The sequence below is a fragment of the Dipodomys spectabilis genome, unplaced genomic scaffold, assembly GCF_019054845.1.
Source record: "Dipodomys spectabilis isolate Male_0828 unplaced genomic scaffold, ASM1905484v1 ptg000061l, whole genome shotgun sequence".
NCBI lineage: Eukaryota > Metazoa > Chordata > Mammalia > Rodentia > Heteromyidae > Dipodomys > Dipodomys spectabilis.
This window is the reverse complement of record NW_024870738.1, coordinates 3,110,098-3,253,972: the sequence shown is the minus strand read 5'-3', so window position 1 is coordinate 3,253,972 and position 143,875 is coordinate 3,110,098. Positions and strand designations below refer to the sequence as shown.

The 143,875-nt window shown below is 40.1% G+C and overlaps 5 protein-coding genes and 1 pseudogene across 18 annotated transcripts in view; 2 read left to right on the top strand and 4 right to left on the bottom strand.

The window, feature by feature from the left end:
* Positions 1-36,258, top strand: part of Gpm6b (glycoprotein M6B) — a 134,430-nt gene extending 98,172 nt beyond the window's left edge. For 2 of the 5 annotated variants that reach the window (XM_042680496.1, XM_042680495.1), the window contains exons 2-7: positions 23,920-24,106; positions 25,276-25,432; positions 27,132-27,303; positions 29,326-29,399; positions 31,105-31,170; positions 34,341-36,258. In XM_042680496.1, the coding sequence (XP_042536430.1) occupies positions 23,920-24,106; positions 25,276-25,432; positions 27,132-27,303; positions 29,326-29,399; positions 31,105-31,170; positions 34,341-34,490 (806 nt within the window). In that variant the 3' untranslated portion in view covers positions 34,491-36,258. Of the gene's footprint in view, positions 1-6,649; positions 6,770-23,919; positions 24,107-25,275; positions 25,433-27,131; positions 27,304-29,325; positions 29,400-31,104; positions 31,171-32,807; positions 33,993-34,340 lie in introns of those variants that run through there. The other 3 variants (XM_042680492.1, XM_042680494.1, XM_042680497.1) reach the window with 3 other exon arrangements.
* A 2,234-nt stretch (positions 36,259-38,492) lies between these two features.
* Ofd1 (OFD1 centriole and centriolar satellite protein) lies at positions 38,493-73,211 on the bottom strand. Of its 3 annotated transcripts, none has more exons than XM_042680542.1 (23): positions 73,086-73,211; positions 72,631-72,729; positions 69,887-70,087; positions 66,928-66,996; positions 66,810-66,840; positions 66,190-66,297; positions 63,815-63,951; positions 62,841-63,014; positions 60,273-60,379; positions 58,385-58,504; positions 55,825-55,898; positions 54,582-54,673; positions 52,825-53,014; positions 51,553-51,683; positions 50,897-51,008; positions 47,973-48,572; positions 47,136-47,247; positions 45,708-45,808; positions 44,386-44,505; positions 40,737-40,894; positions 39,771-39,923; positions 39,238-39,293; positions 38,493-38,672 (listed from the first exon to the last, which is right to left on the bottom strand). In XM_042680542.1, exons 2-23 carry the CDS (start codon positions 72,721-72,723, stop codon positions 38,624-38,626), a joined length of 2,988 nt encoding a protein of 995 aa, XP_042536476.1. In that variant the 5' UTR covers positions 72,724-72,729; positions 73,086-73,211; the 3' UTR covers positions 38,493-38,623. The 3 variants fall into 3 exon arrangements, with proteins under 3 accessions (XP_042536476.1, XP_042536474.1, XP_042536477.1); XM_042680540.1 differs by having other exon boundaries at positions 72,893-73,096; XM_042680543.1 differs by lacking the exons at positions 38,493-38,672; positions 39,238-39,293; positions 40,737-40,894 and having other exon boundaries at positions 39,830-39,923; positions 72,893-73,096.
* A 124-nt stretch (positions 73,212-73,335) lies between these two features.
* Trappc2 (trafficking protein particle complex subunit 2) lies at positions 73,336-89,424 on the top strand. 4 transcript variants are annotated; one of them, XM_042680461.1, is made up of 6 exons: positions 73,336-73,434; positions 77,549-77,673; positions 81,642-81,753; positions 85,871-86,015; positions 87,091-87,176; positions 89,227-89,424. In XM_042680461.1, exons 3-6 carry the CDS (start codon positions 81,661-81,663, stop codon positions 89,323-89,325), a joined length of 423 nt encoding a protein of 140 aa, XP_042536395.1. In that variant the 5' UTR covers positions 73,336-73,434; positions 77,549-77,673; positions 81,642-81,660; the 3' UTR covers positions 89,326-89,424. The 4 variants fall into 4 exon arrangements, with proteins under 4 accessions (XP_042536395.1, XP_042536396.1, XP_042536397.1 ...); XM_042680463.1 differs by lacking the exon at positions 77,549-77,673 and adding an exon at positions 77,674-77,902 and having other exon boundaries at positions 73,337-73,434; XM_042680462.1 differs by lacking the exon at positions 77,549-77,673.
* Positions 89,425-92,787: 3,363 nt separating this feature from the next.
* Rab9a (RAB9A, member RAS oncogene family) lies at positions 92,788-111,324 on the bottom strand. Of its 3 annotated transcripts, none has more exons than XM_042680532.1 (3): positions 111,203-111,324; positions 96,784-96,812; positions 92,788-93,877 (listed from the first exon to the last, which is right to left on the bottom strand). In XM_042680532.1, exon 3 carries the CDS (start codon positions 93,849-93,851, stop codon positions 93,246-93,248), a length of 606 nt encoding a protein of 201 aa, XP_042536466.1. In that variant the 5' UTR covers positions 93,852-93,877; positions 96,784-96,812; positions 111,203-111,324; the 3' UTR covers positions 92,788-93,245. The 3 variants fall into 3 exon arrangements, with proteins under 3 accessions (XP_042536466.1, XP_042536467.1, XP_042536468.1); XM_042680533.1 differs by lacking the exon at positions 111,203-111,324 and adding an exon at positions 97,879-97,898; XM_042680534.1 differs by lacking the exons at positions 96,784-96,812; positions 111,203-111,324 and adding an exon at positions 95,999-96,041.
* A 3,621-nt stretch (positions 111,325-114,945) lies between these two features.
* LOC122108529 lies at positions 114,946-122,890 on the bottom strand (annotated as a pseudogene).
* A 2,529-nt stretch (positions 122,891-125,419) lies between these two features.
* Tceanc (transcription elongation factor A N-terminal and central domain containing) lies at positions 125,420-132,608 on the bottom strand. 3 transcript variants are annotated; one of them, XM_042680501.1, is made up of 3 exons: positions 132,504-132,608; positions 130,272-130,368; positions 125,420-126,515 (listed from the first exon to the last, which is right to left on the bottom strand). In XM_042680501.1, exon 3 carries the CDS (start codon positions 126,505-126,507, stop codon positions 125,452-125,454), a length of 1,056 nt encoding a protein of 351 aa, XP_042536435.1. In that variant the 5' UTR covers positions 126,508-126,515; positions 130,272-130,368; positions 132,504-132,608; the 3' UTR covers positions 125,420-125,451. The 3 variants fall into 3 exon arrangements, with proteins under 3 accessions (XP_042536435.1, XP_042536433.1, XP_042536434.1); XM_042680499.1 differs by lacking the exon at positions 130,272-130,368 and adding an exon at positions 129,769-129,896 and having other exon boundaries at positions 132,504-132,589; XM_042680500.1 differs by lacking the exons at positions 130,272-130,368; positions 132,504-132,608 and adding an exon at positions 127,528-127,704.
* Between the last annotated feature and the right edge of the window lie 11,267 nt (positions 132,609-143,875).

The following is a 143,875-nucleotide window of genomic DNA, read 5'->3' as shown; positions in this document are numbered from 1 at the left end:
GAGGAAAATGAATAAAGGTCCTGTTGATCATGTCAAAATTTTGATGCACAGATTAGGTCTTTGGAGAGATCAGTATTTTGCAGTTAAAAGAAAAAAAAGGCAGAAAACTGAAGCTATAATTAAATTTCCTTTCGTAAATAATGACTGATGTCAAGTTTGACACTCCGTGGAATCAGCTCAGCCACTGTTAGGTTAATGACATCGCACTGCATTGTAATTGATCTCTCTCACCCAAAGATAGAAACTGTCACAAATGCACAGAAACGTGCTCTCTAACTGCAGTGGCTCAAATAGCAAAAGCCATCATGTTAAGGTCATTTCTCATAGCCTTGACGCCTAATGACAGTTACTAAATAATAGTAATTCTTCAGGATGAAGGCGTAACTGTTTTCCTTATGAATAATTTGCAGTTTGAACCATATGAAATTGCTGAGAGTTAACCATTTTAAACCTACAAAACCAGCATCCATATGTAGGCTCGACTGCATGCTAGGGTAGAGGCTGCATGTTATGTAAAGGATTTATTCTACATACATTGACATTGATTCCGAATAGACCAATTTCATTTCCAAAATTCAGTTTTTAGAAATATGAGAAAATCCACATAGCATGAAATTTTCCATTGTATTTTTAAGTATATGATTCATTGACATTAAATGCATAGCATTTTAATTTTAAAGTTGCTAGTTTAATTCAGTTTTTGTACCAAACCGACCTTTTCCTCAACCAGAAAAAAAAAATCCATTTTTTTCTTGTATGTGTCTGCCCTCCCCCCTTAACCTATGTGAATCATGAAAGAGTAATAAAAATACGAGACACTCGGGAATATTTGTCAAGCTAAAGAAGTAAAAGTTTGAAGGTTCATTATTATTAATTAGTAAGTTGATTACATGCTTTAGGATAAAAGAACTGCATGGTCCTGAAAAAGACTATCAAATTTGTAGCATTTTCCCCCTAAAGTAGAGATGATTTCGTTTTGTACATGCTTTATGTAACGTTTACCCATGACAGATAGAACCATTTGGGCCTCTGCAACACATTTTAGTCTGTACAAGATCATACTACTTGTAAGTATGTAAGTAAGAAAAGCACATATAACCTATATAGAAACTCTACATTAAATTTTCTCATCATTATTTAGTCTTATGGGTTACTATTATGTCAATTAAATGTTTAATGACAGGTCTACAGGTCCCTACTCCACCCATTACAATTGGCATACGAAAAATTTTAGCCTTAGCTTTAGAGGCAAAATTAGAAACGAAAGATTATTCTTGAAGGAACTTTAGAAAGCACCACAATTTATAAATATTAGTTATTTGTTAAATAACACAGAACTAACAAGCTACCAAAACATAGCATCATATATATAACAGAAGCTAAAATAAGAAGATGGGCCAGGAAATTTGTTTTTACTGATCTGCAGCATCATTATGGGAAACACTAACGTGTTCATCTAGCTTATCTTCAAATCTTTATTTAGAACAAGTTCAGCTCCACAAGATTACAACTCACCCAAGTTTCTTCCTAGTTCCCCAGTTTGTTGGACTCTTATCATTCAGGTGCACCTAAAACAAAAGCTACATCAGGTCATGTGTGCTTGTCATTGCAGGCTTACTTCTTCAGGTTTCATTTTGTTTAGAAAATAAATGTTTATTTCATTAACATTTAAAAAATTGAAATCATAACAAAAAATGTACCCTATAATTCTGGACCTGGTAGAGTCCCTCCCTCCCTCCCTCCCTTCCTCCCTCCCTTTCTTTTTCTTTCTCTCTTCCTCACCCCTTTCAGCAAGGGTTCTTATTTCCTGACTACAATCCTAGGCATGTTGCAACTATACACAGAGGTTTTGTTTTTTTTTTTTTAATTCCTGTCAGTTCAGTTCTTCCTTTCCTACTTGTTTTCAATTGTTGCTGATAGGGAAAAATGCCCAACTTCATTTGGGGTGTTACTGCCCTATGGCTAATACCCAATAGCTTGTGAACTAATAGGGTTGTATAATTATTGCTGTGTCTGTTAAATTAAACTTGACGTTTCTAGTTGGTGTCCTCTCCTGGAGGGAGTTTAGGCAGGACAACGCCTCTGAGCTATTATGATTCAGTCACTCCTACAGAAATCTGTTTCTTTAGAAAGTCAATCGGAATGGTTTGTTCCTAGTTCAGACAAGAGTAATCTAAATCTTTACAAAACCAAAGCATTTGCACTTTTGAAATTGTGTGTTCTTTTTAACAGAATACTCTATCAACCAGAATTCACACAAGGTGTTAGGCAGATATTCAGGGATTTTTATGGGAAGCAAGCAGGTTTTCTCAGATGGATGTGTGAAATGCCATATTACTGAAATATGATTTTTAAATTGAGAGCATTAAAATATGAGGATTGAAAAGCATATTCACTGAAATGGAATAAGTGGAGAAAATGAATAAGACAAATCAAAGGAAATAGATAATGGGATCCAGTAATAAAAAGATATGGTTAGGTTTCCATTTATTTCAGTGGAATATTACTTGATGTCAATTTATTTGTGAAAACAGATGCATCTAGAATTGCAGAGAGTACATGTGGTTAGTGGGTAGACAAACAATTGAATTATAACAACTCTAGTTGTTCTATTATGTACAAATAAATCTGAGTAGGATGAAAATTATTTTATTGCATGTAGGAAAATGGAATTTACTCAAATAATTATAGTCAGGGTAGTTCACTTCCTATGAACCATTCTGAACTCAATTCCAGAATCCAGACATTAAATTAAGCTCCTAATCACATAGGAAGGAAAACATAGTATGTTGGAAAATTATTTAATTTAAAATAAACTGTAGGATATGGTCTGAGTAAAAAATAATGGATTTCAATGCTTGATAAGAAATGTACTCATTACCTTGCCCATGTAATTGTAACCCTCTGTATGGTGTTTTCACAATAAAAAATAAATAAAGAAAAATTTAAATTTAAAAAAATAATGGATTTAAATAATAGACTTATTTACAAGATTAACTGATCTATTTTAACCCTTTTGATCAAATACAAGTGATTACATATTTTTAATTTATCAAAATGTATCACATCAGGCTCTTTTATTTATTTGCTTATTTTTTCAGGAAGAAAAGCATGCCTTTAAACTCTATCACTTGTATGCTAAAAATCCAAAGGGACACATTTAACATGTTGAATAATGATTTAATGAGCTAAGCTAATATTTTTTCCTTCCCTCACTCTCTCTCTCCCAGTTTTTCCCTCCCAATCCCACCCATAAGTTGTATAGTTCGTTTTCTTCATTGTGTCTAGTTAGTACCATTGCTGCATTTGTTCACCCTTTGTCTCTCCATTTCTGTGCCCCCCCTTACACTCCTAAAGACAGATAAATGAACAAATAGAGAAAAAGGAAAGAAAACAAAAACAGCGAAAAAGAAAAAGCCCTCTTATTTTCATTTCCTAAAGTTCATTTCGATAAATATTATTTTGTATCAGATACACACAGGCATTGTGCCTCTCTGTTCTTCTCCTAAGAGTAATGAATTTTTATTGACATTGTCTAAATTCTTTATGTGAATCTGATACAGAGAAAGTTTTAGATGTAGTTATTCTCTGTAAGGATTTGCCAAGGTGGACATCTGAAGAGATGGTATCTAGAGAATAGTCTGTAGAAAAGAGTGTGTAGCCAGATGGTGCAGCACATATGTGGTAGGTGTGATATGGCATCATTTGATGTTTTTTTTTTAAGAAAATTTAAATGTGGAGAAAGATCTTGATGAGCCATCTGATGTATCTGCTACTTTATTATCAATTCTGTGAGCATGCTTTTTAAGGCTTAGCCTTGCTATTTCATTAGAAAAGAAGAAATCTGGCCCATTTCTGGAAATGTCTATTTGGGTTTTTTTTGGGGGGGGGAACTGAGTTGTAAATCTAAATTAAGATTGCAATGCAGATCACATTTCTCTGATACTTGGAAGCACAGGTCAATTTAGAGTAAGTGATCTTAATAAAATAATTGCTCAGTCTTGCTGCATTTAAGAACATGCAGAACAGCCAGGGTCACCCTGACATAAACTTCCCTTCACTGAAGATGAAGTAATTGGATTGTTGCAGAGATTCTCCCTTGCTCTTTTATCCTTTGGACCCACTGAGTATACACTTGAGGTAGTTTGCCAGAACTAGGAGTGGCTCTGAGCTGGAGGTAGAAAGCGCCACACATTGGCTTTTAAGAGGAGGCTGTAATCCAAGCTTTGCCAGTGCGCATTGTTGCTCATCATTTGTTCTCATATTCATTGAATAATGTTCTTTTCTGAAATGTCATCCTCTGTCCTCTCAGCTCACATAGCATTGAATGGGCACTCACTCAGGCATCCTTAGGAGTAGTATATAATACTGGGTGTAACCACATTTTTGTTGGTTGGTGGCAAATTAAATAGCCAACAACTGTGCCACAGAGAAGAATTTGGATCAATAGCCAGCCCAGTGGTATTTCTTTTTCACTGAGCATAGAATAAGAGCTAATAAAATAATGCTCTATTTTATAGTTTGGCTTATTAATTAACTTTTTTATATATTCAAACCTTGCTAGGCTCTATCAATATACATTTTCTGTAGAAGACCAAGTAACAAATATTTTGGCATTGCTGGCCACAGATTTCTATTGAGCCTTCTCACATCTGCCACCAACTTGTAAAAATGTCCATAGATAATAAGTGGGTATGACCAGGTTCCAGTAAGAATTTATTTATAAAAACAAAAGCCCACTGGGCCAACCTTTCCTCTAGTCTGTTGTATTGTTATGACTTTCCTTTAATGTTGTAACTAATGGCTGAAAAGGAAAGATGACAAATATGGCTTTGAAAATACCAGGGAATGTCTTCTTTCCAGACAGCAGTGCTTGTTACCTAGTCATTTCCAATGATGATTTCCTAGATGCTGAGAAGCAGTCCAACCTAAGTTCGTTTGATTAGCCTTGTCACCAGATCACATTAAAAGGGCGATGGCGGCTCACACCTGTAATCCTAGCTACTCAAGAGGCTGAGATCTGAGAATCTTGGTTCAAAGCCAGCCCTGGAAGGCAAGTCCATGAGACTCTTATCTCCAACTAACTAGTAAAAAGCTGGAAGTAGAGCGGTGACTCAAATGATAGAGTACTAGCTTTGAGTGAAAAAGTTAAGGGACAGTGCTTATGGTCTGAGTTCAAGCCCCAGTGTCAGAAAAAAATAATGCATCCCTGGAGGCAGGTTACACAGTTCCACAACCAGACTCCTCCTCTTCCTCCCTGCTGAGTGAGCTTGCACAAAAGATCATTCCTTTCTTGCTATCTCTCCACTCTTCATTTGCCATGATAAAATAATACTTTCCTAGGATGACTGTGACAAATGAGGCTCCAGGCAACACGTGCTTGCTAACACAATGGTCAAACACATTGTAAGCACTGCACAAATGAGAGCAACTAAAACAACTTCATCGTACCCAAATAGGTTTTCCTTTTCTTTTGAAATCAGACATTATCCTACCCTGAAGCCAAAAAGGTTTTCTCTAAAACAACACCTACAAAAGGACGTCTCTGCTTCTCTACCTAGTATTTCTTGAGTGACCAGAGATCCTGGAGAGTGGAACTGGGATTATGTAAAGGCTGAGATTTTCAGTAAACAAAGCCAAGGCCTTTGCTTATTTTGTTGCTTGTGCTTATTCACTTGGTCTTTATCTACAGAGACCTGAGGTGCCACAATGAGCATTGGGATCCTGTCTTCTGCTGGGATCTTTACCTCCTTCCATGTCAGAAGCATTTCTTACTCCTTAAATAACTGTACTACCCCAGAGTACCTACCCCCTTATTAGGTTTTATGGAATTTTCAGGTATAAACTGGCCATAGTGACCTTACTGTTGTGCAGATAATAGTTATCAATAACCTTCTCTGTACTAGGCTATTTGGTAGGTATTTTTCTTTCCAACCCTCTAAGAGGGAAATGTGTGACCAGAGAGAGAACTGAGTCCCTGGAAGAACAATTGTCACCTCAGTAGTGAGCAAGAAGAGGTTTGAGCCTAAGACCCACAGCCTTTTCTCTATAATACAGCAAAAGATCATTGAAACACGGTTTAATCCAGAACATTGAAGGCCCGACTTCCTGAGTTGAAGATGAGGTGACAGAGAATGCCACAGGTGTCAGGGAGGGCAGACATTTCATGCAAGATTCATCAGGCCATGGAGTAATTTGCCAGCTTTTTAGGACTGGAACTGGGTACCATTAGAGAGAGTCTCTGCTTACCTTTGCCTGTGCAGCTGGCAATAATTATAGTGCTCTGCTGGTCTCAAAAGGAAATCAACAGAAAGAAAAATATATTGTAAGGAGCCCAATTTTATCTCTAGATAGTATCCTCCCCAAATGAGCATTTGATGTGTGTAAGGGTGTTGGGGGATGGAGAAAATAAGCAAAGGAAAGAAAATTTTGGTGATTTGTGTAAACTCCAATTCAAACACGGAGAAAGAGACTCCATTGTGAACTTACCATGCTAAGTTGAGAACCTGATATGGAAAGTTTGCATTTTGAGAGCCCAGAATTTTAACTCCCCATTTCCTTTAACTATGTAGTAAAAGAATAAATAAAAATGCTGATATAGAATCTTTGCTGGAGATAGACACTGACTCTTTGCCACTGAAATTGGCAGTGAACAGCAGAGCTGAAATGGAAATTGGCAGGTACCACTGGATGTACCCAGGCTCAAAGAACCACCAGTACCGTCCCGTGCCAACCCTGGGGGACAGGGCTGGCCCCTTGAGCAGTCCAGGTAAATACAGCCTTGGGTTGAATGCTAATAGCAACTCAATTGTTATCTTTACTATGATTTGTGATGGCTCTTTCAGTGTGGTGATATTTTATGTTTTGCCTGATGCATTCATTTGTTGACAAGGGTGTGGGTAAAAATTAAGCTCTTTGACATTTTAAAAATCATCTTTCATTTTCTCGCCCCCTTACCATTCCACTCCATATTTCTCCCCTTTTCTCTTTGCTCACCCCCGCTTCTCCTTCTCAAAGGGAGCAGTGTACAGTAAGACAAGCCTTAGGGTGACCCCCAAAATTTCCTCTGTCTAAACCAGTAACAAGGGAGTGGAACCACACAGGTCCCCACCACTGGGGCCCAAAAATGGGCTGGAACAGTCAAGAAGCTTTAGCTTCTTGGGGATCCTGAGCATCTTTCTAACAAGGTCCAGGCATCTTTCAAACCCCTTTACTTTGCACTACCCTCTTTTGATTGCCTTTGAGAATGAAAAATCACAGCCTGTGAAGTTAGAATTGGTAACTGTGTATCGGACTCCCACCAGGTAGGTTCTTTGGACTCAGTTGCCATTCTCCTTGCTTATGAAGAATGCTGGTCTCTCAGATCACTGGTATCAAGTCTGAATGAAATGTGTATGAGTTGATTTCAGGACTTAGGGTGGGGAGGATGCTGAGTGGGATGAACATTCACCCACTTGAATCCTCAAAGTCTACATGTGTTCATATTCAGCTCAGTGATTTTGCCAACATACAATTGTAGTTCAAAGTGTAAAATGCGATCTTCATGGGCTGGTGGTGAGTCGGATAAACAAAATTGTAAGCTTAAAATGTTACTATGATTTTGTGTCAACCCATGTCATTTCTTCCAAATGGGTGCGTACTTTCTCAAGCTACTCTGCGGACAGAGGATCATGGTCCAAAGTTAGTGTGAGAGTCTGTATGAAGAACAGATTAAAAACAAAAGGACATACAAAAGGCTATCAAGTAGTAGTGCATTTGCTTAGCAAGCAGGAGACCCTGAATTTAATACTCAGTACCACAAAAAAGGAGATTGGATTGAGCATCCATTCTTAGAGTTTTTTTTTTTTTTAAAGAAAGTAATAGAGGTGTAGAGTGGCTAGAATCTGGACTTACAATTTTCTATTAGATACGATATATTTGTATTAATATTCATCAGTTAAAAGAATGAAGTACTAATATATACTATGACATGAATGACCATTAATACATGGTATTAAATAAAAATAAAAAGTCAGACCAAATGAGTGACTTTGTTCATACAACAAGTAGATTGGGCTGGGTGCCATCAGTTCACATCTGCAATCCTAGCTGTCCAGGAGGCAGAGCCCTGGAGGATCCTAGTTCTAAGACAGCCTGGGTATAGAAAAGTCTAGGAGACTCCCATCTCCAATTAGCAAAATGCTTGACTGGAAGCTTGGTGGTAGAGCACCCGCTGTGTGCAAGAAAACCAAGTAAGATCACAAGGCCCTGAGTTCAAGCCTCCAAATTGGCACAAAAAACAAGAGGCTGCCAGAGACTAGGGGAAGTGCGGATGGGCACATGGATCTCTCTTGGGGTGAAGAAAGCATTCTACAATTAAATTGTGGTGACAGATGCATTACTCTATAGACATACCCCAAACAATTGAATTGTACCATTTAAAACGCATGAATCTTGCAGTACCCAAGTTATATCTGTGTGCTTTTGACCCAATCACCAAACTTTGGAATATGCACAGCAGTTCTAAGCAGCAGTTGAAGCTGAGAACATACAAGGTTCCAGTTAATCTCCTGAAATAGGTTTGTTTGAGAATCCTGAGGCGATTGTGGTTTTTGGAAGGTATCGTTGTGTGAACATGGTGTTCACATGATCCCATACATGAAGCCTGGCACCAGCCCCTTGGGCCATTCAGGTTGGGGTTTGGCACCAAGGAAATTGTGGTTACCATGTTTGTGTTTTATTTTCCCCTGCCAAATGGATTAAGCAGTAAAATAAAATGTTTTAAAATCCTTAGTCCTCTGGGTTTGAGGAATTCTCGAATAGTGTGAGATTTTGCCCAATTCCCACAATATCAAGTTGCTGGGACGTTACAAGGAAGTATCTTGTGAGCAAATAGCTTCCTACAAGGGGAAAAAAGACCTAACTGAATTTGATTTGAAGAAGTGTCTTCCTAGATCCTGAAGTAGTCTCCATCCATACAGTTTTAATTTTTGTGGGCACTGACTGCAATTTTTGTTTTAAAAAAATACTTCTAAAGCCCAAGCCGTTGAGGTCATTTGTGTCTGAAACTGGCTGCAGAGATCTTATACTTGATAGTTTAGAGACGATGGCGCAGGCCATGGACTGAGAGGACCTGATTCAGGCATGTTATCACCTTCCTGGGCCATTTAGACATTTTATTGGCTTCCAAACGAATGCAGTTGCCATTCTGCACTTGCATTCCAAACCAGATGGTGTGAGGAGAAAAAATAGATAATTCCATATGGCTCTGGTGTGCTTTCTCCCTTACCTCCCCCTGCCCTCTTTCTTTCCATCTTTCTTGATTTCTTTCTATGGGGGAAAGGGGATTTTGATACAGTTTAACCAGAAACCCTTTCCTAAAGGAACATATCTCTTAGCCATGTGGTCACTATACTAGAGATGCTATCTCCTTGCCCCCACCATCTTTATTCCCCCTGGGAAGATCAAAATGATTCCAGTGCCCTTGGCCTTGATTGATTTTTTCCATTTTTGTTTGCCTTTTCTTTCTAATGTAACTTCCCAGTAAAAGTTATATGTTTAGGACTTGACTAATTACTCTTTTACCATCTGTTTCGATTTCTTTATGTATTTTAGCTCCTTGGAGCAGGCAGTGTCCACATTTTGGCTAGGCCACATGAACAACCCCCCGTCAGGCTGCCTGGGGTCCTAGGCCTGGGATCGTGGTGCAACACAAGTGACAAAAGGAATATCTAAGAAATGATAGGAGCTTAAGAGAAATGTCAAGTGTCTCCCATCTGCCTCAACATAATTCAGCGACTTGAAAGATGCTATTCCTTAATATAGGCTATAAACTAATGGACTGAGACTGACTATCCAGCCAGGTCCTGGTAGCTCATGCCTGGAATCCCAGCTATTCAAGAGGTTGAGATCTGAAGATCACAGTTTGAAGCCAGCCCGGACAGAAAATTTGGAAATAATCTTCTCTCGAATTAGCTAGCAGAAAGTCAGAAATGGAGGCATGGGTACCAGCCTTGAGTCAGTGTGAGGCCCTGAGTTCAATCCCCAATACTGTTCTCCTCCTCCTCCCCCCCTCAAAAAAAGAAACCAAGAATGACTGTTTATATACTAGTACATCTTCAGAACTTCAGAATTCAACCTGAGAAGTATGGAGCAGAATAACCACCCACCAATTCCCTGTCTTCCAGATTCACATTGCTCTAATGCTTGGGTTGAGATGGCCGTACATAACTCCACAAGTCCAGACTCCACAGGTCTCATATGTAGATCATACAGGGAGTGGGGAGCTGGGTGAATTTGGAGATTTAGTAAGAAGCCCCAGTGTGATATGCACTGCCAAGTCCTTGCTGTGACTCAGGTCTCATGGTTGGAAGGCTGTGTTATCTGCCCAGGTGCAACCTCAGGCAGGCTCCCTGAGAACTGCAGCCTTTATCTTCCTGCTCCCTGTGCTGTGAAGCATAGGACTTCCCTCTCACAAATGCACTCTGTAACCTGACACCTGTGGGTGTGAGCCCTGGGAAATGCTATTTGATTTTTGCTATTGTTCTTTACTTATTCTTTACCTCTACTTGCAAGGCCACTAAATTTAAGGTCTTTTCTGAAAAAAAAATGATAATCTATTTTGAGAAGGCAATCTCTTATCTTTGCATGCACCCTTGGCTCTCCATCTGTGGCTATATGTCCACTGTGACCCATAGGCTGATCACATGAGTCGTACTGTTCCACAGAGGCTGGGGTAGAAGCTTTCTGAGTAGATACAGCTGAAGCCAGGGTAGTGCATGGTCTGAGGGACACTTCCAGTCACTTAAAATTTCTGGTTTGGTGGAAGAAGTGTCAAGCACAGCACAAGCACAGTGTAGTCAGCTTCATGCTGGGAAGTGCCTTAGTTTTTCAGAATTGTTTTTTGTGTTTGGCTTTTACAAAAATGTGAACTGTATTATAGTAACTATTTAACAAAGACTCATATATATATACTGCATATAAAATAAGCAATATATAGTACATTATAATATTGTATAGATATAATAAGCAATATGTTTCTAAATATATTTCTTTTTTTTTTTTTTTTGGGTCCGGTCGTGGGTCCTGAACTCTGGGCCTGGGCGCTGTCCCTCAGCTCTTCAGCTCAAGGCTAGCGCTCTACCACTTGAGCCACAGTGCCACTTCCAGCTTTTTTCTTTTTGCTTATGTAGTGCTGAGGAATCGAACCCAGGGCCTCTGGCATGCAAGGCAAGCGCTCTAACCCTGAGCTACCTTCCCAGCCCCTAAATATATTTCTTATGAATATACTATATGTATAAACATATGCATTATTATATATGTTGCTTATTTAGTGAAGATAGTTATATATATATATATGTACATATGTATAAATCACAGACGCATATGAAACACTCCTTGATTGCTTCCAGAGTTTTATATGCTGTACTGTCAGTGTGTATTTCAGTGTTGGTGTGACTGGCTTGCTGGGCATGCGTGGTATCCACTTCTGTGGCCTCTTGAACTTGTATCTGCTCCTTGTTTCACACAAAGATAGCAGAGAGGAGAAGCAAATTAATCACAGTGAGTCCTGACTTGGAGCTGTTTGTCAGGGATGATTATAGCCTGAGTAAATTCAGTCTTTTATAAGTAGTGACATCTGGCCTTTGTTTTCATTATGATATCCGTCATGCTACATTTCCAGCTAGACTTAGTCATTTTCCTTTGCGATCTTTCACATACCTGCCTTGAGGGGTAAAAGTAGCTGAGGCCGGGTGCCTGTGGCCCATGCTTGTAATGCTAGCTACTTAAGAGACTGAGATCTGAGGGCTATGGTTCAAAGCCAGCCTAGACAGGAAAGCCTGTGAGACTCTTCAATTAACCACCAAAAAGCCAGAATAGGAGCTGTGGCTCAGGTGGTAAAGTATTAGCCTTGAGTAGGGACAACACCCTGGCCCTGAGTTCAAGCTCCAGGGCTAGCAAAGAAAAAAAAAGTAGCTAGGAACTAGATGAAGTGGGCCACTTGTTTTTACTTTATATCCAGTTTGTATGCTTTCAGATGTTCTGGTTCATTCCCAATATATACAACTTGTTTCCCTGTGTACAGTTAATACCTGTGTACGGTTAATCAAAGTGGGTTTTGTCCTAAGTGGAATGGGCTGGGTATGACAAGTTATGTGCTTTCTCTGAAGAGCATCATGTGTATTTTATCTGCACTGTCCTTCCAAAAAGTCCTCCAAAGTTCTACATCAGAGAGGTGATCGCCTATCACTTTAAGTCCTCAGAAAAGGGAGCCTTTCTGGTTCTCAGCACAGCGCAGAGGATGACTTATGTTCTGTCTTAATGATTTGGGGCCTCCTGTCACCTGCCAGTCCACACTACTCAGTTCATATGGCTCCTGCCTTTCGCCACCTTCACTCTGCAAAGGGTTTCCCAGCCCTTTTAAATTGCTCGTATGTGTTGTAGAGTTCAACTTAACCAACATTAAAACCACCACCAACAACCACCAAAGGCTTGTTCTGAGGGATAATTGCACTACATCTATATCAAGTACCCATTTGGTAAGTCTTGACTTCCATGTGTACCTAGATGACTAACACCACAGGCAGACTGCTGAGGGCCCTATCAATCTCCAGTTTCCTATGGGTGCCCCCTGTCCCAGTAACTACGAATTTGCCCTCTCTCGATTTCTTTCTGAACTTATTTGCCTTTTCTAGAATGGCCCTTATGAAGATTGGTTCCCATAAATCCTCACCTTTGCTCACTTATCCATTCCTATAAACAGTTGTGTTACATTGGTTGCTTAATAAACTCCATGACTTTTTTATCCTTCCTGCTTCTTCTGACGATACCCTGCCCTCTTGGAATAAAACTCAGAAAAACCCATTCTGCTACCACCTACTGCTGAAGACTTTAGTTTGCACCCACGCCAGTCCAGCCTACACAGCAGTGCCAGATTAGGCGCTTACAAGCACTTCTCACTCAGATGATGTCACTCGCCTGCACAAAATCTTTCCCCCTCCCACGGCTGCAAATGAAACAGGAGTCTCAGGCTGGCTCAGACGCCTCCGCCTGATGGGGCAGGGCCCACCTGCTTTTCGAGCTTCTCCTCACACCACCCTGGTGTCCTTGAGAATCGCAGCCCACACCATGATCCCCATCATCCACTCTGCTCTCTGTATCTTGCCACAGGACATTCTGTTCCTCGAGGCCCGTCCATGCTCTTGCTATCCTTTCAGTAGCTCTCGGTCGAGGACTTCTCCCCCAGTGCCTCTATGTCACAGCTCTTTTTATTCTAGTTAAAAGTTATCCTTCTCTGGGCACCTGTGGCTCAGCCTATTATCCTAGTTACTCAAGATGCTGCCATTTGAGGATCACAGTTTGAAGCCAGCCCAGGCAGGAAAGGCCATGAGACTCTTACCTTTAATTAATCTCATAAAAACCAGAAGGGGAGCTGAGGCTTAAAGTGGTAAAGTGCTAACCTTGAGTGAGAAAGCTCAGAGACAGTATCCAGGTTCTGAGTTCAAGCCCCATAACTGAGCAAAGCCAATTTTTTTTGTTCTGTCGTGGGTCTTAACTCTAGGCCTGGGCGCTATCCATCAGCTCTCCAGCTCAAGGCAAGTACTCTACCACTTGAGCTACAGTGCCACTTTCAGTTTTCTGTGGTTAATTGGAGATAAGAGTCTCACAGACTTGCCTGCTCTGGCTAGCTTTGAATGGCGATGTGATCCTCAGATCTCAGCCTCCTGAGTATCTGGGATTATAGGCATGAATCACCAGCGCCCAGGTCAAAACCAATTGTTTTAAAGTTATCTTTCATGTTTGTGTGTTGCTCCCCATCAATCCCCAAACCCCAACACAGTGTCCCACCACAGCACTTCCCACGTAGCAGTGGCAAAATCAATGGACGCTCACTCTATGAATGAGATCAGGAAAATGGAATTCTGTCCTCTAGAAGGTCAAGAAAGCTGAGCACCATGAAAGTTCGACATTGCTTCCTAAAGCTCTTCCTGCTCTACAATATGTTATCTGAATTTACAACTAGCTTTTTCTACTTAACATCAGTCTTCTCCAGTACCCTGCTACTTTGCCAGGTTAAGAGAAAACATGTGATCTTTGGGAAGCAAAAGCCAAATTTCTGGTGCGGGGGGGGGGGGGGGGGGGGAGGTGGGAAGGAGGAAGGAACTAACAAGTCTTTTGTTTCTTGAATTTATTTCCAGTGATGTGTGTCTTTCTTTTTCTCTGCTTTTGCTCATACCTTATTAAAGTGTCAGAGGCCAATCTATTTTAAGACTTTCACAGTATGCCACCAAGTTCCTTATTAAATAGATTCTGGACTAGCTTCTAGAAGAGCTTTCTAGAAACCAATTCTCTTTATAGCATTAGAAATAGTAATCAAGATACATTGCATTCCCAAACTAACATGTTGAATTGAAGCTCCTTTGTACAACTACTAAAGGAAACTAACAAAAGACACTACAATCAATATAATTAAACAAAGATTTTTAAAATAAGAAAAAGAATTAGTCTCAGTGTTGTTAGCATTGTAGGGATGAATTTTTATGTCTAGGGCTGTAGGAGAATCAGAAGTCAGTGAGAAGAAGCTAATCATTTCAGTGTCTGCATTTAGCTGTTTAACAGGAATCCTCTATGAATTCACATCATACCTTCTCAGTTCTTCGTACCAGTGGTTCTCAGACTGTTGAGGAGTGTTAGCTCCATTCTAATCTTAAAAATAGAGTCCCTCCCTAGACAAAATTTTGCTCATGTAGGTTATACCTACAAATATTTTCCTATAGTAACAATTAAACTAAGAAATGATTGTAATGTAATGGTTTTTCTTTAATATTTTTGTTTTTTGTTTCCTGTCAATCAGTGCGCTTGAACTCACAGCCTGAGTGCTGTCCCTGATATTTTTTCTCTCTCTCAAGGCTAGCACTCTACAACTTGAACTACAGCTCCACTTCTGGCCTTTTGGAGATTAATTATTTTATTTGGAGATTAATTTATTTTAATTGCAAGTAAAAGCCTGCGGACTTTCCTGTCCGTGAGCTGGCTTCTAACTGTGATCCTCAGATCTTAGCCTCCTGAGTAGCTAAGATTACAGTGCCCAGCTTGAATGTAATGCTTCATAATAAACTGGTGTGTGATGTTTGGGATCTGCCTTGCACCTGGTAGGCAAGGGATCCACCACTGATAAAGTTACTTATTCAATAGGCCCATTATGTTTTATCCTAAATAGTGTTTAGAAAAGATACATTTTCCAAATCAAAATAATACTTAAGGAGTACTGTTTTAAATTTTTACAAATCTTTTCAATATCTAGCTTAATATCAGACTAGATTTTGCCTCTGCAGTCATTCAGAAGAATCCTTGCATGTCTTCCTTTCGTTGAGATCCATGAAGAATACTCATTCGCACAGGTTTGTAGGTGGAGAAAGGAGGAGTATTTTAATGGTTTCCCAAATAATTGTGGGTGTGTTGTTCCATCTTGTACTTCGATTGGCTCTTATATTCAAGAAGGAGTTTGTAAAACCACACTGGTTGGAAAGTGTGGGTTCTCTGAGCTGTCCAGCTATTCCAAATATAGACACATATTATTACCCCATGACAAAAAATAATGCCGATTGGTTCTTATCATGGCTGCTGTCATCAAGGTGTCTTCTAAACTTGGGAAGCTGTCAGTCTCACTCAGGCAGGTGCAAGTTTTTCTAGTTTCACTGGCAACAGATACTATCAGTTGTTTTTGTTGAAATGGCAAGCTACTAAGTGAGTTCAATTTGAAAAGAATTTTTGCCAAATACCAATGTTTGAGTAACTATAGTTTGTCACTAATTTTTTTCAAGAAAAGAATGGCACTATGAAAAAAAAGATACCAGTTGTTTGTAGGTCATTGTAGAACTTTCTTGAAGATCACATACCCTGGAATGTAGCTGACATGCTTTATGAATCTTTCTTCCCATTTCGCTATATAGAATATTCAAGAGGGATATGCTTGTGTTGATGTTTGCTAAAATAATTTTTGATTATTAAACCCAAGGATGTTGGGTTTTTCTTTTTCTGTTTTTGTTTTGGTCGATCATTGGGCTTAATTTAAGCTCAGGACCTTGGTGCTGTCCCTGAGTTTTTTCACTCAAGGCTAGTGCTATACCACTTGGAGCCACAGTACCACTTCCAGATTTCTGGTGGTTCACTGGAGATAAGAGACTCATGGACTTTCCTGCCTGGGCTGGCTTGGGACCACGAACTCTCAGATTTCAGCCTCCCAAATTGCTAGGATTACAGGTATGAGCCACTGATGCCTGGCAGAGGATGTTTATGAGTGAACATCACTTTATATTTTTCTTTTTCTTTCTATGAATGCATGGTGGTAAAGGATATGATACTACTACCTACCTTTTTGGACTACTGAACTGCGTCTACCTAAGACATCAAGAAATTTTACTATACAAATGTCAATGAGTGACAAAAGTAAATGACAGCCCTATCATTTTTTCCAGTGTAGAGCTCACAGATCTCCTGAAAGGGACCTAGAGTCTCCCAGAGCTTCGCGGCCTATTCTTTTTTGACACCAGGGCTGCTGTTGGACTGCCCTAATCAGAATTCTGCATTTTTCAAGTTTGTATTAAAGTTTGCAGACCACTGATCTTCCACAGAGCTCTGCAAACTATTCCTTGAAAGGGCTTTGGTACTTGTGGCAACTGCAATCTGCTTCTCTGGCTTGACGGGAGCTATAAACAACATGTAAATGAATATTTGTGGCTGTGTGCCAATAGAACTTCATTTATGGATACCAATTTGAATTTCATATACTTCCCATGTGTCACCAAATACTTTTTGAGATTCTCTCTCTCCTCCAACCATTTAGAAATGTAAAACTCATGCTTAGTTCCCAGGCCACATATAGAGAGAGCCGGATTTGGCCTGTGGGATACAGTTTCCTGGCACCTGTTCTACATAACCTGTTTTCCAACTTGGGCATTTCTTGAAATCACCTAGGAGCTTTAAACATGAACCTTTCATTTTGAATCCTACCCCTGGAAACTCAAGCTTAACTGGTCTGGGGGTAAACGCTAGCTTTTCAAAGGCTTTCTAGATGATTCTAATGTGTCGGAAAAAATCTAAGAACTTTTCTATATTTTGAAACAGAGTAGATATTTTTTGGGGGGATCCAGTCATGGGGCCTGAAGTCTGGGCCTGGGCGCTGTCCCTCAGCACTTCAGCTCAAGGCTAGCACTCTACCACTTGAGCCACAGTGCCACTTCCAGCTTTTTTCTTTTTTCTTATGTGGTGCTGAGGAATTGAACCCAGGGCCTCATGCATGCAAGGCAAGCCCTCTACCACTGAGCCACCTTCCCAGTGCGAGAGTATTTTTGTAAGCCTTTATTTGAGATTTTTATCATTTGGTAGTGTCACCCGCTGTGTAAGCTCATGGTGGAGAGTTGTAACCTCAGAGCAGAGTTTCTAACCCTTGACACTATTGACATGTGGGGGCTAATCCTTCTTCGTTTGGGGATTAGAAGTATAATCCCTGGCCTCTACTTATTAGATGCCAGTAGCATTTCTTCTTCCAGCTGTGGCAACCAAAAATAACTCCAGCCATTGCCAGATGTTGCCCAAGGAGCACAATCATCCCCTGTTGGGAATACTCAGCCCACGCTGCATTGGGAAGGTTTCTGTCTGCCGACTTTCCCTTCTGCTTCTCTAAAGTAGCATTCTGTCTGCCTCCATTTTCCCTGTTGCTAAATTTCGAAGTTGCAAGCCTTGGATCTTGCTCCTTTTCTTTTGAATTTTGTGGCTCATTAGGAAGTGGTAATGTGGTAAGGAAGGCCTCATAAAGAGGGGTGTGTGGTGTATGTGTGTATGTGACATTCATTCCCTGTGGAGGAATCGGAGTCCTGGTTTCCGCTGGCTTTCCTTCTGAGCCACCATTAAGTCTGCAGCCAAGATCATGGACAACTTGGGCAAATCACTTGGCCATTATGAACTCACAGCCATGGCAACAGCCATCCACTAGCCCAGGGACAAAAGATGTTTTATTCTGTTGTTCTGCACAAAAGGTTCTAGGGATGCTGGAGACAAAATGGCCATTGAGAGTTAAAGGCATTGATGTGTATTTTTTTCTCCCTACTGTGTGGCTTATATTTAAACTGCCTTAGGCTATTACACACTGGAGCTTTTGTGTGAATCAGAATCTAAAACTCTTTAGCTAGGGATCAGCTAAATGAAAGCTTAAGAAATTAATTTGGGAGGATTGGTGAAAGGTATCAAAAATTACTAATAAAATGTGCTTTAAAAACTTAGCATTGATTTTTTTCTTTATTCATGAGATCATAATCACTAAAAAAAAAAAAAGACAAAAACAGACCAAAAAAAACCCTTTCCTTTCCCTTTCTAGCTCACATTCATCAATATTCTCAGCGCTAGTTTAAAGCTTGGGAAAACTCAAGTCTGTGGATTCATGAAAGTATTCAGGCAAAGCACTGATCTTTCTTAGCTAGCATTAGTCTTTAGCAGAGTAATGTTCTGTTGATCCTGGGAGCCACTCCAATGTGCAGAAAACCATCAGCTTGCGGGTGTCTTCTCATACTGGGGACAGCATAGATCTGAGATCCACTTCCTTTGTCTGCATAGGGTCTCCCAGAATACATGGGGTGTTTTTAAGTCCGCTTGCTCACGTGACTGCTCTCTACCTGTTTCCTCAGTCTCTGCCTATGCCCATCAAAGCCTCTTTGATGTAAGAAATTCTGAGGTCACCACTTCTTGCTTGGCTCCACAAAAGCACTCTAGCTGCACTCTTTTGGGGGCAACTGAACAACTGGGAACATTTTGTTTTTCTTTCTTGCAGCCCCCTAGAACTTGCCATTTGATTTTCAAGTAGCTCAAGTGTCATGGCCAAATCCTAGTAGGCCATCATTTTCATAGGAAAAAAATGCCAAACACCACTGGATGTGAAAGCAGACACTGCATACACATAGACTCAGGGTGCCACAATCAGGAAAGATGCCACAGACTGGAAAGATGACACTACTGACTAGAAATGAGCTTCTCAAAAGTTGTCCTGTTCTTACAGAAAGCAGGGATTGTTATATTGCCCGCACAGAGTTGGTTGATCTAGGTTAGACCTAAGATTATTCCTGGAAATCACCAAGATATGTGGTAACATAGACTTGCGAGTCCAGTCCCAGAGGTCCTGATCCACTTGTTCTTGAGAAGAGAAGGGGGTCTATGGATTTGCTTTTATTATTCTTTGTGCAGGTCGTAGGTCTTGAATTCAGGGCCTAGGTACTGTCCTTAAGCTTTTGTGTTCAAGGCTAGTGCGCTACCACTTTAGCCATAAAGCTACTTATGGGTGTATTTTTGGTGGTTCATTGGAGATAAGAGTCTCACAGACTTTCCTGCCTGGACTGACTTTGAATCATGATCCTCAGATCTCCGCTTCCAGAGTAGCTAAGATTACAGGTGTGAGCCACCAGTGTCTGGCTAGAATTTGCTTTTTTCACGTGCTCCCTGTTACTGCCGGTGGTTCAGAGACTAGACTCTGAATACCGACAACCACTTTTAGACATGGATCTTCAAATGTTTTCTGTAAAGATTTATAGTAGGTGTATCAAGCTTCCCAACCCATGCAGTCTGACCCATCTATGCACTGCTGCCATTTTAGGGCTAAAACAGCTTTTCAATAGCAATTGATACTCATCTCAAACTTCTTCAAAAAGAAAAAGCTGCTCTGGTGCTGGCGGCTCATGCCTGTCATCCTAGCTACTTCCAGTGTGTATATGGTACAGTCAATGATGGTGAGGAGCATTCAGACCAGCTTCAAGGGTATATGACTTATGTGTTCACGTAGCGCCCCCTGCAGGAGGGCAGCCCAATGTTCTGATACTGAGCCAAGTCATGTGACCAAAGTGCCTGATGTTCAGCGATTATCTTGCACACTGAAGATAGAAGTGACTTCTAGATTGACACAGAGGCTACAGTGGGGGAGCAACCCATTTATAAACAGTTGGATATCTATCACGCATATAATGTGGGCCTTTATATAACTGCCCAACCAAACTAAGTAAGCTTTTATATTCAGCAGTATTATTTCCTAACAGTTTTTCTCAGGTTGTACACCAGAAGCTTCTAGTCATTTTGGCTGGCAGGGTCTGTAAGAATTTCATCTGTGTGCATGGAACAAAGACGACTGATATAATTAGTCATTTCAGTTCTGCAGGAACCAGAGTTCTATCAGCCACCAATTAAACCATCTGCTGAAAACTTAAGAGCATTGGCTTCTGCTGAGAGTGTGATTCATTGGAGTGATTCCCCCAGTTTCTTAGAACCTTGGTTTCTCTGCTATTCTAAAATGAGATCCACAGCGTGGTGTACATAAATTGTAGGGCAATTTCAGCCTTGATCTAGTGTGCCCATTGGGATTGGACAGTATCGTCTTCTAACCACACTTGTCTTTTGGAGCCTGGGAGCAGTTGTCATAGTTTGTTTGACAGAAGCAGAATACTCTAAACCTTGGATGGAAGATCTTTTGGAGGTGGCAACTGTGAATTTAGAAGGATGAGTTCTATTGTTAAAGGATGAATGCATTGTACCGTAATACCTAATCTTAATACCAAATGATGAAAAAGGACTTGAGTTTATTAAATGTATATAATGAAAAATATACATAAATCAGTGAACCTTTTTCTGGTTATAAATCACTGCCACCATGTCACTTGTTTATTCCACATGCTATGTCTTTCTGTACAGAACCTTTCCTGTCTCTTCTATGGTATGAATAATATTCCCTCTGTCCTTCCCTCTGGCCCTCTTCTCCACCCTCCTTTGCTGGCCCAACAGTCTCAATCTTGGCTATCATTATGCTACAGCATAATGAGCATGCTACTTGTCTGCCTGTAGCATTAGACTGATTTTAAAAGTGAAGATGTGGAGCCTGGTGCCAGTGGCTCACGCTAGTAATCCTAGCTATCAGGAGGCTGAGATCTGAGGATCATGGTTCTAAGTCAACTAGAAGAGGAAAGTCTGTGTGACTCTTATCTCTAATAACCTACTCAGAAAAAGCTGGAAGTGGTGCTGTGGCTCAAGTGGTCTCGAGCCTTGGGCACAAAGAAACTCAGGGACAGTGCCAAGGCCCAGAGTTCAAGCCCCATGACTGGAAAATAAATGAAGATGTCTTATTTCAGATACCTTTCCCAAGCTGGGTGCTGGTGGCTCATACCTGTAATCCTAGCTACTGAAGAGGCTGAGATCTGAGAATCGCGGATGAAAGCCAGCCCAGGCATGAAAGTCTGTGAGACTCTTATCTCCAATAAACCACTCAGGAAACCGGAAGTGTCACTGTGGCTCAAGTGATAGAGAAGTAGCCTTGAGCTAAAGAGCTGAGGGACAACACCCAGGCACAGAGTTCAAGCCCCACGACCAACAACAACAACAAGATATGTATCCCAGATGCTAAGCACAATGGTTGACCCCCACCCAGGAAGGATAATGGGTAAAACCTAGCTAGCACTCAGTTCACGTGATAGAAAATGAACGTGTTTCAGTTCCTATAACAGAAACCATGACCAGTGAAAATATGTCCTCCATTGCATGATGACAAAATGTTTTGTATCTGTGCTTTCCATCACGGTACATTCCACTAGTGTTGCTGAGCCTCTGAACTGTTCCTTTTAAAACAAAATTTTAATAGCCACCTGTGCTAGTGGCTACTTAATTGGACAATGCAGTCCCAGGGCCACACAGCTTTGTCCAATAAGGACCACCTGCATTAAGATACACCTGCATTATCCAGGACAGTGGGCATCTTGCTCTTAATATCATAGAATGAGAATAGGGGCCAGTTGTAGATGGTGTAACACACAGATCTGTTTTCTCTTCATATAGTATGACACCACCAAGGCTGAGGTTGTTAGGTTTCTTCTTTTTTGTTGTTGGTCGTGGGGCTTGAACTCTGGGCCCAAGCACTGTCTCTACAGCTCAAGGCCAGCGCTCTACCACTTGAGCACCACTTCTGGTTTTCTGGTGGTTAATTGGAATAAGAGTCTCACAGGCTTTCCTGCCTGGGCTGGCTTTGAACCATGATCCTCAGATCTCAGCCTTCTGAGTAGCTGGTATTACAGGTGTGAGCCACTAACACCCAGCTTAGGTTTCTCTTAACTTGGAACTTAGCTGCACTCCTGTCACTCGGAAAGTCATAGGACAAAGTAAATTTGAACTCCCAACATCCATGTTCATAAATCTCAAGTATCCATAGCTTTTTTTTTCTTGTGTCAGTGTTGGGGCTCAAACTCAGGGCCTCATGCTCTCACTTGGCTTTTTCACTAAGCTCGCACTCTGTTACTTGAGCCGCAGCTCTACTTTGGGCTTTTTGTTGGTTAATCAAAGAGTCTTGGTGGGCTTTTCTTCCTGGGCTGGCCTTGAACCATGATCCTCAGATCTTAGCTCCTTGAGTAGCTAGGATGACAGGCATGAACCACCAGTGCCCAGCATTCTACAGCCTTTGACTTGCTCACACATCGTGTGCTGGTTTCTATTTTATAAAGCTTCATAAGTCCATTTCAGGAAGTTTGGTCTTCCTGAAAATAGCTGGTTATCTTTTGAAGTAGACAGAAGCACAGGCTTCTTCTGGAAATTGGCTTTTTGTATTTTTCAACTAACAAAAGAGCATTCTAGTAAGTCATTCTCCGCGGTAGGTTTAAACAAATGCTAGTATTGCATGGACACTCCTCAATGCAGAAAAGTTCATCTCTGGTGTGTCATGCTGGGTTTTCACTCCCTAAATACTAGGATGACCATTTCAGGGAAATAAATTTAACTGCTTCTTGTGCCTGCACCAAAGTAATGAATTGCTCTTGATCGCTGTTAAACATCTTAATGCAGTAAAAGTTCAGTTTGCTCAACAAGTCATTTACTGGAGGGTCTGGCTAATATAAACATGGCTGGAAAGCCAGGAGACATTCTGATGTTATTCTGATGCCCAGCACAGTAAGACTGGATGGGAGACAGAAATGTCTCCAGACTGAAAGTGTCACCTGGCTGAGGCTGTCAGAGAGGCCTTTTTGGACATTTCATGTCCAAGCTTATTTTAAAAATGAAGAGTTTGAGAATCATTTTCTCAAGATTAAGTGTGAATATGGTTCTATCTCCTTCATTTCACTTCATGGATGCTCATTTTGTCTTTTCTTTTCTTTTTCTTTTTTTTTTCTTCTTCTGTTCCTTTTTCCCCTTCAAGTGCTTAAATATCACCTACCAGGCCTGGGTTCTGACTCTGAATGTCTGTGTGGGGGAAGGGGGAAGATGGAAGTCAGTTGAGGAGGAGGAAGACTGAATAAATTACTGGTGCTGCCTGGGGGAGTTGTTATTAAAAGTTTGAGGCAATTTCTGATATCAACTTGAATGAAACTTGAGAGGATCCATTTGAGTAGATCTTAGTGACATGGAATTTCACTAGACTGGGGTCCCCAAATACCTATGATCTTTCCAAGAGGATCCCCTTTCCCCTCCCCCTGCATCTCTTGATATTTTTCCAAACCTGGCCAAAGTGTCGTTACTATGAGATTCTTCCAGTTTCCCTGGAGGTCAAGGGCTTGGGGGAAGCCATTGGCTGCTCAGGCAGTGGTTATACTTGAAAACCTCCCAAGTTTGAGTCTAGAGAAGACTATTCATTTCTTCATGGAACTGCTGCTTCGTTGTCATTCTCTTTTGGCTATGTTAGTAGAAGGTCAGGAAGCTGTAAGAACCCTTCCAGACCCTGAGCATATTGTTACGGTCCCTCTTGGAGCCTCAGTCCCCAGTGGCAGAATCTGAGACTGTGAGGATGACCCCTCTGCCCATTTGTTGGGATGTTGATGTATTAGCTATAGAGCTTGAGAGAGGAGATGGAGAAGTAGAAACGTCTGTGCTAATTGTAGGGTTCATGAAGACCTCTCCCATCAAGGCTGGTTTTCTCTCCCTTGGGTCCAGGCTGCTTCGAATGCTGCATCAAGTGTCTGGGAGGAGTCCCCTATGCCTCCCTGGTGGCCACCATCTTGTGCTTCTCTGGAGTCGCCTTGTTCTGCGGCTGTGGGCATGTGGCTCTTGCCGGCACCGTGGCAATTCTCGAGCAACATTTCTCCACCAACACCAGTGACCATGCCCTGCTGAGTGAAGTGTATGTATTTGCTTCCCTTTGACAAAATATTATTTGGGACCATCTGTTTTCTGAAAGACTATTGTGTCTTCTGGCAGAAAACTGATGCTTTCAATGAGCACTCACTATAGATAGACAGAAAAAGTCCAGGACAAAAGCCAAATGACAAGATGCACATCATAGCGATCATCATGGAGGACAGTAACATGTTATGCTGCTGACCATCTCATCAGAGAGAGTCAGCATGGTTCCCAGGTAATAGGTCGCTGCCAGTGTTCTTCCAGGAACTAAACACCCCTGCAACGATAAGAGTTCAACTGAAGACTTAACCCCAACCCTTACATATACAGGAGTAGCATTTGAATGTGAATTCTCAGGCAGAAGAACAAATCGCAGGGGACACCTTGTACTCCCATCCCCATGCAGAAATGGGCAAGTCCTGGGGGATTTAACCCACACCTCCACCTTCTACCTCTGGAATCATTCTCAGAGGCATCTTAACAACTGCCAAGCAGAGGCTCATAATCGCTCCCGTTCAGCCACAATATTTGTTTTTCTGTCAAATACTTTCCTCCCCCTCCATTTTCCATCAGCAGTTTTTCCCTTTAATTCCCAAGTTTCACAGTGTTTATGTGTTTTGTAATCATAAGAAGTGTCTCCCCCAAAGTGGAAGACATTTTTCCAAAATGAAATTATGTTGGGAGAATTTTTAGGGCATCATTGTTTAGTGGTTTACAATTGATATCCAAAGAAATGAGCAGAGTTGAGAAAGTTGGTAGGAGAGATCAAGCAATACAAAGGACTCACTGTATACCAGCTATGCACAGGGAAAGTATTTTTACCAAGACTGAATCTGGGCAAGGTATATTGAGTTAATGACCTAGTGATCTCAGCCTATGACTTTCAGTCTTCTGAGAAGCTTTAAAACGTGTATGCTTGCTGGACACTGGTCATGCTATGATCTTAGCTACTCAGGAGGCTGAGATCTGAGGATCATGGTTCAAAGCCAGCCTGGGCAGGAAAGTCCATGAGACTCTTATCTCCAGTGAACCACCAGAAAACCGGAAGTGGCACTGTGGCTCAAGTGTTAAAGCATTGCCTTGAGCTGAAGAGCTCAGGGACAGTGACCAGGCCCAGAGTTCAGGCCCCATGACCGATAAAAAAAAAAAAAAAATGTCTTCTTTCTTTAGGATACAACTGATGCAGTATGTCATCTATGGGATTGCATCCTTTTTCTTCTTGTATGGCATTATTCTCTTGGCAGAAGGTTTTTATACCACAAGCGCAGTAAAAGAGCTGCATGGTGAATTTAAAACGACTGCTTGTGGCCGATGCATCAGTGGAATGGTGAGTATAAACCTCAATGTACAACAGAACCGTGTGTGTGTGTGTGTGTGTGTGTGTGTGTGTGTGTGTGTGTGTGTGTGTGCAGAAAGCGTCTCTTTGGTTAAAACTGTAAGGATGTGCACATTGATCTTACCAATGAAGACTTAGCGATTTGAGACCCTTTAGTATGTTATTGATAATAAATGATAAATCTCTGGTAGTACGACAACAAATGTTTCTCTTATCAACCTAACCTAATAAGTAAGAGATGTCTTTAAATGTAATGTACCCCGTATAGGAGGAGATAGCTTCTTATTGTCTCAGTGTTTCCCTTTGTGTGCATGAGTAGTGGAACAAAAAGACATCCATTTCCTAGCATCCATAGTCCCAGTCCTTTGCCAGCATCCAATGTATTATGCACCTCACTGCACTTTGCTCATCTAAAGTAGGCTCTTTGTCAAGGTGCTCACAGTCTAACACAAGGTAATGAGCAATACCTGTGGACCAATTTGGCCTGCTGCTTGTTTTTGAGAGGTGAGAATGGTTTTTATTTATTTAAACAAGATAAAGCCAAATAAATAACATAACATGACATGCGAAAATTACACAAGTTGACATATTGAATATGAAGAATTTTGCTGGTATGCAGCCATGTGGATTTTATCTGTGACTAGTTTTGGGGCAGTGGCAGACTTGAATAGTTACAGCAAAACCAGCCCAAGTTCCTGTCATCTGGCCCTTTATGGTCACAAAACATCTGCACATATTTACTCTACAGGAGAATACATCTTAACAATTGAAAGTTGAAAATACTTGGTTAAAAAGTACCCTAGCATAGCCAGGTGTCAGTGGCCTGTAATCCTAGATACCCAGGAGGCTGAGATTCAAAGGATGTTGGTTCACAGACAGACTGGGTAGAAAAATCCATGAGACTCTTATCTCCAATTATCTGTCAAAAAGCTGGAAGTGGAGCTGTGGCCCAAGTGATAGAATTCCAGTCTTTAGCTAAAAAAAAAAAAGTGCCCAAGCCCTGAGTTCAAACCCCAATACTGGAACCACAAAACAAAAAGAAGAATTCTATCATTTGCAAAAAAGGAAATAGAACTGAAGTCCATCATGTGAAGCAAAATAAGCCAGATTCAGATAAATATTACATTGTTTTTCTTATGTGTGGAATCTAGAATTGAAAAAAAGAAAAAAACCTCAACAACTTGAAAATCGAAGGGGCCTATTTGGGAAGGGGAAGGAGATGGGAGGAGACCAAACATTTCTTGTATTTTTTCCCCTTTACTTTTGTTATTTTACTAACAGAATACGTTTTTTGGTTTATCCCAATGCAAAAAAAAGAGAGAGAGAGAGAGAGAGAGAGAGAAAGAGTGTCATGTGAGAGGCTCTGTTGTAAATTAGCTCTGTGCCCCTACAGTGTATGGTCAACTTTTGGGGCCTTATGCTCTTGATGTTTAAAAGAGGGACCTGAAAAGACCCTGAGATCTCTTGGGGCACTACCATTGAAGATCCTCCATTTAAAGCATGGACAATTTGACCTTCTCTTGCTCCCCCACGCTCTACTGGCATTTCTCTCTTGGTGCCATAGATTAGTGGGGTCCCCCAGAATACATCCTATATCGCACAGGTTGGTACTAGGCTTAGAAATGTAGTCTCTGCTCTGGGGGATGTACCTACTGATTTCAGTGATTCTTTCTCTTCTTGTTCTGCCTAGTTCGTTTTCCTCACCTATGTGCTTGGAGTGGCCTGGCTGGGCGTGTTTGGTTTCTCAGCAGTGCCCGTGTTTATGTTCTATAACATATGGTCAACTTGCGAAGTCATCAAGTCACCACAGACCAATGGGACCACCGGTGTGGAGCAAATCTGTGTGGATGTTCGACAATATGGTACTTCCTTTTATTTCTTCCTGTGAATTGCTTATGCTCTTTTTTTCTGTTGTTTGTGAAGCTTGAACTCAGGGCCTGAATACTATCCCTGCACTCTTTTTGCTCAAAGTTAGTGCTCTACCACTTTGAGTCACAGCCCCACTTCCGGTTTTCTGGTGGGTCATTGGAGATAAGAATCTCACAGACTTTTCTGCCCAGACCTGCTTTGAACAGTGATTCTCAGATCTCAGCCTCTTGAATAGCTAGGATTACAGGTGTGAGCCACCAGTGCCTGGCTTTTATTGTAATTTTAAATGTGGAGTAAAGAAGTATTTTACAATATAGAACTTTCTAATATAGTTCAACCCAAAAAGACTTCTAGAGATCTTGTAAAAGAAAAAAAGTTTAAGTGTATTTTCTTCCACTTCTTTTCAGTCTTATAACACTTTCTATCTAAAATACTGCACTTATTGTGCAACTCAATTACTTTGCACATTCAACTCTTTAAGTCAATTCCTTGTAAAAAGACTTCTTGAACTTTACCTATACTGAAAAACTCAACCCCAAATACAGATGTAGTGAGATATCAGTGGCTCATGCCTATAATCTTAGCTACTTAGGAGGCCAAGATCCAGAGGACACAGAAGATGCTGATTTAAAGCCAGGCAGACAGAAAAGTCCACCGAACTTGATCTCCAAAATAGGCAGCCAAAAGCCAGGCTGGAGGTATGGCTCAAATTGGTAGAGCACCAGCCAATGAAGTGAGCCCAGTGAATTAGTCTTTAACTTCAAACTCCAGTACCAAATATACTTCACAGTCATCAAGGTCGTGCTGTGTGAAAACTGCCTTCAGATGTTGGGAGCCGACTCAATAGCTTTTAGATCATTATTTTTGCTGCTGGTTTTTCTCATTTGGCTTACTGTTATCATGAAGTGCATCAAAAACTCTCCATCATATTGATCTCTTCTCCAGACAAACAACACTATATTTTTAGAAAAAAACTTAAAAATAGAGCCTTTGTTGGTGTTTAAATGTGTTTATAAAGAAATATTTGAGTGTATATAATTTCCCTGCACTTTAAAAATAACTTTCTTCCATAAAGTTTTGATAGCCAGTAATCTTTTAAAATTCTATTGAATTTAAACCAGTGTTCTTTTTGTTTGGGGGGGGGGGATGTCTGGTCGTGGGGCCTGAACTCGGCCTGGGCGCTGTCCCTCAGCTCTTCAGCTCAAGGCTAGCGCTCTACCACTTGAGCCACAGCGCCACTTCCAGCTTTTTTTTTCTGCTTATGTGGTGCTGAGGAATCGAACCCAGGGTCTCATGCATGCAAGGCAAGCGCTCTACCACTGAGCCACCTTCCCAGCCCAAACCAGTTATTCTTGAAAATCATTGGTTTCAGAGACAATTTCCCATTCTTCTGAGGGACAAAGTTTTTACTCTTGGCCAATGTCAGGGAAGAAAGGAATAAAAACTTGTTATTTTAAATATTCTGTCCTTACCTCCTAAGAGAAGTGTAAACTGAGCGGTGCATAATATTTAAGCATCATCTATGCTTTAAAGAAGGATAGGAAGCCAGCACTTACAGCTCATTTCTGTAATCCAAGTTGAGAGGCTGAGATCTGAGGATCTGTTCGAAGCCAGCTAATTCAGAAAAAAAAACCTGTGAGACTCTTATCTCAAATTATCAGCAAAAAAGCAGAAGTACAGGAGGTATGGCTCAAGTAGTAAAGCAACAACGGTCTTGAGCAAAAAAAACAAAAAAGCCAAGTGAGATTTCAAGCCCCCCAGTAATGGTACAAAATTGTACAAGTGGTGCAGAGTTATAGTGAAAGACCCTGGCCTCTGGGGTAAGAAGATATTCCTGTTTTTACTATTTACCTTATTGTCTAAATGGCTTATTCTTTATTCCTAAATGACTGCTTTGCAGACAGCAGATACTCCAATTATTAAATGAGGAATGCAGCACTTTTAACTAACAAACAAAAAAAGAACCACCCTCCAATCAACCCTGCACTCACATTCTGTTGGGATTTCCTTTGCAGGTATCATCCCTTGGAATGCTTTCCCAGGAAAAATATGTGGCTCAGCTCTGGAGAACATCTGTAACACAAATGAGGTAAAGCTGTCATGGTTCTAGTCTCCTGACTTAGATGGAGAAAAAGAGTTCTCTTGGCTGGGATTGTCCAAAGGCTTTATGTAAACTCTTCATTGAATTCTATGTGGTCATTTTCATTTTCCACCTACAAAAATGGTCATATTGCCAGGTGTGGTGGCTCACACCTGTAATCCTAGCTATTCAAGAAGCCAAGGTCTGAGGATCACAGTTCAAAGCCAGCCATGGCAGGAAAGTCAGTGTGACTCTTATGTCCAATTAACTACCAGAAAACTGGAAGTGGTGCTGTGGCTCAAGTGCTGGAGCGTTAGCCTTGAGCTGCAGAGTTGAACACAGTGCTCAGGCCCCATGACCGACAGGAAAAAAAAAAAGTCATATAATCCAGTCAACTAGGTGAGTTTTTCCTTAGAGCAAAAATTTAGGAGTGATCCTGTACCTATCAATCTGAGAGTCAATGCTTTTTGCCTTTCACAAAGTTTCTCAAACATTTCTCACAGAAAACTGGAAAAGATTCCCCTGAATTTGTACATATTCCAAAGTTTTAATAAGAGGTCACAGTCAGGTGGTACATACCTATAATCCTAGCAGTCAGGAGGCAGAGATAAGAGGATCATAAGTTGGAGGACAGCTTGGGATACATAGCGAGACCCAACATCAAAAGGCTCATGGGCATGGTGCCTGGCTCGCATGCATAAGGCCATGGATTTGATGCTTGTGCTCCAGAACATCTTGCAGGTTTTTTTTCTCCATTTCTCAGTCATCCTTAATTGGCAATATATGCTAACACTTTGATTTAAACTCTCTTGACCTTCTGGTATTCTTCAGTAGTGGGCATACAACCGTTTATCAAACAAAACTATTTTTTAAATTTACTTCATTGTTATTGTAGAGGTGATGTTGAGAGGGGTTACAATTGCACGAGTCAGGTAATGAGTACATCCTCTTTCATACAGTGTCTTCTGTTCCCTCATTCTCTCCCAGTCCCTCCCTCCCATCTCCACCCACAAGTTGTGTAGTTCATTTCTATACCAGGAAGTTTTAATTTCCAAATGGATACATGCATCAGTGTCCAGTGAGCTTCACTGCTGCCCTTTCCCCCTTGACTTCTGTGCCTTTCCCTTCCTCCCAGAGATAGACCCACGAATGAGCCACACAGGAAGAAAAGCAAACAGAACCACCACCAACAATGGAAAAGACATCTCTTGACTCCATATCTTGGGGATCATTTCGACATATGTATATACATATATAATTTTATATAACTATAAAGAGGCACATAGGCATTGCGCCTTTGCGAACAAAATTCTTAAGTATACTGGCAGGCACTATGCCTATTTCAGGAGGTACTGATGTGTGTTTGGAAAGCACCAAGTGAAAAAAATGATTGGCCCTTACGCTATGTGGCTTGTCAATGTGTATATCCATGCAACATGGGTCAAAGCAGAATCTCTTAACCTCAGTCACACTCTGTCTTCGTCAGGGGAGGTTTCACTTAATGTTGAGATTCGTTGTTCTAGGGTGCAGCTTGGGACAGCGGGAAAAATGTAAGGGTAGCCAGGTGATTCCAATGTGCAACCAGCAGTCTACAGTGTGAGCCCAGCCTCGCAGAGAGCAGCTGATGAGGATGAAGCAGCACTTCTGAGTGCATGTAGACAATTCTGTTCCACAGCCAATGCTCACGCTTGTGCCCTGTGTCATTCTTTCCTAGTTCTACATGTCCTACCACCTGTTCATTGTGGCCTGTGCTGGAGCTGGTGCCACCGTTATTGCCCTGGTGAGTAACCATCCCTCCACTACTCTAGTCTAGCTCCTCTCCTCCCCCAAGCCTCCAAATGACAGATTTCCCTTGCAGCCTATATCAGCCTCCTGAAGCAACAGATCTGTGCGCTCAGCGGGGGGTAACCATCACCTGTGTAAACTTACCACACGTCTAGTTTGCAAGAAGCAGTAGTGGCTGTCTTGGCACTTATGAGAAGTGATATAATTTGGCCTCTGCAAAGAAGAGAGGGTATCAACACCTGGAATTGCATTTTTAGCATTTAGTTTCATGACTTCATTCATGGACAGATGTTCACAGGAGGTACTGACCATTTCTTCACCAGAAAGTCTTAATCTCCAAATAGAAACATGCATACTTCTACGTATGCATATGTACATATATAGTTTATCTCATTATGCATGGTAGTTATGTTCTATAGTCACTTTGAACTCTGAAGTGTATATATTGAATGAATTTTTCCTAGGAGTAATAGAGGGTAGGGTTTCTTAAAGTTCCTGGTCACATCACTTTCACTAATCTGTCAGTACATAACATTGTTTTATATGTGTTTCAGTAGAAAAACCTTATTTATATATAGCATCAATCCATTATTATTGAATTCATAGCCAATAGCACACTGTCACTGATGCCTGAATGAGGTTTTCCTAACACACATGTTATTTTTGCAAGGTATAGCACAGCTTTCTTGTAAGCTGCCTTAGTAAAACCAACAAAACATGCAAAAGTGGCACTAAACAAATACCTCTAGAAGGACACTTGTTTACTTGTTTATAGCCTGAGAGCTGAATAAAAAGACAGAGCACTGCCTTATGTAATCTCAGCTGGGAGCATGCACACTAATTGCTCTTTATGGGCTCACTAATGGCTGAGAAAGTGCTTCAAGTATCCATTTGGTTGTTACAGATACATTTTTAGCAAGCAGGCAAATTTGAAATCTGGACATAATGAGAATCAACTGTGTAAACACAGATTGTGTATGTTTGTGTGTGTGTGTGTGTGAGAGAGAGAGAGAGAGAAAGAGAGAGAGAAAGAGAGAGAGAAAGAGAGAGAGAGAGAGAGAGAGAGAGAGAGAGAGAGAGAGAGAGAGAGAGAGAGAGAGAGAGAGAGAGAAAGATGTGGGTGAGCTTGGTTTGTGATTTGAAGAAAACCCACCAAGATTGGTTAGAGCAAGGGGGAGTTCCCTGGAAATGAGTCATTTCCAGTTTTCCTCATTATTATTCCTTCCCATGACAGGGGTTCCCAAAAACCCTTGTTTTCTTGGCGGAGCAATAGACAGGGAAGAGAATGAATTGCTGCTGAGCAGGCAGTTTGGGAAAGAAGAGGGGAAATAAGGCACTGAGCTTCATCATTCTCCTGCTGCTTGACCCAGCTCTCCCATCGTATCCTTGAAACACATCCAAGCCTTTTTAATAAGCTGATGGCAGAGCCAGGGACTCACATCGTATACGTGTGATCAGAAAGAAGTGTGTGTGTGCCGGATGTAAAAATCATTGGTTGTGCCTGGAAGTGGGGGAAAAGAAAGGCCCCAGACTGTGTATGAGCTGGCACCCATCCCTGCCCCAGCATAGAGTGTCGTGACAGGGGCCTTCACTGCCTGTATCTTACTGTCCTGTTTTGTTCTCTTCCACCAGCTGATCTACATGATGGCTACCACATATAACTATGCGGTTTTGAAGTTTAAGAGTCGGGAAGATTGCTGCACTAAGTTTTAAATTGCATAAGGCCAATAAGGAGCTTTAGCGAGCTCTCCTCTATAGCATGAATATCACTGACCCCTCCAGACTAAAACAGTCTAGGTTTTCTGCAGTGTGGTTACAGTAATGTGTAAATAGCTTCAGTTAACTCCTTTTGCATGGTAGAATAATATTACTTACTGTACATGAATTATGAGCACGAGATCTGGCTATTTCCACATTTTGAAAAGGATTCAGTTATTTACTGACATTGGTGCGCATCCTTTGAGAAATAATTTTCTTGAACTTTGAGCAGTATCTCCAAGGGAAGTATTAATGCTTTGGCATACCTGCATTTTCCGTTAGTTCTTGCTTGCTTGACAACTGGCTTTAATGATGAAAAAGAAAACAAAGTGCTGAAGAGAAAAATGGAAGAGAACTGTTTTAATGTGGATTGCATTTTGTCAGACTCTCTTTCTAGGAAATAGTTCACAAATGAGACTTTTCAGTTTGATTTAAAACAATTATGATCACGTTTCACTACTAAATAAATATCCCCTCAAATAAACTAGATATGAAGAAAAAGAAGGGTATCATCCCTGATTTCCTTTAGAACCCACAAGTTGGTAACTTTAAGTTGTGTTTTGGTGAGTAGTAACTGTTTTTTTATCATAGTGAGTTCTCAAGTTGCATGTATGAATTAAACGGCAAGAGAAATTGGGCCCGGATCTGAAGGTGTCTGCTATGTGGAGAAGGAAGTATGAAATGGAAAGAAATTGAGATATAGATTTATTTTGCAGGGAAAAAAAAGAAAATAAATGGGAAAGAAGTGTGTGCCACATCCACTGTAAAAGAAATAAGGAGTTTTACATTGTGTGAACTGAAATGACAGTTACAAAATGAAAAATGTAGTTTCACAACTACAAATATGTTAATGGAGCCTATGCATGCTTTGCTTAGTTCTTCATTTCAGTTTTGACATTCGTTTAATTTTTTTCTATGTTAACTATGTGGTTTTATAATTATTTACACAAAATAAATATTGTTCACAGTTTCAGGCCTTTGGGGAAATTGGTTTTTATCCACAGGTGGACAAGGTCTTTGTACTACATTTATTTACAATAAAACACAGTGTGTTTCTGAGCTCCTGCATCAATCTTTACCCTCAGAATGGTAAAAACAAAAACAAAACCAAAAACAACAAAACAAAAATCCACCATCTTGTAGTTCATTTTTGCTTTTTCTTAACAATAACTTTGGCCATTTCCCCTCCCAAGTTCACTCTATTTGTGTACTAACTTTTCTTCAACCTTTTTAATATGAAGCAAATTGGTAGAGTATGCTCTGTGTCTGACCATTCTGCTAGACCAATGAGTATTAATAGCAAATAACCCTTGGCCCCTTTGACAGTTGAGTCTGTCTAATCTAACTAGCAGCTCGCTTTGCCTTCTTACATGCTCACTAGCCATCATGCTCACCCTTCTTTTCCAGATCCACTTCCTCATGATACTGTCTTCTAACTGGGCTTACTTAAAGGATGCGAGCAAAATGCAGGCTTACCAGGATATCAAAGCAAAGGAAGAACAGGAACTGCAAGATATCCAGTCTCGGTCAAAAGAACAGCTCAATTCTTATACATAAATGTTTGCCAGAGTATTTCAGCCGACGAATTCACAGCTCTGACATATCATCAGACAGCTGCTCTGCAGTACAGATGTGTATCCCACCCAACTAACGTAGATGTACCACCATTTCCCTGTCTGTCTCAAGCTGCTGGGATGTATCTCTAGGAAAAAACTTTTCCAGTGGGTAAATCTTTTTCTTTAGAACAAATATTGGAGGTTTCATGTTAGCCATTTTAAAAGGAAACACTTTGAAAAAAAAAAACGATGGTTTTCATCATTTGGGGCATGTGCACATTTATTGCTAGAGCAATGCTACTGAGCTAGGCCATGGGAATACATGATACTTGATAGGGACCTGTGACATGCCAACATTCAAGTATGTGACAATAAATTTACATATGCCACCTGTCCTCAGATATGATCTATGTAAGAAATAAAATGAAATTGATGTGAGGTTCTATTTCTGACAACTGACCTTGATTAAACTTCGGCCCAACAGAGAATGAGATTCTTTCAACTTGTGTTTTTATTTTCTAATTTTTTAAGGTCCACTCTGATTAATTTCCTGGGCCGAATTAGAAATTTAGTTTTGTCAATATTGCTAAAACAAACTGCTAAACTTACTACTGAAAAATCAGTTTTGTAATAGATTTCATTTTAACAAAATGACACCATTTTCATCACTCTTGTTGGGAAAATGTCAGCTCTGCCTTAATAAATATTTGCTTTAAATTTCTAAGAATTTATATTATAGCCAGACACCCGCCCCCCCTGAAAACCTTCACAGAATTTTGTTCCATATTTTTCTTAAGAAGTGTTACCTTATTAAAATGACCACCAATTCTTAAACCATTTTTAAGTGGTCTGGGTATGAGTTTACAGTTTTCATACCGACTATCTAAAACTTAACTGCAGATTGACCACAAACTTCTAACCTCCTACTTTTATAGACTTGAATACGTAAGTAACTTACATTAGGGTTGGTATTTATTTCATTGTTTTCTTAATTTCCTGGAATAATAATGTCTCATGTTCAGCAAGAAAACTGCTTGAGTTTAAGCCATTTGCAAAAGAAACTTGCCTTCTAAATCATTGTGTTCCAGAACATTAAGTGACTGTAGGTACTGGGTATTAGTGATGGTAAACTTTGTGTTGTTTTCTGAAATGATCCATATAATTGTGGGGGTGCATCAGTGCTTTTCAAAAGGGGCTGCATACTATAGGGTTAACTATGTATATTCATGTTAAGAGTTAACTTGTGGTTTGGCTGTTTCCTGGATTTTAAAACATATACACGTGCAGAAATGTATTCAAATGAAAGGAAGCATACCTTTATCAAGATGCTATTAAAATTGAACATCAAGTTAAATATTTCATTTGAATTTTTTTTGGTTAATGCCTAAAATGCCTATTTGGATTATTTTGAATTGGAAGAAGCTCTCTTCTGTGTAGAACAGTTGTTCCAAGTAGCTTAGTGTTTTGTTTTCCTGTTGCATGACAGACTTTAATATTTTTTCCAGCAGTGGAGGTGCTGTTGTAGTCCAGTGTTCTAGAAGAGGCAGTATCTAAAAAGCCTAATTTTACTTTTCTAATTCTGGTAGCTATTACCAAGAATTTTCAAAAGTTTTGTTGAAGTAGTCTAATATTTTTTATGTAAAGAGCATTAAATTTTGCTATGTATAAATTTTTGTAACCTAACAGTGAATCAATATTTTCTATCAGTGCCAAGGGCTTCCTGTAGTTCTATTCAAGTGTTACAATAAATATTTGTAGATAATAGTCAATACTTGTGTATGCTTATTTTAAAGATCTATTTAGGTGGAAATAGTTGTGGATGTACTAAGAGTAATGAAAATAAAATTATAGCTTCATTCGCTTGCCTTTTTACCATACATAAATCCTATCTTTCTCTGTTCTCAGTATGATGTCATTTTTAAATATGCATAATTGGGATTTCATATTTGTATAGACAGCTAGTCCATGAGAGTGCTACACATTTTATTCCTCACAAACGTCTCTAGTTTCAGTGAAAGCAGTGAGAAAACATTGTAACCCAGCCGGCTATATTTTGCATAAAATGCCACTAGCCCATTAGAAATCTGGAAGAATAGATTTTTTTTCTGACTTCTTTCTCCAATAAATAAAAGCCATCTACAGGATTAATACAAGGCTTAATCTTGGGTAAAGCAGAAACTTTGGGGAGCCTTAGAAGGAGCTCATATACAGTTGGCTGATTTTCAACCCCAAAGTATAAGCGTCTAGTGCAAGATTTATCCAGAAATACAACAGAATGTTCTTATAACACTTATTTCCTGAAGCAGCCAAACTAAATTTTTTAAATTTCCTTTTTAATTTTTTTAAAACTCCTCCTCTGTCAGGCTGATTGTGCATTTGGAGTTTTCTAACATCTGACCTTTCTTTATGAGGACCAGCCTTTCAGTATTGACACACTGACACTTTCAAAGGAGGTGCCGACTCTGGATCACTGCCCTTCATCAGGCATGGCAGGAGAACAAGCAGGCGCCTAATTGGCATGTTATTTGTCTCATTACTTAGAACATTGTTTAAGTAGCATTTTATGCAATTTCAGAAGCCACATTAGTGTCCTAAATAAACTAAATAATGATTGGAAAAAATCACAAGTGGTCTCTTTATTAACAATAATCCTACCATAAAATGTAGGAACCTGTGAAAGGCAGAGGTTTTTCCAGTTCCCCTTGTAAAACTCTTAGGAGATGAAAAGCCTGTCCAAGTTATAGGAAAGAGCCTACTGTTTTTAAAAACAACAAACAAAATGCTGTAGATGAATTCAGTAAAAATAAATACCAGCTGGGTGCTGGTGGCTGAAGCCTATAATCTTAGCTCCTCAGGAGGCTGAGATCTGAGGATCCTGGTTCAAAGCCATCCCAGGCAGCAAAGTCCACAAAATTTACCTACAATTAACCATGAGAAAGCTGGGAGTGGAGCTATGGCTCAAGTGGTAACAGTACTAGCCTTGAGCAAAAAATAAAATAAAATAAAATCTCAGGGACAACACTTGAGCCCTGAGTTCAAGCCCCAGAACCAGCACCAAAAGCAAAACCCAGAGATTCCACAGTAAAGACATTATCTCAGCCTATTCCTACTGCGTCACAAAATACCTCTGATTGGCTTTTTAAAAATAAAGAACAGAAGTGTATTTCTTGTGGTTTGGTTCAGGGACCAGTTGCGGGCCTGCTTCCACAATGGTACCTTGTTGTATCCTCCAAAGGAATGAATACTATGTCTTCAAATTGTGAGACAACAAAAAGGCCTAGCTAATTCCCTCCAACCTTTATCAAAGGTCCTTAATTCTATTCAGGAGGGTTCTGCCCTTGACTCAATTACTTACTAGAGGTCCACTTCTTAATTTAATGCCATGATCAGTGGAGTTTAGGTCCAAATGCATGATGTTTTTGAGGGACAATTTAAATCACAACAGGTATTAAGATGACTATTGCTAGAGCTTAGAAAAATCTGTCTTTATGTGCAGGGAGAAACCGTGAGAGTGCTAGAAGATGGCCTCAGGTTTTCCAAGTCATAGGCCAACTCTGAAGATAAAGGCACATTGCATAGACTTTCAAACTGTTGGCCTAGAGTTTGATCAGTAAGTTTTCATGATGCTTCCAGCATCAGAGTTTTTGCCTGTGAATACAGGACCACTATAATGAATGAGAAAAAATTTTTCAGTCATGGAGCTTGAACTCAGGGACAGGACACTCACTGTCCCTGAGCTGTTTTTTGGTTTTTGCTCAAGGCTAGCATAGCATTCTACCACTTTGAGTCACAGTTCTACTCCCAGTTTTGGAGTGGTTAATTGGAGAGAAGTGTCTCATGGACTTTCCAGCCCGGGCTGGCTTCAAACCTTGATCTTCAGATCTCAGCCTCCTGAGTAGCGATGATAGAAACAAGCAGCCAGTAGCCAGCTATGAATGAGAAATTCTACACTTGATCAAGTTACTCTGGGTTCATATAGCACCAAAATAAAATCATGTAAAAATCACACTCGATGACACAGGTTTTTTTTTTTAATTGAGAGTTTTGTCTGATTACAAGGAAACATTTAACAAGGAGTCCATGTTGTGTAACTTCTCATTGTTGCATACAAGAAGTTAGGCTGCCAACATGAGATTACCAGATGTCATCTGGCTCTTCCTCTTCCTGAGACATGCCTGTGAGACTAAATTACACAAACATTAGAAATTTCAAACATTCATGTCAAGCTGGAGATCTTCAGAATGTTCTCAATCTTTCCCTGGGGGATTTCTGCCCTGACATATAATTAGTATCAGGATCAGTTTCACAAGATCACAATGGACTTTTCTTAAGTCAGGTGTTTTTTCCTTTGCATCAGCCCAGGCTAGCCTCAAATTCATGATCATCCTCACTCAGGCATGCATCACCACACCCAATTTAGAAGGCAGTCATTTTGGCTGCTTCAATAATTTCTTAAAGGCAACCTCAAATGTTAGAACCATATGAGCAACAAATGTTTGCTTAAAGAACAGTGTTGGGGTGGGACCGGGAAGGTGGCTCAGTGGTAGAGTGCTTGCCTTGCATGCATGAGGCACTGGGCATTGATTCCTCAGCACCACATAAGCAGAAAAAGCTGGAAGTGGCACTGTGGCTCAAGTGGTAGAGTGCTAGCCTTGAGCTGAAGAGCTGAGGGACAGTGCCCAGGCCCAGAGTTCAAGCCCCATGACCGACCAAAAAAAAAAAAAAAAAACAGTTTTGGGAAACCATACCTCTCATCCTTGTCAGTAGATGGTAGTGTGTCTACTAGGGAGCATTCTCCAGATATCTAATAGGAAGATGGAAGAAGAATTTTGGAATCGAGTTAATTTTTTGAAACACTGATTTCTCTAAGAACTATCTTTTAAATATATAGGCAATAAGAATCTTAGCATGACTCTTTACTGTGAAATTTTAGAAAAACACCTCAAAGTACAGTATACATTTTTCAACACTCATAATTCAGACTTAGAAAAAGCATCTTACAATTACTGCATTCATTATCCAATGACAGATGATCATTTCCAGTTTGACTAAGATATCTCAACCTATATAAACTCACACAAATCAACATGTCTTCATCTTTTTGCCCAAGTCAACATGATGAAATTTTGTTGAAATATTTAAAAGATTTGAGATTCTATTTTAAGTATACATTTTCTATGTTTCTAATCTTTTTTGTCTTCAACAAAGAAGACAGAAAATAAACCACTGCCCTCCACTCCTCTGTTATCCATAGAACATGCCCTGTCAATAGAATAGGAACCTTATTTGCAGATGCTTGTTCTCGTTGCTGCTGGATGACTCTCATGTACTTCTCTAAAGGATTTTCTTCCTGAGCTGATTCGTCGCTCACTTCTTCAACACTTGTTTTTAGTTCTTTTTCCATTTCCAGCTTCAGTGATTCTTCAATCATCCTCTATAAAATAGATAATATACAAATAGGCTTTAAAAGTTTGCCAAGTACTGGTAGCTCATGCCTTTAATCCTAGCTACTCAGGCAGGACACTTAAGAGCTGAGGATCATAGTTTGAAGCCAGCCTGGGCAATAAAGTCGTTGAGACTCTTATCTCCAATGAACGACCAAAAAGATGGAAATGGAGCTGTGGCTCAAGTAGTAGAGCATTAGCCTTGAGAGCTGAGGGACAATGCCCAGGATCTGAGTTCAAGCCCCAGGACCAGCACACACACACAAAAAGCTTTTCAATGTTTAAGAAACATATTAATATAATTACATTTTGTGTGCTAGAGAAATACACACACATGTATTCAAAATGAAGCCATTGATACTACCAATGAGACAAACATGTCATCTCAAGAAAGGAAGTCATTAACTTGCCTCAAATGTCCTGTGCACTGAGACCCAAACCAACAAGGAATCTGAGCACTTTCATGTAGCATGTTAAGTGGCCAGAATAATTCAGGGCATGGAAAGCAAGAAAAAAAAAAAAATTACAGTACAGGAAGAAGGAAGGCAGTATGTGTTCCTGGAAGCAGGGAAATGTTAAAGCAAAGCCCAGTCTGCCTTCTTTGTAAGGATTAAGTGAGAATGCATGTCCAGGTACTTTCACTTTCTTCTGTTAGAAGACAAAGTGAGGCCAGGGATGTTCCCACAGTTGCCTGCCACTTCTCTGCCCTTGGGACACTATTAGTGCATCTTTTTGAGCTCAAGGAACCTTCTGAAGGCATCCAATGGAGAACCTAGTACAGAGACTTAAGTCACACATATTACCCTCTCCTGATCCAGTTTTTCTAGCTCTCTTCGTTCTCTTTCTAGAGCTTCTTGCCGGTCACTCATCCTTCTTTCATCTCTCTGCTTTAGTTCTTTTACATGTTGGTCCCACGTGTTTTCTTCTTCACTTTGCTTTCCATACTCTTTCTGACCTACATCTAGTAAGACAGAAAACAGGGTGAAGAGCTTCCAGCTTCAGGTATATTTTTTCCTCACTTAATACAGGAGAGGTTGGTAGGCAGACCACTTGATTTTTCACTGATTCTGGTGACCTGTTTCAAGCTTCCCTGTCACTGTTATTCTCTTCAAGCTCCTAGACCCACTTGTGGCAATGCACCTTATACTTTTCACCTTATACTTTTTACTTTCTTGAGACCAAAACAAGTCAGCAGGAATGATGCCCAACTAACCCCACTCTACGCTATATTCTCTGTACTTACAGATCTCTCCCCAGCTTCGTGGAGTTCTGCTGTGCTTGATTACAATGTCTTCCATATCTTTGGGATTCTGATTGAACTATTATCCCTGTTTATTTTACACAGCAGTTTCATAACTTTTCCTTCTGAAAAGGGCTCAAGTCTCCTCACCCCATCCTGTTGCTATTCATTCTGTGTTTCCTCCACACTGATGGTCACCCTTCCTGGGGTTTTAGTGATCATCTTGACCCGAATCATTCCCACACCTTTTAAAAAATCTCAATCAGCTGGGCGCTGGTGACTCACACCTGTAATCCTAGCTACTCAGGAGGCTGAGATCTGAGGATCACAGTTCAAAGCCAGCCAGGTAGGAAAAGTCTGTGAAACTCTTATCTCCAATAAACCACTCAGAAAACCACAAGTGGCACTGTGGCTCAAGTGGTAGAGCGCTAGCCTTGAGCTGAAGAGCTGAGGGACAGCACCCAGGCCCAGAGTTCAAGCCCCATGACTGACAAAAAAAAAGTATCCATCGCTCTCTCCAGCACCATATCCATGTTTCCATGGGCTCCCTATCATCAGCATGCGGAAATGCCACAGTGCCAGCTTCATCCCTTAAGTTCTATCAATCCTTTCAGCAAGCTCCTTCTAGGCAATGGTGGTACATGCCTGTGCCTCCAGCTACTCGGGAGACTGAGGCAGAAGGATTGCCTGAGAACTTGTCTTTAAAAAAAGAAAAGATAAAGATCATTTTTGTTTTTGTCGTTTCCTATTCTATAACCACTCAGCCATCGGGGCTGGCTGCATGTTTGAGCATTTCATCTTGCTGGTGCAGAGAGGCTTCTGGTCACCATTTCCCTGGATTGCTGAATAAGGAAGTCAATGCTCCAGCAACCTGGCCATCAGTTCTATGCATTTCCATCTGGGACACTGTGAATTCGTGGTACAGTGAGTCTCAGCTGGTAGCGTCCAACCCCCACAGTGGTTCAGGGTCTGAGAATCTACCTTTTTCCTTCCAAACTGATGCCTGACTTTAGCCATGGTCTTTTGCTTTGCACCGTCACTGGCTTCTTAACCTGAGCTGCACCCTTCCTTCTTCCTCTCCCACCAAACCCAAATGCTGATGTTCCAGATCCAGTTTAAATGCCACTCCTGATTCCCCAACTGACAAGTAAGGACTGTCTAGCATGTGCTTTTCAAAACTCTCAGGTATACTTCATTTCTCCTACTTCTTCTGGACAAGGTCTTTGTTTTTTGTTTTTGTTTTGTTTTTGTCAGTCATGGGCCTGAACTCTGGTCCTGGGCTCTGTCCCTCAGCTCTTCAGCTCAAGGCTAGCACTCTACCACTTGAGCCACAGCACCACTTCCAGCTTTTTCTGCTTATGTGGTGCTGAGGAATCAACGCCCAGGGCCTCATGCATGCAAGGCAAGCATCTACCACTGAGCCACCTTCCCAACCCCCCAAGGCCTATGTTTTAAGTACCTACCTATCCCCCTGTAGCTCTTGGTATAGGTCCCTATACTTTAAATGTTTCATTAAGTCTCGGGCCCCAGCAAAGCCAATAAAGCAGAGAAATCCACAGGTTCACCAGAGCTTTTCATCAGCAGGAGGAAAGGTGACTTCCACGGGTAGAAATGTACTATCTGCCTTGCTGGTGAAGGAAGGGCACTCCTGGATGGTATCCCTTCCTTAGGAGGAATAGCAGCCTCAAAATAGGGGTGAGGAAGCAGGGGGGAGGAGAAGGGAGGAGGCTTCTCTGTAGTCCTGGTGTATATTATGTAGCTATGAGTAGCACACAGAAACCTCTATGATGCAAGTCCAGAAGCATGCGTGTTGGGTACCCCAGACACCAGTTATGAGCTAGACAGCGTTATTACAATGTATATTCTATCTGGAGGCAGACTGCCTAGCTCTTCACTGATTTCCCTAATCTACTGTCAGTTTGGTTCCTTCACTTAGTTCTGAGAAGGCGGACACTGCCCTTGCTCAACTGGGGCAGTGCCTCTCCCCTGAGGGCCTTGGAGATGGCCCCTACATGCAAGACTTTCCATAAAGACAGAAGTGTGTGTGCTGTAGCCCTGCCCCCTAGGAACGCACTCAGCAGCAAAGGCTCTTAGTTAAATCTGGTTAAGTGAATGCTTTCCAAAGCACATTTATCCTGGAGTCAGCAAAGTTAACCTATCCTCATAAAACCTCTTGCTTCTTCCAGTAATTCCACAAGTTCCTGAGTACTGTGGGCTCAATTAAGAAACTGCTAACAAGAGGCTTTTAATATGTCTGGGGGATCATGTCCCCATGTTTGGGAGGGACTAAAGGTGGCTTTACTTGAGACTGTATTGCGAGTTTGTTGCTGGCCAAAGCTGGACCAAAGCAGCAATCTCCTCCCAGCTCAGCTCCCTGCTCCCAGCTCCCACTACCACCAGAGAGGGATGTAGGTGAACTGGAGGAGAGGAAAGAAGCATGGACTGGACAGGAAAAGTCTGACACCAAGTTTTCTTTCAGAGCTAACACGTGCCATCAACTTTTTTTGGTAAACTGAAATAGGTATGTGTTTGCTCATTTGTTTTGTTTCCGTGTAGTACTGGGGCTTGAACTCAGAGTCTGGGCATAGTCCTTCAGCTGTTTGTTCAAGGTTGGTGCTTTACTACTTGAGCCACAGCTCTACTTCTGGCTTTTTGCTGATTAATTAGAGGTAAGAGTCTCATGGGACTTTCTTGCCTAGGCTAGCTTGGAACTCTAATCCTAGCTAGGATTACAGGTATGAGCCACCAGCGCCTGACTGAAATATAAAGTTTTACACAAAGGAAGCAAACAGAAAAAGATATTCACATTACGACAATGACATTAAAGATACAGAATGGGAGTTGGACATTTTTTTCTGTGTTTCCCTCATTATTCCTCAAGATGATAAAGGTTCCTGGTAATAGACTGTGGAGAGAAGACTTAGGGATATGTATAATTGTTCTGTCAGATGCTGAACAAGAAAAGTGTCTCAAAAAAGCAACTGGCAAGCTTCTCATCAGAAGTTTTCCTCAACAATAATTTTACATGTGTATATGGGGAGTTCTTTAGAAATGTCATTAACAATGGTTAACACCCCAAATCCAAGCCTTGGAATCTTGTATGCTCTAAAATGTCCTTCAGGGGATCCAATAGAAGGAATTTACAGAGCACACAGATTGGCATTTGAATGTATGGCTGTGCTGCATACTCACTGAAAGGAAGTACTACTCACGTGGGTAGTGATATGGGCTGGGGCTGGGTATTACAGCAGCTGCGGCGGCATCCATGGGAGGCATATCACCAGCAGGGTGGAATCCTTCAGTTTCAAACTGCTTTGACCTGTTCTTTGCATCTACAGGAGGTAAGACAATTGTGCCATGAGTCCTTAGTAACAAGAGCAAGCAAAGGAAGAGCAGGGCAAGGGGTGGGGATCTAACCAGAGGGGATGGAAACTCAGCTCAGACAAGCTGGGCCTTTTCCTATAGGATTCCAGAACATTTCCAACTTTTTGACAACATTTTCACTTCTCAAGATATGCTTCTATTTTAGAAGATTACCTTCGTTCACACAAGTCACTTCATTGCCCAGCAAGCAAAATCAAGCAAGGAAGAGAAAATAATTCACTTGGCTTGCTGATAAGTTATTTGAATTCACTTGAAGCATCAGTGATTAAAAAGTTAAAAAAAGTCCTTTTACCTAGTGAGTTTAAAAGGCCACAACAATCTAAGCTTTCTCATTGAATTGTCCAAAACATGCCATTTTCAGATTTGATGGTGAAGTTCACAAGGCTAAACGATAGGTTATATGTGAATGTAAAGTTTTCTCTAGCTAGAAAGAGCCTCAGCAGCAATGTGGTGCACATCTGTTGCCCTTCCAGAGTAGACTATGGGGTAAGACAGTCCAAGGCAGGACCAAAAAACCCAGCATATGTGCAATTATTTCACTATTCTTTCACTGAGGACAGGGTTTTCTAAGTTTGAGTAATAAACAGAACCAGTCTAAAGAAAAATTACTTGTTTTATTTTAGTTTTTTGCTGGTCATGAGGCTTTAACTCAGGGCCAGGGTGCCATCCCTGAGCTCTTTTGCTCAAGGCTATCCCTCTACCACTTTAAGCCACAGCTCCACTTCTTGTTTTCTGGTGGTTAATTGGAGATAAGAGTCTCATGGACTTTCCTGCACAGGCTGGCTTTGAACTGGGATTCTCAGATCAAAACCTCCTGAGTAGCTAGATCACAGGTGTGAGCCAACAGCACCCAGCAAAAAATTACTTATTTTAAATCTGAGATAATTCCAAATTTGGAAAATGAAAGATTTGTTGATGGGTTTGCCTGTAACTCTGAAATTATGGGTCATCCTGAAAATTTTTAAACAGAGACTCAAAGGCACCCCTAAAAAACGAGATAATACATTGGCATGTTTGGTCTATTACAAAATAAAAATACCACTATTGGTAACTGTTTTGTTTATACTAATGGCTATGTTTCACCAAAAATAAGCTTTCTACATTTTCAGCTAATAAAAATCAGCTTACCAAATATTTATATTGAACTTACATTGAAAAGATGGTTCAAATTCTTCATTATCATTAAAAGGTAGCTTGTTCAGGTTTGAAATTTCAATTTTGTCTTTAACTTCAATTTGTCTCTGATAAATACTAGATCGGAAAGACAAAATTCATGAATGGGAAGTACTAAGAACATAAAAGCTGGAAAGCTTTTTTGTGGCTTAAGAAATACACATACAAAATCTCTTGTTCATTGGCTTGTACACCAATGGCTCTGGGCCTAGGCTTGTGGCTGACTGGTAGAGTGCTTGGTCAGCACGTATGATGACTTGTGTTCCATCCCAGCAACACACACACACACACACACACACACACACACACACACACACACACACACACACAGTGCCCAATGCGTTAAGTGCTCACCAGGTACTGTATTTTACAATACATGTTTACCCACCCCTGAAGTGCTACTACTTACCAAAGAATGCTTGTGCTCTCACTGTTATTTCTAGGAATTTAGATTTCCAATAAGTAAAAAAACTGTGTGTGTCTGCCAGTACCAGGGTCTAGAACCCAGGGCCTTACACTCTTACTGGGCTTTTTCACTCAGGGTTGATGTTGCACTATTTGAGTTACATCTTCACTTCTGGCTTTTTGCTGGGTTAATTGTACATAAAAATGTCACAGACATTTTTGCCCGGGCTGATTCTGAACTGTGATCCTCAGACCTCAGGCCCCTGGGTAGCTAGCATTACAAGCATAAGCCACCAGGGTTCTGCTTAAAAACATTAAAATAATAAATTCTGCCGGCCATCAGTATATGCCACAGCTCCAGCTGCAACGATCAGCCGGGCTGTGTATCAATGTGCGCTAGATTGCCGTATCTGTGGCTCTAGACTTTGCCTTTTGCTCTCTCAAAAGAATGCACAATATAAAAAACAAAGTGAAAGCCCTAGAACCATGATAGACACATGTGGCTGTTTTCAACTCTGTCTGGAGAACTATATAAATCTCGGGTATTCAGATGTGTGCCCTAGACCACTTCTCCCTTCTTCAACAATCACACTACGGAAATCACTGTCATTTTTTAAAATTTGCTTCCATGATATACAAATTAGAACCATATTCTCTTTATATTTAAATGTCAAAACATTTCAAAAGTGACTTGGTAGCCATGTGTAAAGTCTTTCTAACTTTAAAAATAAACCCACTTTGGGTTGACAAATTTATACATCTGTTTATGATTACAAACAGAACCGATTTCGAGGCCTATAAAGATGTGGCTTAACCGATTTCGAGGCCTATAAAGATGTGGCTTAATAACATAGCATGTTGGCCACATCATTCAGATGGTTTTCAAACATCACGTGATTTCACAATCTGTCACATGATCTTTAATATCACCTGAAACAACCAAAGTACAAAGTAGCCGGTGACATGTTTCAACTGAAGCTCACCAGAAAACGGTACTTACTTGGCCTTCTGTTGCATAGGGCCCAAGTAGGGAGGGAAAGAGAAGCTATGCCTATCAGCAAGTGCTCTGTCAGGACAAAAACTGGGAGAAGCAGCCTGTGACTTAACCATACCTAAAGGGTAGAAGCAATCAGGACAAGAATATTAAAAATACATGGAGAAGATTATCAATGTAGTTTGCAAAAAGCTCTATTAGTTCAAAGACAAAATCTTTTTGTATTGGTGATGGTAGTGGTGCTTAAACTCAGGGCCTGGGTGCTGTCCCTAAGTTTTTCTGCTCAAGGCTAGCACTCAACCACTATGAGCTGCAGCTCCAGTTCTGATTTTCTGGAGGTTAATTGGAGATAAGAGTCTCATGGACTTTCCTACCCTGGCTGGCTTTGAATCATGATCCTCAGATTTTCAGCCTGCTGAGTAGCTAGGATTACAGGCGTGAGCCGCTGGCATCCAGCTCAAAGACAAATTCTATCTAGCCTACAGTATTGTGAGATCCACAAGAAGTAGTAGATTAAAGCACATAAATCTAACAGTAAGGTAATACTAACATGTCAAGGGAAAGCCACTAATGTTCTATAGACATGCCTACTTACTAAGCAAATACTACATCTTAAACCCTGATGTCTACAACCCTGTGACATGGAAGGAATGCCACTGTTGACCAGAAGGTGGCAGACTGGGATCAGCCACCAATGCTCAAAGCACCCGCCCCCATTGACTGCTGTGTGAGCTCCACCCCTTTCTGTGGTCCAGGTGCTATATTCTCATTCAAGAGGTCTTGTGTGGACCAGGGCTGCTTACCTTCCAGAATATCCCACAAGCCTATGAATCAGTGACTTACCTTCCAGATACATTTCATGATCGAGGCTTCTTCTTGCTTTGGGAAAGGGTGTGGAGGAAAAATGTTTGGAGGAAGAGCTCCTGTGTAGCTGACACGACATACTGTCCATCAGTGCTCCCGACGTGTCACTCTTTTCCTCTTTAAGCATGTGCACTGGAGGGGGCTCAGAAGCCACATAGGCCTCTGTGAAAGCATGCTTTTCCAGGGGACTGGGTGTAATGTGTCTGCACGTGTCTAGCAAGGGCAGAGACTGCGGACTCTTTGCTGGTGAGGGTGGGCTTCTAGGAATGTTTACAGCAGTTCTTCGTCGGTAATTTCTGTAAGCATCTTCCAAGCGTTCAGCTTCTTGCTCTAGCTCTCTTACCCTAGCCTTAGTATTGACTACAAACTCATTGTCAGAGTCAGGGGAACTACTTTCCTTCCGTGAAGGTGGATAACCTATAAGTTTTCCCATGAGGGCATTTGCTAGAGCCTTTCCATGTTCAAATGGCCTGAAGAGGAAACTGGTCCCTATATCACCATTGGGAGGTGGTGTGCTGTCATTCACAGGATGGTTCATCAAAGACTGCTTTGGATTGCGGTATACTTCATTCTCTAGGGCTGCCGGTCACAAAAAGAACATTCGACAAATGATGAGAAAAGTCAGTGAATCAAATGTGCTTGCAAATCTACTTGTTTTTTTGAAAAAGGAAAGAAGGTAATGCAGATAAATTTTCCTGTTAAACCATTCCTGAAGCCATAGTAACAAGTATTGACCTTTACTGGCAGCTTATAGATAGATAGATAAATGATACCTGAAGCCACAGTAACAAGTATTGACCTTTACTGGCAGCTTATAGATAGATAGATAAATAGATAGATACCTGAAGCCACAGTAACAAGTATTGACCTTTACTGGCAGCTTATAGATAGATAAATAGATAGATAGATAGACACACACACATATACACACACACATATATATCTTCCATAACGCATGATATAAGTTCACAAATGGTTATACATGATTTGGAAATCCAAAAAGCTCTGAAAAATGAAAACTAATCTATAGTTTATTTGATGGAACATCTAACCAGATGAGCTTATTTGGTTAAAAAGCATAATCTGAATAGACATAGACCCCTATAGTCCCATCAGATGGATGTTCATGTATTTGACTGCAAAATGATAGATGTGTTTCAATAAAGGGGAAAAAAACACCTCAATTCCCAGAGAGGTTGCAAAATTCATAGTTCATGGCTAAGTTTCAGACCATACAGAGGACATTCTCACTGCACCCCTTTCTCAGCTAGGGGATAGAGGATTACTGAGGCTCAGTGACATAGTCTGCAAATCCTAGAGTTTCTGAGATTTCCTAACACAAAGTCACTGCACAAGCTAGATCCTCTCCTGCAATGCAGACCCTCAGGTACTAACAGATGGAAGCTTGCAATGGGCAATGGATACATGCAGAAGGGCTCTAGCCTTGCTGAATTAATATTCGTGATGAAAGTCTGCTATGATTTCAGCTGCAGACAGTCTGGGAGAAGATGAGGAACAGGAAAATGTAGAGAGGAGGAGAGAGAAAAATGAAACTTATAACTAGGCTTTGGTGGCTCGTGCCTGAAATATTAGCTACTTAGGAGGCCAAGATCTAAGGACTGTGGTTTAAAGCCAGTCCAGGCAGGAAAGTCTGTGAGACTCTGACCTCTACTTAGCTACCAAAGAGCTGGAAAGGAAGCTGTGGCTGAAGTGGTAGAGTGCTAGCCTTGATTGAAAAAGCTAATGAACAACGTAAGGTCTGGAGCTCAAGCTCCAGTATCTGCGTGTGTGCGCACGCACACACACACACACACACGTGTACACACACACACACACACACACACACACACGCACGCACACGCTTGTGCTAGTAGAAGAGAACAAGGGAGTGATGAAAAAAAGAGTACAGATGGGAACTAAAAAAGGCTCAGATCAAGAAAGTCTGGGGAATCAGATGAACTGACTCACACACACTCTGAATGGATAGCAACTGAAAAAGAAGGTATACTGCAATATATTCCTTGTGAAGTAGGAGGGGGCAAATAAATACTCATCAACCGTGAAGGCACAGTAATACATTGCCAGCAGCAACTATTTTTTTTAAATGCTGGTACTGGGCCTTAAACTCAGGGACTAGGCGCTGTCCCTGAGCTTTTATGCTCAAGTCTAGAGCCATACCACTTGAGGCATAACTCCATTTCTGGTTTGGTGGCTAACTGGAGATAAGAGTCTCACAAACTTTCCTGCTTGGGCTGGATTTGAACTGTGGTCCTCAGATCTCGGCTTCCTGAGTAGCTGGGATTACACAAGTGAGTTACCAGTGTCTGGAGGAGCAGTAACTATTCTGTGAGTGTCACTTATGAACCAGGATGGAACCCATGACCCATCTCATTTAATCTTTGTCCACTATGGCCCGGTTGTTATTACTATACCCACTAAAAATGAGGAAATTGAGGCCAAGGGAAATTAAAGTATCATGCTTTGGAGTCCAAAATAAAAATAGGTCTCTAAATCCAACAGGAATGTTCATTTCCCTAAATCAACCTGTTTCTCTCACATATTTTTGCATCTGTCTGTTAAGCATGTATAAAAGTATTGACTGGACAGTCTTATTATTAGGATAATACAAAAAAAGGGAAAGCTTAAGATGAATTTGCAGACTTCTGTATCATCATTACACCTCTTTCTGCAAATTGAGATACCCGCAAAAGCAATCACTTTACCCAATAACCCAGTTGGTATGCTTGAGATAAAAGTTTTATCTCTTGAACAGTACATACTTCTATGGCTTTCCCCCAGTATAAGAATCACTAGGTGATCAGTAAGTGACTATCATTACAATTCCACAAATGTCTGAAGCTTTACACACACAGATATAGTTAAGGGTTAAAAATGTTTCTAACCTGTCTGAGTCTGTTTCAGTTGCAATTTTAAATCAGTAATCTGAAGAGTTAACCTCTTTACAGATGCATCATAATCTAATATCTGGGCCTTTAGCTGTGCAGAATGTTCGATCTGAAAAGATTCAAAGAAGAAATCATTGTAAAACAAATCTGAACTTGTTTCAAAAGGAAAACATTTTCTTATTGTGTTTATCCTCTTTTCTGTTTTACCAATACCAGTATTCAGTGGGTCTCCATTCAAAAACACGAACAACAACAACAACAAACAGAACAGACATTTTCATTACCTTTTTCATTCATAGAACAGCTACTTTTGGGTATGCAGGCAGCAATCAAAAAGATACAATGGACATTTTTAAGTCTCAGGATGAGAATTAAGAGACTAACGGTGGGTACTATCAGGTCCTCTGAAAAGATTATGTTTAAGTGAGGTTGCTCTCTGTTCAATATATTACTATTAAAAATATAATGCCATAGCATTACTACTTTATGTCAGCTCATTAAAGAAGGAGCTCTGGGTATTAAAATAGATCTGTTTGGTCTGACTTGTGACAGGTTTGCCTATTCAAACCTGTATTTGAACAAGGATTTGGATACCTGTATCCAAATAATTATTTGACTGGAATGATCCTTGCAAGAGCAAAGAAAATACTCACTTCAGTTTGTAGCAGCTTCTGGAGGGCTTGTTTCTGAGTTTTGAACTCCTTCTGCTCAAATGCCATGGTACTTTCGACTTTTTGTAACTCATTCTGTAAAACCAGAATCTCAGGAGATGGCTGAGCCATGCCTAAAATGTAAAAGGCCGAGTCATTATTAATCTTAAATTGGCTTATTTCACTTAACAAAAACAAACTAAAGAGACTTTACATGGTTTTGTATAATGAATCTTGTAACCATCAGGTTTTTGTTGTTGTTGTTGGTGGTGGTGGTCATGGAACTTGAGCTCTTCAGCTCAAGTCTAGCACTCTACCACTTGAGCCGCAGTGCCACTTCTGATTTTCCAGTGCTTTATTGGAGATGAGTCTCATGGACTTTTCTGCCTGGGGCTGGCTCTGAACCTCGATCTTCAGATCTCAGCCTCCTGAGTAGTTAGGATCACAGGCGTGAGCCACCAGCGCCTGGCAACCATCAGTTCTCTTAAATACACTAAGCATAATCCTGATTCCCAAAATTCAGAACAAAAGAGTTTAATACACATTACTGCCACTTCATTACTCATAAAGTCTGAGAATTCTTTCAAATTGTCAAATGAACTGAAAAGCTTGCCCCTCTCTCCCCTACCACCCACAAATTGCATCTTAGGCTCTCTCTAGCTGTCTACCTATAGATGACTACCTAGAGAGGTCTCATCCAATCTGAACCACTGTCAGCAACAGTCATGCTCGAGCTTGGAAGCAGATAGTGCTCTCAATCCAGTTCACCTGAGGAACTAAAAAAAGGATATCTTATATAAGGGAACCACCGAGGATGGTGCAGCTCACTGGGCTAGAAATAGGATCAGGCTGTGAGTAACCCTTGAGCTTGAAGGGTTTGAAGAGGGAGGTATGTCCAGACCTGAGAGAACAAGTAAGCACAGGAACAGAGTACTACCACCCACAGATGGTGACCTTGCTTGGCTGAGAGGTGCAGCTGGCAGGCAGGCAGACAGCCTAGACTCCTCTTCCTGCCTCCTTCCAAGTGCTTCCTGGATTCCTCCCTGACCAAACTCAAGGAGCAGTCAGAGCATAGGCACCTGTTAACACCACCAAGCACAGCACTATGTAATGTAGCTTAAATAATACTATTAATTATGCAATAGCAAGCAAAAAGGAAGTCATTCCAATGCAAGAAGCCTATAAACATCAACCTAAGTTGAAGCATTCCAGGTATAAAGCAAAGGTACAAATGCTGAGTTACAGAAAGGTCCAAATCAGAACAAAAAGACATACAGTTTAGGAGACGCAAGTTTTCATTCCTAGACTCTTCCAGCTGTTTCCTCAGTAATTTATTTTGCGCCTGAAGGTCTGCTTTTTCTTCTTTCACTAGAGAGTAATCACTCATCTCTTTAACCTTTTCATTCAACAAGTGGTTTTGTTTGGTTAATGTTGAAAATTGGTTTTTGACAGATTGTAACTCCACCTGAAATTGAGAAAGGAAAATGGACATTTTAATAATCACCTTACAGTACTGCAAAAGAGCTGGGACATTCGCTTTGTTTGTGCCTGTGCTGAAGCTTGAACTCAGGGCCTGGGGCATTATCCCTTTGCTTTTTCAGTTCAAGGCTGGTGCTCTACCACTTGATCCACAGCTCTACTTCCAGCTTTTTTTGAGGGGGTTAATTGAAAATAACAGTCTCACCCCTTTGTATATCACCTTTATAATAACAATAACAACAAATTAAAAAGCGATTAAACAAAAAAAAAAACCTCAAACTTTTTTGCCTAGGCTAGCTTTGAACTATGATCCTTTAATCTCTGCCTTCTGAGTAGTTAGGATGAGAGATGACAGCCACTGATTTGGGAAGTTCTTTTAATCTGAGCCTTACATCTTAGTGATGATCCCTGGACAGAGCTTGGTTCTTTACAGCAAGACCCTAATTGCCATATGTGTACTAGTGGTGAGGCAGGAGTCAATAGTAACATGTATCTACAGACCTATGTCCTATGAAGTGGAGGGCTTATGATGAAGGTTCTCTCTCCAATTTCTCAATGTACCAAGAACCAATAACAATCACACATTGCTACAAGGTGATCTACTCTAAAGGTCAAGTGCCTTCCTTTTCCTAAGTCTAGTATATCTCATAGTTGGATACAGAAGGCTATAAAGGTCTCAAGTCTTCACAGTTGCAAAAGTAAATTTTATATAAAGAACATACTTTAAGTACCTAAAGTTTCAACTCCTCCCTTCAGCCAGCAAGCACACTAACAAAGAAAGTAGTAACATGGTATGGGAAAACTTGTCTCATCTTGTCTTAATTGATAAGCTGAAAATGATAACAATATGTACCTACTGCTGACAGGACAGAAGAGGCTAAGACAGAAACTATTACCTACTGGCCATCAGCTATGAGCTAGCTCATTGAATTCCTTCAATACCTTTGTGATATGGGAAATAGCTCAGAGTCTACAGAGCACAGGCACACAATTTTAAGAGAAACAGGATTTCAGCAGGACTATATAGGACCCAAAGCTCTTCCCCCATTTCTTTAACTTTGATTGAAATTAAGAATTAATAAATTGACTTATTCAGCTATCACTTTTAGTCTTAGAATAACCAGTCCAAACTTGTCAAGACAACATAAGCCAGGTGTGGTGGGTCAACCTTGTATCCCAGCTATTCAGGAGGTAGAGATTAGGGCACTGTGGTTAGAGGCAAAAGAAGTTTGAGAGACCCCATTTTAACTCATGGCTGCACACAGTGGCTTACACCTATCATCCCCTGTGACATGGGGAAGCCCAAGTAGGAGGACTGCAGCTCAGGCATACAGCAAGACCTTGCCTCAAAAATAATCAAAGCAAAAGGAGGCTGCAGGTGTGTCTCAAGTGGTAGAGCACCTGATAGAAGGTGTGAGCCCCTGAGTTTAATCCCCAGTTCTTCCAAAACAAGAAAAGAGAGAATATGACAGAAGATAAACTATGAATGACTTAATCTGAAATTTTATATATTGCCTAAAGTCTATTTCAAAACACAATAGCTCAATAAATACCTCAAGATCTTTCATCTGATTTACAGATTTACTGAGTTCTTCTTTTTTTAAATTAATCACTGCAAGCTCCTCTTGCAGATGAACAGATCTTTCTGGGGGAAAAAGAGCCTATGAGTTAAACAATATTTTCATAGTGAATACAAAAACTAGTAATTTATGTGCAGTATAAAAGACTAAATGATCATTATTTCCTAAGCCAAAGCAGCAAATGTAGGAGTCAAAAAATTTATTTGGCAAGTAATAAATCCTGTTACCCAACGGGTGCTATGACGTTACAACTGTCATATATGTGGTGAAATTATTGCTACAAGTTAAACAGAGTTATAACATCTCAGAGCACAGCATTCTAATGCTGACAGCGACAAATTTCCTTAAAGATAAAGATCTGGTGGTTACCCTTTTTGTAGTTTATACTTCCTCTAAGAAAAGTCTATAGTAGATATATCATCAAACAACAATTTCTTAAATATATAATGGTCAAATTCATAAAAGATAGTGGCAAATGGAGTAATATCAAGTCCCCAGCTCTTATTTACTCGAGAATTTGGATAAAATTTCCACCAAAAGTTCCAATTCTTTTCACAGGCAATTTCCCAGAAATATACTGAAAATAGCTGAAAATTGAAAAATTATTCAATTCCTATAGTTTCAGGTCAATATATATATGCATATATATATGAATTTAGGAGGGTATATGTTGTCAAGTACCATGAAGCATAAAAATATATTAGAAGCAAAATAAGAGACTTGGTTACAAAAAATAATACATAAACAAATATTGAAGTTTCTCATAGTAAGAGTAATATTTACCAGGGGGCAATAAGTTGCTGCTATCTTTCTGGGAATTACAGATTTATCAAAAAAAAATCAAGTATTTGAATTGAATTGGAAAAAGTTAGATAAAACACTGAAGATACAAGTCTCTGTGAAAATGCAAAGTGGGAAGCATGGGAGGAGAATAACAGGTGTGATACTGATCATGCTGCATGTATTGACATGTTGAGTTGAAATCCCTTTGTGCAACTACTTAAATACCACCAAACCCAAATGTTAAACATGAAGCCATCTAAAAAGGTAATGAAAAATAATGTTTTGATTTTGTAACATTAAAATGACAAAAAATGTGATGCTTTAAAAATATGAAGTGTAAGCTATATTTGTAAATAATACAGAACAGACCCAATTCCAGAAAGTAAAAACCTGCATCAGAATTGAAAAATACAGCCAGCTCTCCCTCCATCACCTTTGTTTTTCCTTTCATCTTCCATGAGTTTATTACTTCTAGTGATGTACTCATCCTTTAGTTCAAGTTGATACCTGAGAATCAGAATGACTAAAATGAGTCCCTTGTCATCTTCCTAGAAGGACTGTTATAGTGCAAGAGCTTATCTACTACATATTGAGCCACAGGGCTTAGAACATGGCAGCCCAGAAACTACAATGTCTCTAAATTCTAAGTCCACAGATTTGATCTGAACCTTAAAAGGTCTGGTAGAATCTAGTGTGGCCCCTAAAAATTCGGGTCCAGAACTCAATCACACACAATAAAAAAGTGCCACCTTTAAGTTACTGTAAGAAATTACTTTTCAGTTGATCTCCACTGGCACAGAAAGCATAGAAGGAAACTAGGTTAAATTAGACAATACCAACTGACTCTAAATTCCCAAAGATAACAAGGGAGTCGCTTGCTTCTAATGCATCTCCTGCATCTCTCTGTCTCCCAGCAGGAGAGCACCTTAGGCTCTAAGCACAGTAGAGAGGGGCAATATCCTCCAAACTCCTGTACTTTACAAAGTCATAGGAGGCTAGGGAAGATATCAAAATGCTGCCAACAGTCCACTCTATCCATAACTACGTAAAATTAATACAATACTTTGGTTCATTTGTTCTTAAAAGTTGAACAACTATGAGTCAGGTATCAATAGCTCAAACCTGGAATCCTAGCTACTCAGGAGGCTGAGATCTGAGGATCATGGTTCAAAGCCAGCCTAGGCAAGAAAGTCTGTTAAGACTCTTATGTCTAATTAATGGCCAAAAAACCATTGTGGCTCCAGTGGTACAGTGCTAGCCTTGAGCAAAATAATAAAATAAAAAAGTTCAGTGACACCACTCAGGCCCTCAGTTCAAATCTCAGGACCAGCCAAACAAAATAAAAAATAAATGCTTAACAACTATAGATTATTTGGTATTGTTTACATTTGTTAAAGGAACAAAATATGAACAAAAATCTATCATTTTGAAAGTTGCTATCTTTGAGTAATGCAATTCATTTGAGATAAAACCTCAAAAAGCTTTTGCAAGGTTATCAATAACAAATTATGGGCAAATCAGTAAAGAGACCAATGATTAAGAAAGACCCACAACAACTGAAATGTCTCTGAAGAAAGCATTTACTCAGCAAATACTAATAAGGCGATTATTCAGTGCCAGACACAATTCTTCTACTGAAAAAGATGGTGTGTGTGTGTGTGTGTGTGTGTGTGTGTGTGTGTGTGTGTGTGTGTGTGTGTGTGTGTGTGATGTCCTTGTACTGGGATATAATTCACTGGTACCTAAAACCAGACTACAGGAAAGCTAAAGTAAGCGGAGGTGTCAGCATGTCTGAAATCCCAATACTTGGGAGGCAGAGACAGGAGGATTGCTTGTCTGAGGCCAGTCTAGGCTTCACAGTAATATCCTCTATTTAGAAGAAAAAAAAAGAAAAGCCAAAATAGCCACAGTTGTCCACATTTTCCTTTCCCTATATCACATTTTACTTATGTAAGTAATCTTAGTTCATTTGTGAAGGCTTGAAGGTATACAAAGCACTTATTCATGGCCAAATACCATAAGATCTTTAATTAGCTAACTTTATAGATTGCTAAGTATCTTCTTAGTGACAGTATGAGGGAGGTGGTGGAAATGATAATTAAAAATAACCACAATTCCAATTTTATAGGACATCAGCTATGAACACTGAGCAAAATCATAGGTCCTCATAGCTGGAGAAGCTATGAGTCAGAAGGACAGAGGATAAGGGATATAATTCTCTACTGTATCTTTAAAATAGGAGGTTTTGTTTGTTAGCTTTTTGGCAGTACTAGGTTTTGAATTCAGGGCTTCATGCATGCTAGGTTGGCACTCTACCACACTTTTGGCCCTGTTGTTCACTGGTTCTTTTTAGGATAGTGTCTCACTTCCTAACTGAGTGTGCACCTGGACTTCAATTCTTCTACTTTAGGTTTCCCATCAGTGGTAGGATCACAGGTACAAGCCACAGTGTCCAGGCTCTCTTTGTGGAGATGGAGTACTGTGACTTTTCTTTCAGGGCTGGCCTGGAACCTTAGTAACCCTGATCTCAATCTCTCAGGTAACTTGAGATGACAGGAGTATGCCATCCAGCTATAGACTGAGGAATTTCTCAAGCTTTTCTGCTTCAAAAACTTTTGGCCTGGAAGTGGCGCTGTGGCTCAAGTGGTAGAGCACTCACCTTGAGCTAAAGAGTTCAGGGACAGTGCCATGGCCCAGAGTTCAAGCCCCATGATTGACAAAACAAAACAAAACAAAACTTGGCCTTAAATTGCTGTCCTCCGATGTCAGCCTTCCAAGTAGCTAGGATTAAAGGTATGAGCCACTGGTGCCCAGATAAAATACAGTTTTAAAAACTATTCTAACTCAAATACAGTAAGAAATTGACAAAGAAAATAGGTTATTTGTTCAAACACTAAATTTTACCATAGAATATTAACATTATTTATACATTATCATTTTTCCCATTTCTACCTAATGAATCCAAACATGTTAATTCTTTAAAGACTAATTACTTTAGAAGTTCATTCTTCAGTCTTTGGTCATAGCTCTCTTCAATGTTCTTTATATTTTCCTCCCTTTTCTTAAGAGCCTCAGTCACATTTTTATTTTTTTCCTCCTGGAGCTTTTGCTTCCTGAAATTAATAAAGAATATAGAAAGAAAACAATATGTAATAGCTGAGGCAACAAATGTAGGGAGAAAAACAATACACAGTTCACCAAACTAAAGCTATTATGTTACCATTACCATGAGAAGTGAAAAGGAAAAGAGCCAGAAGACTTCCCTGTAGTTTACAAAATCACCTAGTGAGAACTAGAGAGCGCACTAGATACATGCACCAGGCTTGCAGCATTTCTGCAAGACTAAAGTAGTTCATCACAGAAGAGAACACAAAAATGTGTCATAGGTGATAAATGGCCAATGTATCAAGTTAGGGGTAGAAGAATAACATTATGAGCTACAAAGTTATAAACAAGTTATGTAATTTACTGAGGTGTTTGTCTCTTCTATAATATTGTTGCTAACTGTGAAATCTAATCCATTCGTTAATTTTTTTAAAAATGGAAGGTTTGTTTTTATTATTTAAAATCTGTTCATTTAAACTGAACAGTGCTGAGAGAATGGAAGAAAGATGGATTGTGGGTAATCCCAGCTACTCCAGAGGAGAGATCCAAGGAGACTGTAGTTCAAGGCTGGAGAGTCTTCTCCTTGCTATATATTTACTTAACAGGGTCTTACAGTGAGAGATTATTTGTGTGTTGGTTATGCATCTTAAACTTGGAACTTGGGTGATGTCCCCGAGCTCTTTGCTCATGGCTAGTGCTCTACCACTTAAGCCACAGCTCCACTTATAGCATTTTGTGGTTAATTAGAGATAAAAGTCTCACAGATTTTTCCTATCCAGACTGGTTTGAAGCACAATCCTCAGATCTTAGCTTCCTGAGTGGCAAAGAGGATTACAGGAGTGAGCCACTGGTGCCTGGGTATAAGGAGACTTCAAATCAGTAGTAATGGCAATTTATGAGCAAAGTCTAGGGATGGGTCTTTGTTCACAGCTGCTGCTGAGATTAAGCCACGAAGAAAAGCACTGTGTATTGACTCCCTCTGCTGGCTAATCTGAAAAGGCACGAAGCAGTAAACTACATTTATTTCACTTTAATGTTCAGAAGGGAAGAAGACTAGAGTAATTATAAAATCATGAAGTCTTCGCCAAAATTTTGTTCTTTTCTTGCTTTCTCTTTATCAGTACCTTGTCAGTACTGTCCAAAAAGAAAGGTAGAAAGAAGAAGTCACAAAAATTGAGCCTATAGAAGAAAATCACAGAAATAAAGATGGAGATAATTTCTTTAATGTCCCAAGATTCCTGGAGCATCTATGAGTAGTGTTCATTAAGAACAGATTCTAAATAAGAAAGCTTACTGTACATACTATAGACAAATGTCCTCACTATTAATCCCAGATAACATTTGAAGGATGCAACATGTGAACACTTAGAAAACACAATTAGCATCCACTACGAAAAATAGGTTCACCCAGTACAAGTCAGAAAGTTTTTTTGAGTTGTAGTGCAGACAAAAAAAAACAGGCCAAGATATCTGGAATTCAGTTACATACACAAAACTATCAGGTTTGAATGACTGAAGATAACTGCAAAATATCTGACCCAGTCAAATCTTCTTATCTTCTCCAATTCTGGTTTTCACTTAAAGTCTAATATTTTACAAGCAAAACCCTAGTTTTTGTTTTCTCCTAACTTATACCTTCCAAAGCTAAGGGATATCACCTTTTCAACTAAAAAACTGTACTTGACAATCAGCACTAGAATTAATTTAGACATATACTTAAATAAATCCTTTTCATCTCATTCTGAATAACCCAAACGAAAACACTGCAGTACTTACAATTCAAAAGTATCAATTCTTTGCTTCAGCTCCATTTCTCTGCCCCTTAGTGATTCGATATCTTTTAATAGAAGCTGCCTTTGAGCATAAATTTCTTTTGTTTCACTCTGCATAGGAAAGCATTAATTTTAGTAAGCAAGCAAAATAAAATAAATTAAAATGGAACTCATACACTGCGTTCTAAATTCCTGAAAAAACAAAGAAGGTATGGACATTTAGGGCGACCAATAAAATCTCCAAGAGATTTCACTTCAAGGTTTGCTTTTTGTCTATTTTAGTTACACACACACACACACACACACACACACACACACAATTAGTCCCCCATTGCTAAACAACAGGATTCCATATTCCTACGAATCTTTGTCTAACCAGCTATGAAATTCCAAAATCATAAGATCATCAAGATGACTAGTAGTGGTGGTGGTAGCTGAATATTTCAGTTCATGGGTCATTCTGGCTCAATGATAGGAAGCTCATATGAACTCCTGAATGAATTGGCCATGCTTCCATTTAGAAACTCAGTGAGTGAGATATAGAAGACACTATGTTGAAAACAAACTTTACAAATTTGTGGTTGAGGGGGTGTAGAGGGTGGAGTTGTGGAGGTGGGGAGGGAAAGGAAGGTAGGGGAAAAATAAAGGAGGGAGTAACAATGCTCAATAGGAAATGGACTCATTACCTTGCTCATGTAACTGTAACCTCTCTGTACAGCATTTTTACAATAAAAAATATATATTAAAAAAAGAAACTCAATGAGCAAGGATTTGCTAGCTTCTTATCATATGTCAAACAGTAACCGGAGAGCTAGATATAAAAAAGCAGACAGATAATGTCCCCATCTTGAATGCTCTTACAATTTTATCAGAGAGAGAGAGAGAAAAAAAAAAACAAGTAATGACACCAGGATATAATTATATAATTAAATGAAGGACATAAAGATTGATTTGAGAAAAAAACCTGTCTGGGTGCTGGGGGCTCATGCCTGTAACCCTAGCTACTCAGGAGGCTGAGATCTGAGGATTCCAGTTTGAAGCTAGCTCAGGTAGACAAATCCGGGAGACGCTTATCACCAATTCACCGGCAGAAAAGCTGGAAGTGGAGGTGTAGCTTAAGTGGTAGAGCACCATCCTTGAGCAAAAAAGCTAAGAGTACAAGCCCCGAGTTCAAGCCTCAGTACCAATACCATACGAAAACAAAAACAAGGAACAAGGGGTCAAGGAAGACCTCACTGAGGTGAGATAGTGAAATTCTAGCAGTCTGTGGAGTACAGTACAGTCGTATCCCAAGTGGAGGAATAAAGGCATGGTGCTTAGGATAACCATGAACACTTTCGGATAACAGTAAATGGGGATTTAGTCAGCTACTTGATGAAGTTGTTAGTCTAAACATAATCCAATTATCTCAAAGATCTCTGCTTTCAAAAATCTACTTTTATAGCCTAAATATGCCCAATATCTAGAAACACTGTACAACATTATAGAGGGGGTCCATTTCATGTTAAATAACAAGGTCTTAATTGGGAATTCTCTTCTTTTCCAAGTTTCTTGACAATACCAGCTGGCTGCAAGTTGGAAATGATTGCAAAACCAGTTTGGTCTGAGACAATCTGCCTTAAGAGAGGACCAGGATTTCCTGAAGAACACAGCAATCTATCCTGCTGATCCATACTCCTTGCCACTTTTCCATTTCTCCTTCTCCTGGACAGCCATTTTCCTGGGTGATGAGACCAAAGGGCTATGTGGATGAGCCTCTCATCCCTGGACTCCTCTACTCTCAGAGACCTTCACCTTCACCCCCTCCGTGGCTCCTTGGAATAGATGCATACTGTACCGCGAACTCTCAGCCAGCTATGTTGAGCTCTTGGTCTGTCCTTACTCTTCCACTTGCCAGTCTATTAGGACCTATTCCTGGGTCACTTTGAGGCTGTTATGTGGCCCTCAATTTCTCCCAGATAAGGAGCCACTCATTCTCTCGTCTGGCTGCCTTCACTAATCACAGGCAGCTTTGTTCAAGTCAGTTGAATTACGCTCTGTTGCCCAAAGCACCTTTCCCTTTTGACCTTTGCTAAAAGGGATGGGAAAAAGGTGCTTATAACTTACAAATTTTCCTGCGAGTTAGATGAGAAACTTCACCTCCAAACACATGGTTTGCTCGCTTACTGTGAGCCTGTTTTTGCTAGAATCTCAATTCCACTCATCTGTCCTCTCTGCTTTAAATGTCCGCTTTCCTCTCTCCCAAGGAGTGGTACCCTATCTCTGAGCTTCAACTCAAACCCTTATCGATATTCCCAATCTGCCTGAAAGAATGGAGCTTATTTAGTGCATATATTACCTCCTCTCAGTAGAGCCATTCACCCTACAAGTCTTTCCTTTCCACCATCTCAGAGGAAAATGTCTGCATTGCCTTATTAGGGCTCATGATTCTCTACATGTTGGGCCCCGGTTTTCACTGTTCTCCTACATACAGCCTTGGTCCATCAACTTGCCCACCTGTGTCTGGACCTTAAACCAACATTACAACAGCTTCAGGGAACTGATGGCCTGGAAATTTATTTTCAAATATTACCTCTTGATGTTTCTGAATTCTTTCAAGAGAATTCTTTTCCTGAGAAATAAGTGCTTCGGTTTTTGCTTGGTAAGTTTTCTCAAATTCATTCCGGTATACAGCTAATTCTCTCTCGTATTTTCTTTTCTCTTCTATTTTGATTTTTGTTATTTCAGTATCTTTAATATACTTCAACTGAAAATGAATCAAAACAATTGAAAATACAGTACAAATAAATAGCAACAGACTCTCTTTATGGATAAGTTTAATATTAATGCTGTCTAAATGTAGTATATTTATTTTTTTATTTTTTTTGTTGGTCATAGGGCTTGAACTCTGGCCTGGGCACTGTCCCTGAGTTGTTCAGCTCAAAGCAAGCACTATACCACTTGAGCCACAGTTCCACTTTTGGTTTTCTGATGGTTTACTGGAGAAAACAGTCTCACGGATTTTCCTGCCTGGGCTGGCTTTGAACTGTGATCCTCAGATCTCGGCCTCCTGAGTAGCTAGGATTACAGGCATAAGCCACTGGTGCCCAGCAACATCTTTAATTTAACACAATTTTTAGTGTTAACCCATCTACCGTACGTTTAGGATTCAATCCAATTGAAATCAATTGGAAATAAAAATAATATGTGTAGCCATATAGTATTCTATTCTTTAATAAAAGTTCATAGGTTGGGTGATAATGGCTCATGCCTATAATCCTGGCTACTCAGGGGGCTGAGCAGTTCAAAGCAAGCCAGACAGAAAAGTTCATGATTCTCTTATCTTTAATTAATCACCAAAAAAATCAGAAGTGGAGCACTGGCTCAAAGTGATAGACTACCAGCCTTGAGCAAAAGGGCTCAGGGATGGTGCTCAGGCCCTGAGTTCAAGCCCCACAACTGACAAAGAAAAGGTCCTAGATGTTTTCTCACATAATAGAAAATTAAGATATTAGAAGACAAATAAAATTATCATTTTCCTTAAAATCTACAGAAGATACAACTTACCTTCTGACACATTTCTTTATGAAACTGATGTTGTATTTCTTTCTTATATTCATTTAATTTTTTCTCTAAAGACTCTAGCTTTGCACGTTGAGGATAAGCATCTGCAAATTGGTCATCGATATGTTGAAGCTTTTCAGCTAGCAAAAAATAACATAAAATTAGGATATAGAAACTCATTCAGATGTGCAAGAGATCAAAAACAGAGAGTACACTATGAGGAAAGTATAGGGGTATCTGCCATTTACTTTGAAATATATTAAAAAATGAGACGGATTAATGGATTGACAGCTAAGTGATAGAGTAGGTATGACATCAATTTCATGGTGAGTCTAACACTGCAAAACAACTTTAACTTTAATGCCTATCTGAAAATGTTGATAATAAATGTCGTGTTGGGGAGGTAGCAATAAGTATGGTTTAAATCTCAGAAATTATTGGATTCTGTTCTCAGTTTCTAAGTGCCAAGACACTAAATGGACTTTTTTTCTTTTCTTTTTCGCTAGTACTGGGACGCTAACACAGCCTCGGTGCTGTTCTTTAGCTTTTTTTGCTCAAGGTTGGTACTCTATCACTTGAGCCTACTTCTTGATTTTTTGGTGGCTAATTGGACTTCCCTGTATGGGCTGAGTTTGAATCATGATCCTCAGATCTCAGCCTCCTGAGTAGCTAGGATTACAGGAGTGAGTCACTGGCACCCAGCTACTAAACAGACTGTGATTAAAGATGGCATACACATGCAAAGTAATGGCTTAAAAGAACCACAGACCATATATTTTAATCCCTCTAGATAAGGAATAAATGCCCATATGGGTGGTAAAGTGACTTCTAAAGGGGTAACTATAGCATATCTACGCCTAAAATAAGGCCTGGTGATTCTCTCATGACAGTGCTCCTTCCAAGAGGCCTATAGCCCTCAAACCAACTATGGAGTCGAATCCGCCAAAGAACTCATTGCAAACCTGAAAACAGAGTACGCCCCCAACCATGTATGATACTACCACAACCAGAAAAGAATGAACAGGTGGGAAGAAGTAGAATAAAATAATGATAGTGTTTGTCTATGGTAGTTGTTAATTTAGACCTGTTTCCCAGCTACTTTTCTGCATTTTCCAATGGATTTATAATTGCAGTCTAAAACAAGACTTTTTGGCCACATGGGGCCCTCTGAGTACTTGAAATGGAACACTTCTGAACTGAGAAATACACTAAGTATAAAGAACATACCAGATTTCAACGAATTAGTACAAAAATAATTATAAAATGTCTAGTTTTTTTTCGGTAGTGGGGCTTGAACTCTGGGCCTGGGTGCTGTCCCTCAGCTCTTCAGCTCAAGGCTAGTACTCTACCACTTGAGCTACAGTGCCACTTCCGATTTTCTGGTGGTTTTATTGGAGATAAGAGTTTCCTGCCCGGGCTGGCTTTGAACTGCGATCCTCAGATCTCAGCCTCCTGAGTAGCTAGGATTACAGGTGTGAGCCACGGGTGCCCGGCAATGTCTAGTATTTTTAATTGAGTATATAGTGAAATATTAATGTATTTTGTTAAACAAAATAAAATACATTATTAAAAGAAATGTCATCTGTTTCTATTTACCATTTCTAAATTTTAAAATGACATCTGTGGCTTGCATTATTACCCAGCTCTATTTTACAGTATACATGTAATATAACACTCATGGACTTTAAAACTACATTTAAAAGGCCTAGTTATTCAATATAGATTTTACAAATTACAAGCCATAGGAGCTACTATTATTTAAGAGTAAGAGTGGACTGGGAAGTTGATTAAAAACATCAGCTACGAATTGTTTTCCATTTCTGTTAAGGATTAAAAAATGAAAGGAAAGGATAGTATTATAGGTAGACTATGTAATAGAAAAAGCTCTAGATCAGGCAGATATAAAAAGTTCTAGATCATGAGCCAGAGGAGATCCAGGACTCTAACATTAGTTCTCACTCAGACTGTATATTTCCAAGTTGTTCTTCCCCTGAGGACCTCAATTTATTCAAGCATAAAGTGAAATGATAAGCCAATGGCTTCTCTAGCTCTTCACAAAGCAAATAGTCTATGAGGTTGTAACTTAATGTTCACTGTAAAATGGACACGATAAGAGAGATTAAACCCAACAAATGAGGAAGAATGTACTCCTTGGGATCCCTGCATGGTTTGCTCAATGTAACTACGGCATTCATGAGGACAGGGATGACAATGAAGAACAATTCCTGCTCTTTTTCAGCAATATCATTCTAGAAGAAATTAACTTTTTGTCACCTACAGATTGTTATCTCTGCACTTTAAAGATGATAAATAAGGTCATATCCTTCATTCAAAAAAGAAAACCACAGAACTGCAATTACTACAGAAGGCTTAATTACCAAGAGAATCTTTGGTAAGAAATGTTGAACTTGTCTGTGTTTCCACATCACAAATCTCTTTAGCTTGATGAAATTCTGCCAATTCTCTTAAGAAATTCATTAAGAAACCTAGAAAACACAATGTATAGCTTGGTTTTAGAAATTTGTCCAACCGCTGCTCAGTCATTCTTCATGAATTTTGGTTTTCTTATATGAGTTTATCTTTTACGAATGATTACCATATGAAGTGTGGTTCTACTTATCAAGTAATGTTATGGTCAGCAAAGAAAAATTAAATGATTTAAGTTAAATTTCCTACTCATGCCCCTAAAAATTATAAGCTTCGTATTTTATGTTCAAAACGCACATACAGCTAAGTGCTGGTGGCTCACACTTATAATCCTCACTATTCAGGAGGCTGAGATCTGAGGCTCTCAGTTTGAAGCCAGCCCTGGCAGGAAAGTCCAGGAGACTCTTCTCTCCAATTAATCACCAGAAAACCAAAAGTGGAGCTGTGGCTCAAGGTGGTAGAGTGCAAGCCTTGACTGAAAAAACTCAGGGTCAGGGTGAGGCCCTCAGTTCAAGCCCCATGACTTAAATCTTAAAATCTTACTAATTTTTAGAAAGGTGAAAGCTTTTACCTTTTTGGTTTTCTTTATCAAATGTTGAAATCTGTCAAGAGAAAATATTTTATCTTTATTAAACTATTCAGTTGTAAGTAACAAAGCAAAGAAGGTTATAAAAACTAAACAATCATACCAGTGATTTGTAGAGACTGGAATTGGGACTGATTTTAATGAGTTGTAACAGATCGTGCATAGTAAATACCTTAAAGGAGAAAAACAGATTAAGTTGTCATACTTTTATATAAACATTTAAACGATATGTTAGGATATGCTTCTGCATGAGATTAAAATTATGCTAATAAAATGGAATCAAAGCCTTTTTTAAACTGTTAAATAAACTGTAGCAAACACATTGAAGTGTAAAGAATAAAATATTTTTTAACCCTGCAATTAACTTCCAAATACTTTAGAGCAAACATGGTATGCTTAATGTCATGTCATTAATGTACCAGAAATAATAGGAATGGTTAATGCTTTACAGATGACACTCAAAGAACCAATGGATATGAGTTGATTTCAAGGTCATCAAATTATATTTTAAAAATATAAGTAAACTAAAATTTTACTATCCTTACTACCATGAATGACTAAAGTGTACCTAAAACATTTTTTTGCCAGTCCTGGGGCTTGAACTCGGGGCCTGGGCACTGTCATTGAGCTTCTTTTTGCTCAAGGCTAGCACTCTACCATTTAAGCCAGCTTCATTTCCAGTTTTTTCTGTTTATATGGTACTGAGGAATTGAACCCAGGGCTTTAGGCATGTTTGGCAAGCACTCTACCACTAAGCCACATTCTCAGCTTAACATTTTGAAACACTTTGGGGTTTTATTGTCGTTGTTTTGTGGTACTGAGGACTCAACTCAGGGTCTTGTGCTCTGTTGGCTGGCACTCTACCACTTGAGCCATACCTCCAGCCTATTTGTACATTACATGATTCATTTTCAAGACAGGTTCTCATTTGTGCATGAATCTTCTTGGATTTTAATCCTACTGGTTCTGGGTATGACAGCACCCAGCCACTGTGCTTCCTTATAATTGCGATAAGAGGTATGTACCATTTCACTCACTGAGATGGAGTCTTAAAAACTACTCTTTCCTGGGCTGGCCTCAAACTATAAACCCCAAACTCTGTCTCCAAGTAGGATTCTGGTTTTTGAGGGTATTGGAGATTTGCTAAGTTCTTGCTAAGTTAACACTTTATATTTGAGCCACATCCCAGCCTTAGCTATTCTTTATATTTCTACTATTGTATGTATTACTATATTATTTACTATATCTACACTTAGAACACTAAAATAATTTGCTTTAATGTGGTTTTCCTTGCAAGAAAAGTTTCTGGGGCTAGAGGTACATGTCAAGCTTTAGAGAATCTGCCTAGAAAAGTCAAGGCCCTGAATTCAAGCCCAAGTACTGACCAAAGATAAATGAAAAGATAATGTATAGCATTTTATATTAGTAGAAAACATTAAATATAGTAAAAACTGGTTTAATTATTGTGATAATGATAAAACTATTACACAGTAAGCAAAATTATAAAATGTATCATTAGAAAGCTAGAAAATGAACTAAAAAGGAATCCTCAATGTTATAAATTTAGTCCTAAATGAAAAAAATATAGCATATTTAAATTTCAAGATTTCATTTAAATACTAGCATTATTCTTATTTCCTTAAAATGTTTAGAATTTGTAGACAGTGAAAATGCAGGTGACCCTGTTCATCGAGAGTGAATATTAGTGTAACATATGAACCATGAGTGGTAGAGCACTTGCCTTGAGCTAAAGAGCTGAGGGACAGTGCCCAGGCAGAGTTCAAGCCCCATGACTGACAAAAAAAAAAAAAAAAGCCAAACCATAACTGGAATACTTTAACTCTCCTCCTACCTAGATTAAATTTTAGGCTGGTATGGGCTGGGAAGGTGGCTCAGTGGTAGAGTGCTTGCCTTGCATGCCTGAGGCCTTGGGTTCGATTCCTCAGCACCACATAAGCAGAAAGAAAAAAGCTGGAAGTGGTGCTGTGGCTCAAGTGGTAGAGTGCTAGCCTTGAGCTGAAGAGCTGAGGGACAGCGCCCAGGCCCAGAGTTCAGGCCCCACGACTGGACACCCCCCCCCAAAAAAAAATTTGCCTTTAAAATAGGGCTGGGGAATGTCTCAGAGCTCCTGCCTAGAAAATGTTAAGGCCTTGACTTCAAACCCCAGTACCACACATAAAAAAAAGAAAACCTAAGAAACCAGTGCTATTAAAAGTGTGACTAATACATTCAATGGTGATGAAAATAGCATTTAAATGATTAGAAAAGTGAAAAATAGCTGGGCACTGGTGGCGCAGGCCTGTAATCCCAGTTACTCAGGAGAATGAGATCTGAGGATTGTAGTTCAAAGCAGTCCCAGCAGAAAAATCCCTGAAACTCTAATCCCCAACTAACCACCAAAGGCTGGAAATGGAACTGTGGCTCAAGTGGTAGAAAACCAGTCTTGAGTGAAAAAGCTACATGACAACACCCAGGCCCTGAGTTGAAGCCCCAGTTCTGACACCAAAAAATGTGAAAAATACAAGACAGGGGTTTAAATATCTGATAATTTTACATTTTTAAAACTCATGCATTACTGATTTCTCTTTTACAAAGAAGAGAAATACCTGAAGAGATTGTAGCATAGTGAAAAGAATATACTTTAGGAATCTATGTTTATGGTGTTGCAACTTAGAATTTACATGACTGCTTAAATCACTCCATCTCTCGAGTCTGAGTCATCCTTTGTAACACATACCACACTTACACTGGTGCCTGGCACACAGTCAAGTTCACAGGAGACACTCAACAGAAATGGCAGTTTGGAATCTAGTTCAACTATATACTACATGTTAGACCAGTAACTCCAAAGCATTCAGAGATTGTAACATCACTGCTTTAGGAAAGAGGAAACGAAGAGCTGAAACATTAATAACATTCAATTTTTCATGTAACAAATATATGAAGCTAAGATGCAATTTCAAAGCAACAAAAATGAACCTACCTACAAAAAACTTAGCTAAAGTGTACAGAATGTGCTAACTATCAGAGGAAGAAACTGATAGTACAAGTTCAAACTTTACCTTTTCTTTTGACAAACCGCTTTCCGGAAAGAAAACAGAAAGTGAATATTCATAGCCACATCTTTGTAAGTGATCTGCTATTATAGCGTTGGAAGCACCTACTAAGAGGGCGCTGCCTTCCACTGATATGGATTGAGGCTTCAGTTCTCCACTCAACACAGGATGTACCAGTTCCTGAATTAGCTGGTTTCTGAGTTGTGTCTACAAAGACAGGAACAAAAAAAAAATCAGGACTGTTTCACTGGAAATATACACAGGTTTGTCACGTTTATTTCCAAAATTGTTGCAGACCCATGTCCACAAGTTAAGAGCCATTCCCCACACAATCTTTCCCCAACTACCAAGTAATCTAGTGGTCAGCAAGACACCTTGGAGATTCAATTTCTGTTTCCTAGGACTCATTTCAGACACTTGGTATTGAGATATGAATTAAAGGTAATTTTGTTACTTTATCACACCTTTGTGGAATGTTTGAAGCTATGAAAAGAACATTGAGTCAATCCAATATATTGGGCACACCGATTACAGTAAAACTGGGTTCCTAAAAGAAATAATGCATGCAGGAAATTAGTGAGCCCAAAGAAGTCTAAGAATGCACTTTCACATAGAGTGTATTTACATTTAAGCCACTGCGACGCCTATTAATTTTCTCACAAATTATAAATGAGGACATCTAGGCTCAGAGTAGATTATTTTCTCAAAGTTATAACAAAAGCATCATTAGTTGATTTGATTTTAAGAAAATCCTCTACTCAGGCAACTGGATGTTTAAATCTATTTTGTATACAGTTTGGACATACACAACTGAGCTGAGTATATTAGTAAATTGTTTAGATTCATGAGGATTAGCAGGAAATAATATATACGTATATTAATGCAACACAAGCAAGCAACAAATATAGATCTTATTTTACTCCTTTTTTATATTCTTTACACTAGAATAGTATATAATTACCAGGATAGAATGGGACTTACTATACATCTGAAATTCTACATATTTTTATTTTCTTTATTGTTATTATAAAGGTGATGTATGAGAGGGATTACAGTTATATAAGTCAGGTAACAACATTGCTTTTTGTCCATTCTGTATTTAAAATGGATAAGTACAATTAATAAAATATACAAGCTCAGCGTTATCTAAAACAATTAACTAACTGAAATAATAAAGCAAAACAAAAGAGTACAGTATCCTACACAAGAAAATTTAGGAGTAGCTTAATTACATTTATAACATACAGAGGAAGTGGTATATTAAGACCCAATTTAATTAATAAACTGATTTAGGATGTCTTAAATACAGATAAAACATAAGCTGAATGAAAGGAAAATTAGAGTAGAAAAAAATGAATTACATATGAGAATTTCCCTTTTTTTTTTCTGTCAATCGTGGGGCCTGAACTCTGGCCTGGGCACTGTCCCCTCAGCTCTTCAGCTCAAGGCTAGTGCTCTACCACTTGATCCACAGCGCCACTTCCAGCTCTTTCTGCTTATGTGGTGCTGAGGAATCGAACCCAGGGCCTCATGCATGCAAGGCAAGTGCTCTACCACTGAGCCACCTTCCCAGCCCCAGATGATTTCCCATTTCTATGAACACAAAATGCATGTCATTTTAGTGCTTATAGGAATCACAAAACTGGACCTTCTCAGTAGCCAACACAAGAAGAAAAGTCTATTCAGAATTAAATTTTGCAATGTCTCTTAAATAAAAAGCATGAAAGAAGGGCATTTACTATGACAGTAGGAAGGAGTGTGAGAGAAGATACTTTGTAAATACTCAACACATATCTCAGAAGTTAATTTGAAATTAATTAGAAATTAAGTCTACTTAATCTTCTGTGACAGTTATTAAAATGCGAATATAAAAATTAGCTCATTGTGAGAAGGTAAAAATTGTGGGGAAAAAATAATCTGGCCCCCTAAAAAAATAATAATCTGTCCTTAGAGAACTAGTAAATGAAGACAAATAAATAAAGTAAAAATGAAGAAAAAGTAAAAAATCTATCCTGTCATTGATCAAGTTGGAGTAATAGAAACTGAATAGCCAGTCATGCCACAGCTGTAAAGTGAACAGGGCCAAAGATGGATAATGGAAAAAAAATATATATTATAGCAGATATGAAGTAAAACACTAAAAGTGTGGGGAAGAGAGTGGGAAAACTTAGACTTTAATTTCCCATATTAAACGTAAAATACACTTTTTAATGTATATTGTAAAGTAAATACATTAAACTAATCCTATTCCTTGCTGTTACTGCAAATATAAAATGTACTAATACATATGCACTGTAATATGCGATATTCATGGATTCCAAAACTTAAATTGTTCCACAGTGAGTAATACGTTTAGGGCTTCCCATACAGTGTCAATGTGCTTTGTCATCCAAATATACTGCACAAGCATTTATCAATTCAGGAACCTGTAACAGATTTATATAACAAGTGCAATCTGATTCAAATGTGTTCATTACATGCTATCTGCTCCTGTCTTAATGGTATCCCAATAAATCTAATATGTGTATATGCTCTTTTGTCTCAAGCTCAATATTATTTATACATAATATTTTCTATAATTTTTATTACAGACTTTTAAATTAACTTTTATATAAAAATGTAATTCCATGCTCTATATAACTCTTAAAAAAAAACCAAGGACAGAATGAATTTAAATGTGGGCTACGTGTTACAGGTTTTACAGGTAACACTTGTAAAAGTTACGGCACAGACATGCCTAAATCTGATACCTTAAGTGTGTCCAGTAAACCTCGATCCTTAAACGTCTGGTACAGCTTTTTGCGCAGTTCATCTTGACTCAATACATCAGACTTGTGGGGCATGCTGGACTGGAAGAGAAAATGGTTACGAGTTACCTGGCCGGCACAGGGGGAGGTGAATTTCTGAAAACAGGCCTGACGTCTCCCGGGAAACCCCAAGATGCCTAGCTTTAACGACTACAAACAAGGGTCCTCATTTCTGCCTGTCCCTGCTAGGTGACAATGTAGCTACCTGAGCCATCTGTCGGTATCTGCTTCCTCCTGAGCCCGCCCAACCGTAATCAAGAGTTTAAGGTTCGGATCGGGGCGCAGGGTCGGGACGGAAGCCCCTCCCCGAGTCCTGCTTCTTAGCTCAGTGGGTTGGGAGAAACCAGAATTGGATGCTCTGCCTAGGAATCGGAACTAGGATTTTGGTAAACACGCACACTTCCTTTCTGCGCCGAGCCGCGACACCCAAGAGACTTCCCAATGCAGCAGGAAGGCGGAGACTGAGAAGAGGAGTGGGGATCGGCCTCCCACTTTGGACCCCGCGTTTCCAGGGCTCAGATCTTATCCGGCCCCTCCCCTGGGCGCAGCAGCCCCACCCTCCTTTGTGAGGAGGGCGATGGCGCAGGCGCTCAACCGCCCCCGGGAAACTCAGAAACCCCGCCTATGTCTCGCGAGAATACAGCGCGGGCTCTCGCGCGGTCTACTCCAGCATTCTGGGCTGAAACAGTGGAGCGCGGGTCTTTGTCGCGTGTACTGGGCGGTTCTGCTGTCGGCGTTCCACTTCAGGTAGGGGTTGGAACGTGACGGGGGAGGGGGAGGGGGCGGTCTCTCCGGATGCTTGGGGGACGTCCTAGGCCCGGCGTGACGCGGTTGTTGGCCGAGCACCTGCACTCTTCCTCGGCCGGATCAGCCCCGCGGGTCCCCAATCGGCTGACTCAATCACTAGCTCACCTCGCCAATCCACCCTTGCATTTGAACTTGGCACCTCGCCCGCCCTCTCGGAGGCTTGGTGTTTGCTATGATCGTTTAAGTGAGTGTTCCTTACCGCGGTGCGATTGCCACTTGGAGCCAACACCTGTGTTTGGAATGCAGTCCGGTGCATGGTAGGGAAAGGTTGAGCGCACCCTTGGTCTGCACGTAATAAATACCAGCAGCGCTGCGCCGCCTCGTGCACGTGGAAAACCCAAAAATGTATCCAGACATTGCCTGATGTCCTCTGGGAAGCTGGGAAGCAAAAATCGCACCCGGTTGAGGACCTCATGCCTAAATTTTATAGCTCCGTCGTGTGCCGTGACAAAGATAACAGATGAAGCAAAGGGCCCAAGATGCATACATCTAATTACGAAAGGAACGAAATGACTCAGAAGCTGTATTGAAAACATTGCCGGCTGAGAATTGAGAAATAGCTATGTATGGTAGAGACAGGCGATTGAAGGTACAAATGGTGGAGGACATAAGCTGTGGGAAAAGTGCCTTACGATTTGGATGGGGAGTGAAAAATAAAGCATTTTAGGAAAACAGAGCAAAAGAATACAGAAGTCAGGAACCGTGTGAGGAACTTCTGTCCTGGATACAGGGTATCTAAGTCCTGAAGGAACAAAACTGAATCAAGGTCAGCTTTGTGCTTAGCATTAGAGTACATTAAGTTTTGATCTCTTGCTATGGAAAAAAGTTTCAAAATTTAAGAGACAGTGAGAGTAATAGATTTCATAGGAGGTTAAAAAAACTCAGGCGTTTGTTGGAAATAATTGTGGAAGAGGCACTTAGACATTAAATGGATAAAAGTTAAACATAGAATCAGAAAAGACTCCAAGCTGGAAGAAAGAATATTAACTTTGGAGTAGAAGTGATCAAAAAGACTTTGGGAGAAAAAAATACATATATAGACCAGTCAGTTCTAACAGAGATGAGTAATAAAATCCAGAAATGACATGAGAGTCTTTTCCGAATACTAGTACACCATCCTGTAGCTAAGAGTGGAGTAATGATGAAGCAGTGTCAAAAAGATATTACATTGTAAATGCTATTAATACAACATCAGTGCTTGAAGACACACTCTATCCCAAACACACCTTTAGTACTAAAGTTGCATAGTTAGGTAAGATGCTCTCCCCAAAGCACTTGAGGGAGGGGACATTGCTCATAATATTAACAGGAAATTTTGCTATTACAGACCTATCAAAAATATTCATACAGTTTCTCATTGCAATAGACATGCCCTGTGCCACACCAGGCCCCAGTCTATGAAACAACTGAAATCACTGCTGTCTAGGCATAGACAGCTCCTTTATAGAGTCTGTTTTTATTTCTTTTTAGTTGTTTATTTTTGTCGGTTGTGAGGCTTGAACTCTGGGCCTGGGTGCTTTCCCTGAGCTATTCAGCTCAAGGTGAGTACACAGCAGCACTTCCAGTTTTCTGGTAGTTAATTGGAGATAAGAGCCTTATGAACTTTCCTTCCCTGGGATGGTTTTGAACCAAGATCCTCAGATCTCAGCATCCTGAGTAGCTAGGATTACAGGCTTGAGCCACTGGTGCCCGGCCACTGGTGGTTTTCTATCAGACCCCACCATACTTGGTCCTGGTAACTTCAACTGAATAGCCTTGGGCTTGGCATATGGAGCAGTTCCGGATAAGCCTGTCTAGTACCAAGCTACCAAATACTTGGCCCTCCTGTAGATAGTGCATTCCCTCCAAACTCATAACAGCATGAATAATTGATCACAGCCATTTATTGCTAGACCTTTCTCAGCACCAGGGCTGGTAGTCATTACCAGGTGTTTAGAATTTGCCCAAGAGAAGAAACCCTTTGTCATTCCTAGTCAACCCCCCTTTTTTTAATGAAGTCTTTTTTCCCCTTAGTTTAACACAACTCAGTTTTTCAGCTGTCTCTTGTTTCCAGAGCATCTCTAGCCTAGGTACACCACATAGTTTGGAGGACTTGATCCTTTTAAAATGTGATTTCCCAGAAATGAGTACCTTCTCCAAAGATTTTATTAGTGAAGAGGACATGGACATTTTTCCAACTTCTCTTGGACATAGTTTTTCTCTTAATATAGGCTAGGTTGTTTTAGCTCTTCTTCACCGATAGTGTACTTACAGTAAATTAAAATTTGGGCATTTATTTAGATAAATTGCTCTTAAACTAGTCTTTACTCCTGCTATTGTTGTGAAGTTGATTTTTTTTTTGGTCAGTCCTGGGCCTTGAACTCAGGTCCTGGGCTCTGTCCCTGAGCTTTTTTGCTCAAGGCTAGTCCTATACCACTTTGAGTCACAGCTGTACTTCCAGTTTTTAGGTAGTTAAGTGGAAATAAGAATCTCACATACTTTCCTGCCCAGGCTGGCTTCAAACCATGATCCTCAGATCTCTGCCTCCTGAGTAGCATGAGCCACCAGCACTCGGCTCTGTTGATTGTTTTCAAACTCAAGCACAGGACTCATTTTGTTTCATTCTATTAAGTTATGTCTTATTAACCCACCTAACTATCCTAGCCATAGAGATTTTACCCAGTCCTAACTTTTTCATTAGCATTATCTTTGAACGTGGTAAATTGTCTTCATCCAAGTTACTGATTCAATTCTAGGTGTGGTAGGTAGCACATGCCTTTAATTCAAGAGCTGCGGACCAGCCTGGGCTACCTAGCATGAAACTGTCTCAAAAAAAAAACACATAAGCAAAGCTGAGATGGACTAGGTTAAGGTCAGTTTCAAAGCCTCCCCAGAGATGCTGGGCTATAAATTTACCACCTAGACCACACACTGGTCTTTGAGTATTGACACTCAGATCAGCTGTAGGTCATCCTTATTCTGCAAATAACAAGTGCCCAGTGTGCTCTTGGCACTGTTGTGACTCTGAGAATACCACAGTAAACAGATAAACAGTGTGACTGCTCTCAGAGTACCATTCTAGCAAGACCATCTATCACCCAGGCTACAGGACTTCAGTTTGTTCTTAGGTAGATAACCAAATCACAGATAGTAATTTGCTGACTACCTACTATAATTCCCTTCCAAAATAGAAAAGGTTTGGTCTGGCTTGTTCTCAGCATAAGTAAAGTATGAATAAACAATGACCTATTCTATTTTTTGTTGTTGTTGGTCATGGGGCTTGAACTCGGCCTGGGCACTGTCCCTTAGCTCAAAGCTATCACTCTACACTTGAGCCACAGTGCCACTTCAGGTTTTCTGGTGGTTCATTGGAGATAAGAGACTCATGGACTTACCTGCCTGGGCTGACTTTGACTCTCTTTCCTCAGATCTCAGACTCCTGAGTAGCTAGGATTACAGGCGTGAGACACCGGCGCTGGGTGACCTATTCCATTTTTTAAAAATAATTTATGTTAAATAAGTTTATAGTAAAACTTCCTGGTGTTATATCTGACCCCAAACAGTCATTTACTACATTTTCCTGTTTCTGAAAATTTAAAATAACATCTGCCTATCTCTTTAAGGATATGGCACTTTTCTGTGCCTAAATTACATTTGTTAGTCCGAGCTTTATAATTTGCCAGGACCTGTAGGCTTGAATTCATTGAAATGCCTAGATACTTTTAAATACACTTGTTTTGAAGTGTACACTCTGCCTAACCTGATTTCTTCCAGGTCTGCTGTTTGAAAGTCATTCTTCAGAGAAATCGGAAGCAAACCAGATCCTACATCCTGCTTGAAGCAGTTGACCTTTCTCCCCTGCTTTTCCTGATCATCACCTAAAAAGGAATTTGTTTTCTTTACCATATTTACACACATTACACCTATAGGCTTTGCTCTTCTGATGCTAGATTGCAGGTCCCTGTTTGTGTTTGTGACTAGTTGGTGGCCTACTTCCTGCATTGTTTATTTCTTCGTGCTTAAGACAGAAAGCTTCTCAATCTCACTAAGTTGGTTTTCGTTTTCTCCCTCTCAGAAGGAGTCCAAGTCACCCTAGTGACACCGTGGGACAGTGAGGGACAGCTGTTGTTTTCACAAGTGACAGTCCTGCCACCCTGCCACCAAGTTGGCTCCCTTGCCACTGCAGTAATTTCTTCACAGGTACCTTAACAAACTCCCGCAGCTTGTCACAGGCATGCTGTGAACCACCCAAGCACAGGCTTCCTCATCAGTCTTCAAGATCCACTCCTGTATCTTCTGAGCATTGGAGCATTCTGAAGGTTCTTTCCAGTAGTAGAGCAACTTAATGCTGAAATGCTACTCCTCATAACTGCCTGCCAGTAGCGCACACAGTTCACACTGCAGTGCTCTCTCTGCAAACATTAAACGGGTGAGGTATTGGGACTGGTGCTGGGAAATACCACAGCCCTGTTCTTTTCCACACTGTCATCCTCATATTGCTGCAGCTCTTTTCTAATTGGCACATCATGGCCAAAGTGCATTTAGACTCATATCCCTGGAGGTGAATTCCCTTTGGGCCATCTCTGCATAGAATGTGCCTCCTTCCCCATGTGCTGACACTGCCGTAGCCTTTCCTTCCTTTATGCTCCTACCCATGTGTTTTCAGCTTAGACATATGTATCAGCTTGCTACTTCTGTCATAACAAATTGCTGCATGTTGCTTGTTACAACACAAATTTTTTATCATAGAGTTCTATAGAAGGAAGTCTCACATGTCTTGCTGGACTAAAATCAAGCTATCATCAGGGCTGTGTGCCTTTCAGAAGCCCTGGAGAGAATCTGTTTACTTATCTTTTCCAGCTTCAAGAGGCCACCTTCACATCCCTTCACTATGTCCCCTTCATTTATTTTCACAGCCATTGATCTTGCATCTTTGTGACTATTCCCTGTAAGCCACACTTCTCCCTGACTTTCCTCTGTTGCTTCTTCCTTCCATGTTGTGTTTTCTTTGAGGCAGGGATTCCCTAGATAGTCTATGTTGGCTTCCAACTCAAGGTTTCTCTCAGTCACCTGAGTTCTGGGATTACAGGCATGAACCAACATGCCTGGCTCTTTCCTTCCAGTTTTAGTGTTATCTGTGACTACACTTGACTCACTGAGGTAACCCAGGACATTCTTTCTACCGTGAGCTGATGAGCAGCTTTACTTCCATGTGCAACCTTAATTCTCCTATGCCGGGAACCCTAACATATGTACAGGTTCCAGGTATTAGCATGTGGACATCTCGAGAGAGGGGCATTATTTATTCAGCAGGGAGTCATTTAGTTATTTATTACTAATTAAATTTATTATTCAAGTAACTATTTACTTAGTTTGGAATCATTGATTTAGAGCTATGCTGTCCTGTGTGTATTGTAGCCACTGGCAACGTGTAGTCATGTAGGTTTAAGTCAATTAGAGTGAAAAACCAGTCTACAGTCACAGTAATCACATTTCAAGTACTCAGTGGCCCCATGTTGTCCAGTGTGGGTACAGCACATTTTCATGCTTGCAGAAAGTTCATATGGTAGACAGCAAAGGCATGCATCATCTTTGCCCAAGGCCCAGGGTGTGGGAAGCCTACAAGCAACTGCGAAATGATTACAGGCATTCCCTTCCAGAGATAGTAGAGTTCTTTTCTCCTAGGATTTTCACGTCTTCCATTTCACCTGTCAGGTTTGTTCTCACAGAATAAATGGAGAGTGGTAGCCCTTCCTGCTTCTTCAGCTGTTTACAAAATCAAGTTTTTGTCAACTCTGGTCAAGGACAGACTGTCTATAAAGAAAGCTCTGTGTCATTTTCCCAGCAGGGTGATTTGTAACAGAACCCCTATGCATCTGTCTTTCATTTCCCTTTTATTCTATCTTCACACTTTTCTCTCATTTGTGGATTCCATAAATGGACAAGTATGGGGGTGGCACATGGGTTATTTTCCTTATATGCATATATTTCCTCTTGCTGCTTGTTTGTGCTGAAGAAAGCCTTTCCCTTGGCAAACACCAGCCTGAACCTATTCCAGCAAGAATTCATGATTCATGATATCATTGTTTGCTTGGTTCAAATTTCAACTTCTCTTTCCTCCTCTCATCACTTTTCTCTGGAGGATTGTTGCCAATTTTCCTAGTTTTGCATAGCTTTTTTGTCATTCTTGGTTGCCTTTGTGATCCAATTTCACTATTTGGATCTTCCCTTTTTCCCTCTTCCCTTCTTCCTCCTTCACTCCATCTGCCTCTCCACCCCTTCCTTTCCTTTCCTTTCCTTTCTGTTCTCTTGGTCTTTATTTTCTTTTTTCTGCCTATACTTGGGTTTGATCTCCAGGCCTCTCACTCTTTCGGCTTTTTTGCTAATAGCTAGGGGTCTACCTCTTGAGTCATGCATCCCACTGCTGGCTTTTTGAAAGTTAACTGACTTGTCTTACAGATTGATCTGCTGGGGCTATCTCTGAACCTCAATCCTCAGATCTCAGCCTCCTCAGTAGCAAGGATTATAGATGTGAACCACTGGTGTCTGACTTCTTTTCTTATACTTTATATTTATCTTTCCCCTTAAATGGGCAAACTTTTATCAGTCATATGACTTTAACTCAGGGCCTGGGCACTGTCCCTAAACTCTTTTGCACAAGGCTAGCACTCTACCACTCTGAGCTACAGCTCTACTTCTGATTTCCTGGTGGTTATTGGAGGTAAGTCTCACAGACTTTCCTTCCCAGGCTGGCTTTGAAGCATGATCCTAAGATCTCAGCCTTCTGAGTAGCTAGGAGTACAGGCATGAAACACCAGCACCCAACTCAGGCAAACTTTTTCATAAAGAACAAAATAGTAATATTTTTTGGCTTTATAGGCCAAATGGTTTCTATTTTAACTACTCAGCTCTGCCACTAAAGAGTGAGAGGAGTCTTAGTAGTAAGAGGCTGCAGTATATGGGCTTCTTCCCCAAATAACATATTAAATGCTCTTTCATCATATCAAAACAGTCTCCCCTCCCATCTACCTTTTCTTCCACAGTCACAGCCTCTTCTACTTCAAGATACAAGTGCCTGCTGTGCCTGATTTCTTTTATAAAATGTTTTATTCATTCAGAAACCTATTTCAGGTTTCTTCAAATTTTATTGCATTTTCTGTGTGAGTCAGCAGGAAGCCCAGTGAGGTTTCTTCAGTTCTGGACTGCAATTGCCTCTGGTTTCTAGGATCACTGGTCATTTCCAATTAACTACATTTCTACCCTACCTTGCCTAGTTAACAGTCACATCCTAACATGCATTTATTCTTTCGTTTTAGTCTAGATTAGCACTTACTGTGAGCCACATACGTGCATTAGATTGTATAATAATCTTCCTAATACATCCTAAAGTAGCTACAGTGCTGTCTCTATTGTGCAGAAGGAGAAGTAGACATGAGAGATTAAGGACGGCTGGTGGTCACATTACTAGTAAGACTTGAAGGCTCCTTTGCTAAAAATACAAATGTAAATCTGTCCATCCCCCTACTGAACCCTCATCCATCTGTCCACCCATCTGCCAATTCAGCTTTTGGACAATACATGTTGAAAGCCATGGAGTCACTGCTTTTCTCCTACTTTCTTTAGTCAACCTATCAGTTCCATGGCCCTTCATTTGTTGTTCTATTTGGATTATTTCTTTTCTCTCTTTTTATGTGTGTGCAGGTCATGGAGCTTGAACTCAAGGCCTAAGTGAACTGCAATTCTCATCTTTCAACCTCCTATATAGCTAGTATTATAAACATGAGCCACAAGCTCCTGGCTCCTTTTTTAAGTACAGTCCAAATTAAGTTTAACTTACTCTATTAAACACATGGGGTTTAATGTTGAGCTGAATGTTCCAAACTTGGCGATCATGAGATCATATTGTCTTTATGATTTCATGCTGGAGATATTCCAATTTCCCTCTGACAACAGAGTATTTATTATACTTTGTATGGTCCAAAAATCATATCTATAAGAGTATACTGGAAAGCCTGCCAAGCTCATGAAGATAGCAAGAAGATACCGATTTGGTATCTTCTTCGATGGTGCCAACTTTAAGAAATAAAAAAATTCTAAATTTGCTATCAATAATTTTTGGATCTCAATATTGAGTGCTAAAAAATGTGTGTTATTTTTCATTTAATTAGGAACCACATATTGAAGAGAATGTCTGGAAGCTTCTACTTTGTAATTGTTGGCCATCATGACAATCCAGTTTTTGAAATGGAATTCTTGCCAGCTGGGAAAGCAGAATCCAAAGTGCGTATGAAACCTTAAATGCCATAAGAATTTTTGTGCTGTTGTAATGATACAGTAGAAAAGATTTTACAACTGGAAAGGTTCTAGACTGATAAGACAGTTGAAGCCCACTCCAGTTAAATGCTCTGTCGATTCCCATAGACTGAGAGAAGCTAGCCAGGGAATGTCTTTGGAGTCGATTATTCAACCTTAATTCAGCACAGTGTAGCAGAGACAACTGGCATGGTTGTCAAGCGTCTCTTTCCCATGATATTCAGTTGATTGTGTCACATACCATGAAATACTGCTTCTTAAGTGTCTGGAGAAACAGTCCATCTATAATGGGCCTAGAAGAGTCATCTTACTACCTTGAAATACCTCTAAGTCTAATTGTTTCATTAAATCAGATTTTTCACCAAGATAGACATAGATCAATTTGTATATGAAAGGATTAAAAGAGACCAACCCCTACTCCTCATTGTGCTGGCCCTGGGCCAATAGCACCTTTTTTCAGTGGTTTCTGCAGTGCTGCTGTAATCCTAGCTACCCAGGAGGCTGAGACCTGAGGATCATTGTTCAAAGCCAGCCTGGGCTGCAAAGTATAGAAAACCTTGAAAGAACTACCAGAGGTGATGACCCCTCCTCTTTCCCCTCCCTCCCAATTTTCTTATCATCTAGCATGGTTCCAGAGAAATGGCTTGGTCCATACCATTGAGAGCAAACTGTCATTAATTCTTGAGAACAACCCAGTCCTTTCCCTCTTTTTGTGCTAGTGCACGTTTCTAATAATTTTCTGGCAAGTATGGTCTGTTTCCTCCAACTTCCACAAGTAGGCTTTAATGTCCTTTAACATAAGGAGTTGTTTATTTAAATCAATCTAAATATACAATTTAAAGTGAAAGACGTTTTACAACCATTTCAGTCTTGCCACAGAAATACAGTAGAGATTGTGTGTGTGTGTATGTATGTGTGTGTGTGTGTGTGTGTGTGTGTGTGTGTGTGTGTATGTATGTGTGTATGTATGTGTTCCCTGGTACTAAGGCCTAACTCGGGCCCTTGTGCTTTCGCTTAATGGTTTGTTCATGCTGTACCACTTGAACCATGCTTCCAGTCTTGCATTTTATTGGTTAACTGGAGATACACTCTTATGAAAACACTGTACTAAAACCTTTGGTTTTGCTTGACACCAGTGGCTCATGACTGTAATCCTAATTACTCATGAGGCTGAGATCTAAGGATTGTGGTTCAAAGCCTGCCCAGCAGGAAATCCATGAGACTCTTATCTCCAAATAACTAATAGAAAGCGAGAAAATGGATCTGTTGCTCAAGTGTAGAGCACCAGCGTTGAGCCAAAAGCTCAAAGACAGCTCCCAGGCTCTGAGTTCAAACTCCAGGATGGTAATCAAAAGAAAAAAAACCACAAAACAAAATAACAACTTTGTTTTGAAGTATCTCTGTAGCAACAGTTGCTTTGAGGGCATTGCTATTAAGTCAGTTTCTGTGCACCCCAGAGGAGTTGTAGCAAAAACAGCACATAGAAAAGTGATCACTTGGTCTGAGTTCTTTTTCTTGCTACCTACCACTCACCTTCTTAAAGCATTTCTACAGTCTCTTAAAGGTGATCACTCCTGTAAAGTCATAGAAAACACTGCTGTGAGCCGGAAACAAAGTACATCCATTTCTCTAAGGATTCAGTTAGCTTTGTCATGGTAACATGAATGAAGTAAACATACTTTAGCTGTGTAAGGGACTCCAGAGCAACTGGCAGCTTTCTTTCCCCTAGCCCAGTCATGGGACCAATCTCCTCAGCAAGAACAATGTATCAGTTTCCTATGGCTATTGTAACAAAGTACTAAACCTGACTAGTGTGAAACAACAGAACGTATTGTCTTTAGGGGGCAGACGTTTAAAATCAGTGTAGGCAGGCTAGGCTTCAACTGAAGGTAGTATCTGGGATTGTGGCACTAAAATCCCTGCCCGCTCCTCCCCCCCCTTCCCCTAGCCTCATGCTTACTAGTCAGGCAGTCTGCCATTTGAACAATATCTTCAGCTCTTTCTGATTTCAGTATTTTTTGTATAGGGTCTCACTTTTTGTCCTGACTGGACTGCCATTGCCTTACTTAAGCCTATTTTTAATCCATGTCTTACTGTTACTATAAAGGTGATATACCAGAGGGGTTACAGTTATATAAATCAGATAAAGAATACATTTCTTTTTGATAAATGTCACCTCCCTCATTCTCTCCCAGTTTTTCTCTCCTTTCCCCACCCAAAAGTTGTATAGTTCATTTTCAACATCGTGTCTACTGAGTACCATTAATGCATTGGTTCACCCTTTGTCCCTCTATTTCTATGTCCCCCCTACCCTCCCAAAGATAGATAAATGAACAAACAAAAGGAAAAGAAAACATAAGCAGCAACAAAGAAAAAAACTCTTGTTTTTATTTCCCGGAATTCATTTTGATAATTATTAATTTATATTTTCAGATGTACATAGGTATTGTGCCTTTGTGTTCCTCTCCTAAGAATATCCTCCTTTGTTTGTGTATACCTAGAGTCCTGTGTAATTTGTCATGCCCTAGTGTATTTTCTCTTTAACCATCCAGTGTTTACTTGTAGATTTTTTTTTTTTGGGGGGGGGGGGTCCGGTCGTGGCCCTGAACTCTAGATCTGGGCGCTGTCCCTCAGCTCTTCAGCTCAAGGCTATCGCTCTACCACTTGAGACACAGCGCCACTTCCAGCTTTTTTCTTTTTCTGCTTATGTGGTGCTGAGGAATCGAACCCAGAGCCTCATGCATGCAAAGCAAGCGCTCTACCACTGAGCCACCTTCCCAGCCCTACTTGTAGATTTATAGGCACCCTCTAGCTATCACAAATGAGGGAAACCATGCAACCTATGTTTCTCTGGATCTGGTTTACTTTGTATTTAAGCTTCTTGCATAGCTAGGATGACAACTTTTCACTGCTTGAGATGGAGTTTCATGAAGTATTTTTGCTCAGTCCTCAAACTGAAATCCTCCCGCCTTCCACTTCCAGAGTATCTAAGGTTACTGGCATGAATCACTATACCTGACTTAAATCTCACATTTTTATAGGGACACCAGTTATTGGAATAGAGCCCTATCCTATGCCAGTATGACGTCATCTTAACCTTATGTGCAGTGACCCTTTTTTTTTCCCACTAAGGCTGCCTTCAGAGGTACTGGGTCTTAGGATTTCAGCATATGAATTTTGAGGAGAACATTATTCAGTCATAATAGGTATTCTTTGAAATTTCCTTTCTTTTTTCCTTTTTTTTTTTTTTTTTTGGATGTTATCACTGGGGCTTGAACTCAGGACCTCACACTCTGGCTCAGCTTTTTCAATCATAGTTGCTGCTCTACCATCTGAGCCACAATTCCAGTTCTGGCTTTTTGCCTTCTAATTAGAAATAAGAGTTTCTGGTTTTTCTGCCCAGGCTGGCTTTGAACCACTGGTTATCCCAAATGACTTTCCGTAGCTGAAGCTGAGTTGAGTCTGGTGGCCTCCCATGATTCCCACATCTTTATGTCATATAAGTCCTGTCCACCTGAAGGAGGCCTCTTTGTGAGGTGGGTTCCAGCCTACTTTTCTGTTGCTGCTGCCCAGGAAGCTCCATTCTCCCTGCTGGCTCTGGCCCTTGTCCTGAATGCATGGCACCACTTATCTATACCTTCTCCTTCACCACCTACTTGACCTGAAGGGTGCTCTGATCCACAGCCACTTACACAGTTTCCATGTCCTCAATAAACTATGAGACTCATAAAGTCTGGATCTACCTTTCCCCCCTAAGTATAGTATTTTTTTCCACATGTATAACTGGTTACAGAGTTTACTAACTTCCTTGGAACACACAAAAACCTAATTTTCGTGTAGTTTTTTTTTACCTAGTACTAGGAATTGAATTCAGAGCCTCAAACTCTAGTTTTTTGAACATATTAATTCACTTTGTGTTCTTTTTAGTTTTAGATATCAATTTAAACTATGAAAACCATAAAGCTTTTGTGTCTCCTGATAAAGTGTTTTATCTCACTAGGAAATCATATATAGAGTTTATAGAATGTGTTGTTGTAATCCTGAGGTGATCTGGAAATGTCTCTTGCTGTCCTCTGTCATTCAGGATGATCATCGCCATCTGAACCAGTTCATAGCTCACGCGGCTCTTGACCTTGTGGATGAAAACATGTGGCTTTCAAACAACATGTATTTGAAAACCGTGGACAAATTCAATGAGTGGTTTGTGTCAGCATTCGTCACTGCAGGACATATCCTTCCTTTACTAGGAAATATATTTAATTAAAGGTTGGGTTTACAAACTATAAGAGCATGGAACAGGGCTGGGATGTAGCTCAGGGGCAAAGTGCAACATCCTGGGTTTGATCCTCAGCACCAAAAAAGACAAAAAAAGGAGGAGGAGGGGGTGGGAGAGGAGGAGAAGGAAGAAGAAGAGGAGGAGGGGACACAGAGGCCAGAAGAAGGAAGAGGAGGGGAAAAGAGGAGGAATGGGGGAGTGAAGACATAGAAGCTAGATTTTGAACTTGGAGACTTTAAAGACTCAGATCAAAATGGGAACTTCCTTTTGGGGGTTACTTCTATTAAAAAATAATTTTTATTGTATTTAATATAATTTCAATTTTCAAACAAAGTCTCATATAAAATGAAGGTTTATCTGAATGATACTAAGGGTGAGTTTTCTTTATATATGTTTTTTGTTAGTGCTGGTCTTGAGACTTTTCAACTCATGGCCTGGACAGTGTTCCTGAGCTTTTTTAGCTCAAGGCTAATCCTCTACCATGTGAGCCATAGCTGTACTTCAAGCTTTTTGGGGTAGTATTCACTGGAGATAAGAGTCTCACAGACTTTCCTGCCCAAGCTGACTTCAAACTGTGATCCTCAGATCTCAGCCTCCTGAGTAGCTAGGATTACAGGTATGAGCCACCAGTGTCTGGCTTTATATCTGTTTTCTAACTTTATTTTTTTGCCATTTGAATTTGGGCTTTTATGCTTGCTAGGTAGGTACTCTGCTCTTAAGCTGTGCCCCTAGCTTTGTTTTTTAATTTTAAAGATTATATTCTAAGATAAAACAAAGTTGTCTTTAAACAGTTTATACATTCAACTCTCCCATTGCAAAATAGTACATATGATTAATTTGAAGAACCACTTCTGGCTTTTTGGTAGTGAAATGAAGATAAGAACCTTGTAGACTTTCCTGGCCCAGCAAGCTTCCAACTGCTATCCTCACATTTCAGCATCCTGAGTAGTAGCTAAGATTACAGGCATGAACCACCAATTGCTTTTAATTTTTCAGTTTGAATAAAAATTATACCTTAATTGTCTCACATATGAGATTTATTATGCTTCATGATGTAAGGCAAGAAGATGGAATAAAGAACTTCTTCACTGATGTCTATGATTTATACATAAAGGTAAGGTAAGGTCTACAATTTTTAAAAGTCTGATTGTAACAAGGGATTCTGGCTTTGACAGGAGACTGCCCTGTTTAAGCATGTCTCTCAAGATGCAGCTTTCATTTTAGACTAGCTTTCACCCAGTTAGAACTAGCTCTGCCAATTTTCCCAGTGGCCAAGTATTCCCTGCCAAATCAAATGATATTCACAAAAAGTCAGGGTAGTGAGTTTTAAGTTACTGTGAAGGTAAGTCAGTGTCATTCTTCCCCTTTGGTTAAGAGACTTGACTTTATTATGGATTCCTAAAGAGCAAGAATGCAGTCTACCTTAGGGAAAATGCTTTAAAAACTTTTTCCATTGACTTTACAAATCAGTTGCAGTTTACAAATAACTTGCAGTGATGACTATAGATCACAAATTGATAGGAAGTGGTTTTTGTGGTTTTGTTGGTGGTATATGTGCCACTACTGGGGCTTGAACTGTGCCTCACTCTCTTACATAGCTAATTTGCTCAAGGCTGCTGTTCTAGCAGCTGAGCAACACCTCTACTCCCAGCTTTTTGCTGGTTAATTGGAGATGATTTGTCTGCTCAGGCTGGCTTCAAACCAGCATTGTCAGATCTCAGCCTCCTGAGTAGCTAGGATTATAGGTGAGAGCCACCGGTGCCTAGCAGAAGTGATTCTTTTATCATCGAATAGCCATTTGAGGACAATGGTGCCACCTGTTTGTTTTTTAAATGGATATATTAAATTGACAAATCAAGTAGTAATAGGATGTCAGACTATAGTGCCAACAACAGTATGTTCTTAAGTATGGTCTATGCTTATATTTGCGTTTTTTAAATTATTATTGTGAAAATACCGTACAGAGGGGTTACAATTACATGGGCAAGGTAACGAGTACATTTCTTATCAAGCATTGTTGCCTCTTCCTTTGTTTCTCCTTCCCTAAAGCACAATAACAAATTGGACATTCAGTATTTCTAGTCAAAGGTGACAAGTACTTTTTCTCACATGTTATAATACATTTACTATATCAGCTAAGGGAACTGTTACTTAGACCTGTGCTAGAATATTACATGCACAGATAACAAGTTATCATACAAGGTAATACATTTCTATAATCACAGCACTCAGGAACTGAGACAGGAATATCTATAGTTCAAGGCCAATCTGGGTTATACAGTTAGACTGTCTCAAAAAAGAAGTCCCATTAAGAGTTACTTGCTTGGGCACTAATCCCAGTTAATCAGGAGACTGAGATCTGAGGATCATAGTTCAAAGCCAGCCCAAGTAGATAAATACTTCAGTTCACCATCAAAAAGCCAAAAGTGGATGTATAGCTCAACTGATGAAGTGCTAGCCTCCAGTGAAAAAGCTAAAGGCAAGCACAAAGCCCTGAATTCAATCCCTAGTACTGACATAAACACATATACAAAATAAGTTACTACGCAGCAGTATGGTGTCACTGTTTTTGTAACTCTAAATGTATGTCAGGTTTTATATTTGTTTATATAGTCCAAAGGGTTTGACAGTCCGTATATTTGTTATGAATACATTAGACTAGTATTTCACAAGAGGGTGAATTTGCACAGGCAATACTTGGCACACAACTATTAGTTTAGCCACAGGTACTTCTCAAAGCTAAAGCACCCTAAGAAAAATTCTCTTTAGGAGATGTTAGTGTTTAACAATGGAACATTTTCAATGAATCTTAAAAATGAAATCCTCAGACTTTTTTAAAATGTCTTTTAAAATTTAAAACTAGAAAATAAGGGCTGGGAAGGTGGCTCAGTGGTAGAGCGCTTGCCTTGCATGCCTGAGGCCCTGGGTTCGATTCCTCAGCACCACATAAGAAAAAAGCCGGAAGTGGCACTGTGGCTCAAGTGGTAGAGCACTAGCCTTGAGCTGAAGAGCTGAGGGACAGCGCCCAGGCCTAGAGTTCACACCCCACAACCGGACCAAAAAAAAAAAACAACAAAAAACCTAGAAAATAATTTCCTTTTAAGGACTTGTGATTTGTCATCCTCTGCTTTGATAAGCTCACTAGTCCTCTCTTCTTTTCCTAGTTTGCAATGAACCCATTTTATGAGCCCAATTCTCCTATTCGGTCAAGTGCATTTGACAGAAAAGTTCAGTTTCTTGGGAAGAAGCACCTTTTAAGCTGAGTGCAGAAAAGTCCTGAAAAACAATGATGTCATCACAATAGGGAATACTCAGGAATGTGTGCATTGTAAGTAAACTTATTAAACAACTTGGAAAACTCATCTGTGTCTGTTTATCTAAATGTAATATAATTGCTTAAATATTCTAAAATAATGCAGTCTCATGTTGATTATCAGTATTAATATGCTTGCAGAATTTTTTTTTTTTTTTTGGTTCCAGTCGTGGGGCCTGAACTCTGGGGCTGGGCGCTGTCCCTCAGCTCTTCAGCTCAAGGTTAGCGCTCTACCACTTGAGCCACAGCGCCACTTCCAGCTTTTCTCTTTTTGCTTATGTGGTGCTGAGGAATTGAACCCAGGGCCTCATGCTTGCAAGGCAAGTGCTCTACCACTGAGCCACCTTCCCAGCCCTGCTTGCAGAATTATTAATGATGATGTTTATTAATAATTTTGAAATTTTTATTTCAAAAACTGAGACTAAGCTTTTGGCTTTCTTGATTCAGGTGGCTTGATCTTAATATAACAATTCAAAAACAAATATCTTCAAGGTTTGGTAGATTTTAAACTAAAAGATTCTGCAGAAGTAAGCTGGGTATTGGTGACTCATACCTCTAATCCTAGCTACTCAAGAGGCTGAGATCTGAGGGTTGCAGTTCAAAGCCAGATCAGGTAAGAAAATCCATGAGACTCATCTCCAGTTAACCCCCTCCTAAAAAAAATGCTGGAGGAAGAGCTGTGGCTCAAGTGGTAGAGTGCTAGTCTTGAGTACAGAATTCAGAGACAGCGCTGGGGTCCTGAGTTCAAGCCCCAGCAGCAGCAAACATGCACAAAGATTCTGCAGAAGTCAATAGAATTAATAGCATACATTTTGACCTATTTATATACATTTGGAAATGTTATTTAAAAAGGCTTATAATACCCAGTACTACTTAAGAATCTAAAGCCAAAAGCTTTTGCAGTACGAAAATGTTGCATGTCAGATACTGAGAATAGTGATTCTTCTATAGTTTTAGAATCCTGGACATTACAGTCCACAAAGAAATATGCGGCATCTGTCACATTATGTTCTTAGATTTCCTTTTTCTTAAACAGTAAACTAAGGGTTAAATGAGACTCGATATCTATTCCTAAAAGAGTGTGATTTGAGAACTGTTATTAAAAATAAGCTTGGGCCATGTGCCAGTGGCTCACACCTGTAATCCTAGCTGCTCAGGAGGCTTAGATCTGAGGCTCCTTATTCAAAGCCAGCTCAGGCAGAAAAGTCTGTGAGATTCTTATCTACAGGAGCCACCAGAAAACCGGAAGTGGCACTGTGGCTCAAAATGGTAGAGCGCTAGCCTTAAGTGAAAGCTCAGAGACAGTGACCAGGATCCAAGTTCACTCCCCTCCCCCTCCCAGGAAAAAAAAACAACTTGGATTCCATTTATGTTTTCACTTGGCCTTTTAGTTTATAAATCAGTGGGACCCAGGAGGGGGTCTCCTCTATGATTTGACTGTAAAATAGTATATCTGTGGAAAAGCAAGTAATATAGCCAGTTTTTTATGTGACACTTGAAGAGTGTTCAATACGAAAAGCTTTTGAGCAAGAAAATCTACGCTTTATCTTGTATGCTTGTGTGAAGTTGCTACTATCATTTTTACTCTATTTGAAATCTTAAATACATATATGTCCACACTTGTGGTGACTTAATGTCTTTTTTTGTGTGTATGTATGTGTGTGTGTGTGCTGATACTAGGGCCTGAACTTAGGGCATTGAGCTCTTGCTTAGCTTTTTTCCTTCAGGCTGGTGCTCTACCATTTTAGCTACACTTCTGCTTATGGTATTTTGCTGTTTAACTGGAGATAAGTTTCAAGGACTTTTCTGCCCTGGCTGGCTTTGAACCACGATCCTCAGATCTCAGCCTCCTGAGAAGCTAGATTACAGGCATGAATCATGGGCACTTGGCTGATGTCCACTTTTAAAGTGCTGTTCAATACCCTTTGCCCACTTTTCATCCTGCTTCTCTATTGAAAGTCTACAAACTACTGTTAATCCATTAGACAGCTCAGATCACCTCCAGCTAGGTTCCAGAGCTTTGGGAACAGGAATGGTACTCATAATGGAGAAATCCCCAAGTGCTTTCAGACATGCTAATAGGAGAGCTGCAAACATGTAGTTACTGTTTATAACTTGCCCCACCCTCACTGAGCATATACTTCCAGCCAACCAGGAACAGCAGCGTGTTACAGCAAGATTTAGGGGTGAACACCAGACTGTAATGGCCTTTTCTCCATGTTTGTGAAGGTGAGATGGTTACTAGGCGTGTACACCATGTAAATTACCAGTAAAGTAGCAATTTTCCCATTTGGTTCTTTCATTGGAGTTCAAGGAAAGAGTCTAGCAGTGAATGGAACCTCAGGTAGACCTCATAGGACAGTGCTATTACAGACACAGAGTTGGGTTTGCTTAGCCAGAGAAAACACTGAACCACAGTGTCAACTGGAAAGCCAGGGCACTGAACATTGAAAATGCTAATCTGCCAAAACTTAGATGTGGTACGTAATGTCTCCGCAGATTCTGGAGCAGAAGAGTGATGGGGTGAGATGAGTCATGAGAAAAATCAGGATGCACTGGACACATGCATGCCAGCACTACCCTTACACATTTATACTTGGTATAGATAACGTCCACAAACATGGTTTTACCCTCTTTGTATAGCCGGGAATTTCCTAGGATACTTCAATGTCCAAGATCTGAATATATAGATATTACCAGTCTCTGCTCTGCTCATACACCTACTCCAGCGTTCTGTCACTTCACTTCCTGGTTGTCAGTCTCGGGCATTCCAGAAAATATAGCCAGTCCAGACCTTTCACTCAGTACTACTTTTGTCTGTTTTTTTCTACTTCACACTTTTACTGCCTTACAAGACTTTTCCCTCAGTAGTTTCCAACGAGTGGGATTGGAAGAAAAATGTATCATTACATCAAATTATTCAAATTCTACACTCCCTGCATGACAATTATCTCTTGTTCCCTACCTGTCATGGCCTTTAGTAACCCTGCAGCTCCACACACACAGTTGAGGGAGGGTCCCGACCACATCAACTGCAGTGGAGACTTTGATTTGCCTCTGGAGAATAGGACTCATTGGTGGCACAGCATATGAACCTGACTCCTGAATGACCAATTTGCTTTCAGTCTGGTCTTTGCAGTCACACCTATTATTTATGGGGTGGGGAGAAGGGGACCCGAGAGCATGTTCAATGATAGAAAAGATACTAAACACATACCTGAGCAAATCAAGTTGTCTTCATTTACCCTCTCACAAAGTACCATCTCTACTGTTTCCTCCAAGCTGTTAGGAAGGGGCTGAGTGCCTGTGTGGCACATGAACGAGGAACAATTGTGAGATCAATTCAAATGCAATGGAGAATAAACGTGAGAAGTAAAAAAATAAATATATAAAGCAATGCAACAGAAACACATTAGATTTTAATCTTTAATGCTTATTGCTTTAGGAATTATTTCCCCGAACCAAGAATAGAATGCTAATTACATAAAAATATACACATATAAAAGTAGTTTTCCATTTTTCGGGGGGGGGGGTGGGGACACACAAGTATAACTTCCAGAATATCCAAGATTTTTGTTTGAAGTACAATTAAATTCATGGTCATTTCATTAGTGCTAACTTAACATTTTAAATTAAAGAAACATCAGACAACCATTACAATTTCTAAGTGTAAGGTGCCATTACTAAGTAAATAGATTTCCCCAGAGTGGATGTGTCCCTTCTGCCACCAATTAATGAAGCAGCAATATACATTAGTTTAATTTTATTAGTAAATGAACACTGCTGCAAACGCTAATTCATTTAGCCACCCTCATGTTTACTGTGTGTAAACATGTGAGCTGGTTAGAATGCATGGACTATCTCTTACAATCAACAGCAAGATGAGTTTGGCTTAGGCTTTCGGTGGAGATTGATCGTGTCTGTCTGGATCAGATGATCTGACCTATCCTCGGTAGCTAGAACTCTTCGAACTGCCTCCTCAAAGGCTGCTGCCACATTGGTGGCATCTTTTGCACTGGTTTCAAAGTAAGGACAGTCGCCGTTGTCTCTGCACCAGGCTTGGGCTTCCTCTGTAGACACCTGCCGTTCACTTATATCGATCTTGTTGCCCAAAATCACAAAAGGAAAACTTTCGGGCTCTTTTACATCTGCATAATATATGAATTCTTTCTTCCAGTTGCTCAAGTTCTGGAAGCTCTGTGTATCATCCACACTAAAAGTGAGCAGGCAGCAGTCAGAACCTCTGTAAAATGGTGTCCTCAGGCTTCGGAACCGCTCCTGCCCAGCCGTGTCCCAGATCTGCATGGTAACAAAATGTCCATCCACCTCCAAATCTTTATTTAAAAATTCCACACCTATTGTGTGGAAGAGCTGGGCATCAAACTTATTAGTTACGTATCTGTTCATCAGAGAACTCTTCCCAACTCCACCATCTCCAAGGAGAATTACTTTAAAAAGTGAGGATTTTCCTGCCATTATTAATGATTTTTGACTTCAAAACCCTGGAACAGAAAAAGGTAGCATTACATCCTTTTACATCCAACACTCCTCTGCATGATTGTAGGGCTACTACCACTTAAGTAAAAATAAAACATACAGCCTGGATTCCTCTTTGTAAAGGGAAGCCCTAACTAACAAGAATTGTCATTTTCTGCTAGGTGCGAGACAATCCCTTCCCATTGTGTCCTGGAAGAGCTAGAAGGGGCTTACTTTTCCCTTTCACAGGTCAACACTAGTACTGCAGCTAGGACCCCAGGCAAAATCTGAGTCCCATCCCAACACTTAGAGATAATCCTGCCCAGCTGACTACAGGCCACTCTGCCGGTTAAAGGGACAAAAGTCCACAAGACTCCTTAACAATTCCAAATAGCCCTCTAGTGCTGGGTTATGGATAGTGTTCATTGATGGTTAACAATTCCAAATAGCCCTCTAGTGCTGAGTTATGGATGGTGTTCATTGATGGTGCTCCTTGTGCTAAGGTACTACCTCTCCCTCTTCTTTCTCTAGACAAAGGAAATGTTAAGCAGAAAAGCCAGAGATTTCGAGAAGCTCACTGACTGGGGTATGAAATGAAATAAACCAACCACTGAGTAAATGGAGTTTCTCTTTATTAGGAGCACTATTTTAAGTTGCTAAAATGAGTGTCGGTAGCAATGGAATTTTTTAATAATATAATCTAGCATTCTGTATTCACAAAACTCCTTTGGGCAGCTCCAACTCTTAGCACATATGAGCCTGTACGGTTGTGAATAGAATGAAAAAGACCTGGAAGGAAAGTGTGCTACTACCCCTTTAAAGGAAGTCCAAGGACAAGATTCAACTTTCCTATACTCCAAGAACCAGCCTTGTGGGAGTGGAATCGCTGGTGCCTCTTGACAGCTGCTTCTAAGTGCCAATGAGAGCAATGCTCCTAATGAGAGTTTTTGTTCCATTTTTATTATGGAACATTTCGAACGTACTGAAAAATATTCAAAACTTCTGAACCCCCATGAGCCCTAATTCCACCTTTATCAATTATCAGTGTATGCTAAATCCAGTTTCTTCCATAAAACCCTAACTCATTTTTGTCCCTAGTTATTTTGAATCAAACTTTATCATTTAATCTGTATCTATTTCATTACTAAACATTTTAAGTATACTAAAATTTCTAGAGGAAAATAAACTTTAAAAGAGAATTGTATACAATGATGGAAACATTCACTATGACAGTCATTACATGTGATTGATGGGAGGAACCAAATGTGCCTTTTTTTTGTGCTGGGGATTAAACACAGGGAAGGCTGTGTGCATAATTACACTTAATCTTCCACTGAGCTACACCTCAGCCTCATTTATGTAATTTTAACTCATTTAAATATAGCCACACTTATATCAAAGGTGATGTTCTGTCAATGCCCTGACTACATTTAGTAAAAAGACCTCAACCTTCTTAATTTTCTAGCACAGGTAACAATTCCCTAAATTAGAACTTTTGTTTAATTTTTTTGAAATCTTGCTTAAATACAACAAAAGATGACCAAAACAAAAAAGCAAACAAACTAGTTGTGCCACCTAACAAATGACTCAACATCAGACAAAATATGTAAATATATATAAATAAAATGGTAGGCCCAAAGACTATAAAACAGCTGAAAAATTCTTATGACCCAGTCCTCATAGTGCATCAGTGTATTTGTGATGATGCTGGTGTAAACCAGCCTCCCATGTTACGTGTCATGAAAAATACATCATGTGTAATTATATATACTTAGTTGCTGGTGTACAGTTTAGATACTAGTAGTTACAAACAGCTACCAAATTAAGTTTTAAGAATCCCTTGAGATTTTATGTTAGAATTTTTATTAGGTCACTTTGATAATCATTTTTTCATAATAATGCAGGACTTCCTACTCTCTGTCATTATTCTGACCAAAGAAATTTGGGGTATGCAAACCCCACACACCAGGAAATAAGGAATAATCTTTATGGGTATGCCTGTCACTCGTGGGGCCTGAACTCAGGGCCTGGGCACTGTCCCTAAGCCTTTTTCGCTCAAGGCCAGCACTCTACCACTTTGAGCCACAGTGCCACTTTCCAATTTTCAGGTGGTTAATTGGAGATAAGAGTCTCATGGACTTTCCTACCTGGGCTGGCTTTGAACCGCGATACTCAGATCTCAGCCTCCTGAGTAGCTAGGATTTATAGTCATGAGCCACCAGCACCTGGCAGGAACAATTTTTAAAATATTTCCAATCTACAGTTTGGGAATCCCCCCACACATACCTTCCTATTTGTTAACATAATTATTATATACATTACTACCTCTTTGATTCTAACAAGTTATATACAAACGTACATGGTGGTGTAAGTACACAAAATTTTTTTGGGGGGGATCCGGTCGTTGGGCCTGAACTCTGGGGCTGGGCGCTGTCCCTCAGCTCTTCAGCTCAAGGCTAGCGCTCTACCACTTGAGCCACAGTGCCACTTCTGGCTTTTTTTCTTTTTTCTTATGTGGTGCTGAGGAATCGAACCCAGGGCCTCATGCATGCAAGGCAAGCGCTCTACCACTGAGCCACCTTCACAGCCCCACAAATTATTTTAATTTCCACTAATAAACATCTAACTAGCCAATTTCATTCAATCTATACATTAACAAAATCACAATGAGCATATGGACATTAAAAATGTTTCTTTCTTATGCTCTAAAAAGAGAATTCCTTGAAATTTCTTTAAGTATTTAAATAAATCAAAGTATCTAACGATGTTATTCTAAAATTTTAACTAAAATGTAATATAAAATCTCTTAAATTCCAATTTGGAATGATTGTCCAAAGACAATAATCTCCACTATAGTTAAACATTACTTACATTATACAACTAAATTCAAGTAAGTCTGAAAAGAAAAAGATACACAGGTCCTAAACCTTACCTTAACAGCTCAGTTCAAGCATCATTAATCTGCAAAGAAAAAGAAAACAACAGAAAACTCACATTTGTGATATACATTTATTTTCACAATTTCGAGAGTAAGAATAAGAACTACGATGTGAAAGAAATACTTAACTTCTATTACCATCCAGATTCTTTTTTCTTCTTAGGTCCTGGATATTAAATCCCGGGCTTTTTTTACCCCTGCTAAGCAAAATGCTCTACCAGTTCACCCGTACCCACACAATCACCACATTCTTTATTTCAACAAAATATATATCTGCTCACCATTTTTTACTGAGTTGCTCATACAGAGATACCTAAAAATTACATTAAGGAGAGAATAAAATAACCCGGGCACTGGTGCTCACACCTGTAATCCTAGCTACTCAGGAGGCTGAGATCTGAGAATCACAGTTCAAAGCCAGTCCAGGCAGAAAAGTCTGTGAGACTCTTATCTCCAACAAACCACCAGAAATCCGGAAGCAGCCCTGTGGCTCAAGTGTTAGCATGCTCTCCTTGAGCTGAAGAGCTGAGGCACAGCGCCCAGGCCCAGAGTTCAAGCCCCACGACCAACCAAAAAAAAAAAATCAAGAAAAGAATAAAATAGAAGAAAAGCAATTTGGAAAGCTGTTGGGAAAGCTATTTCTTAGGAGGAGGAAGGGAGGGAGTTTGATAGAGGGGGTGAAACTGATTGGAATACAATATGAACATGTGTGAACTAACATGAAATCCCTCCCCCACAATAACTGATATACACTAATCAAATATAAAAAATAAAATTGAAACAAAACATAATACTTCATGAATTCTTCAAAACTTGCCCAGATTTTTAGTGGCTGAGAATAAGTCATATTCTATAGAATGAAATGGATGTCATACTCAAGGAAAAACAGAGGAGCCATGCAGCAAGGGAGAGGTGGCAGCAATGTGGTACAAGGCAGGCTTCTGGGCATCCAGAGCAAAGGAAAACTTCTCTGAATCAATAACAACCGTCAGAAAGAAGAACTTGCTCCTGGCAAGTTCTAATGGTCAGAGCACACTCTTGTAGGTGGTCAAGCTACTTAACAGCTTGAACAAGGGCAGCATTACCTACCTCGTAGAGTTTCTGGAAAGAATCACTCATATGACAGGACACAAGGGTTTCATTACAGTACCAGGCTCATTAAAGGAGGAAGGGAAATTCCTGAGAACTGAACACATGAAGCAATCTTTACTGGCAGTTTTACAGACAGGTTCTTTCTATGGCCATTAGTTTTACATTGAACTGTTTAGCTAAAGAGCTAGAGCCAGAACAAGTTACATGCAGTCTCTACATTAGATAGCCAAAGGATCAAATTCAATGTGAAGGTTTCCCTGTGGTACCTATGTAGAACTGTGCTAAACTACAAGGACTCTTTCTCAAAGTTTCAACCCCACCCACCCATTTGTCACAGCCTCACGCTTGCAAGACAGATCTTCTACCACTTGAGGCACACCTCCACTTCTAGCTTTTTGCTGGTTAGCAAGATGACAAGTCTCTTGAATTTGTATGCCCTGGCTGGCTTAGAACCTTCATTCTCCTGAGTAGCGAGAATTTTTGTATGAGCCCACAGGTATCCAGCAAAATGTTGACTTTCAGAGTTAAGGATAAAATAACAATAACAGCCAACACTGACTGAGCCCTGTTGCCATTTTATTCCTCATACATTTCTTACTAGTCTTACATCATAGATGAAGATACAGACTCAAGGGAGGTGACATGAGTTATTGAAGATTACACAACCAGTGAAAGGTGGGAGTAAGATGTAAATGGGGAAGAATGATGCTAAAGCCCAAGTACTTAGCCCACTGGGCTACTACAATCACTACTGCTTTAGCTTTTGTTTCTATGAGTCTTACAGTCGTAAAAGCAGAGTGAAAAATAAATAGTTCCAGACAGCAATAGTCTTTTCAACTGTTTAAGAACTGAATAGGGATAAGTGATCTAGTCTGCCAATATAAGGAATGGGGTACATTTTGAGTATACTCCTGTTTTAGTAGAGCATAAGTAATTTAAAATGTTTTAAATGCAGGATCAGTCAAATGTTTTCAACTTCTCCACAGAAGCCTAGTGCTCCATAGAACAGGTAGGAAAACAGTTTTTCAACATGGATTTAATGAGTGCTATCTATGAGCCAGACACTTAAGGATACAAACCACACACACATAGCCCTACTCTGAGTAAGAGTGACATAACACACAAAACCACGTATGTCACACCCGAGTGGCAAGAATTAGAATCTAGCTATTCATCCAAAACCAAAGAACTTAAAAATAGTGTCTCACCATCTCCCCCAGTGAGAAGCACAAAGTGCAAACTGAATTCCCTTAATTAGACCTAGATTTTGCACACCACTATCTCATCGAACTATGTGGGAAGACTTACTTTGCATACAACGTGATCCTGTAAACAGAAACCAATTGTTTCACCTGCCAACACCAAAGGGAAACTGGGTTGTTACGCTGTGCTAATGAGAGACTGTACATAGGTTACCAGTGTGATGTGTCTCAATGATTGTGCTAGCCACACAGTGACCTTAAGACCCAGACCTCACCGACAGAAGAGAGGGGAATTTGACCAAGCAAAGCTCAGCAGCAAGAGGGGAGAAATCAAGACAGGAGCATGATGGGCAAGTCCAGATCCCGTAGAATTATGGTTGCAAGTGAATGAGGGAAGGTAAACGAGGAATATTTGTTAAAATCAGAACGATAGATTTTTGTCAAGGTTTGCTACTGTCTTGTCTTTTTTATATTTTTCAGGGTTCTTTTGGTGGATGAAAAAATTCTGGAATTAGCAGTGATGGTTGTACAAGTTGGTGACTGAAAAACCACTGGACAGTATACTTCAAAATGGTGATTGTGGTATGTGAGAATATATTCATACACATATACATTCAGATGCACATATACATGCTATCATACAGAGATACCCTGAGAACTAGAAATTCTACCCTAGAACTGGATTTATATAATTAAAGCTACAAATGATCTCCTTACTCCTTTAGTGGCATCCAAATTCTTTTTTCTGACAAGGCCATTTAGATATTTATAACTTCATGGGCCACGTAAACTTATCAACATGGGCAGGCAGTGGAGGGAATCAATGAAAAGCATTCAAATCTTCCCCTTCATATACCAATGTTTCCACAGGCCGAGCTTTCCCACCCTGGAATTTCTTTATACAAACAATAGATAGATATACTACCTTAGTAGTATGACTTGGGTTGTTTCTTCTACTTTTGGCTACTGTGAGTTATGTAGCTATGAATATTCCCATAAAAGTTTTTACATTAATGTGTGCTAACATGTAGCACCCACACAGCAGAACACCCATCTTAAGTTGGATAAGCAGGGCTCTGGCAAGAAAGAAAATGAAACAAGTTTTCAACAGCTTCCAACTCCAAAGACAAAGAAAAAACCTTTTAGATCTCTCTTCTCCTAACACTATTTTCTCAACATTTCAATTATGTGCTTGTGTGTCTCATGTTCAATTGCTTACAAATAGTTTCTCAGTAGTACCCTTTCCTTTGGCCTTCTCTGACTTGTTAGATACCAAAGCCCACAATGAAATAAAACAGAGTGCAGAATATAAAAGCGTCAGGATCAAGGAGATACTTAGTTAATATGAATGTAGTCACTAAACATTTCGTACTGGCTATAGATCTCACTGCCTCCATTTTCTTACAGGTATCTAAATCAACTTACTTCATTATTTTTATTACACAGGATTTTGAACATGGCATTCAAAGAGCTAGCCAACCTTAGCTTTAAATCTGTTCCAATTGTATCCCTACAATTCAACACCCCTACCCAAACCTATCTCTGGATTTGCTGATCATGTGTCTTTGCTTGGGCTATGACATCCCTTTCCTAATCAGATAGCTGTAAAAATCTAAGCCATAAGCCAGGCGACGGTGGCTCACGCCTGTAATCCTACATACTGAGGAGGCTGAGATCTGAGAATCGAGGTTCAAAGCCAGCCTGGGCAGGAATGTCCGTGAGACTCTTTTCTCACCACCAGAAAATTAACCACCAGAAAACCGGAAGTGGCACTGTGGCTCACGTGTGGAACACTTGCCTTGAGCTGAAGAACTCAGTGAGAGTGCCCAGGCCTAGAGTTCAAGACCCATGACCAACAACAACAACAAATCCAAGCCATAAAGAAGCCAAGTTCCAATCATTTGGCGCAAGAAGCCTTCAATGGCTACCCCAGAACCTAATCTTTGTTTTCTTAGCACTCAGTGTTGGAATGACAGTTATATACTCTCATTTGTTTATACGTTCTATTCACTTTCAGTTACATATGTTATCTGTTTCCCAAATACAGCTCAGTTCCCTTATGACCCTTTTAGTCTCATGGAGCTTGTACAATTCTCTGCATAGTGAGGGGCAAATAAATGCTAAAATAAATCTCTTCCTCTTTTATTCTTTTTCTATTATTGTATTGTACTTTCTGTATGTATACTTGTTTCTCTATCAGTTCTTTCTCCATTCTATTTTTGAAATCTACTAAAATACATGAGTGGGAACAAAAAAATTGATTCTTATTTGTAAGCTTAGTTTTAAAAACCCCACTTTAAAATAAGTATTATTGATTGACTGCAACAGGGAGCTGGCAAACATTAAAAAATCATGTTCCTCTAATGGTCTGCCAAAGGGAGATAGCCTCCTTTGTGAGCTCCTTTTTAAGACTACAGACTTGCAAATTCCATTAAGCTCTTGCCTAGTTTCATTTCCAACATTTTAAGTTGAATATTTCACTCCTATTTTAAAATTACAGAGATTGTTTTTCCTCTCAAATTCACAAGTGCCTTTGCAGTCACCTTGAATGTACTTGTCACCATTCCATTTAATTTCATAGTTCAAAGTCAGCATGATGGCAGAGGCACAAGCCTGTAACCCCTATGGGGAGGACCGAGTTCAAGGCCGGCCTGGGCTACATGATGAGACTCTGTCTCAAACCAAAACACACAAACTGAAAATAAAAATTTAGCCAGGCACTGGGCCTGTATTCCTAGCAACTCAGAAAGCTGAGATCTAAGGATCGCTGTTTAAAGCCAGCCCAGGCAGAAAATCCCATGAAACTCTTATCTCCAATTAACTTCCAAAAAAAAAAGCCAGAAGTGGAGCTGTGACTCAGGTTTAGAGTGCTAGCCTTGAGCACCAAAAAAAAAGTTCAAGGATAGTGCCCAGGCCCTGTGTTCAAGCCCCAGGACTGGTGCAGGCATGCACACACACGTATGCATGTGTGCGCACACGCACACGCGTGCACACACACATACACACAGAAGGAAAAGGAAAGGGAAAGGGAAAAAGGGAAAGGAAGAAAAATCTTGGTATTCAAACAAATAAACCAAGCAAAGAGAAGCATAAATAATCTCAAAATTATTCCTAGATTTGCTTGAGCTGTTTTTATTTCCTTGTATCTTCATTCAGGTGTGCCTCAGCTTAAAGAGTTCCACTGTTGGTTTCTAAAGTCTTCCTGATTGTCCTGCTGAATGTGACCAAAAACCAAGAAAGGGAAGCTATTAAGTCAAATGTATACTAGCTAGCTGTACAGCAAAAACAAAACAATAACAAAGCACAATTAAGAAAAACTACAGGGATTGGGATGTTGCTCAGTGGTAGAGTGCTTGCCTAGCATGCATAAAGTCCTTGGTTCCAGTCCTCAGTATCAAATACACAGAAAAAAAAAAACAGAAACTTGTGGCTCAAGTGGTAGAGTGGTAGCCTTGAGCAAGAGAAGCTCAGAGACAGTGTCCAGGCCCTGAGTTCAAGCCCCAACCCCAGGACTGGCAAAAAAAGAAAAACTACAGTAGGAACAGACCACTTTGGAGGTAAAATAGTCAACCATTCAGCATTACCTAACAGCTAGGAAAGGGAGAGATGTTGGATAGTAGAGAACTATAATGTGGTAGTTTACAATTGAGCTTAAGCGAATCAGACGTGGAATCAGGATGACTGTGTGGATTGAAGCATGTATGCTTGAGCTTTCCTCTAGAAAGACTAAAAAGAGGTTGTGTCAGATTTTTTTGCAGGGAGGCAGCACTAGGGCTTGAACTCAGGGCCTTTCTTGTTCATTGTGGCTGGTGTTCCACCATTTAAACCTTCCAGCCTATCATTTTGCTAGTTAATAAAGATGGAGCCTCACAAACTATTATGCTCTATCTGGCTTGGAAACTTCATCCTCCAGGTTTCAGCTTCCTGAATAACTAGGATTACAGGTGTGAGCCACCAGCACCTGGCTGCATAAGATTGGAACCACCCACACTTCCAATGATCAATTCATGTATCATTTCTATGTTACAAGTGATCTGTTTGCACATCACATAATACTTTTCATCATTATTCAGCATCAATATGTCCCCTTGTTTTCCTTCCCCATGGAACTTGGTTATACTACACTTTGACCACAAACTGTGACAGTTCAGTAAACAGCCTTACTCACAGGAAACTACTAATCTCAGGAAGTGAAGGTGCTTTATTTGATTTAAGGGCCAGGCATAAATCTATGTGTAATAAAGGACTTAAGATGGTTGTTGACAATAAAATAGTGGAGAAAACATAAGGCTGTACCTTGAAAGATGAATTTAACAAAGAAATACAAGTCAAGATAGGAACACTGAGAAGCCAGTATAGTAGCTTGCACCTATAATCCCAGCACTCTGGAAGCTAAAGCAGTATTCCAAATTTGAAGCCATCCTGGCTAGATAGCTAGACCCTGTTTGAAGAAAAAAAGAAAAGAATACTGTGAATTATGGCTAGGTAGTTCAGAAAGAAAATTTATGAAAGGAATGAATTGGACCATATATACTAGAAAATCTATTCAAGCAACAAAACATAAACCAAATCCGATTGTTGATGTACAGGTTCTGCTATCACTTAAGGAATGTGATTATTACACCTCTCTTCAAGTTAGATAAGCAACTAAGTACCTTTAATTTAGATCAGACATGGAGCTGAAAAACTTGTATTCAAAAGTAGGGATTTCCTATCTATTACCTATTGTCTTGCTTGGGTGATATCAGCAGCCAATAGTTACAGAATGTTTACTAAGTACCTAGCATGCAGCACCTTAAAATCACTTCCAAGTTGGACACTATAACCAATGATTTACAGGTTGTAAGTTCACGAAGATTAAATAACTTCCCTGGATCTAATTAAACAGGGAGGCCAAAAGTTAGTTATGTTCATTCCCATCAAATGACAGAAAAAGACTAATAAATGAATGCCCACAAAGGTCACCGACAAGGAACAACTGCAGATTCAAGTCAGCAACAAACCTAAGCTGGAAAACAAATGGGTCAGTCCAGTAGAGACAGCAAAGACTCGAAGAAACCCAATGCTAGAAGAAACAACTGAATTGGAGATTCCACCACAGAACTGAAAAAGAGCTAAACAGTTCACAAGCACTTCTTTGAGACCATAAAGAGGGTCTGGGCTGAAAGCTGGAGCAGTTTCCAAAAGGATGACCACTCCCATCTTGCCATACCAGAAGCCCTTAAGTTCATATGCAGCAGAAAATGGGAGAGAAAACAGGAAGGAAAGTAGGGTTGGTAGGGATGCAGGGGCAGTTTGCATAGGAAACCTTATCTGTGGTCCTTTTCCTTTGCCCCTGTTCTCTTCAGCTCAGCAACCAAAATGTCAGCATGGGAAACCTAATCTGCGGTTCCCTTTTTTTGCCCCTGTTCTCTTCAGCTCAGCAACCAAAATGTCAGCATCCTCAGACTGTAACCATTAACTAGGGAGGAGCCCAAGGGAAAGCAGCTCACTGACATGGAAAGGAGAGGGGGAGGGAATTAAAAAGCTGGTTAAATGGACTTTCCTTCTCAGGTTGGCTTCAAACTGCGCTCCTCAGATCTCAGCCTCCTGAGTAGCTTGGAATACAAGCATGAGCCACCCGTGAGTGTGCAGCTAACAAATCAGCCTTGATGCTTTATTCCCTTACCATGAAACCTGGCAGTCCATAAACCATCATGGAAAAAAACAGCTTCTAATCCTGTGGTTCTGAAACTGTGCTGAGGTGCCCCCAAAGCATTATGGCAAACTCACGGGGGCAGGGCAGGCTATTTTAAATTTTTTGATGAAAATAGAGATACTCTGAAGAACACCATGCTCCAGGGAGTTCACAATTTCAACAGTAGGTTGCACACATTCCCTTTAATGACATCATTTATTTATGAAACTGGGCTTCCTCGAGGATAGCTGTGATAAAAATCAAGTGCTATGCATAAATTGAATGCAGAATAGGACAGTGGCAGCCATTTGCTCCAAAACAACTATTTTCCGAATTTAATTTAAGAATACTACAACTCATTCCAGAGGATATTTTGCATTCACCTATGTGTGGGGTCATCTAGCAGCTTTTCTGTTTGGATTTTCAACTACATCCTGTGTTTTCAATTATGTTCACCTGGCCAAATACGCCAGCATGAACCTGAATGAGGTAAACTACAGAAGTCCTGTAGCTGTAAACAGTAACTCAATAATTTATTTTTTCCTTCCTTCCTTCCTTCCTTCCTGTTTCTTTTCTGGTGGGTTGTGGGGCTTGAACTCAGGACCTAGGTGCTGTCCTGAATGCTTTTTGCTCAAGGCTAGTGCTCTAACACTTTGAGCCACACCTCCACTCCTGGTTTTCTAGTGGTTAATTGGAGATAAGAGTCTCAAAGACTTTCCTTCTTGGGCTGGCTTTGAACTGCTATCCTTGGATCTCAGCCTCCTGAGTAGCTAGGATTACAGGTGTGAGCACCAGAACCCAGCTTAACCCAGTGATTTCTACCTTACTGGGGAGTAAACCCTGAGCTTTGCACAAGCTAACCAAGCACTCTACTTACTAGTAAGCTACAGCCCCAAACCTGACTTTTTTTTTGAACTTAGAATCATCTGAGCGCTCTTATCCATCAGTTTTACATAGCAAGTTCTAGAAACAAATCTGTAAGGTTTCTTTAACACTGGTAACACATGCACTCTTCTAAAAACCTTCTGGAAGTTACCTTAGTTTTTGTAACCCCAAACTTAATCCAATTCAAGAGAACTTGGAATTAAAACAGCTCAGCTCCTTTATACTCTTCTATAGCCTTTCCTTCATGCTTAATGAATATGGTCATGAAATGAATGTACGGAGTTTTTCTATATTCTTTCTCCATCCCCTGTCAAACAACAGCATACATTTATAACACATCAGACCTAAGACAAAAGAGGAATTGTGTCCACAGAATGTGAAGCCTGGACTGTGGGCTTCATTTCTCAATTTCGTTTTCCAAAAAAATACTCCTCTACTCCTATAGACGGAGCTGTTACCTTACTAGTATTAACCACATCTGGCCGTCCTTTCTATGTTCATGATAAGCAACATTTAAGCCCCAACTCCCCATGGTCAAAAATTAACAAAAATGGAAAAATCCAGAATGTGGAAATACCAGATCATGACTTTACAACATATACAACATCAAGAGTCACACTGGGAAACAGATTTTCCCTCCAAATTATCTAACAAGCCCAGGCAAACTTAAGCTCCTGGACAGTTGTAAATCTGGCCTCTCTATCCCTCTACCTACACATGGAGGTGGTTCCTCGGTCTCCATCCTCAGCTATCAAGGCCTTCTATTAGCCCAACTTCCCACCAAACTCCCAGAGGTGTTTTTTTTTTTTCTTGGTGAGTTCACTTCCACCCCTCCCTGCAAAATCCTTAATAAATGGTCTCTGTATGACCTACTTAGTCACAAGCTCTATTTTCTTAGGTTAGGTTTTGACTAACAAATTTATTATCTAGATAGCTTTCAGGTTTGACGCATTGCCCAAACATCCGCCCCTAATATGCTGATTTCCCCTTGCTGCTTAACCAACAAATTGTGAGGGACAAAATTTACTGTCCCTATTTGGTGCCAAAACTCTTATTGAGACTATGATATACAACCATCTTCTCATTTTACAAAGAAAGAAATGTGGTGATCTAACTTGGCCAAAGAAGCAAAACAACTAAAGATTGAGCAAGAGTCCTCTGGCATCAATTCCTCTTGACCTTTCCCACATAAAACATATGCTTTTTGTTAGGTCCCATGTGACAGCAATCCTTTCCAGGTGTGTAATTCAGCATACTCACTCCTGCTCATCATAGTGGAAAACTGATAAGAGGCAGAGAGCCGGGCATTGGTGGCTCACGCCTATCATCCTAGTTACTCAGGAGGCTGAGATCTGAGGATGGTGGTACAAAGCCGGCCCGGGCAGGAAAGTCCAAGAGACTCTTATCTCCAATTAACCACCAGAAAACCGGAAGTGACACTGTGGCTCAAGTGGTAGAGTGCTCACCTTAAGCTGAAGGGCTGAGGGACAGGGTCCAGGTCCAGAGCTCAAGGCCCACAACTGACAAAAAAATCTTTTTTACAAAGAGGCAGATAAATTCCCTCTTAGCAAAGAAGATACTGGGCTTGAGTTGAAAACTAAAGCTACCATCAAAAGATGCTCTATTAACTACTTGAGTTAACACTTCCCAGGAATGAATGTCTAAAGAGAGCCAACCTTTTCGATTTCTCTCAACCAACCACTCCTGAAGTTTACCTAACAGTTATAACTGGCATCTGAATGAAGCAGTACATTTTTTTTTCAAATGCCTGGTCTTAGGCATGGATTAAACAGGCTGGAAGACACCAAAAAGAAAATTATGTAAAAGCTATTTTTAAAATTGCATCATTTATTTTTTTCTTGATTTCAAAGATACAATACATGCATATGTATTGTCTACTGAAGCTAAATTTAATGAAGAATTGTATGCTCAACTAGAATAGATTCTTGAGTTAGGAAGATTGCAAATGAAGATCCTGTCTAAAAAAAAAAAAAAAAGAAAGAAGAAAAATAAGGTCAGGCACACTGATAGCTCATGACTGTAATCCAAGCTACTCAGGAGGCCTGAGATCTGAGGATGGTGGTTTGAAGCCAGCTCAGGCAAGAAAGTCCATGAGACTCTTATCTCCAAAACATCAGAAGTGGAGCTGTGGCTCAAGTGGTAGAGTACTAGCCTAGAGCAAAAAAGCTCAGAGACAGTGCCCAGGCCCTGAGTTCAAGCCCCAGGACCAGCACCAAAAAAGGCATTTTTCTGTATTTGGTTCTTGTAAATGGTCACAAAGGGTCAACTGTACGAAGTTATGAAGGATCTATCAACTTTTCCCCATTTCACCTTAGTCTGCCCACAGTAAATTTCAAGACACAGGTATTTCTGTGCTAGGTGTAGAGGTGTTTTGTTTTCTTTTGGGGAGGGGGGGGCTTGAACTCTAGGCCTGGGCACTGTCCCTGAGCTCTTCAGCTCAAGGCTAGCACTCTACCACTTGAGCCATAGTGCCACTTCTGGCTTTTTCTGTGTATGTGGTACTGAGGAATCGAACCTGGGGTTTCAATGCATGCTAGGCAAACACTCTACCACTAGGCCACATTCCCAGCTCCTGTTTTGTTTTCTTAATGAACCCCTGACCTCTGTTCTTGAGTAGTCCAGGCAATAAATTCTGGATGATGTCAGAACCTGATGACAGTGATTAGAATATAAGCTTCAGGAAGGTTGAGGCTCCCTCTACCCTACCATTCTTGTGGCATCTTGCTATCAGGTGTTCAAAAATTGTTTGTAGACAATTGGGATAATGGGGAAATGGAATCCACTAAATCCACAGAGGTGGCTCCCATTACCTCTCAGATGTAGCTACCAGAAACTTGCTCACTCTCTCATCTTTGTGTGTGTGCTATTATTGGAGCTTGAAAAAGCCCCTTGGCTTTTTCCACTCAAGGCTGGAGCCCCACCATTTAAGCCACAGACTCTTCCAGCTTTTTGCTGGTTAACTTGAGGAAGGTGTCTCAGAGACTTTTATGTTCTGGCTGGCTTCTGTGATTCTCAGATCCCAGTCTTCAAGGATTACAGATGTGAGCCACCAGTACCCAACTAACTACTCCATCTTTCCAATCGTTATGCCTCTTAATGGAGAGAATTTCTCCAGTTTGCTTTTATAATAAAATTACTTTCCTAACTAGTAAAACGACAATAAACTTGAAGAACTACAGAAACAGTTGAAATGTGAGCCCTGGTTTCTCAAACCCAATACTAGCAACATTTTAGGCCAAATAACTCATTGGAAGGAGGGACAGTCTCATAGGCGATGGGATGTTTATCCCTTCTGGCCTAAAGGTAGTAGAGACCAGCAGCACCTCCCCTGCCCACCCCAGGTGGGGAGGGAGCAAAACTGTCCCCTAGTTGAGAATTAGAACTAATATCACCTGCTTTGAAAACCTGCTGTCTTACTGCATGTGTGTGACCTTAGGAAAGTCTTAACCTTCCTGCCTTCTAACGAATTCCTCATCTGTAAAATGGAGCTATTAGCACAGCAACTCAATGAGAATAAAACATTATATTAATGCAATCCTAATAAAAGTAGGGCTAAATGGTAAGAAATCAAATAAGTCTAAAAAAATAATTTCTAGCTGGGTGCCAGTGGCTCACGCCTGTAATCCTAGCTATTCAGGAGCCTGAGATCTGAGGATTGCAATTCTAAGCCAGTCCTGGCAGCAAAGTGCATGATATCATCTTCAATTAACCACCAAAAAGCTGGAAGTGGAGCTGTGGCTCAACTGGTAGAGCACTATCCTTGAGCAAAACAGCTCAGAGTCAGTGCCCAAGTCCTGAGTTCAAGTCCCAGGACTGGCACAAAAAAATTAATTTCTAGCTGGGCGCTAGATCTCAGGAAGCTGAGATATGAGGATGGTGGTTCAAAGCCAGCCCAGGCAGGAAAGTCCGTGAGACTCTTATCTCCAATAAAAACCTCCAGAAATCTGGAAGTGGCGCTGTGGTTCAAGTGGTAGAATGCTAGACTTGAGCTAGAGCTGAGGGACAGCGCCCAGGCCCAGAGTTCAAGCCCCACAACCGACCAAAAAAAAATTAATTTCTAGAACAAAGGAACTTCCTTTCAGGCTTCCCAAATACAGTAGTGTGGATGGAAGTAGCTGAGGCAGAGAAATAAAAAAGAAGTTGGAAATATTTCCCTGGTCTCCAAGAAAAGGTTATTTTATTTAGCTTTTGCCAGTTTAATCTAACCTTCCACCTAATGATAAACTAAAAATTCTGATATTACGGAAAGTCTCCAAAATAAACCAACCCCAAACTATAAATGTTCTTAGTATAAGCAAGGGAGTTTTACCACAATGGACACAAAACTACTGAAATCACCAGATTGCCACAATTAGATATGAAACTCTAAGAGGCGTTCTACAGAACTAGTGACTAACTTCAATATGAGCTTTTAAAAGACAAACTAAAAGGAGACTTCTTAAAAGTTCCTGAGAGTTGGGGATTTGGCTCAGTGGATGAACACTTCAAGTCCAAGACCCCAAGTTCAGTCCTCAGCCCCAGGAAAAAAAAATCCTAAGTAAATAGCTCCGAATTTCTTTCAACTCTTGGCACCCCAGACAGCTTCTGAGATTATAGACCAAGTTGGGATTTTCCACTAGTGGTGAAAGAGAGAAGACAAACACATTCAAAGAAAAAAAAGATTAAATTCTATCGATTTTAGAGTCTGAAATCGTATGGAAAAAAAAAAAATCAGTGGTCACGTGCCAATTTGGAAACTTTAGCAAAGTTATTCCTCAAAAAATTATGATCAAAAAAAAAAAAAATTATGATCACGGGATGTGTCATCACTTAAAAATATATCTCCACCAACCATTTGGTCAGCACTTAAAATTCTCATCTTGCCTTTCTGCTTACTAAGTTGGAAGAAAGAAAGGAATGCAATTTTGAAACCTTAGCCAGTGTCTGCATCAGATACTGCCCTAAACCGCCTGCATCCCCCTAGAAGTGGCTTTACATTCCAAGCTCTTCACCGGCCAGGTCACAAGATGTTAAGCAAACTTTCAGCTAGGTAGCATGTGAGAGGTCACCAAAATCGACCGGAGCGCGTTTGCTTTCCCTGCATTAGTCATTCAAGAGTAGGGTTTGTTCTGGAGCGTGCAGGTATGCGTCCCCTCCCAGGGTGGTTAAAGGAAAGGCTGGTGTAGAACCAGGTCGCTGCATTAGCTGTCCCTGTGTGTGTCTATCCATTCTCTTCCTCCCAAGCGTCTGGGACTTGATCTCCCTTCAATAGTGTTTTCCTTCTCTCTTTTTTGCCTGGTGTGTGCGTGTCTGTGTTCTCCCTCCGCGGGAGGGAGGGCCCGGTAGATCCCGGGAAGGAGCCCCGGGTCAACAAAGCACGCCCCACCCCCTGCAGCTGAAGGCCCGCGCTAGCCCAGCGCGCCCAAAGCCCCGCCGCCCAAGCCCGGGCCGCGCTCGTCTCCACCAAGGGTTCCAAGCTCGGCCCCGAAGGGAGTCTCGAGCTTGGCTCACCTCTCAGCCCCAAGGAAGACGCCCCGGGAGCGACTGGCTTGCTCACCTAGGTGTGATGAAGGAGAAAGACCGCCGGAGCCTCGGCGCGTAGAAGACAGCCGCAGCACTACCGCGCTACAGCTACAGTGGTTCCCGTCCAGGGCAGAGGGAACAACATGGCGACCGGCTGGGGCGGGGCCTTGAGAGGCGGGACTTGGAGGTGGGATCTGGAAGCCAGGCCCTAGGATCGGTCAGGCCAGGAAAAGTAGGAAGGAGGAAGATAGCGGCCAGGAAAGCGGGGTCTGTAGGACCAAGGTCCCCCCCACCTGAGCCCCGGACTTTCTACTATCTTGGTTCGGTTGCAGTTTTCTTACTTGTTAAACATTCCTGCTGTGCTCTCGCCAAGCTCCAGCAGCAGGGACTCAAAATTATTTTTTAAAGTTTAGGCAAAGTGGAAATAAACATCTGATGAAAACAATCACAGGATGGTATTACAGTAATAAAAACAACTATACAAACGCATAAACGACAGGTAAATAAAAAGGGAATATTTTTCCTTTAATCTTCTAGCGCTGCCTCTGTCATCTCTAAGAAGAGAACAGCGGTGGCAAGAGGCAGCGTCTCAGAAGCCCATAACTCCTTGCTTTTTATATGCAGTTGAGCACACGGATAATAATGTCGAAGTCCCTAGAGAAAGGAGGGATTCCTTATGAATTTTCAATATTTTGTGAAGTAGACTTTATTTATTATTTGTTTTTCTTTTACTCTTTCACTGACATTGGGGCTTGAACTCAGTGTTCAGGCTTCATGCTCAGATTTTTCTGGCATTCTACCACTTGAGCCACAACTTCACTTCCAGGTTTTTGTCAGTTATTTGGAGATAAGAGTGCCTAGGATTTGTATGCTTGGGCTGGATGGCTAAATTCAAATAAGAATCTTCAGATTTCTGCCCCCTGAGTAGCTAGGATTACAGATGTGAACCACCAGCATTTGGCTTTGTTTAACAGAACGCTCTCACTTTTTGATGTGGCCAACAATAATTGACTCTGGTCTTTGGTGAATCATTTTCAATTCTAGAAAGTTTTAAATTAAAATCTGTCACAAATATAAGATCATTTTACAATAATTGTGAAAGTATGGCACATAATACTGAGATCTAGTTTGAGCACAAATGAATTTTCTCATAAAAAAGAAAGTCAATTTTTACATGTACAGAAAATTTCCCATAAGAAATATGAGTAAAGGTTTATAAGATATAAATCCATTGGAAATAGCAAGCAGGAAAATATAGTGCCTTGTTTTTTAAAACACCTATATTTACATAGTAAACCAAATATGAACTTAGACAATTTTCCAAAAGAAAAACAATGCATAGTGCCATATCCATTGAGACAAATTGAACCAAACTATGCAACCCATAGGGTCATGAGAGAAACATCATCTGAAAATCTTGTCATGGGCCCTATGTTTCTTTGGGCCCGGCTTATTTCACTTAATATAAATTTTCCAAGACTTTCCATTTCCTAACAAATGGGGTGATGTCATTCTTTCTAATGGAGGCATAGAATTCCTATATATAGGTTGGTTCCACATCTTAGCTATGGTAAATAATGCTGTGATAAACACAGTTGTGCTGGTAGCCTTAGTATGACCTTGATTGTGGATCATTTGGGCAAATGCCCAAAAGTGCGATTGCTAGTTCATAGGGGAGCTCTATGTGGAGTCTTTTGAGGAACCTCCATACTACTTTCCAAAGTGGTTGAACAAGTTTACACTCCCAGCAACAATGCAGTAGGGTTCCCTTCTGGCCACATTCCCTCCAGCATCTGTTGTTATTAGAGTTCTTGATTATAGCCATTCTAACTGGGGTGAGGTGGAATCTCAATGGTTTCCCTTATTTGCAAAAACTAGAACATCTAGAAAAGGTAAAAAAGCTATGTACATATGACAATATAAGATGATGTTAAGTGAAATGAACCCCAAGATAGGGACACAAATATTTTCTTTCTTGCTTGCTATTGTTTCTAACGCATTTATAATGTACCATGTGATTTTTTTTTCTTTGTATGTTCCTCCCCCACGGTATAATCCCTGTTTTCACTGTATTTAATGTCGGGGCCCTGCATCTTGTATATACACTTCTTTAATTTGGGGAGGGGAAGGGAAAAACAAAATGTTTAAATAGGGATACAGGTTAACCCATTGTAACAATGAGATGTACAAGACACTATGTTGAAAATACTTTACAACTTGGGGGGGGGTAATTTTGGAGGTAGGAAGGGATGGTAGGGGAAAAAGAAAGGAGGAGGCAACAATGCTTGATAGGAAATGTACTCATTACCTTGCTCATGTAACTATAACCCCTCTGTACAGTATTTTTACAATAAAAATGTACAAAAAAGAGAAAATGTTGTCATAATTGTCAAGGACTTTACATAGGAATGACATAGGAATTTATTAGTCCAATTACTAATATTAACTAGTTACTGATTGAAAGCAAGCCTAGAGAAATACCACAGAATTTCAGAACTTTATAAAAATTCCTACAAGCAAGTCTAAGGTGGTTTAAAAATGTAGGCATGCAGTTGGGTGCCAGTGGCTCATGACTGTAATTCTAGCTACTCAGAAGGCTGAGATCTGAGGATAACAGTTCCAAGCCAGCCTGGGCAGGAAAGTCCGTGAGACTCTTATCTCCAATTAACTACACAGAAAAAGCTGGAAGTGGCCCTGTGGCTCAAGTGGTAGAGTGCTAACCTTGAGCACAAAGAGGCTCAGGGACAGTGCTCAGGCCCTGATTTCAAGCCCCAGGACTGGCACAAAAAAGAATGCATCCAAATATGCAAGAGGAATTTAAGGAGTGTCTCCGATAACAGCTTGCTTCCCCAAGAATTATCACCCTCCTCTGTGCAAACTTTTTTTTCTGATACCACTTGACCTTTATCTTGGTGGGAAAAAATTAAGACCTTTCTTAGGAGAGCTTAAAGGAGAATGCAAAAGACATCAAAAAGCATCTTGACAAAGTATAGTTCTAAAGTGATTAAGGGTTCTGGTTGAAATAAAATACTGTAGGTGGGTGGGTACACAGGATGGTAAAACTAGAGAAGATATGCTTGTGGAGGTGCCTTATGCCAGCCCTCAGGATAAACAAGCAGGAACAGGAAGGGCTATGGAACAAGTGGGATAAGTTTAGGGAACAGAAGTTTGCCAAGAACCTGACATATAACATCATTCCATAAGAAAATGCACAAAGTAGTAATGAATCTTAATTGATGCAAGCTTGAAATCATGATTGTTTCTCTTGCCATAACTAGTTCTAATGTGTTCTCTTAAATTTTAAGTTTTCATGTTCTTTGTTTGCCAAACTCTAAACATGGCTTAATTCCATTAAGTCAAAATGGCAGACTGGAAGCAGGCATTAAAATTCAGGAGTGAAGTGAGGAATTTGTTCTCTTTGCTGACTTACTCATGAAAATGAATTTTAAACTGAATTTAACTATTAAAGGCAACACAAAGAAAGCTGTGCAGACATGGTGGTTATAGTTATGTACAAAATACATATTTGCACATATGAATGTTTTAAACTAAAGGATGGAAAAAAATCAAGATAGGTATTATGGTAGTTGAATTATGAGTAATTTTTATATAAGTTTTTAATTACATGTTACAATATTCTTTTGAGCAATAAGTGGAATTTTAAAATTATTACTATTATTTGAACAATAAACACTTTCATTTCATGAGCTAAGGCTGGCGGATGATTTATTTACCTTTCCAAGCCCTGATCATCCTCAGAATTTTAGCTCCTTGCCTTTAGCATATAGCCATGATCAGCCACAATGGCTTGCTCTTAATGCAATGCACTTAATGCAGCTTTCTCTGCTGGAACTGCTCCTCCAAAAGACTGCTGATTTTGACATTCCCTCCTCTCCCCTTTATTGTATTCTTTTGAATTTTCTTGGACTTTTGTTTGTTTAAATTTCTCCCTAGCTGGGCACCGGTTGCTCATACCCATAATCCTAGCTACTCAAGAAGCTGAGAGCTGGGGAATCTCGGTTTGAAGCCAGTAAGGGCAGGAAAGCCCATGAGACTCTTAGCTCTAATAAACTACAAAAAAAAAAAGAGACAGAAATGGAACTGTGGCTCAAGTAGTAGAACACTAGCCTTGAGCACAAAATCTCAGGGACAGTGCCCAGGCCCAGAGTTCAAGCCCTAGGACTGCGCAACAAATAAACAAAAAACCCTTTTCTTCCTTAGGAGTCAGCTTGGCCCCTATCTTGCACAGCATGAGCAGTGCATCATGGGATTCATATCACAGTCAGTACAGTGTGCTATGGATGGGCACAATGCAATTCTTCACCAGGGTCTTGGTGGCAGAGCAGTATGTTCATTATTCGATACACTGTAGACAACATCAAGGATCCTTGTTTTACCAGTACAACACACAGAGCCCCAGGGAAAAGCTGGCCACATCCAGCCTCAGAGCATGGTACTTCTTGTTGCCTCCTCCAGCTTGGACTGTGTTGTATGCAGCAGGGGCATCCCAGTTCATACTTCTGCTTCTTGTGGTAGAGCTTTCTCTTGTCACCACCCCAAACCAGTCTTGCAGCGCTTGTGACACTTGTCCTGAGAGATACCTATTTGCTGGACACTGGCTGAATAAGGCTAGGAATTGTTTTCTTCCCTGTTGTTTCTTTTTTTTCTTTTATTGTGAAAATACTATACAGAGGGTTACAATTACATGGGCAAAATAATGAGTATATTTCTTTTTTTATTGTGAAAATACTGTACAAGGGGTTACAATTACATGGGCAGGATAATGAGTATATTTCTTATCAAGCATTGTAGACTCCTCCTTTGTTTCCTCTTCCCATCCCTTCCCATCCTCCTTCCACGTCTCCCCAATCCTCCTCCCGTGCCCCTCCCCCCCCCACCAAAGTTGTAAAGTTCGTTTTCAACATAACGACTTGTACATCTCATTGTTGCAATGGGTCCACCTGTATCCCTAGTTAAACGATTTGTTTTTTCCCCTTCCCCTCCACAAATTATACTGACATCAAATACAGTGAAAGCAGGGGTTATACCATGGGGGAGGGACATACAAAGCAACAAAGAAATAATCTTATAAATGTGTTAGAAACAATCGCATGAAAAAAAAAAAACATTTGAGTACATATCTTAGGGTTCATTTCCCTAACATCAACTTATCTGACCTTTTCTGCTTGACTCAGACATATACTAGTTATTGCAAATAAGGGAAACCATGGGACCTATGTTTCTTTGGGCCTGACTTACTTCACTTAATATAATTTTTTCCAAGTCTTTCCATTTCCTAACAAATGGGGCAATGTCATTCTGATGGACGCATAGAATTCCATTGTGTGTGTGTGTGTGTGTGTGTGTGTGTGTGTGTGTGTGTGTGTGTGTATACCACATTTTCTTGATCCACTCATCTACTGAGGGGCATCTGGGTTGGTTCTATATAATGCTGCAATAAATATAGTCGTGCTGGTAGCTTTAGTGTGGTCTTGTTTGTGAATATTTGGGTAAATGCCCAAAAGTGGGATTGCTGGGTCATAGGGGAGCTCTACTTGGAGTCTTTTGAGGAACCTCCATACTGCTTTCCAAAGTGGTTGAACAAGTTTACATTCCCACCAACAATGTAGTAAGGTTCCCTTCTGTCCACATCCCCTCCAGCACCTGTTGTTATTACAGTTCTTGATTTTAGCCATTCTGACTGGGGTGAGGTGGAATCTCAATGTTGTTTTGATTTGCATTTCTTTTATGGCTAGGGAGGTTGAGCATTTCTTCATGTGTCTATTGGCCATCCTTCTTTCCTCTTCAGAGAAGTTTCTCTTTAAGTCTTTAGCCCACTTATTTATTGGGCAGTTGTTTCTTTGAGGATTTGTTGTTGGGGGATTTAATTTTTCGAGTTCCAGGTATATTTTAGATACGAGACCCTTGTCCATTGTATGGCTAGTGAAGATCTTCTCCCAATCCGTGGGCTTTCTATTGATGTTGCTAGCTATGTCCTTTGCCATGCAGAAGCTCTGCAATTTCATGCAATCCCATTTGTCCAACCTTTCTTTGATTTATTGTGTTTCTGGGTCTCTATTAAGAAAATTTCGGCCTGGGCCAAGGAGACCCAGGGTTTCGCCTATTCCAGGCTAGGATTTTTTTTTTTTAACGAACCAATGTTAAGCAATCTTTAAAAGTTGAGGAGCAATACAAAAATTATCAATAATAAATTTAAATAATAATGATTCTTATTATTCTACTTCCTCACCAACATGTACTATTCTCCTCCCTTTTAACAGTTGGATATAGGTGGCTCATGTCTGTAATCCTAGCTACTCAAGATGCTGAGATCTGAATATCAAATTCAAAACCAGCCTTGGCAGGAAAGCCCATAAAACTCTTATCTCTAATTAACCACTACATAATTGGAAGTGGGGCTATGGCTGAAATGGTAGAGCACCAACTTTGAGCAAAAGAAATTCAGGGACAATGCCCAGACCCTGAGTTCAAGCCCTAGGACCTACCTGCACAAAAATAAAATAAAAAAAACATTCTAAGTGAGTGTGAAGTGGTACCTCACAGTGGTTTTAATTTATATTTCCTTAAGAAATAATGACCTTGAACATCTTTTCATGTGTACCATTTCTGGATCTTTGATCTTTGGTTAAGTATTTATTCAACCCTTTTGCCTGTTTTTAACTTGTACTTCTTATTATATATTTGGAAGTGAGCAGATCAGATCTCCTGACTGCTTATAAGGGCAATGAAAGAGAAAGCAGAGTCATTAAGGGTTCCTTATTAGAAATTTGTAGTTCAAGTTGCAAAAGTACGGAGTTGCCAGTAAACAGAAAAGCAAGTGTTTGACAGATGATTGGAAGCTTAGTTTAAGCATGCTAAGTTGAAGAAGCTCACTAGTTATGTTATCCAGAGTTAACCAAAGTCAGCTGTTAGATTTTTTTTTTTTTTTTGTCGGTCGTGGGGCCTGAACTCTGGGCCTGGGTGCTGTCCCTCAGCTCTTCAGCTCAAGGCTAGCGCTCTACCACTTGAGCTACAGCACCACTTCCAGTTTTCTGGTGGTTTATTGGAGATAAGAGTCTCACGGATTTTCCTGCCCGGGCTGGCTTTGAACCGTGATCCTAAAATCTCAGCCTCCTGAGTAGCTACACCGGCGCCGGTGAGAGCTGTTAGATTTATGGGCTTGGAATCCAAGAAAAAGAGAGTTATCAGTGAACCGATAGTCTAGAAGCCAGAGAACTAGATAAAATCCCCAATAGAAAGGTAGATATAGAAGGGGTAGAAAGACACTTCAAAGTCAAAGGATCAGGAAAGCAAAGAGGAACCAGCAAATGATGCTGAGATGAAATGGCCGGTGAGGTAACTCAGGGAAAGAATAACCTACTGCAAGCCACAAGAAAAAGTCTTTTCAGGAAGTAAGCCTGTCCATTGGTGCTGATGCACATAAAGATTATCCCTTACATTTAGTGACTTGGAGGGTAGAGATTGCAATATTGGTTAAGTACTTTCATTCAAAGGTAGCTGCAGAAAGGTGGAATTCACAGTCCCAATTTCTGTGGACAGAAGTTTCACAAATATGAATACACACAAGCATTACTGGAGACTTAGTGAAAATGTAGATTCAGGTTCACTAGGTCTGGGATGGAGACGTTTCTGTATCTGCTCCCAGGTGATGATGGGACTACTGGCTGGAAGTCCTCACTATAACAAGTCAAATTGACTAGTTGGACCTGCAGTTATTCCAAGTTTCTCTGCTGAATACAGATCTAACCAAGAACATACATGTCAACTTCTCAAGGCTAATTATAAAGGATTATCTATTTTTTACAGCATTACTACCATTAATAATTGACTTCAAATGGATAGCATGAGCAACAAGAAAGAAGCATAAAAAACAATTCCTTTGTATGCACTAGTAGCCCTGTGAGCTGTGTGCAGGAGGGAGAGCTATCCATACAGAAAGCAAATGTCAGGCCCATGAAACTGCCCTCACAGCTCCAGAAGCACTAGGAGACTCATTCTTTACCCAAGTGGTTTGGCTATAGCGTCTCCTGAGAAAACGTGCCATTATCTCTCCATTATCTATTTGCATAAATTGGGGCACTACAGGCTCAGAGTAATTCATGAAGATAAATGCCCAATAGAGACCTTGTCTTCAATCTCCTCTCTCAGTTCATTTGATTTTTTGGTAAATGTTTTATTGATATACAAAGTACATATCATGTAAGTCACCCATTTAAAGCCCACAATGCAACAGTGATTAGCCTATTTATAGAGCTGTGTACCCATCACCACAATAAATAATTTTTTTTCATTTTTAAATTTATTTGTTCATTTGGTACTGGAGATCAAACCCAGAACCTTTCACTGACATATTAAAATCTCAAAATGTATACATATTAGTGGGGTACCATATGATATCTCATTATACATATATATTGTGTAGTCAGGTTAAGCACACCTATCTCCTTATACATGTATCACTTTTTGAGGCAAAATCACTCAAATTCCTTCCTTTTAGTTTTATTTTTTTTAGTATATATTTTTTTATTGTAAAGATCCTGTATAGAGGGATTATAGTTACATGAGTAAGGGAATGAGTACATTTCCTATCAATTATTGTTACCTCCTCCTTTGTTTTTCCCCTACTAGATACATTATACAATCACTAGCTGTAGTCACCCCTTATTGCTAGGCCAATAGCATACTAGAACTTCTATTATCTAACTACAATTTAATACCTACTGATCAACCTTACCAACCCATTGACCACACTCAATTTTATGATATGTCTATCATTCTGCAAAGAAATCCATGGGCCCTTTACCCACTACCTCATTTTTAAACAATATAGTCCCTAAAACATGATAGATGTCCACTAAAAATGTCTAGAAACTTGCTGTCCAGCAATTTGTATAATACCAAATTGTGGTGGAGGAATGGCACAAAAAAAGTCCATCTTAAGAACGAAAACCCAACTGTAAAAATAGAAATTAACTGCATGAAAAAGATACGAAGGACCAGAGAATACATAATACTCTAGTAAATGCATAAATATCCACACAGTTCATTTAAATAGTTGAGCTGGGCTGGGGTGCCTGGGTGGCTCACGCCTGTAATCCTAGCTACTTCAAGGCTGAGATCTGAGGACTGCAATTCAAAGTCAGCTGAAGTAGTAACGTCTATGACATTCTTATCTCCAATTAACTACCAAAAAATGCCAGAAGCATTGCTGTGGCTTAAGTAGTAGAGCACTAGCCTTGAGCAAAATAGCTACGGACATCACCTGGGCCATGAGTTCAAGTCCCAGGACTGGCACACACACAGAAAAAAAAATGTTGAAGCAGACTAATATAGACTTCAGCTTTCCTCCACTGAGGTACACATGAATTCAACTGCCATGGATTAGAGCTACGTGGGACACTGATTGGACAAGTGCCTCCCTATGTTGTGATAGGAGAAGGAAACTAAAACTGGTTTTGCAGCTGTGTCTGCCATCACTCACACAGGCTAAGTGGAATCCAGCCAGATGACTCAGACTCACTGGTACTCTTGGAAATTCCTCGCTTCAGTTCACAAAGGTGTATTTGGTGAACTATGATACCATTTGGATGATTTAAAAACAGTGGCTGGTAACTATCTGTGTGTATGTTTATGTCGCTTCAAAAGGGATGACATTAAAAAAAATAGTAAAGAAGCTGGGTGCCATTGGCTCATGCCTGTCATCCTAGCTACTCAGGAGGCTGAGATCTGAGGACTGTGGTTCAAAGCCAGAAAAGTCGGTGAGACTCTTATCACCAATTAACCACCAGAAAACTGGTGCTGTGGTTCAAAGTGGTAGAGTGCTAGCCTTCAGTGAAAAAGGTCAGGGCCAGCACACAGGCTCTGGGTTTAAGCCCCATGACTGACAAAATTAGAAAAAAAAAATAGTAAAACAATTACAAATGAATGATATTTTAACTCATGAAATTAGTTCTGTGATTTGGTCATGGCTGTTTTATATATTTTTAAATGTGCCATTTTGAAAGGATTCATAACGAGTTAGATCTTACTCATATCTCACATTTTGAAAGAAAGCAAGAATATATCTAGCAAATTTAATTCTATCCTGTGACCATCCATCCGGTAAAGTACTCACAAAAATTTATCAAGGGGGTGCTGAGAAGGTGGCTTAGTGGTAGAGCGCTTGCCTTGCATGCATGAGGCCCTGGGTTTGATTCCTCAGCACTACATAGGCAAAAAGAAAAAAGCCGCAAGTGGTGCTGTGGCTCAAGTGGTAGAGTGCTAGCCTTGAGCTGAAGAGCTGAGGGACAGCGCCCAGGCCCAGAGTTCAGGCCCCATGACCGGACCCCCCAAAAAAAATCATCAAGGGATGCAAGATAGCAGAGCCATTTTAAAAAAGTTGATTATTTCCTTAGACCACATAGACAGAACATGAAGATAGAAAAGCTGTGTATTGTGTAGGAAAGGGTATTTGAAATGACATCTATATATTTATCTCCTTGGAATTCACAAAAAATGTCCCCCTATTTTTAAAGTTAATCACTTTTCAGAAACTAGATAAATCACAAAATGACACAAAAAAGGTTCCCCTGTATTGGGAGAGCTAACACCTGGCAAAGCCTAATATGCAATAGTACAGAATATTTCCTACCATGCTCGGTAACATCTCTGGCAATATACTTTCAAATAACAATGCAATGGATTGTGGGCTTTTTTGAAAGCAAGAATGTGTCTTCTAAAATCTCATTTTAGTAAATATTTTTCATTTACTATCTGATCTAAAAGAGAGGCCCAGACCTTGTAAAGACAATGGAGCACTGCCAGCTGCAGGCTTCCTGCCTGGCATTTAGAAATGTGACAGGGAATGAAAGAAGTCTCTCATCACAGGAAGTGTCCAAAGAAGAGACAGAGCTGCAATTGTATCCAACTCTTTATTTTAAAAAAGTAATACAGACAAAGGAGATTGACTCATGAAAACAACTGATGTCCGGGCCCTGCGCTGCTACTCCTAGTAACCATGGCAACCAAGGTACAGGCTATACTTGTGTTAAAGTTGGTATTGGGTTTTTTTTGGAGTATTGTTACTATTTTATTAGAAGCCACAGATGGGGAATTTCGGATTTGGTCTGTATAAGGTTTTATCATGGATAAGGATGCAAAGAGACTAGTGATGTGACATTTGGACCATTGCAATAGCCAACTAACTGGTGTCCCTGCATCTATCTTTGCTTCCTTCTTAGTCTAACTCAACATAGTAGCCAGATTTTTTTTTCCGAAAGGACATTAAAAGGTCATCACCATGAGCTCCCTAGCTTCAGTTTCTTTAAAAGAACTCAACATTAGCCAGGTGCTGTTGGCTCATGCCTGTCATCCTAGCTACTCAGGAGGCTGAGATCTGAGGAATGCAGTTTAAAGCCAGACCAGGCAGGAAAGTCCGTGAGACTCATATCTCCAATAAACCACCAGAAAGCCAGAAGTGGCTCACGTGGTAGAATTAGCCTTGAGCTGAAGAGCTCAGGGACAGAACTAGGCCCAGAGTTCAAGCAGCATCACCGACAAAAACAAAAACAAAAGAACAAAAAAAACCCAACCCACTCAACATTATTGTCAGACTAACAAGAACCCTCACGAATGCTGTGCCTTCTTTGACCTCATCTCTAACCATTCTTCCAATTGCCCATTGCACCGTAGTAGTAATGGACTCTTGCTGACACTTGACCATCTTTGACTCCTTCTTACCTTGTGGACCTTAGCACTTGCTGTTCCTGTGGGAAGAATTTTAAATTGGAATCTTTACTCAATAGCAATTTGAAAGGAAAATGATTTGTTTTTAGGAGATAGCACATAGTATATGAAATTATTATTATTATTGCCAGTCCTGGGGCTTGAACTCAGGGCCTGGGCACTGTCCCTGAGCTTCTTTTGCTTAAGGCTAGCACTCTACCACTTGAGCCACAGCGCCAACTCTGGCCTTTTCTGCTGATGTGGTACTAAGGAATTGAACCCAGGGCTTCATGCATGCTAGGCAAGCACTCTACCACTAAACCACATTCCCAGCCCCTATATAAAAGAATTATTGTCTGTACTTAGAAAATGCAATGCTGTTTCACTGACCTAGAGAAAAAAAGCCCACATTACTACTATTTGTAGTTGCAAAACTGACAACATTGATATGAAATGAGGAAGGTCTTGTAAATTTTTATATCTTGGAGAATATGGGATTTTCCATTTCAAGTGCTTGTATTTGTCTGTAAATTTAGTTTTCAAATCCCAATATGAAAACCACACACACACACAGAACTAAAACACCAACACTAACTTAATCAAAGTTGGTTTTCGTGTGTAATATGTGCTCTTTCCTAACCTCTGAATGGTTTTTAAAGATCACTCCAAGTCATATGAAACCACAATTTATGAAACTTCAAGTTTTAGATGACCTTGCAAGTTACTGTTTAAAGGACTAATGTGTTGCATCACAATAAGCAGCTCTCAGAAGGCACAGAGAGAAAAAGACATCAAAATAAAATCCAGACTTGATGGTCTCTAGCTGATTTCTCCAAACTCATTTGAAAACATAAATGCTTTTCAGTTTTATGAACCATTTGGGAGAACTGTCATTAGAATGTAAAGTATATACACTGGAAAGGCACCAGACAGCAATAAAGATTGGTGAGTTAGGATAAAAAAAGACTGCACAGAATGTGCGGGTTGGTAGGTAACTTAGAAGTAAACGTTTTAAAAAACAAACAAACCCCAACAATGACCATGCTATGATTTATTTTTAAGGAAAAGGCAGCCATAATCACATAAAAGGCTTCTTGTGTTTAAACAGCTATAGAAATAAGTTAAATACTGCTTGCAAAGAAAGACCTCAAAGATGTAATTTCCTCTTCAATTATTAGGTAAATAAATATTGGTAGATTCAAAGGCTGAAGCTGTGTACTTCCTCTGACAGATAAATGCTATTTTTACTGAAATAGAGCTTGAACTTCAGACTAACACATGTCCTTGAGAACATGAGGACCTCTAACATCAGAAACTACATGTCTAAATGAGTTTGTAAAGAACTTGTGCAAAGATAAACAATATAGTTCCTTCAACTAAACAAGAAGTCTCCAAACAAAATCTAACTGCAGGATGAAGTATAGCCTAACTTTTATGATTCAAAAAGACCTATAAAGTAAGAATGGAAAATGAACTTTACAACCTTGACTGGGGAGGATGGGGGGGGGATGAGAATGGGAAGGGATGGGAAGGGGAAACAAACAAGGAGGCAACAATGCTAGATAAGAAATGTACTCATTACCTTGCCCGTGTAATTGTAACCCTTCGGTATGGTATTTTCACACACACACACACACACAAAACATTGGAAATTAAAAACACAAAAGACTGATGTTCTAGTCTTCTAAGGTTATGGCCTAAAGACATTATTCACTTAGTTCCACAATTCGAAGAGTATATTTCCCAGATGTCAATATTGAGCCAGTCTCATGAATTTAGATGAGGAAAATCTGACATTGGTGTGAATTGGGTTATTTGTGGTTGTGTAGCTTAGTCAAGTCACTGCAATTCTGTAGACCTGTTTCTTCATCTGTAAAGTTTCCAAACAACACTAATTTCTTACATATATAGAAAGAACCAAATGATAGCCTATTTAGGAGTAGTTCTCAACTCTGAGTACATCTTAAAAGTAGCCTGAGTAATGACAAAAGCAACAGGTTTGCCTGGGACCTATTCCATAGGTTCAGACTGAAATGTTCTAGGCCAGAGACCCTTGGCCCTTGGTACTAGTGAGTTTCAAAGCTCCTCAGAAGATTCTAATATGCAGCCATTCCTGAGAACCACAAACCCGTTGCTATAGTAATGATATTCAAAGTGCACATTAAGACTAAAGCAGCTCAGGCCTGAGAGCCTGGATTTCCAACCTGCTTCTAGAATACTGAGCTACTCTCAATCCCAATCTGGGTACAGTGGGGTAACAAATGGTCACAAAGCACATGGAATAGTTATCATTCTCCCTCCTCTCCTCTTTCCTTTCCCTTCTCCCTCTCTCTCCAAATGATAACTTTTAGTGTTGATGGTATCTCCTGTGGCAAACAATCTTAAGATTATTTGAAGAATAGCATGTATAAGATTTTAAGAAACAAGTACAAAGGGTCTTATACACACAGACACACAGACACAGACACAGACACACACACACACACACACACACACACATACACACGTGTGTGTGTGTGCGTGCCTGGGGGTATCTGTTAAGGAAATATTCATATATGATCACAAACACACCCACTTGCTATGGTACCACTGTTCCCCACATTCATTACAAATAGCATAAGTCATCATCTCTTCATCTGGGTTCGAACTTCGCACCCAGCTTGGAAGGAAAAGGGTTCCTCTGGCAATGACGGTGACCTTGCAGTTGTAGTTCTCACAGCGTCTGCATTTTATTTTATTTGTCTGTGTGCCATCAATCGCTTGGGGAAGGTAATGATCCTGGATACAGGATTCCGTGTAGGAAGCCCTGAGCTGTTTCAGTTCCTGGTTTGCCATCTCCATGACAGTCATTTCAGCAAACTGTTTTGCAGACATGGTACCAGACAGCAAATTTTGTTGTAAGTGAACATTTTTGGGGTTCTTCAAGTTGGCAACTTTGCTTCTGACACAGGTTTTGTATTTTTTGATGTTCTTTGAATAGAGGGCAAAAATATGCTCTTCAATTTCTCTTGCAAATTTTTGCCACAAATCATCTTTGGGATGATCTGTGGAAGAACTAGTTAAAGCTGTGTAAAGGAGCTCTACACATTTAGTTCTCATGGACATTGTTGGATCCTGCAACCCATTTGATTTCTGCCCAATGGATTTAGAGCCACCAGTTCTGAAATGTTCTTCTTTAGCTTCCATTTGAGCAGCACTATTTTCAGGCACAATTATTGCAGTGGAGTTTACAACTGCTTGAGATGATAGCAGAGAGTTAGAACTACAGAGACTTAAGATCTTATGGTTCAGGTCTTGAGAAAGTCCTGCATGTTCTTCTTTATTACCATCCGAATGGACTGATTTAGGGCTTTCCCTTGGTTTAACGTATATATTCTTATAAAGAGCTTTCCACTTTGACAGCAAACACTTGGCTTTCTTTTTCAAAGCCACTGAGGGGCAGTTTTTGAGGACTCGATACACAGCTCTGACCACATCTGTCTCTTGGAGATGTGCCTTAGTCACATAAAACATTTCTAGCTCAGTAAGGTGGTTGCCAAGATCCTCAAAATTCCTTTGAGACATCAGTTGTTCAATAAGGGAAGCTCTAGCAGCTATCTGGGTTTTGTCAGACATCTTTACAGCTGCAAAGAAAAAAGATCATTCTGTTATCTGCAGCTTGCCTTTGTTGGTTAAAGTTCTTGCATAGTGAAATAGCTCTTTCTGCTAGTTACCTATGTGCACAACATTTTCTGAAGAAGCAATGTGTTCTAAGTGGGTGTGACATGTTAGAAAATGGAATCTACAAATGTGGAACAGTTTAGTTTCAAGTTTTATTCTCAATAGTCCAAGGGAAAAAAACACACTGCAGGCTTTCAGCAGAATATTAAGAGGCTTGCTGGAGGATTCACTGTAATTTTTTTCCACCTCCAATTGTGCAAATCAATCTTTGCAGATCAGATTAGTCAATTCATTTGGACAGAATTTGATGATCATGTTGCACACTAAATTATGCCTGAGTCAGCATCAATATGGTAGTGCTGAACAATGTCAGGCTATTTTCCTTCTCATATTTAGCTATGTGTGTGAAATACTTGCTGATTTTTTCATCTTAAAAGTGGTAATTTTCTGAATTCAAAAGAATGGAAAAACAAGATAAAGGGGGGAAATGTCTTCAGAAATCTAAAGAAATTGTGAGATAGCACGTGGTGGGAAGCGGCTGGAACTAGGTCTAGTGAGCCCCCAAAGTCAACAGGATGCATTGTGCTGAAATTGGAGCCTTTGGAAAAATAGAGAAGTTACACAGATGATATAGAACTTTGGGCTAAGTGGTCCCTGCAGAGTCTGGTTTCATTAACTTTTTTTGAATGTGTGCCAGTACTTGGGCTGGAACTCAGGGAGTTGTGCTCGCTGATGTATCCCTGATGGGATAACACAAAGATGACCAAGAATCAGAGCCTTGCATGTAGAAATCCTAGGCAGTCCTTTTGTGTTTTCATTTAAAGTCATTTTTCCAATTCCTGAGAACAAACACTTAAAGATAATTCTTTTTACTTTTAAAAAGTCCACATTTTTAAAACAGCAAAAGTGGTCTTGCTAGGAATCAAAGGCTCAACAAAGAATAAGCAAGATAGCACAGGAAAAAAAAAACCACACCCTCAACTGTTGAACACTTGTGTCTGAAGTATCTGCTTCAGATCCTGGGAAAGTCAAACAATCATGTTACAATGATGAGGTTGCAAGCTGCTCAATATACTTGAGCCCTGGCCTGCTTGTTAGAAAGTTTCCTCATCAACAAGCAATGTTTATATTCTGCCTGGATTCTCTGTGAAGTGCTTCTGGAGAAATCAGGAAGAAGGTTGTCCAAATGGTACAGTGCTTTCCTGGTGTGAAGCGCTAGGCCCCATTCCCAGCACCACAAAAATAAAATGGAGTCCAGGCCTAGACTGCTCACAGGACATGCGACATTTGACTTGGGTCCAAATTTCTCAACCAAAGGTCTGAATTCTCAAGGCATTGTGAAGGTGAACTTCAGGGTTTCAGAGCTATGAAAGCAGCAGTTCAGATTTGTTTGTGTAAATCTATAGAATTTAATGCGTAAAACACATTGTTCTTCATTTTATATGTTGGTTAAATTTGCCTTTTCTTCATTTTTTTTTGGGGGGGGTGTCCAGTCAAGAGGCCTGAACTCTGGGCCTGGGCACTGTCCCTCATCTCTTCAGCTCAAGGCTAGCACTCTACCACTTGAGCCACAGCGCCACTTCCAGCTTTTTTCTTTTTTTCTATGTGGTGCTGAGGAATCGAACCCATGCCCTCATGCATACAAGGCAAGTGCTCTACCACCGAGCCACCTTCCCAGCCCCTTCATATTTATTTAAACATTTTAATTGTGATAAAATACATAAAACATAAAATTTACCTTTTTAACTTTTGAAAATATAGCAGTTCAGCAGTATTTACCATTATATTTTCATCTGACAAAAAGGAAACTCGTGTGCTCATTAAACAACTCCCCATACCCTAGCCCTGGCAACCCCCATTCAGCTTTCTGTCCCTATGGAGTGGACTAGTCTAGGTATAAGTATAATCACATGGTATTTGTCCTTTTGTGTCTAGCTTATGTCATGCTATATAACAGCCTAAAGGTTCATCCATGTTGTATCACGTGTCAGAAATCCATTCCTTATTATTGTTAAATAATACTCTCCTGTGTATATGGGCCACAGTTTATCTATTGATGGCTACTTATGTTGCTTCCACTAAAGTGTACAATTATATCTTGGAGTGTCTGTTTTCAATTCTTTTACGTATATGTGCACAAGTACAATTGCTAGAGCTTATGGCAATTCCACTTTCAAAGTTTTGAGGAACTCACACTTTTTTCCTATTCTTCTCCATACTTTTGAAGAGCATTGAAATTTTGCCAAACTTTCTCTTTTCCCTGTGAGACAATCACGTGACTATAAAACTTTTATCATACTATAGAAGTTAATGGGACTCAAAATCTTGAGATTTGCCATAAAATGACAAAATAAGCTGCGTGTCATTTTAGTTCTACATAGTTTACTCAACAAATATTTATTATGTAGCTAGAATGTGCTGGATACTGATCCTAAAAAGACCATCTTCCTTGAAGAGACTGACAGCCAAGTGGAAGGGATACTGACCACAAAGTGGATAATTACAATAAATGTGGCTGCTAGAATAAACACATAGTATGGGTACCAAACCCTATTTGGGTTATCATCTGGCCAGCTGCAATTGCTTCTTTACTACCTTCACTGGCTCATGGCACTTTGTTAGAATGACCTCTGTACAGAACTCGGCAAGATATCCCCTCATTTTCCACGTAAAGCTCTTCAGAAGTTCCCCTAACACTCTTAGGATGGAGCTCAGGCTCCTTGGCTAGATAATGAAAAGTGTACCACCTCCTCTCCCTCCCTGACTACTTACAACCCCAGATAGGCATTCTGTTTCACAGCTCAGTGCATTTGCTCTAGCAGCCACCTGAGCCTGGCCTCTCACTATCATCGGTGGTTTTTAACCCTGTCTGTATTACCTGGAGGAAATGAAAGGAATGAACAGACAAACAAGGTTAAGGCCTCACTCCAGATGGAATGAATTTGGATAATTGTTAGGTTCTTCAGTTGATTCTAATTAAAATCACACACAGGCAATAGTGTCTTCAGCCACAGTAGGACTCTCAGATAGGCTGTCATTAACCCCCAAATAAGGCTGAGATTCTGCTTCTGGACTAAACACAGAGAACCCATCTGACTTCAGATTTGGCTAGGTGAGTCCTACTATATCTCATATGAGAGCCTCCACAAATTGTACCTGGTAATTGTCATATTTTAAGTGTCATGAGTATACAATTTCTGGTGTTTGCTCCCTTACCTTAAATCCAGGGAAGGAAATATGTATTTATTGAGCAGTTCTGTACCATTCACCATCATGTCATTTTAAGCCACACAATAAGCCGAAGGTATGAGTATAGCTCATCTCCATCTTGCAAAAAAGAAAACCTATTAAGAAACATCCAATAATCACACAGTGTTTTTTCCCATGGTGCTTGCCACATTAATAAAAACATGTTAGCTTTTCCACCAAGAACATAAGGGAAGAGTCACCCATTTTATTCAACTGTACAAATCTGCCAAACAATTTATTCAACCAATATTTCCTTTTGTTAAATAAGTGACAAGCATCCTGGATGCTTTCTGTCCTCTCTGTTTGCAAATTTCATTTCCTTTCAAACAAGACCTTGTATTCAGCTTCTTCCCTGGAAGAACAAGCCCATCTTGATTCTAGTTAGAAAAAAATCATACAAAAATACTAGATGAGATAAACCATGGGGTCCATTGTAGGCCAATCAAGTAGATCTAGGGAACCAAACAAACCTTTTGGACGAGCTGACTCTGGTATAGTTGTCAGAGTGAGGGGAGTGTCCAGCAAATTGGCTAAGTTTGCTGGCCATCCCTGTGCTCGTTTTCCCACCTACAAAATGAGGGAAATTAAGCATCCTATGATTAATGTGATCATTGATATCTTTGTGTGTGTGTGTGTGTGTGTGTGTGTATTGTGTGTATGCACGTGTGCTGGTACTAGGGCTTGAACTCAGGGTCCGGGGGGGCTGTTTCTGATCTTTTGTGATCAAGGATAGTGCTTTACTACTAGAGCCACACTTCCACTTTCTCCTTTTTGGTGATTAATTGAAGAGTTTCACAGACTTTCCTGACTGGGCTGGCTTTGAACTGTGATCCTCAGAACTCAGCCTTCTGAGTAGCTCAGATTACAGGTGTGAGCCACCAGCACCCAGAGACATGTTTTTTAAATTTTAAATTACTTTTAAGTAGTTGGACAAAGGGGTTCAAATTCAGTTTATAAGTACAATTTATATTGATCTATGTCACCCCTTCCATCGTTCTCTCCCATCTCTCTCAGGAGATAGTTTTTTTATAAAATGCTAAGAAGTTTATAACAAGTCTGACCATTATGTGGGTCTACAGTTTAAAAGGTTTAAAAGTATCTCCAAGTGTAGTGACATATCTCTGTAATCAACAGCATTCAGGCGGCTGAAGGAGGATCTCGAACTCTAGGCCACCATCTCAAAACACAAAACCAGCCAACCACACAAAAAGCTGAAGAATATCCACCATATCAGGTTCTGGTCCAGAGTAGGGGCTGGCAATATTTTCTATAAAAAGCCAAACAGTAACCAGGCCATACACTCTCTGCCTAAACTACTCAAGTCTTCAACTCTTGAAGCAGAAATAGCAGACATAGAAAATACAAGAATGAGTGGACACAACTTGGTTCAGACAAAGCTTGTTTCCACAAACAGGCCGACTGAATTTGCACAGGCATGGTTTCTTGACCCTTTTCTAGAGTAGTGTGGCCCCTCAGAAATAATAAGCAATACACAAACATGCTTTATAATTTTCTAAAAGGCATATTAAAAATAAAAGTACATAAAATTATTTAACACAGTATTTCCAAAATATTGTCTTTTCTTTTTTCTTTTTTGTCGGTTGTGGGGAATGAACTCTGGGCCTGGGCGGTGTCCCTCAGCTCCTCAGTTCAAAGCTAGCCCCCTACCACTTGAGCCACAGCACCACTTCCCGCTTTTTCTGCTTCTGTGGTGTTGAGGAATCGAACCCAGGGCCCCATGCACGTGAGGCAAGCACTCTACCATTGAGCCAACTTCCCAGCCCTGTCTTTACTTAAAAAAAAAATGTGGTGTTAGAGATCAAGCCCAGGGCTTCATACATGCTAAGGTCTGTCACTGACCTACATTCTAAGGCCTCCAAAAATAGCCATTTCAAAATGCAATTGATAAAAAAAAGTTGTATTTTAATTTTTTTCATATAATTCTCAAAATTTTTGTTTTATGTTTACAGCACCTCTCTATTTGGACAAGTACATTTCAAATGCTCAAGCCTTATGGAACTTTATTAGATAGTCCTAAAACATATAGTAATATTGATCATCCTGAGCTGCACACCTAAGTGTGCTCTAGTTTCTGAGTAAAAATAAATATGAATTTCAACAGTACCACAAGTATAGGCCCTAAGTGAACGCATATAACAAAGCTTGTAAATATCAACTCATATTATATACGAGCAAAGTGTATACACATGCACTAAAGTAACAGCCTAAATCCTAAGAAGTACAAGAGAAAAGTTCATGGTGAAATTTCCACAAGCTGGTAGCATATTAGCATTGGCAGTAGTCTAGATCTGTTTATAGATTTTTAGGTCTCTTTTAGACCTAAGGAGCAAAAATGCATATTATGGCCCTCACCTATACACAATTCTCCAAGGTCACGGGGAGCACCTTCTAGGGAGAGATATGCTGCCAAATTCTGGCAGAATGAGGCGTTGCAGATCCTACACTAGGGCTCTTCCCTATGATGATCCCTAATAGTCGTGAGCGGCAGAGTGGAGCAGCCTCAAGGCTCGTCTGGAAATGGTTCGAGTTCCGGTGGGTGGAGTCTAGCACTAAGAAAAGCCCGCAGCTAACCCTCCGGGGACCACAGCCTGACCGTGACCGACAAACCAGCAGCAGCGGTCCGCGGGTTCTGCCCACCCCGCTGACAACTAGAAGAGAGGGAAAAAATGAGATGACAGCACCTTAAGGCCTCCTGGGCCCAGGGCGCGCCAGAAAGCCTCTAAGTGCCGGAACCGGCTTCCACAGGAAACAAGGGCTCGCCCTTCACCACGCGGAAGCCCCGCAGATCCCAGAAAGAGACTCGCTGAAATGCGCAGGCGCGGGACCGACGCGGTTCCGGAGCTCTCAGAAAAAAATAACTTCCGATTGCCAAGGCTGAATGACAGAGGCTCAACCAATCAAAACCCAGAAACCAGAGAACGAGGGTGTGGGACCCAGTCCACCGTGGCAGGGAAATAGCGAATGCGCAGCAGGATCTGCAACCTAAGGGCTGACTCTTTGAAGTTTCCAGTGGGAGGAGCGAAGCTGGCTGCTTGGGCCTAACCTGAAACTATGCTAGCTGGGCTGGCTGGGTTTTGTGTGTGTGGTTTTTTTGTTTGTTTGTTTGTTTGTTTGTTTAATTTCTTAGCAGCCAAGTTTGTTGAACTGCTCTTCAACGTACCCTTTTTAACTTTCTCTCAAGACAGTGGTCAGTTTGATATTGACATTATTGTGGACATAAACTTAGCTAATTAATCCAATAAATATTTATTACACAACAGTTGGTCTAAAAGTGATACACATTCTGTAATTCTGTGTAACCTGAACTTCTTAGCTGTGCTCACTGTTTGCCTGCAATTGTGACAGTGGGCTAGAGAAGGTGGCAGTCTCTTTTTGTTGATTCCCCCACTCCAGAATAATTTGGTGAAAAGTTTCAGGAAACAGAATATCCACTCCAGTTTTTCTGCACCAGATACTGTCAGAAAGCAGGATGATTCTATGATTGAGTCATGTGATAAGTTTTAGCACCAGGGAGGGAAGACAGTGATGCATAGTGATCAGCATAAGGGGTGTCTGATCATTTTTGTGGTTTGGAAAATGCTATGTTTTTGCCACCATTATGAACAGGACAGGATTACAAAGGAGTCTTGTTTTTGTCATGAATTACCACTGCTAGAGAGTAGCCTTAGCTGAATGTCAATGTTTTGTGAAATTATTTATGTTCTACCGAAGAACACCAAGGCCCAGCTGTAAGGACTCAACTAGCTCGGAGCTGTCAGAGTTGCTTTTCCTGTTTCTAGACTTCAAGCTATTGCAGGGATATTGTAACTTTAGCTATTGTAAAGTTAGCTATTGTAACTTTAATTTCCACTTCTAGATTTTATATCGTTAAAAAAAGTTACAGCGACATTTATTAAAACATGGCAAGAAATCATTCTCAAGAATCTCATGATAAATATAAATCGGGTCTGTGACAATAAGATCTTGGCTTAGAGACAGATTGGACTTAGCCCCAAATATAGCATGGGCAAGAGGGGATTTTTAGTCAAGGAGCAACTGGGAGGCAGTGGATGGAAAAGTACTTATAAAAGGAAGCTTTAGGAATAGGGGAGATTCTGGCTAACCTTACTTAATAGGATTCCTGCCAAAGACAGGCCAGGATCAGAAGTGAGGCTGACAGTGGAGTATGTGGAACAGAATCAGATACTGACAGTGATCAAGTATTGAGTTGGGAGGTGCTAAGCTGACTTCCAGGGCTGTTCATTTAAAGTGGGAATTACAATAATGTGCTTAGATAAGGCCTAGGAGTAATTTCAGGAAACTGACTAAAATTTTCCCTACAAAGTATCTTTGTTCCCCCCTTACCCCCCACTTCACTTTTGCCTGTTTAAAGAAAAACTTTGTAGAAGTTAAATTTAGCAAAGTCTACTTGACCAAAAAACAATTCAAGAATTGGTGCTGAGAACCAGAAAAGGTACAGAGAGCTCAACTGGCAGTATTTATAGACAGAGAATGGCAGTCAAGTACTGTATAGAAATGTGTGGATTGGATGCAGTTCCACAATTACTTGTGTTTATACAGTCTGATCTGTTGGCAGACTGTGACTAGCTAATGATTGGCTGCTTGTGATTGGTTGAGCTTTGCCACTTATTATACTCACAAACAATGTTTGCAGTTTGTTTACATACTACGTTAAGTTACAATTCATTGTATAGGAATTCAATGTACAGAGATAGGCTAGTAGCTTTCTGTGTATTTAACATACTTAAGTAGTATTTTTCTTTTACTATTGATACTCTTGGTTCATTTTCTGAGTACCTGTCCTCTCTTGTGGAAACACCCAGTTAAAAATATGTGGCACTGAGCTGCAAATATAGCTCGGTAGTAGAATATACAGTATTATGGATTCCCCACAGTGGAGGGGAGTAAAGGGTATTATAGGTGTCCAGAACAATCTTTGCTCTTAAATATTGATTTAAACAAATACTCCTTTTGTGATCAGTTTTGTAACATTCAATTTTTAAAATATTTAATATTTATCTAGACAATTGTACCAAGCTAGAGGTGAGGTTTAGTGGAAAAGCACTTGCTTGGTATGTGCTAGGCTCTCAGTTCTATACCCAGCCTGGCATAAATCAAGTACGTCCCACAAATTGTCCTCAAACTATTAACGAATCAACTGAAGGGTGAGATTAGATACTGGAAGTTACTTCAGAAACTGTCAGTAGAGACCTGAGGGCTGTAAAAAGTATTTTCTTATGAGCTCTGTATGAGGAAGAAAAAGATATTAGTCAAAAATTTAAAAAAACAAGATAGTAAGCCAGGCTTTCCCCTTGTGTGAAAGAAAAAAAATTGTGCTAAGGATCAAGCTATAATTACTGCATGCCTTGTTTGCCAAATATGGCTACTTACATTTAAGTTAAAAAAAATCAAGCTGGGTGTTGGTAGCTCATGCCTGTCATCCTAGCTACTCAGGAGGTTGAGATCTGAGGATCATGATTCAAAGCCAGCCCAGGCAGGAGACTCTTATCTCCATAAACCACCAGAAAACCAGAAGTGGTGCTGTGGCTCAAGTGGTAGAGCACTCACCTTGAGTGGAAAAGCTAAGAGACAGTGCCCAGGCCCAGACTTCAAGCCCCACGACCAACAAAAAGAAAAAAAAATTAGTACCTCAGTTGCACTAGCCAAGTGTCAAGTTCTTGGCAATCACCTGTGGCTAGTGGACAGAACATAGGGAACGTGTCTTTTGCAGAAAAAAGTTCATAGCAAAGTGCAGACTGAGTTCATTTGGAGGCAATCTATAGTATGACTTACAGTGTACTAAAAAGATTTGTGAGAAGCTCATTCTTTGGGGCAATTTTTAAGTAGAAGTACTCAATTTGACAATAATTTCTCATACATTGTTTTCAGGCCTTTGTTATAAAACCATCTTTCAGCTGTTTTAGTACTTTGGAATTTTCCTTCATAAATTTCCGTTAGTACAGCAGAAACCCCTTCTAGTCCTTTTTTATGTCTCTGAGTGGCAATATTAATATCCTGAGTTCATACAGACATCCCTTTTCCTGAAAATTCCCAAGGAACAGAGGCAAAATCCTCTCCTGAGGCTAATGTTACACATTTCTTGTGGAGCCATTGCAGATGTTTTCCATAGAATGAAGTCAGAGAACTTCATCTTTCTTAGGTTTGAAGGTGCTGACTGATATTCATTTCCTGATTAAACAGCAGAGCCAGACATAGAGCTTAACTCAGGCTGTTCCTATAGGCCACAGAGCATAATAAATAGTGTAAAAAAAAAGAACAGATACTTTCAAATCTCAAGAGTTACAGAATATCCTGAAACATAACAAAAAAGACGTAGAGTATAGAAACTGAAACCTTATGTTGGAATTCTGCAGCATAGACCTCAAATATATGCAGGTAACATGAGAGACAAGCGGTGAACATCTCAGACAAAAACAGACACACTGGAAGAGTTCATTCCTAAGAGGATTTGGTTGTATCAGGATGATGGGTCAGAAATGATTAAACCATTGCTTCTCAACCAGGAGTGGGTGAAGTGGCTCCCAAGTACCCGGGACATCTTTTGTCAAACACATCAGCTGACCTTTCTCCAAGTGACCCAGGATGGAGGAGGTGGAGACAGCAGGGAGGGAAATTGTATTTCTGGTCTGAAAACATTTTGCTCTTCAGTGGAAAACACTTCACTCTTAAAAATCATGTAAGATCTTCCTTCGTGGCCTTGATGCTTGAGTTGTGTTTTAGGTTATCATTTGTTGAAAAATAAATATACCAGAGCACATGCATCTTAAGGTTACATTTTAGTTAAAAATTATATATACCTAGTTAGTCCTCACCTAGATTAAGATATAAACATTTCCTTTAGAGGTCTACCTGTTTATCTCTTAGACCACAGTGGGAAGCTGTCTGTCTCCATAGATTAGTTTTATCTGTATGAGCTTCATCAAAATGGACTCATATTCTATGTACTAGTTGCATCAATTTCATTCAATAATGTGTCTATGGAATTCACCCTTGTAGTTTTTCTTTTTTTGGTGGGGGGGAGGTCCGGTCATGGGGCCTGAACTCTGGGCCTGGGCTCTGTCCCTCAGCTCTTCAGTTCAAGGCTAGCACTCTACCACTTGAGCCACCTTCCCAGCCCCACCCTTGTAGTTTTTCGTTCTGTTGTAATATTGGTTTGTGTATATCTACCATGTTGTATCCATTTTACTGCTGATGGGCACTCGAGTTATTTTCAGTTTTTAACACTTACAAGTAAAGCTGATAGGATCATTTATATCATATTTTATGCCTTTATTTTCTTGAGTATATATTAGGTGTAGGGCTAGTATAGGTGTTGGTTTTAGTTAACACCACCAACCAGTTTTTCAAAGTAGTTGTTACAAAACTCTCTCTCTCTCTCTCTCTCTCTCTCTCTCTCACACACACACACACACATACACACACACACACAACCACAACTGACACTCTTATCAGCAAGAGCTGAGAGTTACAGTTGCTTCACAATCTCACCAATGCATGGATTGCCAGTTCTTGTACTTTAAGCTATTCTAGGATAACCTTCCTATGTCAGTGTCTCTCAACCTTTGCTACATATTAGAAGTATCCAGTGAACTTTTGAAACCCCCAATAACTAGCCTGGATCTTGGGCCAATTAAATCAGTGTCTTTCCTCAAGATGCATGTATTTTAATTTTCCTAGAGAATTCCAAGTGAGCTTAGATGATTGAATACCAATGCCTTAAGTTACTTGAATACTGTCCTTAACTTCATCCCACAGAGTTAGCCCAATGAGCTCCCTTCCCAGAGCTTAGCATGCTCCTTCCCCTCTCCACAGCTTAGCATGCTCCCTTCCTAGGCAACACTAGGCCCATGTAGTAAAGGCAGTAAATAATCAGCCTCCAACCCCCCCCTGTACCTTAGGCTAGCACTTCTCTGGGGCAGCTACCACCATGAAGGCAGCAAGAGCCCCTTAGAGTGACCTTCAGGTCTGGGCAGCTGCAGGGGCTGCTATTTGGACAGCAGCCATAAACTCTAGTCTGCCATGATGAAGCCCCTGGCCCTCACGTCCACACCAGGGTCTCTGCCTCCTAGCCCTTCTAGCCCCTCCTAAACCTCTAGGTTATATAGGTCACCCCAGACAATAGCCGGCGCTTCTTCTCACTCCTCCCTTGTGAGAAGGGGTCTTGCCAGCCCCTTTCCCAGCAATAAACCTTCCTTTGTTCTTTGTACCTGGATGTCTGCGTGGTTTTCTGGCAAAGTCCACAACACACAGTCTTCTCCAAAACCACTGGTTTAGATTAGAATAAACTGAACACATTAATCTTTTAGAGAACTAAAATGTAACACACATTCTCTTTTTTTTGCTATTTTGTATTAGGATGCATCAGTCATTACAAGAAGAGTATAGTCTTATATAAAATCCATTCCTTTCCTGTGATCTCCTCATGTATCATGATAAACTTGAAGTCAAGATTTCCCCCAGAGGTTCTGGAAGTCTCCTCCTCTCCTGCCCTTGGGATCCTTATCAAGACGCTCGTTTAGCAGGTTTGAATTAGCTCAAGGGAAAATTGACTAATAGCTTCCTTGCTGTGTTGTCTCCACTTAAGCTCTGTAGGTTTCTTTTGTCTATCCAGAAGCTTTCATCCTGACTCATACAAATACATATGAGCTAGAGCAGAGCATTATTCCTCCAGCTGAAAAACTTGTAATGTGTGCAGCTGCATTGGATTCCATTTCAGGATGATAGATTTGGGGATTAAGTCTGTGCTGTTGCTTTCCTGTCTGTAAGTTTCCTAACAAACTGTACTTACATTACCTTGGTATGGGCCTCTCACATTGTGTCATGTTACAATTTACCATGAGATACTCAGGCAAAAGAATATAGAGGGGGAAAAGTATGAAAAGAAATGAGGGGATTCAACTCCATTCAAAAACCTCCACCTGTAGGCCCAATTGCCTTTTCTCATTGCTATTATGAAATCAGAGGTGTGTTGTATGAGCAATTTATCCAAATGTAGGGCCATATGTGTTAAAGTAGAAAGCATTGCTTGGTGTTGCTTCTTTATTGTACGATGTAGTTTCATGGCGCTTTTTCATAGACTGACACTCTATGCACCATCCACAGTGCTCTTTGTACGATACGATCTGGGAACGCTGCCAGAAGGCCTTTTCATAAAGAAATGACAATATAAAGTATGGCCATGTTCTCTTCGTAATCTTCAGTGGGAGGCACATTTGGCTCCAAGTGTGCTGTTCTGATTTATGGTGTCTGAGAAAAGCACTTTCCATTTCAGCCTCATTTCCCCTGTAACAACCTAACACGTTGTACTTGCTGCATCATTTAACTCCTATAATAGTGTTTATATTCGATGCTTTTCATTCCAAACCTGACTCAAAGGTCACCTTGTTTTTTGTTGGCTGAAGAGAATAAAGGTACCATCCTCCTTTGTGGTGAAAAGAGTAAGTATCTTACACTGGTATGTTGGCTGAGATAATGACTGGCCCTAAACCTCAGTTTTTGTGGAATGGAATCTATGGGGGGGGGGCGGGGGGGGGGGGCTGCACCACCCCGGTTGGAGTGGATTCTCTTTCTTGATAGTGAAGCAGATAGCCATTCTGCCTTAGGGAGAGGCAGTCTCCTGACAGCACCTGGAATGTTAATTCTGAGCAGAATATTGTGGAGCTTACTACATGTGGTGAGAGTTCATCCAGGCAAGAGCTCATCCTTATCAGTCCATTCTTGCCAAGGCTCTTTGTTGTTCTGTTTCCAGCCCTGCAGCCTTTTTCCAAGTCTTGACTCTTCGTTCTTTCCATCCACGTGCACACTCCTGCAATTCTCATTGTAATTTGCCTTTGTGTAAGTTAACTAGACCCTGCTTCTTCTGCTTGGGACCAGAAAACACTGACATTATCATTTTAATGTGCTCTGAGATCTGAGGAAAATTAGAAGAGAATCTCTGATGTTACAGTGGTGCTGAAATAGCCTTTGTACTCATTCCTCTGGAATAAGGCACTGATTGGCACTGCTATAAAATACTACTTAGCAAAGGTTATACTTGAAGCTCTTTGTTCCCTGTGCTTGTGTCATCTTAAAAGAAATGTGGCTAGCTGGGTACTGGTGGTCCCATTTGTAATCCTAGCTACTCAGGAGACTAAGAATCTGAGGATCCCAGTTCAAAGACAGCCTGGGCAGGAAAGTCTGTGAGACTCTTCTTATAGCCCAAAATTCACCCAAAAAGGCCCACAGTAAAGCTGTGGCTCAAGGTGTAGAATGCTAGCCTTGAGAAAAAAAGCTCAGGGACAGTGACCAAGCCCTGAGTTTGAGCCTCAGGACCAGTACAAAAAGAAAAAGGAAAGAAAAAAGAAAGCCCAAAGAGATACAGAACATTTAAGCATTGATAAAGATGAATTGAAAGGGAATTAAAAAAAGACATGCAAGTTTGAATTCTTCAAAGGTGACCAAATTGGAAAATTTTTGGTATCCAGAGAGAAGTAGAAGTTCACAAGCCACCAGGGAAGGGGAGAAATGGAGAGGAGAGACACCAGGAGATGAAGACAACTTTTTTGGTGTTTACTGGTGGCAGCCACATATATGTATGTAGCCTGCCACAAGGGGGCGCATGTGGAACATCTTCATAAAACAACGAAGGCTGCAAATACAAGTGTCCTATGCTCGGTTGAAGAGCAGCCTGAGCGTAGCTGACTCATCTTAGAAAGAAAAGGACCGTAAAACAAGCAACAGGATTTAAAAGTGCGGGGTAGGAATGGAGGGTTGTGGAGACTTTAACACTGTTCAGAAAGACCAATAAATGTGGGGGCAGGTGAAAATCCTGACTACTGAGCCAGAGGCATGATTTCCTCAGGTCTAAGGACTGTTGAACTATCTCTGTGTTTCAGGTGGTATTTTTTTTTTTAACCTTTAGTTGTCAGATGGTCACTAATTTAGTTAAAACCTGTCTGGCATTGGCAGATGGATTTATTCTAGGTGTCTCAAGTCATCTGGAATGATACCAGATACACAAGGCTTATATTAAAGAGGGATGGGGATTAACAGTTTTACCTTTTGAACTAAATTCTTATTGAAGTATAACATACATAGGCCATATATATATTCACACATATATGTAAAGTGCACAAGTTATAACCATCATTCATAATGTTCGTAAATTGAATATGACCATGCAGAAGCATTATAATTTTTCCAGAAATTATTAGTTTTCCTAAAATTTTCTCTTGATATTCCCTTCCTTCTCATACAGCTAAACATATCCCAATTTCTCTACCATAGATTTCTTTGGCCTCACTTTTAACCTTATATAACTAAAGCATATAGAATGTACTTTCTTGCTTTGATTAATAATATATTTTCAAATTCACGTACCGTGAGTAGAATTAGGTTGTTAATTCTCATATCTTTCTAGTATATTAATTAACACACCATGGTTTATCTGTTCTACTCAAATTAGAAATTATGGCTATATGGATTGTTCCATTGAAACTTTTTACAAATAGTATTACTATGCATTTCTGATAGGTCTATGTCTGTCTAGCAGTGAAACTCCAGATTTGTAATGCTGATTTTGTTTATAAATGACACCTAACCACAAGTTGCATATGATTTTTTTTGCCCATCCTGGGGCTCGAACTCAGGACCTGGGCACTGTCCCTGAGCCTCTTTGTGCTCAAAGCTAGCATTCTACCACTTGAGCCATAGTGTCACTTCTGGCTTTTTCTAAGTAGTTTATTAGAGATAAGAGTCTCATGGACTTTTCTACTGGGGCTGGCTGTGAAACACGATTTTCAGATCTCAGCCTCCTGAGTAGCTAGGATTATAGGCATGTCACCAAAGCCTGGCTGCATATGATTTTTATATCCCCCCCCCAAAGGAATTCAAATTCAAATGTGTTTTTGGCAACGTTGTTAGTGGTATATAGGTATAAGCTCTCAAAGAAATTACTGACAAAAGATAACTAACTTTTGCCGAATTACATTAAATCCAGAACTCTTCAGGGATGTTACAGAAAATATTCCCAGAGTAGCAGAAACAATATCAAATGAACAAGTGAACAGAACAATAACCTAGAAATGGAAAACTATATGATCTCAAATTGAGTAAAGGTATAAATGAGAACTTTTTTGCACAAGTAACCTTACTATTATTTTTTTGCAGTACTGGGGATTGAACTGAGGGCTTCGTATGCTTACAAGCCAGGTAGGTATTCTTCTACTTGAGCCACATCTCCAGCTTAATCTTGCTATTATAGGCTTACTTTGGGGCATTCCTTCTTGGTTCCAGGCCAAATTTCCATGATCACATATCTTTTTTGCAGTCCTGGGGTTTGAACTCTGGGCCTGGGCACTGTCTCTGAGCTTCTTTTGCTCAAAGCGAGCACTCTACCATTTGAGCCACAGTGTCATTTCCACATCTTACACATTTTTCGTGTGCACAACACTAAAATTTAGTGTGCAACACTAAAATTACATTTAATAACTTGATATTACATTTAAAAACATATCTCCAAGTCAGGCCTGGTGGCTTATATATGTCATCTCAGCTCTTTGGGAGGTGGAGATTGGGAGGATTGAGGTTCAAGGCCAACCTCAGGCAAAAATTTAGTGAGACTCCATTCAACCAATAGTTAGCTTGGTATGGTGGTATGTGACTGTCATACCAGCTACCCAAGGGGGCATAAATAAGAGGATTATAATCTGGGCTACATGGAGCAAAGATGTGAGACCCTATATGAAAAATAACCAAAGCAAAAAGACAGAAGGTATATTGGTAGAGTGCCTCCTAGCAAGTGTGAAAAGCTGAATTCACTACCAAAAAGCATTTTAAAAATCCAAAATGGTTATAAATACTCCAATCTACAAGCCCATTTTCTCATGGAAAATAATTCTTACTTAAACATATTCCCTAACAAGACAGAATGAAGCTACATCTACATACTTTGAATGGAGAAAAAAATGGAAAAAAACTATTTGGTATTTGTGATCAGGGTCTGGTTGAATGGGAGAATCATTTACATGGGCAGTTTTTGGATAGTCACTCAATCTAAGCCTTGAAGGACCTCAGATTTGCCAAAGGAGTTAAAAAAAACTCACTTAAAACATTCAATACAAATAAAAAATTTATAAATATTCAAGTCATAAAATTTACCAGTATTCAATAAAATCCAATTTTAAAATAAAAATATGCCTTGCCTCTATTCTTTCTTGGAGAGAAACTATCGGTGCTTTGGATTACTAGTCTGATAGCATTTCATCTTCCCCAAGAATTGCATTTATCCAAAATGATGCTAAGTAGTTATTATCGAATTCATCCTGTCAGTTTTCCAAAAACACTATAAATGTTCTAAAAGGAAAGACTATGTGAACTCAAAAACAACTGCTTTCAGAGCAGAGTATCAAATTATAACATGTTCTAAAATTCTGATATTTCTCCCTCAAAATGTGGAATGATTTCATCCCATGTTTATTTATTTTGCTGAAGTTAAATCCCATAACTGTTACCTTATGATCTGACTGAGCAAGATTTAAATAGCAGTCCTAGGAAAGCATGTTCCACAAAGTACTAGCTCGCTTCACTCAGAGAAGGTGAGCTGGGCTTGTATCAAAGGAGAGAATGTTCTTTGCAATCCTGTGGACTGGTAAGGAGCCATCACCCCTATCCCAATCTTTCAGTCATTCTTTCAGCTAACAGATTCCAGAAATCTATAGAGTCTGAAGTTGGGAAGTAAAGCTCTATGAGTGTCTTAAAATATATATTTTATATATTTACATATATATTCATATATCAATATTTTATATAAATATTAACATATATTTAGAAGTATATAAAAATATATTTGTATCTTAAGGTACAATATATATTTAAGGCACAAATGCATATATATACGTATTTATATATATAAACCACTTGTTTTATTCACATTACTTAAATAGCACAACTAAGTTATTGTCATAATGTTAAACCACTAGTAAATAACACACTTGTAATTGAAACCAAAAGTTTAAAGTCTACTTTAAACCAAAAGTTTTCCACCTGGTGAAAA

Bases quoted from the DNA above. Each gene is read 5' to 3' on its own strand.
- Trappc2 (XM_042680462.1), top strand. From the start codon at position 81,661: ATGTCTGGAAGCTTCTACTTTGTAATTGTTGGCCATCATGACAATCCA. The intron at 86,016-87,090 runs ATATCCTTCCTT...TAATTGTCTCAC, and splicing joins AGCATTCGTCACTGCAGGAC to ATATGAGATTTATTATGCTT. The intron at 87,177-89,226 runs GTAAGGTAAGGT...TTCTTTTCCTAG, and splicing joins TCTATGATTTATACATAAAG to TTTGCAATGAACCCATTTTA.
- Tceanc (XM_042680501.1), bottom strand. From the start codon at position 126,507: ATGTCTGACAAAACCCAGATAGCTGCTAGAGCTTCCCTTATTGAACAA.
- Rab9a (XM_042680532.1), bottom strand. From the start codon at position 93,851: ATGGCAGGAAAATCCTCACTTTTTAAAGTAATTCTCCTTGGAGATGGT.
- Ofd1 (XM_042680540.1), bottom strand. The intron at 66,997-69,886 runs GTAAAGTTTGAA...TTCTCCTTTAAG, and splicing joins GCGGTTTGTCAAAAGAAAAG to GTATTTACTATGCACGATCT. The intron at 38,673-39,237 runs GTATGGTTTCCC...TGTGTAATTTAG, and splicing joins TCTACTGACAAGGATGAGAG to TCTCACAGGCATGTCTCAGG.